Source organism: Mesoplodon densirostris, chromosome 16 (assembly GCF_025265405.1).
Source record: "Mesoplodon densirostris isolate mMesDen1 chromosome 16, mMesDen1 primary haplotype, whole genome shotgun sequence".
Lineage (NCBI taxonomy): Eukaryota > Metazoa > Chordata > Mammalia > Artiodactyla > Ziphiidae > Mesoplodon > Mesoplodon densirostris.
In genome coordinates this window covers 83,956,639-84,097,429 of record NC_082676.1, presented here as the reverse complement: position 1 = coordinate 84,097,429, position 140,791 = coordinate 83,956,639, and the positions used below count along the sequence as shown (strand labels likewise).

General features: G+C 49.4%; 5 protein-coding genes across 8 annotated transcripts; 4 read left to right on the top strand and 1 right to left on the bottom strand.

Annotated features, from left to right (window-relative positions):
- The first annotated feature begins 8,844 nt into the window (after positions 1–8,844).
- On the top strand, positions 8,845–41,229 carry GRID2IP (Grid2 interacting protein). 3 transcript variants are annotated; one of them, XM_060078167.1, is made up of 22 exons: positions 8,845–9,261; positions 15,664–15,818; positions 23,831–24,079; positions 24,309–24,394; positions 26,925–26,994; positions 27,479–27,573; positions 27,905–28,088; positions 30,639–30,793; positions 31,808–31,963; positions 32,218–32,315; positions 32,495–32,612; positions 33,372–33,727; positions 34,142–34,558; positions 36,316–36,403; positions 37,196–37,273; positions 37,805–38,001; positions 38,328–38,483; positions 38,608–38,694; positions 39,546–39,675; positions 39,765–39,883; positions 40,784–40,948; positions 41,158–41,229. In XM_060078167.1, the coding sequence occupies exons 1-22, from the start codon at positions 8,848–8,850 to the stop codon at positions 41,227–41,229; spliced, it is 3,645 nt and encodes a 1,214-aa protein (XP_059934150.1). In that variant the 5' UTR covers positions 8,845–8,847. The 3 variants fall into 3 exon arrangements, with proteins under 3 accessions (XP_059934150.1, XP_059934149.1, XP_059934148.1); XM_060078166.1 differs by lacking the exons at positions 8,845–9,261; positions 15,664–15,818 and adding an exon at positions 16,908–16,921 and having other exon boundaries at positions 31,811–31,963; XM_060078165.1 differs by lacking the exons at positions 8,845–9,261; positions 15,664–15,818 and adding an exon at positions 21,141–21,175.
- Positions 41,230–60,039: 18,810 nt separating this feature from the next.
- On the top strand, positions 60,040–77,428 carry KDELR2 (KDEL endoplasmic reticulum protein retention receptor 2). Its single transcript, XM_060119950.1, has 5 exons — positions 60,040–60,263; positions 69,268–69,368; positions 72,754–72,912; positions 74,000–74,252; positions 75,371–77,428. Exons 1-5 carry the CDS (start codon positions 60,173–60,175, stop codon positions 75,403–75,405), a joined length of 639 nt encoding a protein of 212 aa, XP_059975933.1. The 5' UTR covers positions 60,040–60,172; the 3' UTR covers positions 75,406–77,428.
- Positions 77,429–77,701: 273 nt separating this feature from the next.
- On the top strand, positions 77,702–80,635 carry LOC132477015 (DNA-directed RNA polymerases I and III subunit RPAC2-like). Its single transcript, XM_060079267.1, is given in 3 exon segments — positions 77,702–77,734; positions 80,229–80,522; positions 80,524–80,635. Coding segments are annotated over 3 exon segments (414 nt in total). The 3' UTR covers positions 80,611–80,635.
- A 1,717-nt stretch (positions 80,636–82,352) lies between these two features.
- DAGLB (diacylglycerol lipase beta) lies at positions 82,353–114,953 on the top strand. 2 transcript variants are annotated; one of them, XM_060120603.1, is made up of 15 exons: positions 82,353–82,532; positions 84,138–84,289; positions 91,860–92,031; positions 92,978–93,236; positions 94,686–94,808; positions 96,028–96,155; positions 97,137–97,263; positions 98,762–98,845; positions 100,692–100,769; positions 103,847–103,927; positions 104,014–104,141; positions 110,020–110,088; positions 110,173–110,245; positions 111,522–111,763; positions 111,863–114,953. In XM_060120603.1, the coding sequence occupies exons 1-15, from the start codon at positions 82,438–82,440 to the stop codon at positions 112,059–112,061; spliced, it is 2,010 nt and encodes a 669-aa protein (XP_059976586.1). In that variant the 5' UTR covers positions 82,353–82,437; the 3' UTR covers positions 112,062–114,953. The 2 variants fall into 2 exon arrangements, with proteins under 2 accessions (XP_059976586.1, XP_059976588.1); XM_060120605.1 differs by lacking the exons at positions 92,978–93,236; positions 96,028–96,155.
- A 662-nt stretch (positions 114,954–115,615) lies between these two features.
- Positions 115,616–136,886, bottom strand: RAC1 (Rac family small GTPase 1). Its single transcript, XM_060078567.1, has 6 exons — positions 136,639–136,886; positions 126,793–126,864; positions 123,889–124,006; positions 118,337–118,399; positions 117,436–117,595; positions 115,616–117,241 (listed from the first exon to the last, which is right to left on the bottom strand). The coding sequence occupies exons 1-6, from the start codon at positions 136,671–136,673 to the stop codon at positions 117,111–117,113; spliced, it is 579 nt and encodes a 192-aa protein (XP_059934550.1). The 5' UTR covers positions 136,674–136,886; the 3' UTR covers positions 115,616–117,110.
- Positions 136,887–140,791: the final 3,905 nt, after the last annotated feature.

Genomic DNA, 140,791 nt, shown 5'->3' with positions numbered 1-140,791 from the left:
GCACAGGGGATATTTTAGGGCAGTGAAACTCCTATATGCTATAGTAATGGTGGACACATGACATTGATCATGTGTCAAAATCTGTGGAAAGTTATAGCACAAAGAGTGAACCTTAATGTAGGCAAATTTGAAAAATCACTTAGGAAGTTAGGGCATCCCAAGATGAAATACAGAATGCGATCCCCCCCCCCAAATCAAACTGTATTACAAATGTATGAAATAAACTCAATGAAGGGAATGAGGAGAAAAGATGCTGACCTAACTAACGTGGGAACTGAGTGGAGACTATATGATTCAAGGTGCAGAAGCACGGACACCCCAGTAGGGATGAGCACATCCAGTGCCAGAGCTTAGTTTCGAATACCATTCTTCGAGAAAAGAAACCAGAGCTCCTCAGAGAAATGGCTGATTCTAGGGGTGGGATGAGCCTGGCCTGCGTTGTAGTACCAGAAAATAAGACAGTGTAAAACACACATATGATTTGAGCAACAAAATAAATAATGTAGGACTGGATTATGAAACAAAGTATCAAATAAAGTATGCATGAGTCTATACAGATACAAATGATTGAATAAATCAATAGATGAGAAGAGACATGTCTCCTATGCAGAAGAAGCCCAAATAATTTATGTAGAGCATAACTCCCCAACTTTAAGTGACTTCCAAAGAAGGCAGTATGCAGGGGTGGGGGAGGGAGAGCTGTACAGGGGGGAAACCTGACAAACGGGACCTCAGTCAGGTGATCAAGGTTAACAGCATGTAAATCACGTTGATAGCATGTTCCCTTGATACGATGTGATGAGAATCGCATTTTGCTTCTCTGGTCTTCCTCCCCAAAACCCACAACCAGTCTAACTATGAGAAAAATATCAGGCATACCCGAGTGAGGAACATTCTGTGGAACAGCTGACCAATCCTCTTCAAAACTGTCAAGGTAAAAAAAAAAAGTACTAAAGAACATATTTAATGAATCTCTTATGAGCTATTTCCAAAAACAAATAAAAACCTGTCAAGGTAATCAAAACCAAGGAAACTGCCACAGATTGGAGGGGCCCAAAGAGACATGACAACTAAATGCAGCATCTTGGATGGGATCCTGGGACGGATAAAGCACATTAGGTGAAAACTAAGGAAATCTGAATCAGCTGATAATAGTGGATCAATTTTAGTTCATCGGTTTTGACAAATGTAACATGTAACTAATGTAAGATGTCAGCGATAGGGGACATTGAATATGGGGTATACGGGCACTGTACTATTTTTGAAAATTTTCTGTGAATCTAAAACTACTCTAAAATATAAAGTTTCTTTTTTAAGTGGTTTGTGACTTTGGGGAACACAACTGAATTGTCAGAAGAACCTAATAATACTGGATATAATAATAATCACAATACTTACCATGTGCCATACTGGGGCCCATCCTTGAGATTCTCTTAAGATTACTAAGGGCAGGGGCTTCCCTGGTGGCGCAGTGGTTGAGAATCCGCCTGCCAAAGCATGAGACATGGGTTCGATCCCTGGTCCGGGAAGATCCAACAATTCCCCGGAGCAACTAAGCCCGTGTGCCACAGCTACTGAAGCCCGTGTGCCTAGAAGCCATGCTCCACGACAGGAGAAGCCACCTCATAGAGAAGCCCATGCGCTGCAACGAAAAGTAGACCCCGCTCACTGCAACCAGAGAAAGACAACGCGCAGCAATGAAGACCCAACACAGCAAGAAATAAATAAATAAGATAAATTTATTAAAAACAAAAAAAAAGATTACTAACGGCAGCCTTGGGGAGAGAATGCACTTCCTTCTGTTTGAGGCATACAGCGTGGCTTTCTTTCTTTCTTTCTTTCTTTCTTTCTCTCTCTCTTTCTTTCTTTCTGCATTGGGTCTTCATTGCTGCGCACGGGCTTCCTCTAGTTGCCGCAGGCAGGGGCTACTCTTTGTTGTGGTGTGCAGGCTTCTCATTGCGGTGGCTTCTCTTGTTGTGGAGCACAGGCTCTAGGCACGCAGGGTCCAATAGTCGTGGCACGCAGGCTCAGTATTTGTGGCTCGCGGGCTCTAGAGCGCAGGCTCAGTAGTTGTGGCGCACGGGATTAGCTGCTCCGCGGTATGTGGGATCCTCCCAGACCAGGGCTCGAACCCATGTCCCCTGCACTGGCAGGCGGATTCTTACCCACTGTGCCACCAGGGAAGCCCAAGGTTTTATTCATGTATCCATTCATTTTACAAATATTTATTGAGCATCTGCTACGCAGCCGAGCACTGTTTTAGGTACTACAGGTACAGCAATGAACAAAACAGATGGAAATCCCTGCTCTCCTGGGGCTTGCACTTTAATGGGTAGAGACAGACAATAAAAAAGTTAAGTCAGTAGGCCACACGGCAGGTCAATTGGTGAGAGTGCTATGGGGGAGGGAAAACAGAAAGCAGGGGACAGAAGGAGTGCTAGGGGACCACGCACAGAACAGGAGACACCTGAACAGATTCTAAGGGGAAGGGGGAGGGGCACGTGCAGACATATGAAGGAAAACAATCTAGGCAGAGGGAAGAGCTAGTGCAAAGGCCCTGAGGTGGGAACATGCCTGGCCCTTGCACAGAGGGAGAGACCAAAGTGTAGTGTAGCAGGGGGAAAGCCAGGGATGTGCGAGGGGCCTGAATGGGTGGGGTCCTACAGGCCATTGTGAGGAATTAGTGCTGGGCTGGGTTTAGAGCAGAAGAGTGACACGATCTAACTTCAATTCAACAGATCATTCTGGCTGTTACGTTGACAATAGAGCGCTGGGGCAAGGGAAGACCAGTGAGGAGGCTGAGGAACCAGCCCAGGAGAGGGATGATGGCGGCTTGGACCAGGATGGCAGCAGGGGAAGTGGAGAGAAGCAGGTAGGTCCTGGTCACCATTTTAAAGTCCAAGATAGAGTCCGTAGGATTTGATGATGTTTGAATTTGGGATGTAAAATAAAGAGAGGAGTCGAGGGCGCCTGCCCTTTTCAGCAGCACCCGCCAAGGGTCTCCAGAGGTTCCTTCTTCCACACCTACAGACATCCCCCTCCCTGAGTCCCACGAAACCCTGGAAACCTGGGCCTGGCCTCCCCACCCCCACCTGCTGGCATGCCCACAGCTTGGCTGGACCTTCTGAGATTGGGGTAGGAAATGCCCAGGACACATTGTGAGCCTACTGGGACATGCTGGGCAAAAGAAGGTGGAACCCGGAGGAGCACGGAGAAAGTATCTAGGCTTGGGGGGCAGAGATGTGCATTCATCTGCGGTCAGTTCTACAGGACCGTGAGTCTCCCTGAGGGCTCAGGTAGAGGAGGGCAGAGATGGTCAAACACCATGTCAGCCACTCATGAGCTTGTGTGGCCCTGGACAAGTCACTTAACTCTCTGAAGCTCTGTTTTCTCCTCTCTGAACTGGGGCTAACAATTCTGACTTTGTTGGGAGAGTCGTGACCGTCACGTGAGATAACAAATATATGACAATTGCTGGCACATGATGGGGTCTGGCTCAGTGTGCGTTACTTTCCCATCCTACATAAGTTACAGGGTTTAGGAGTGTACCCCTCAAGTAATTCAAGTTTCTAAACATCACCTTTATCGAGGTATAATTTATATACAAGAAATTGCATACATTTAAAGTGTACAGTTCAGTGAGTTTTGACAGGCACATCCCTGCCAAATTACCACCACAATCAAAATACAGAATATTTCCATCTTCTCCAGAAGTTCTCTCACACCCCTCTGCGATTCATCCTTGCCTCTACCTCGGCCCCAGAAATCACTCTTCTGCTTTCCGATGTTATAGGTCAGCTTGTATATTATAGATTTTAATATAAGTGGAATCATAGAGCCTTTCATTACCAGCTTCTTTCACCATGGAGCTTTTGAGGTTCATCCTTGTTGATTGTATCAATAGTTCATTTCTTTTTATTACTGAGTAGCATTCCATTGTAGAGATAGACCACAATCTGTGTCTCTATTTGCCAGTAGATAGGTATAAAGATTGTTTCCAGTTTTTGGCTGTGTGAATAGTGCTGCTATAAGCATTCATGTACAAGTTTTTTTTTTTTTTTGTGCTGTACGCGGGCCTCTCACTGTTGTGGCCTCTCCCGTTGCGAAGCACAGGCTCCGGATGCGCAGGCTCAGCGGCCATGGCTCACGGGCCCAGCCGCTCCGTGGCATGTGGGATCTTCCCAGACCGGGGCACGAACCCGTGTCCCCTGCATCGGCAGGCGGACTCTCAACCACTGCGCCACCAGGGAAGCCCTACAAGTCTTTTTTAAAAAATTTATTTTATTGAAGTAGAGTTGATTTACAATGTTGTGTTAATTTCTGCTGTACAGCAAAGTGATTCAGTTTGCTGTATAGCAGAATATATATATATACATACATACATACACACTCTTTTTTGTATTCTTTTCCATTATGGTTTATCACAGGATATTGAATACAGTTCCCTGTGCTATACAGCAGGACCTTGTTGTTTATTCATTCTATATATAATAGTTTGCATCTGCTCATCCCAAACTCCCACTCCATTCCCCCACCCCCCTCCCCCTTGACAACTACCAATTTGCTCTCTATGTCTGTCTGTTTCTGTCTCTTAGACAAGTTCATTTGTGTCATATTTTAGATTCATATTTTGATATACTTAGATCACATATAAGTGATGTCATATGGTATTTGTCTTTCTCTGTCTGACTTACTTCACTTAGTATGATCATCTCTAGGTCCATCCATGTTGCTGCAAATGGCATTATCTCATTCTTTTTTATGGCAGAGTAGTATTCCATCGCATATATGTACCACATCTTCCTTATCCATTCATCTGTCGATGGATTCATGTCCAAGTCTTTGTGTGGGCATATGCTTTCATTCCTCTTGGGTAAATCCATACCTAGGAGTGGGATGGGTGGGTCATTTGAAAAGTGTTTAGTATGTTTAGCTCTTTAAGAAACTGCCAAACAGTATTCCACAATGGCTGTACCATTTTACATTCCCATCAGTGGTGTCAGGTAACTTAATTTTGTACCATATAGACTTTGTTAGTCAAGAGGACAAAAGAGCAGCCCAACTAAATCAGCCATGTGACTGCCCTGGTTTATGTCCAATTACCATGCAGCACAACAGTTATGCAGCCTAACAGGCATTCAGAGTTGTGCTTGAAGATGTACTCAATTACAACATCAGTCACTCTTCCACCAGGCTCTGGGGACACTCTTGTTCACTCACAGTTATTTTTTTTTCCAATGAGGATATACTGTAAGCTTCCTAGCAGAGTTTATAATGTACATGAGACTAGAGCACACATATATACACTTCTCTCTCTCTCACACACACACACACACACACACACACACAGAGTAACTTGGAGCACCTTCAGGTAAAGCAAACTCTGGAAAACATCCAGTTCAATCATGGTGACCTATTAAGAGTATCTTCTAATCTGTCTGATCCCCATTCCCCACATCCTGAGAAAAGGATTTAAAAATAAACGTTTAATTTTAGAACAGCTTTAGGTTTGCAGAAAGTTGGGAAGACAGTGCAGAGTTCCCTCTTACCCTGCACCCAATGTCCCCTATTGCTGTCATCTTACATTACTATGGTCGATTTGTCACCCCTAATGAACTGATACTGACCCATTATTATTAGCTAATTCAGATTTCCTTAACTTTTCACCTAACGTGCTTTCTCCGTCCCAGGATCCCATGTTGCATCAGGCCTCCTTAGCCTCCTCCAGTCTGTGACATTTTCTCATACTTTTCTTGTTTTTGATGACCTTAACCATTTTGAAGAGCTACGTATTTTCACAATGTCTCCCAATTTGGGTTTGCCTGAAGTTTTTCTCGTAGTCAGACTGATTACGGGTTTTGCAGAGGAAGTCCACAGAGGCAAAGTGCCATTCCCATCACATCAAATAAAGGGTCCGGGCTATCAACCTGATTTTCCCCTGCCGGTGGTGACCTTGATCACCTGACTGAGGTCATGTTCGTCGGGTTTCTCCACTGCAAAACACTGTCTCCCCATCCTCACATCTGTCCTCTTTGGAAAGAAGTCACGACGCTAAGCCCACACTTAAGGGTGGGGAGTTCCGTTCCACCTCCATAAGGAGATATAGCCGTCTAAATTATCTGGAATTTTTCTGCACAGGAGATATGTCTCTTTTCCTCATTTATTTAATCAATTGTTTATATCAGTGTAAACTTGGAGTTATTTATTTTATACTTTGGGTTGTAACCCAACACTGTTATTTACTTTTTTGCTCAAATTGTTCCAGTTTTGGCCACAGGGAACACTTTCCTTCAGTTCCTGTGTCCCTTTGACAAACCCCATTGTGTGTGTGTGTGTGTGTGTAGCACTTCCTTACTCTCCAGCACTAGAAGATGCTCCAGGCTCACCTTGTATATTTCCTGCCCCAGCCCTCGAATCAGTCATTTCTCCAGGGAGCCCGGGCTCCTTTTACTGGGCAATGATATTAGAAATCAAGATCTGGCACTGGATGTGCTCACTGCTGCTGGGATGTCCTTGCTTCTAAGCCTTCTCAGCTGACAGCAAGCAAACTGATGTGCAGGTACTAACCTATGCAAATGCGCATATCTGTAAATATTTCTGTGTATATCTATCTGCTGCAAGAGTAGGCTAAGCATGAGTTCATACTGCTGTTCCTGACTGATCCAGAGCCTCGTGGGTCATTCTAGCTTTTCCCCGTTGCTCATCTGTAATCTCCCACTCCAACAGGGAGAAACCTGGCTCCCACGATCCACTGACTTAACTGTTCAGTGCCAGTGTGCACGTACAGTGTGATTTCAGAATTGTCAACCTGCACCCCCGTAGGGAACAACTTTACCAACTAGAGCACAGTGTTATGCACAGTTCCTTTTGCCTTTCGTTTTACAGACCCTGCTCGTTTCCAAAATTACTTAGGTCAGCATCTTTTCTCCCATCCAAACGTCTTTTTCTGGGCTGGGTCTCCCCTTCTCCCGCCAATAAACCTGGCCTGTGGGGCTGGATCTCCATGCCCCAGTGAGTCTCATCAGTCCCCTGTGCCATCACCCCCACGCCCAAACAGCCCAGTTGAATCCTCTTGACCCACCTTCCAAGCTCTGTGACCTCAGGGGTGGACCTGGCCCCAGGCCCAGCTCCAGTCAGTCTTCACTCCTGCCTGAGGACCACTGCGCATCCCCCAGGACCCTACAGCAGGGGCCGGCCACTCTGGGCCCTGGCCAAGCTGTCCAACCATCCTGCTGGTCCACCTGGTAACCGGGGCCTTCTCGGGTTACTCAGAGGATCACTTTGCCTTAGAAACTCCAGCTGTCACCTCGGACGCATCAGTAACCGATGCCAAGGCCCTGAGCAGCAGAGGGCCGGCAACAAGCAAGTGTCCCCAGGTGTCCCGCGAGCACTGTGCTTTGTCACTGCAGCCATTGCCGTCACCAGGGAGGAAGGTGAGCAAACCTGGAGGGAGGTGGGGGACCCAATATTCTGGGATGGGCAGCCCTGGGATGCCTCCCTCTCGTAAGCCCTGTTGGGAGCCTGGAGTCCTGTTTCCAGGGGAAGATGGGGGAGGAGAGTGACCCAGACGGGGAGCTCTGCATGGGTGAGAGAGGGCTTTGGTCAACCTGCAGGGCTGCGGAAGCACTGGAGGGCCGGACACAGCTCAAAAGCCCAGCAGGGTTTGCTTGCTGGCAGCCTCTTTGGTTCTGTAGGCTCCCCAGGTTGGGTGTAGATGTGTTAGGAGTTGCCTGCTCTGGCCTCTGATAGGCAGCCCTGCCAGAGGTCGCTGGTCAGAATAGGTGTGCACAGTTTCCAGCCAGCCCCTCTTTGATCGTGGAGGAGCTGACTGCTTCTCTCGTGGTACAAGAACTGATCTCAGGCCCCTCCAAGACACGGGGATGCCCCCACCCCGCCTGGGCCCAGTGGACCCAGGAGTCCGGTGATACCACCATGTGACAGAGTAAGTGTCCCTGAGGCTCCATGGTGGCACCACTGCCTGGCGGAAGAGGACCAGGGCCCCTGGGGTGGGCTCGGGAGTGAGCCTGCCAGCCTCGGGGTATGGCAGCTTCCACCCCACCAAGTGTGAGGAGTTCTCACACCGTGCACTCCGGTGGCAGGTGACACAGGTTCTCACTGAATGTCACTCAGGGACATTTCCTCCCAGAGTCCATGATGCTCTTGGAAGCTTGGACCTCCTCCCTGCCCCCCAACGGTTCTAAGAAGTGTTCCCCAGGTGTCCTGGGAGAGGCCAGCTCCTGGGAGAGGGAGCCAGTGGGAGGATGACACCCATAGTGTGGGTGGAGGGCTCTCCAAACATCTCCGGAGGCCTGAGGGGTACCGAGACCAGGGCCTTCAAAATCCAGCCCTCAGAGGTTCTTCTAAGCCAGCATCAAGAAGTTCTCAGAACTATGGACTCTTACCCAGAAAACTAAGCCTCACCTGTGACGTGTCACCCTCGCCTCCCCACGATGTGCTTGTGTCTCCAGCCCCCACAATCATCTGCTTTTGGAGGACAGAGTCACCTCCCCTACCCCGAGCCTGTCCTAAGGCCAGGAGCCCAGAGCCCCCAAATCAGCCATATCATGCTTCCGCAAGGAGGGCAATTCAAAGGGCAAATAACCCCCAAAGTCAGTAGGAATTTGTGAGCTCATACCACTGGGAAGTCCTTTTGTCCCATGGAAGTTGGTGAATCGGGCACAACTGGATCCAAGAGTTCAGACAATATCCTAAGAACTCATCCTCCACATGGAGGCAGAGAGGAAGAAGTAGAGACTCAGACTAGCACAGGCCTTGAGTCTTTGAGCGGCACGCAGCCCAGCGTGCAGTCAGTCCCTCTTCCTCTCCAGCTGCTCGGACACCACTGCCATGCCAGCCACCAACCAGGGCTGGCCTGAGGACTTCGGCTTCCGGCTGGGCGGCTCGGGTCCCTGCTTCGTCCTGGAGGTGGCCGAAGGGAGCAGCGCGCACACCGGGGGTCTGCGGCCCGGGGACCAGATCCTGGAGGTGGAGGGGCTGGCCGTGGGCGGCCTGAGTCGCGAGCGCCTCGTGCGCCTGGCCCGGCGCTGCCCGCGCGTGCCGCCCAGCCTGGGCGTGCTCCCCGGCCCCGACGGCGGCCCCAGCGCGGGATCTGGCTGTGCACCCCTGACCACAGCCTCGCGGCCCCCTCGCTCCGGCCGCGGCCTCTCTCTGGGCCGCGAGCTGCTACGCCTGGCCGGCCGCAAACGCCCCGACGCCGTGCACCGAGAGCGCAGGCGCAAAGCCCAGGAGTTCAGCCGCAAGGTAGGGCGCCCAGGGCAGGACGGGGCGGGGCCCTAGGAGGCGGGGCGGTCTGGGGGTGGGGCTCTAGGGGCTATTGTTCTGGGGGGCGGGCACTGTGGGCGGGGCACGTCAGGGGCTTGCTTTGTGGGAGTTGCTTTTCTTTATTTATTGAGGTAATACGGATGCACAGCTCAGTAAATCTTACCTAGGCATACACCCTTGTAACTACCACCCTGATCAACCTGTAGATTAATAGCATAAAGACAGTAATAGAATGCAGAACATAGAATGATTCCTTTACCCTCTCCTTCATGAGAAGGTTCTCATGTGACCCTTTCCCTGTCTATCTGCCCCAACCAGAGGTAGCTACTATTCTGACTTCCATCGTTATAGATGACTTTTGCCTGTTCGTGAACGTCATATAAATGGAATTATATAACATATATTCTTTGGTGCTGGGCTTCTTATGGTCATGTTATATCTGTGACTTTCATCCCTGTTGTGTGTGGTAGTGGATCATTCTTTCTATTGCCCGTATTAGTAACATAGTGTCTTAGTCTACTGCGGCTGCTGTAATGAACTGTCAGAGTGTGAGTGGCTTATAAACAACAGGAATTTATTTCTCACAGTTCTGGAGGCTGGGAAGTGCAAGATCACAGTGCCAGCAGATCAGTGTCTGGTGAGGACCCACCTCCTGGGTCACAGACAGTGGCCTTCTTGCTGCGTCCTCACAGAGTGGAAGGGGCTAGGGATCTCTGTTGGGTCTCTTTCATAAGAACATTAATCCCTTAATGAGGGCTCTACCCTCATTACCTAAGCATCTCCCAAAGGCCCCATCTTTGGGGGTTAAAATTTCAATATATAAATTGGGGAGGGGGACACAAACACTCAGACCATAGTACATAGTGTTATTTTTTAAAGGGCCACACCTGCGCTTCCCTGGTGGCACAGTGGTTAAGAATCCGCCTGCCAATGCAGGAGACACGGGTTCCAACCCTGGTCCGGGAAGATCCCACATGCTGCGGAGCAACTAAGCCCGTGCGCCACAACTACTGAGCCTGCGCTCTAGAGCCCACGAGCCACAACTGCTGAGCCCATGTGCCTAGAGCCCGTGCTCTGCAACGAGAAGCCACTGCAACGAGAAGCCCACGCACCACAATGAAGAGTAGCCCCCGCTCACCGCAACTAGAGAAAAGCCCGTGCGCAGCAACGAAGACCCAACACAGCCCAAAATAAATAAATAAATAAAAGAACCACACCTATTTCAAGCCCCCACAAAACCGGGATCTGGCCCTGACTTGCACAGCAGTCTGGATGGCAGGTTGGCCACAGGAGGCCCAGGTTTGGGTCCCCCAAACCTCCAAAGGCATCTCCTGTCAGACTTTGGCACAAACAGGCTCTGAGTGTTCTCAGGTGGAAAGTTAGGACTTCCCTGAGCACTGAGAGTTAGGAGCCTGAAATAGCCAAGGCCTCCAGCCAAAAGAGGAGCCCAAGGCCTGAGTCACCTTCAGGAAGTAAGGGGTAGCCACCAGGAGAGGTGGAGACCCGGGGCTGGGAAGGAAAGACTGAGGATGGTGTTGGCCTCAGGCCAGAATCCCAAGAAATCCCTGATTTGCGGAAACCTATCCCTTTACTGGACCAATCCAGGCAAACCCAAGAAACCTGGGATGTGACACATATATGAGGAAGAGGCTGCCCAGTACGATCATATCTACCGGGAAGGTCTCAGTGCAGCACCTACCTCAGGACATCCACCCTCATATACCTATGCTCCAGGGCCTTCAGATGTGGTCCAAAGGCGCTCATTTGACTGAAACTCCAACTGAACAACAAGTGAGCCAGGAAATAGTCTGGAGCCTAGACACTCCCCTCTCCCTGCCGAGGGAGCTCTCTGGGGCTCTTTTATAAGGGCACTAATTCCATTCATGAGACCACCACCCTCATGACCTAATCACATCCCAAAGGCCCCACCTCCTAATACCATCGCCTGGGGCATTAAGTTTTCAACGTACAAATTTGGAGGGGGACACAAACATTCAGACCATAGAAACTAGTAAAGTCTGCTGTAATGCCAGATGACCTGTTGTAGAACCAAAGGTCTGTCCCAGACTCCATGCAATCCCTGGAAAGTCGGAAGGGGGCCCATCAGAGCCCCCAGAAGGGCAGGGTGGACATGCAGACTTGGCCAGGAAGCAGGGCCAGGGGTCATGACCGAGGGAGGAATCTGACCAGCTGCCCAGGTCAGCTGTGGTTCATTTTCTGGCAAGAGGGAGTGGAGAGTGGTAGATTCTGGTTAGAGCTCCCCAAGCAGCTCCACAAATCCCAAAAAAAGACTGCCTCAGGAAGATCAACAGTGTCTGTGGAGCGCCCCCCGACCCCGCCATCCACCATTGGTTTTGAACAATCAGCTCCCGGATTCTCGCCAGCGCTCTTCCTGCCCCAGATTGTCCTCCTTGAAGAGTCTGATATTTAATAGAAAATCCATTAGTGTCCCATGATGGCGCATCATGCTTAGATGTAGGTTGAGAGCATCTCGGTAATAGCTGACACCAAAACCGCGCTGTGGCAGGGGCCCCAGGAGGGAGGAACTATTTTTTCCTCTTTCTTACATAAAACATCTTTCCCCCTAGCCATGTTCTCCTTTGAATCGAGGCTGCAGCTGACTTTGATTTCAAAGCCACTAACCTTCCTCGGTCTGGCGGGTTCTCGAGGAGGGGTGCCTGGTACTGCAGCCTGCCCCACGCACCAAGAGGGAAAGGAAGGTCGGCGGGGAAGCTGCGGGAAATGCACCTCGAGAACGGCTGGCCACTTGCCAGCTCTCTAAATGCTCACTGAATGCACCAAGCCCTGTGCTCGGGCCTGGATAGGAGTAAGATGTCAGGTCTATGTCTCGGGCCATCACACCTGGTGAGGGAGACCTGGTGTGCAGGTGCCAGGACTCAGGCATGCACAGAATGTGGCCTCTGGCTGGATGCCCTGGAAGCCACCTGCTAACACCTGCTCATCCTCTATGGTGTCACCACCTCTGGAAAGCCTTCCTTAATCCCCTTGTGCTACCACGTAGAAAGCAGCTGGATGTACAGTTCTGAAGTTCAGGAGCAGGCTCTGGGCTGAAGCTCTAGACCTAGGCGTCACCATCTGGGGTCCTTGTCCAGAGCGGTGTCAGGGAGCACTTGTGGCAAGTCAAGGGGTGGACTGTGGCGGGTAAGGACAGTCATATGGAAAAAGCAAGTGTAGACAGTTCTGAGCAGGCAAAAGAAGAGGATGGTGGGGTTGTGGGATCAGGGAGGACTTTATTTACTGGGAGAGGTGTGAACATTTGTATGAGGTGAAGGGAAGGAGGCTGTGGAGACACTGAAATCCATGCATTTTGCCGCTGTTGATTACAGCCCTCTGATGAGCAAGGGCTGGGGAAAGAGCAGTGAACAGGACTGGAGGGGAGCCTGCTCTCATAGCTGCTGACATGCCTGCGGGGAAAGAAACGATGAGCAAGTGGACAAATCAAGAAACAGTTATTTCAGATGATGATCAATTAAGGGAGGAAATAAACAGGGAGATGAGAGAGTGATGGGGGCCCCTTGAATGGAGTGGTCAGGAAAGGCTCCCTGAGGAGGGGACTTTCAGGCTGACAGCTGAGTGACAAGTAGGTGGCAGGAAGAGAGGGTGGGGACTCTGGGGTGTGTGTGTGTGTGTGTGTGTGTGTGCAGTGGAATGTCTGTGGCCTTGTGGGTTGGCCTTGCCCAGGAGAGTGGAGGGTGGAGGGGAGGGATGCTGGGTCTGTTGAGAAGTTTGGAGGTGGATGGAAGGGGGTACTGAACAGCCCCAGTTCTGGCTGAAATTGCACCTGCACAGTCCTGAGAGAGATGCATGGCAAACTCCCAGGCTCACCAAGTGGCCCAGCCTCCCACCCCTGCTTCAGGGTTAGGTCAGGATGTCAGTACCCAGAGGCACCCCCAGACCCTCGATTAACAAGGCAGGGATCTCCTGGAGTATGGACAGACAATGGTTAACTGCTGCATTTTTTAAAGTGTTAGTGGGCATTCCCTGACAGTCCAGTGGTTAGGACACTGTGCTTCCACTGCAGGGGGCGCAGGTTCGATCCCTGGTCGGGGAACTAAGATCCCACATGCGGTGAGACCAAAAAAAAAGTATTGGTGCCAGGCACAAAAGCCCACATAGTATATGATTCCAGTCATAAGACATATTCAGTATGAGCATCCATAGAACAGAAAAATAGATTAGTGGCTGCCCGGGGCTGGGGAAATAGGGAACGGGGAGTGACCACTTAATGGGTACAGGGTTTCCATTTGAGGTGATGAGAATGTCCTGGAACTAGAAGGTGGTGATGGTTACACCACATTGTGAATGTACTTAATGCCACTGAATTGTACATATGAAAATGGTTACAGTGGTAAATTTTATGTTATGTGCATTTTTACCACAGTAAAAAATAAAGGGAAAAAAAGAAGCAATGACAACATGTATGCCTTTTCCTGACTGTATAAGTCATATAAGCTCACTGTTTAAAAAATGGAAACCATTGACATAAAAATAATCAAAATCACTATAAACCTTAGTGCATATTCCCTGTGCAGACATATGTGTAATTATCTATGATAAAAATGTAACACCGTGTGTTCCATTTGATAACCTGTTTTTTTCACTTACCTGTTTACCACAAACATTTTCTATGTATTTTATAACAGCTTTATTGAGATGTATTCATATACCATACAATTTATTCATTTAAAGTGTACACTTCAGTGGTTTTTAGTATATTCACAGAGCTGTGCAACCATCACCACAATTTTAGAACTTTTTAATCACCCCAGAAAGAAGCCCTGCACCCATTAGCCATCACTCCCCATTTCATGGTTTTTAAATAAAGACCTACAGCATCATTCTCTCTGGCCAAATGGTACCACATTGCATCAAACCTTAAACGCTGTCAATTGCAAGATGCACTTGTTTTATCTACCACCAAGAAAGAAAAATCCCTGCCAACTGACCCATGACACATGCTTCCTTATCTTCTTGTCACTTAATTTGTAGTTAGTGGAAGAGGGCTTTTAGACTCATTTGGACATATTTAGTACTCGCAATGTATATAACTCAATGGAAGTAACAATATGAAACCTATGACCAAATTCATACATGCACAGGAATGACAACTAGCCATAGGACACAACCTGATTTCAGAGATGTTAAATTTTTTTTAAAAAAAGTGCTCACCCTAGAATCAACGATATCCAATACTGCAGAGTATGGAGTGAACTTGGCTGTGAAACAACAGAAGTTGACTCCGCTAACTGAGGCAGAAAAGGAATTTGTGGGAGGAAGAGTTCATAGAATCAGTGCTGGAGACCTAGGCTTAGGACCAAGAAGGGATGGGCCACCTGGAGCACAGCTGTCCTAGACACCCTTCAGGATGAGTCTGCTCAGGGTGCGCTACAGGGCTCTGCCACTGCCCTGAACAAGCTCTGTGTCCCCACACCTCTGCATCATTCCTTCAAGAGCCAAATCCCTGGGCAAGAGCCTCTGATGGCCTGGGGCTGCAACATAAGGCCCAGGATCTTGTCTCTCACCTGGTTGGGAATTTCCTCCCATCTTGGCTGCATAGCCAAGGAAATATCCCCCAAATGGATGTGCTACAATTATTCAGCCTGTAATGTCAGATATTTATACTGCTTCCAATGTCTCAGTATCATAAACAATGCAGAGGTGAACCTCTTCACTCATATATCGTTGTGCACTTGTCAGGACATGTCAAGGATACATTCGTAGATGCAAGATCACTGGGTAAAATGACAGGTGCATTTTTAGGCTTTGGACACTCTTACTGCCCATGTCCAGTAGGCTCCTCTGAGTAGATGTGCTTTGTCTGGCATCAGCTGGTTTGCACACTAAGGTGAAGAAAACAAAAGTCCAGAGGGAGCACTGAGGAAACCAGAATTTCGGGTGACGCGTGCACTCCAGGGCTTTTTTGTGGAGCCAGAATGTTCTCTGTGGGATCTCTCAGCGGAAGAGTATGGTGGAAGGGAACATAGTGTTATAATAATAGTAACTAGCAATTACAGAGTGCTTGGCACGTGTTTTAAGCCCTTATATGGATTCCTTTCATTCTTACAGTATTCAGTAGAAGGGCTGTCTCTAGGTTTGAATCCTGACTCCATGGCCTTGAGCCAGTCACCCCACCCCTAGCAGCCTCAGTTTCCTTAGATATAAAACAAAGATACTGGCCCCGCCCACCTCGTTGGGCTACTGTGAGCTCTGAAGTGGCATGGTCTGGGTAAGGAGCTCTCACGGGGGCCCAGAAGGGGCTGCCATGTCAGCTGTCCTGCGGGAGAAAGGGAGGGAGGTGACTGATTCCCTGGTGTTCTGCCCTGGGACCCTTGTGGCCACTCATCAGACCCTTCCCCGCAGGTGGATGAAATGTTGGGGGACCAGCCGTTGACCAAGGAGCAGGTGTTCGCTGCTCTAAAGCAGTTTGCGGCTGAGCAGCGGGTGGATGAGCTGGTGTGGGCGCTCACCCTGGTGCTGCCCCTCGAGGCCCGTCGGCCCCTCCTGGAGAATCTCAGGTACCTCAATTGGGGGCAGGATGGGCAAGCAGGGGTGTCCACTCTCCCACCACCACCCCAGGCTCTGCTGCTGCTGTTGCTGCGTGGCCCGCTCCTGAGCTGGACCCCAACACCCCGTCAGCCCCAGGATATGGGTGGGCCAGTGGCCCCGAAGGCTGCTGGGAAGGGCAGCTGTTGGCTTTGCTGGCGGCCAGGGCGTCACTTTGAGTGAGAAGGAAAGGGCTGCTAACTGCTGGGCTGGGCTGGGCTGCAGAGAAGACCCACCTCCCGAGCCGAAGTCACAGTCTGCCCTGCTCTGTCCCAAAACCCAGATCACAGAAATCTCCAGTGTGACACCAAGACACTCCTAGTTCTTCATTGAGAGGGAGTAATGGCGCAGTGTCAAGGCAAGGAAGCCTGGAGCTGTGCTGTGTCCATCCCGGGCACCACCGCCCCATCCTATAAACAGTGTGTTCTCTCTACCCTTTGATGATGCCAGCTGCATGCCAAGAACATCGCCAGGTCCCTAGAGGAACACTCTGTCACTGAATCCCACCAGCACTGTTACTGTCCCCATTCCACAGAGGTAGACTGAGGCTCAGAGAGGTTAAGAGACTGGCCCAAAGTCACACAGCAAATGAGTAGCAGTCACAAGAACATGAACCAATTAGCTGTGCACTTTCTGCTCAGCTTTGGACCTTCTAAATTCCTCCTTCAGGAAAAAAAAAAAAAAATCTCCTGGTAGGTCCACACCTGGAGTGGCCTGGGAATCTCCGGAAACCGGCCCCCCACCTCCACCCCCATCCTGCCCTGCACCGCACAGCTTTGATCAGACCCCCCTGGGCCTGAATGATGTGTTCCCTGCACGGATCCTGTGGGGCTGGATCCCCACCCCCTGCCTCCAGGGCCTGTGACGCTCCCCCACCCCCGCCCCTCCCCCTTCCTGGGCTCAGCCCGCCCCCTCCCCTGGCTGCCATTCACCCCGCAGCCTGCCCCTCCCTCTGGGCCTGGCCAATGTCAGGGACCGGGCTGGCCACCCCCACTCCCCAAGCCCGGGCGCAGCGTCTCCGCTCTGCAGCAGAGCACAGAAGGCCACCAAAAGAGGCCACCATGAGCTGCCTGGGGTGAGTTAGGGGCCTGCCCCTTGCTGGGAAAATCCGGAGAGAAAAAAAGTTATTTCTAGAGCCAAATTTGCAGAGCAGATGATGCGCTGGCGCTGAGGGCTCCCTGGGGAGGTGATGGATGGGCAGCCCCCCACCCCGCCCCTCCGCACCAGTGCTGGGGCAGGGGCCGGGCGGCCAGGCTGTCCCTGGGAAGTTGGCTTGCGTGTCTTAAGGCAGTTAGCAGCCAGACTCAGCTGGAGGCCCCCTCGGTCCCTCATCTCCCTCCGGCGCTGCCCAGGCTTCCGTCCCTGCCGCCTCTGCCGGGCCAGCCGGTCTGCCTCCCGGGACAGCCCCTACGCCCGCCTTTCCTGTCCGCGGCTCGTCCCCGAGCGGCCGGCAGCGGGTCAGGAAGAGCTGGGGTGGAGGAGGCACCCCCTTGGGCATGCTCGATTTAGAGCCTGGGAAGCGGGAACCCTGGACACCTGGGGATGCCCAGTCCCCGCAGCGTCCCCGTCCCCGGGGCGCTGCTGGGGAGGATGAAACAGCAGCCTCTGTTGTCCGCGCGTCAAGGGCAACAGGAAAATTGGGGAGGCTGCTGGAGGAGGGGGCTGTGCCCAGCTGGGCTATGCAGGGAGAGGGGTGCCCTGGCAGCGTGGCTTCAGCCACCCATCCCCCCACCTCCCCACCCCCCTCCACCACCCCTCTGGTGCACTGGTGTACTCTGGTGCCCGTGTACTGGGTTCCAGGGATGAAGTGATGTTCCCCACGCAGCACCTTCCCGAGAGAGCTCAGAGAAGGCATGGAGGAATCACAGACAGTTTTCTGTGATTCTGAGAGCTGAGCACCAGCCGAGGGGCAGCTGAGAATGAACTCAGCACAGGGCAGTCAGGGCAGGCTGCTTGGAGCAGGCAGAAAGTTCCAGTGCTGGAGCTCAGACACTGACCGTTGGGGTGTGGCATGTGCCCTGTGGAGGTGGGAAGATAGTTCATCAGGGCCAGGCATCTAGCCACAGAGGTGGAGCCTGGAGAGCCAAGGCGAGGTGGTGCCACACACAACCCAACCCTGGGTACCCAACTGTGCCTAGCTGTGACCCACCCTGCCTTGGTAGAGGGCCATGAAGGGCTCTGGCCTTGGGACCCCCCAACTGAGGAGAGACAAGGTTTGAATGAGAGGTGCAGCAGCAAAGGGTAGGTAAAGATACACGTGTGCGCGTGTGTTGTGCTCATGTGTGTGCACACTCGACAGAGGCTGGAACCCACCCAAATCACCGTGTGGCCTCTGAGGGGTGGTCCCAGTGGCCAAACTGGAAGACTTGGGGAGAAAGGAGAAGGAGCAGTGAGACCATGAAGTTGGGCCATCCAGTGCAGTAGCCACTAGCCACATGTCACTCTTTAACATTGAATTTAATGAATATCAAATACGATTTAATATTCAGCGTGGCCTCATCATCTTAGCACGGCCGTGAGGGTGAGATTTGGGTCAGTGGCGATGTTGTAAGTAAAGGGTCTTATCTTTCTTTACGACGGCAGTTACTCCTGTGGCTCAGAGCCTAATTTGGGTCTATCCCCAAAGGGATCCCAGTTTGATGAAGTGATAAAACGACTTTCTAATTAGGACAGGCCAGGTAGTTTGGAAATCGTGACGTGGATAGGAGGGAGCAGGAGAGCAAAGTCAGCTTTGTGCTCTGCTAGTGTGTCAGGAAAAAATGCAAAGAAGAGAAGGGTCAGGGGTGGGGGTCGGGAGAGGAAACAGCTGAGGTGGTGGAGGAAGCTGTGTTTTGAATCCCAGCAGACCTAGCTTGAACCCCCAGTCCACTCACTGGCTGTGTGACCTTGAGCAGTTTCACTAACCTCTACACTTTATCCATAAAAATGGGGTTGGTCATTTCTACGTGTTCCCGGTGGGGTTCTTGGTAGGAAAGCATATAAACGGACTCTGCCAACTGCAAGCAGAAAAGAGATTAGTTGAGAGTCTGGGGGACAGGGTGTGAGCACCTCCTTCACCCTCTTCTGCTTTAATGACAAGTGTCAGGGACACCATCATACAAAGCTCCTTGGAAAATTCTATGACACTGTGTAGGGGGAAGTGCCAGGCATCTAGTGTGTGCTCCGTTAAATTGGCTTCCCCTAGGGAAGGTCTCTTTCTCCCTAGACAGGTCCCTTGACCATGGCGTGATCGATACTTGGGGCCCCATGTTTCTCTGTTGCTGGGGGCTGTCCTGCATGTTGTAAGATGCTTAGCGCATCCCTGGCCTCTGCTCACTAGATGCCAGTAGCACACCCTCCGCCCACTTGTCATTTTGTGACCACCAGAACTGTCTCCAGACAACGCCCAATGTCCTCTGTGGGGCAAAATCACCCCCAGTTGAGAAACACTGCCCTAGTGTGATCTGCCTTTGGTAGTACCCTCTTGCTGGGGCAGACGTTTCAGCAAGACCAACCTGGCCCACCCTATGCTGCCATGGGTCATCTGGCCAGATGCACCAGCTGCTGGCCCCTTTGGTGCCTTCACTGTGCTGGGGTAGCAGAGGGGGATCCTGGCCCCAAGGCAGCGAGTGCACTGCTGGCTGTGTCTGGATTCAAGCAGGAGCATCTGCTCCGTGGTCACGTCTCCGGTGCCCATGGCGGTGCCCACGTGGACAGTCTTCACAGCCTCAGGCGGGCCTGGTTCTGGATGCTGGGCCATCACAGCTGGTACCAAGCAACTAGAAATGGCTCTATCATGATGGGACGGCTGTGGCCCTGTGGATGGCAGGGAGCTGTGCTCACTGTGAGGGTTTTCAGACACTTCTCCCCCTGGCAGGGCTGAGGTCAGGCACGGGGAGAACACCGGCTGAGCACTGGCTCCGGCTTCCTGCTGCCGCAGGGGAGACATAAAGCCGTGAGAGGTCACCCCAGAGTGGTGGCCTCCCTGGGGCCAGGCAGCATGGCCTGGATAGAGGACAGAGGCTGACCGTCAGCTCTGCTGACGTCTCCCTGTGACGGGCTGCAGGAACCCACAGGCAGGATCATGGAGGATGTTCCCCGCAGAGACTGAGGCGGAGGCAATGTCCCCAGGGTTTCCTGCCTCCGCCGTTCCAGCCTGTCTGGGGGGTGGCCGCCTCCTCGTGCTGACCCCCCCACACCCCCTGCCCCCAGCGCCCTGCCCCTTTGAGGCTGTCCCTGAGAAACCCCTCCCAGGATGCCCTGGGCTGGCTCCCCGGCATCTATCCTTTGGTCCTCAGAACTCAGATTCTCCCCCTTTCCAGCCTGAAGCTAGGACTCGGATCAGCAAGAAATGACAATGCAGTGGGGGCCCTGGGGCCTGCTCCTGCTTTGTCTTCCAAGGCCTGGCAGGCCCAGAGCCGGAGGAGGAGTCCAGACCCCCTTTCCCGTTATCTCCGTCTCTTGCCCTTAGCTGGTCCTCCCCTCGCCTCTCGCAGTAGGACACGCCCACTCCAGGGAGGCCCTCTATTCCCCCCACTGCCCTCACCTGGGACTTGCCCCAACCTGGCTGCCCCCTCCTCACTTCCACTCACTCACCAGGTCTCATTAACTTGACTTCCTGTGTTTTAGAATCTGGCCACTTGTCCCATCCCAACATCCTTTGCTGTGCCCCTCCCAGCATCACCCCTCCCCTGGCGTACCAAAACCTTCGGGGTCCCTCCACCTCCCCGTAAATCCTTATACCTCCCCTGGTTCAGAGTGCAGCTTGAGCGGCCGACAACGGCATTCAAGGCCTCCTTCTCTAGCCCCTTCTCCTCTGGAGCTTCCCCCTGGGTGGGAAGGGAGGGTCTCTCTGGCCGACACCTGCTGAGTCCTCGAGTCCCAGCGCAAAGCCCACCTCCTCCAGAAAGCCTTCCCAGGCTCTGCACAAGGCAGTCGGAGCTTCCTCTGAACGGTCGGGTTCGGCCTCGCTGCAGCCGGGTGTTGGGGACTCTCGGGAGCGCCGCGGCCCGAGGGGTCGAAGGCGAGGCGCCTGGGGAGGTGCTCGTGGAGGGGGCCAGAGGAGGTGGCGTGACGGCCTCGACCAGCCCCAGCTCGCGGGGAGCTGACCGAAGGGTCCCCCGGAGGGGCGGGGCCGGGCGGGGCGGGGCCACCCGAGAGGGGGCGGGCGCGGGGCCTCGGGCCCAGCCGGCTCGGGAGGGGCGGAGCGCGCTCGCCCAGCAGAGGCGCGTGGAGTCTCGGCGCCCTCGCTCTTTTCGCGGGCTCCGCCACCCCCTGCCCACCGGCACCTGCCGCGCCGCCGTCGCCGGCTTCAGATGGGGAAGGACCAGGGCTTCTCTCGGCACTTTCGGTAGTTTCCCCACTGCGCCCCGAGTCCCCGGGAACCGCGCACCCTGGTGCGACGGACCCGCCTCCGGCTGACCTGAAAAGGGGTGGGGCTGGGGCACTGAGGGGCTTCGCTGTCCTGGGTGGGCACCCACCGAGCCTGGCTGGGGGCGGGGGCTTGGGAGGGCAGGCATAAACTGGAAGGTTATTAAAGGGGCGAGTTCCCCGCGCTAGGCACCCGGAACCCGTCCGAGGCCCTAGGGGTCGGGATCCGGGTCGGGGGATCAAGGGCTGGGATTGAAAAGCCCTTTTTCCTTCGTACGACTGGACTGATTGAGGGAACTGGGTAGAGAACAAGGCGGGGAATGTGGTGGAGAGAGAGGACCCTATGGGAGCCCCGGGTAGGAATCTGGAGTTGGATTTAGACCTGATCCCCCAGAGAGAACGGAACTGACTCTGAGTGCAAGGTCATTGTGTGGCACCCACAAGGGCCCTGTGGCCACAGAGAAGCTTCTTGGCATAGCAGGGACCTGGGAGTCCTGAGGCAGTCATAGCCAGGCTGTCAGGTCAAAGGGGCATCAAATCCATCAGCCACAGTGGTCCATGAGACCCCACTGCATCTGGATCCGCTGGGCCAGTCAATTCAGAGCAGGCCCAGGGCTGGGGTGCCTGGGCCAGACTGAGCCGCATGGAGGGCCCACACCAGCCAGAAAGGGCGTCTGGCACACCAAGCAGCCTTGGCTTCCTTCTCAGCCCCAAGAACACCAAGGAGGGAACGGGCCACCCAACTCTCTCCTACGTATGCAGTTGGTGACTCACGTGGTTTCCACTGCAGGGGCAGGGTGGCGGCGTTTCTTATTGCTGCTAGAGGGTGACAGGTTGGACCTAGGGGCTGGGGGTGTTGGGCTGATACCTTCTGGAGCCTGGGGCCGGAGCCAAAGTGTAAGGTAGACAGTTTCCGGCTTGTCATCTCTGCTTTGCCTGAGCATGAGGCATGTGGGGAATGTGCAGGCCAGGTGGAAGGAGAAGTCAGGCTCTGGAGACCTTGACTGACCATCTGGGGAATGTGACTGAGGCTCTAGATTTTTGGGAACCACTGGGGGTGGGCAAGGCTGAGTGTATCAGGCGATGACTCTCCTAGCAGAGTTGAGCAGGCCATCATTCTAACCTCCTGGTTGCCTGGAACATCCAGATCTGAAGCGGAGCTCACCGGGGGGTGGGGGGCGGGCCCTGATGCACCCTCCTCCCCGAGGATCCACATCCCTTCCCTCCCACCAGGCAGCTTAGTCTGCCCACTGACCTTATTAAACTACCCACAGAGATCGGGGGAACTTAGTGGGGGCCACCGTGCGACATTAGAGGCGTTGTATTTCAGCTGTGGCTGCAAGGCCGCTGCTCCCTCCCCTCCTCCCGTGCCCTTGGCACTGGCACCCGGTCAAAAGAACAGAAAAGGGAGCCTTGGGATGCAGCCAGGGAGGCCTTGATAGCAACCAGACCTTCAGGGGCCCTCGACAGAGCCCTGCCACAGTGCAGAGGTCCAGAGGCTGGGCTTCCATCTCCGCTGTGCCGAGGGCAGCCGAGTAACCCTGGAAAGTTAGGGATCCTCTGCCATGGGCCAGGGAGTCCACCAGGATGTTAACTGCTGCCATTACTCAGAAGTATGGGTGGGCCACTGGTAGACCCCCGTTCACTGAGTCTCTGAGTCCCAACCATGTGCCGAGTCCTGGCTGGTCACTGTGGGTCACACCCAGGCTTCAGACCCAGCCCTCTGAGAGCTTCCAGCCTTGTCGAGGAGACCTACGGGCACCAAGGAAACATTCCAGGGTGTGGACCCCAACAAGGGACTGTGTGAGCCTCCCCATTGCCTCTCATCACTTCCAGGGTGACTCCTTTTAGAGCAGGGTCCACAGTGCCTTCAGCTTTGAAGCGGAGCGCCTGGCTGGCACAGATAGCAGAGACTTCCTAGAACATGTTGGACAAAACTGGAGGAAGGCCGGTGTTGGGTATTGAAGGGCGAGCCCGGTTTAGCTAGAAGAGCAGAGAGAGTGTGCTAGGTGGGGGCCACAGCCTGGGCAAAAGTACGAGACAGGACTGGGTGTGGTGGTCCTGGCACTTTCTGAGGCGGCAGCTGTAGAGAGGGCTGCTGGGAGAAGCGAGCTGAGAGCTGGGGAGTCTGACGAGGGTCTGGGCAAAGTGTGACCCCGGAGCGGATTGTGGCTTCAGTTTTCTCCAGCAGAGTTGCCTGGAATCAGGCAGGGAGATGATGGGTGGTGCGGACCCCTATCTGCTGTTTGGCCTGGCTGGTGCGAGGGCATGAGATGAGGGAGTCTGGGAGAGGCCAGAGTTGGGAAGACAGAGGCAAGAGGAGGAATGGGTCCACGGACGGGCTTTGAGGGCACTGAAGGCCCCGAGGCCAGAGTAATGGGGACAGTGGGAACAAGACTTTCCCCGAAGTGCAGCAAGCAGGGCGCCGTGGCCTTCGTGTGGCCCGGGCCCGTTGGGGCGCAAGTCCGGGCACCGAGGGGGACACTTGGGGTGTAGGCTGCAGATTTCCCCGCCACCCCTGGGTGGAGGGGAGAGACGAGGGCAGCACCCACGAAGAGAAGTCTTTGGGCCGAGGTTTGCCGAGTTCAGGGCGCGATCAGGGGGCGCGCCCCGACTCTGCTGTCCTCGCCCGCAGGATCTTCATCCCCAAGAAGCACCGGGCGCGCTTCGATGAGGTGGTGTCTCAGGGTCTGCTGGGCAAGCTATGCCGCGCCCGGCGGGCGCATGGCGCGCAGCGGCTGCGCCGGAGCCGCAGCGAGGAGCGGCCGGAGCGCCTCCTGGTGTCCACGCGCGCCAGCGCCGCCCCGCGCCGTCCCGACGAGCCTCCCCAGCGCAAGGCCGCCTCCCTGCTCGGCGGCCGCGCCGGCCCCGGGGGCGCGCGCAGGTACCCGAGACGTGTGGGCGCGGGCTGCGGACGCCTCTCGGTCGGTGGGCTCGGCATGGAGACCCGGGCAGAGGGCGCGGGGGCGAAGCGAGGACACCTGGGGGTTGGGGTCCAGGAGAGGTGAAGGGGGGCGGGACACTGGACACCGCCATCTCCTGCACCCCCCAGGCTCCTCTCCCCAGGGAAAGGCACGCTGCCCGCCCCCCACCTGCCCCTTCTTTCTCCCCAGGACGGTCCGAGTCTACAAGGGCAACAAGAGCTTCGGCTTCACGCTTCGCGGCCACGGACCTGTCTGGATCGAGTCTGTCCTGCCTGGTGAGGTGTGGGTGGGTTTTTCAGGATTGGGTGAGGGAGTCTGTTAGGCCGATGCTCAGCAGCCCCTCCCCCTTTCAGGTACCAACCTCAAGTAGCCTGTGTCCTCTGAGTGTCCCAGAGCAGCAGATCCAAATCATCCACCTTCCCCAGTCAGGGCAAACCCCCTCGAAGTTCAGGGTCACCCCTGCGCCAAGTGAGCCAAGTTCTCCATCCAGATCTTTCCTGTGTCCACAGGGAGGGCAAGGGGCACTGCCTGAGACACTGGGGCAGCCGGGACAGAGCTGCTGTCTGCCCAGGCTGAGCCCCAAACAACATTCCCGTTCCCTGGGAACTGGGCACTTGCTGGGCAGGCAGCAGGGCTCCAGGGCCTCTTCCCACTATCCAGCCTCCAGCCCCCCAAATCTGGACTCCCCTCCTCCTCCCACCTGGCCAGCCCCTTCTTGCTCCTGGAATGGTGCATCTTGAAAAAGGCAGTCTTCTCAGTGAAGGAATTCCTTCTTCCCACCCTTCCAGTGGGGCGTTGAGGGGAGGGAGGGAAGAAACCCATTCATTGTGGAGGCAGCGCATTCCCTTGTGGAAGGTCTCCGTGGACAGACATGTCTCCTGGTACCGAATTGATGTCTCCCTCCCTGTAACCAGCCCACAGGGCTGGGTCACCTGCTCTGTCCTGTCCCATCCCCTCCCAGCACCTGAACATGATGCGCCCAGTGCACCAGCCCCGTTTGGTGCCCCTGCTGATGCTGAGTTCTTTCTGCCCTTCTGCATCTCACATCTCCAGTGCATGGATTTGTGAGAAGGGCTCTTCTGATCGCTGGGAAAGTGCCTCAGTGCCTTTGCATCACTGTTCCGGCCTTCGGATCATTCTGAGACCCAGTCCATCTTGGATTTGTACATCACTAAGTCATTGACACACTGTTGTAGAGAAAAGGCCCAAGGCTGCTCTCTGGGGAGCTTCCTCTAGACATGATTAATCTCTCCTCTTTGGATATGTCTCTTCCCACTTTGCCATCACCCCCACCCCCACCTCCCTGCCTCTCCCACATGTGTAGCCAGAGATACTTGGCCTGGGGCCCTGTTAAAATCCAGGGGTGCTGTTCTCCCCAACCCAACCTCCAGGCTGGTAACCCCATGCCTTCCTCGTCATAGGAAGCCAAAGGGGTGCTTCGATGGGAGCTTTTACAGATGGCGAAACAGGCTTGAGAGACTCTGGCAAGTCAAGGACTAGAACCTGGGGTCTCCTGACTCCTGCTCCAGTGATCTTCCATCCCTTGTTACTACCTCTCTGGCCTTTCCACCCCAGCCTGGCCCAAGCTTCCAGGCAGGCCATGTTGGATTTGTCACCATCGCCCTCTCCCCCTTTTCAGTCCCAGGAAAAATAACTCCCCCAGGCCCCCTCTCTCAGGAAGTCTTCCCTGATCATTCCCCTTCCTCTCCTGACGATCCCCACCTCAAGAGAGAACCAGTTGCTCACAGTCTGAGAGTATATTTAGGCATCTATCAATTCCCCCCACTTGCTTCCAAATCAAATTTCGAGTGATGAATAATGAAAGAGCCAGAAAGAAAACAAAAAACCTGTATCCACAGGAGCGAACTTAGCAGCTCCCCCTTCTCCAGGTATCAGGTACTGGGTTAGGGCTGACCTGCAGGGCCGTTAAGGCAAAGAGTGAGAATTAGCTGCTCCCATGTGCTGAAAATGTAGGTTTTATTATTCAGACATGGTGAGGCCAACAGGTCAGGAGATGACTGCCGTTAAAAAGATAGTGTGTTACCCACAGCTCCCAAGAGGAAGGGGCACGGCACACCATGCCCCAAAGGGCCACACGGGGAAGCACCAGGATTGGTCAGGAGGCAGAGGGAGCAAGAGAAAACATGGGCAAGGGCCCCTTTTTTTTGGCGGGGGGAAGAAATGGGCGAGGCAGGGTAAGCCAGCTAAGCAGGTTTACCCGGACTATGCGAGTCCCATAGAGGAAGGGTGGGGGGATGGGCTTAGGACTGGTTGGTTTGCACGGGAAAGATTCACTTGCAGTCCAGTCATGTACCATCTCTAGGGATTGGCTAGACCTAGAGGGACAGTCGCTCCAGTGTCAGCAAGGTCCCAAGATGTCGAAACATGATTAATCCTTCATGTTTCCCAGCCCGAGGGAGGAGCCTCCCTCTAGACACATTTTCTCCTAGTGACAAAGGCACAGAGGAGTTTATGATGTGCACCTTTGTACGAGGGGTCGAGAATAGAGTATAGAGTAGGGTCCTCGGCGGGTGTACACACCTTCCTTTTCCGCTCTCCTCCCCCAGCTCAGGGCTGGCCAGTGGTCCACGCCGGGTCCCGAGCACTCCCACCCTCGCCAGGCGATCAGTCCCTGCTTCGAGCAGCTGGGGCAGAGGGCTGCTGGCTCTACTGTGGGACTGCTGGCCTGCATTTGGCTCTCCTCTGCCACCCATCCCACTTCTCGCCTGTAAAACGGGAGGACGACACAGGGATCCCCGAGGGGGTCACTGTTCAGCTCACCACACCCTCTCTCCTTGCTTCCAGGGAGCCCGGCTGACAATGCTTCCCTCAAATCGGGCGACCGGATCCTCTTCCTCAACGGACTAGACATGAGGTCAGGGGCTATTGGGGTCACCGGAGCTTGGTGGCAAACAGTCCCCAGGACTCCTGACTCTTCGGATACCCTGACCGTGGGCCTCTGACCAGTTGGGCCCCAGTTTGTCCCTCTTCTCACAGGAAGTCTTGAATCTACCCTCCCACCCTCTCCAGGATGTCAAATCGTCCTTCTAACCAGGAAACACTCCAGCTCCGTTCAGGGGGCACAGAGTTGAATGGATTATGTGTGTCTTACCCTTAAGAGGGGACCCTGCCCAGGGGTGGTGTGGTCATGACCCCTTCTGTACCCAGAAGTGTCCAGCTGGCCCTGGGCCTGGAGCTTCTCCTGCAGAGATTAACAAGCAGGAGAGGCAGGGCTTCTGGTCCTGGCCCAGCCGTGGGCTTGCTGTGTGGCCTCCACTGGCAGGATAGGGAGGTCTGGCGGGTGGCTTCGGGCAGGGCTCATCCTGGGCAGGCCCTCCTGGGCCATCTCTGCTTGGCAGGAACTGCTCCCACGACAAGGTGGTGTCCATGCTGCAGGGCAGTGGTGCAATGCCCACACTGGTGGTGGAGGAGGGGCTCGTCCCGTTCGCCAGCGGTGAGACCCCCACTGGCCCTTGGCCGCCTTGGCCCACATACCCTGCTGGGGTCGCCATGGGTGGGATTTATGATTCTACAGAGGTCTCTGCTTGTCCCCCATCTCTGCAGCTTCCCTCTCCAGGTGGTGCTGTAAAACCCCGTGGGGTGGCCTCGGGGACGCTGCCTGGGGCTCTCCCTCCTCCCCCAATGGGGCACGTCCCCAGGTGTGCCTCCCAATGCATGGCGCTCACCCCAGTTCGGGAGGTTCCCTGGCCCCAGCTGCCAGAAAAACTGCGCCTGGCCTGGGGACACTGGGTCACCCTGGCCTCTCCTTCCCGTGGCCCCTGCAGACTCCGACTCGATGGATTCTCCCAACCCGTCGTCGGCGCTCACCTCCCTGCAGTGGGTGGCAGAGATCCTGCCGTCCAGCATCCGGGTGCAGGGGAGGACCTTCAGCCAGCAGCTGGAGCACCTGCTCACGCCCCCCGAGCGCTATGGGGTCTGCCGGGCCCTCGAGAGCTTCTTCCAGCACAGGTGGCTGGGCCAGGGTGGTGGTGGGGACCTGCCCAGGGTAGACCCCGATTCCTGCCCAGACTCACCATCGGGGTCTCCCTGCCTGAGCTTCCTAAGCCCCCTTCTCCTGAGGGAGGCTCAAAGGACCCGAGTGGGGGTGGGGACCATCGGGGCTGCCCTAGAACAAACCTGACTCTGAAACCTCCTAGCCATGTGCCCTGGGCAAGTCACAGCCTTCTCTGTAAAGTGAGGCAGGCAGCGACCCCCTGCAGGGTTGTTGGCGGGACCCTCACAACACCCCGCTGTGGGCACTTGCCACCAGCCCCGCCCTGTTAGGCTTGGTTTAGCATCTTTCTTTTTGCACCTCAGCAGCAGCAGGAGTGTTTATCACACGCCGCAGCCCAGAGGGTCATTTCATGGCCTCTGCAAAGCCAGTCACTTGTTCATTCCCTTTTTTTGTTTAAACAAAAATGTATATTTGTTGAAATATAATCCACATATCATACAAGTCACCCATTTGAATGTACAATGCACTGGTTCTTAGTGTATTCACAAATATGTGTAACCATCATCATACTCAATTTTAGAACACTTTCATCTAAAAGAAAGCCCCAGGCTTCCCTGGTGGCGCAGTGGTTGAGAGTCCGCCTGCCGATGCAGGGGACACAGGTTCGTGCTCCGGTCCGGGAAGATCCCACATGCTGCGGAGCGGCTGGGTCCGTGAGCCATGGCCGCTGAGCCTGCGTGTCTGGAGCCTGTGCTCCGCAACGGGAGAGGCCACAACAGTGAGAGGCCCGCGTGCCACAAAAAAAAAAAAAAAAAAAAAAGAAAGCCCCAATCCTTTCACTATTGCTCTCACTCCCTGCCACTCCTCCTTCACCTTAAATAACCACTAATCTACTTTCTGTCTCTGTAGATTTCCCTGTTCTGGACATTTCATATGATGGAATCATACAATATGTGGACTTTCATGTCTGGCTTCTTTCATTTAGCATGTTTTCAACATTCATCCAAGTTATAACACCCACAGTCGGTCCTTATATCCATGGGTTCTGCATCCATAGATTCAACCAACCACTGAACAAATATATTTGGAAAAAATTGCAGAAAGTTCCAAATGGCAAAACTTAAATTTGTCAGAGTTCCCTGTTTGTTTTATTTTTTATTTATTTTTTTATAAATTTATTTATTTTACTTATTTATCTTTGGCTGCATTGGGTCTTCGTTGCTGCACGTGGGCTTTCTCTAGTTGTGGCAAGCGGGGGCTACTCTTCATTGCGGTGCGCAGGCTTCTCATGGCAGTGGCTTCTCTTGTTGCGGAGCATGGGCTCTAGGCATGTGGGCTTCCGTAGTTATGGCTCACAGGCTCTAGAGCGCAGGCTCAGTAGTTGTGGTGCACGGGCTTAATTGCTCCGCGGCATGTGGGATCTTCCTGGACCAGGGCTCGAACCCGTGTCCCTTGCATTGGCAGGCGGATTCTTAACCACTGAGCCACCAGGGAAGTTCCTCTCTGTGAGTCTTAGATACCAATTCCTTGTTGATTTTAGACATTGTAAATATCTTCTCCCATTTGTTACTCTATTGTTACTTCCATTATATCTAATATTAACAGCTCCAAGTTGTGCTGCTTTGAACAAGTATTCTTGATTTTGTATCATCACATTCAGTACATTTGGGGCCTATGGCTTTGGCTTTTGAATTTTTGTTTAAGAAGTGCTTCCCTGCCCCTTGGTCAAAAGATATCTCCTGCATTATCTTCTATTAATTTTATAATTATACCTTCCACACTTTGGTCTTTTATCCACCTGGAGTTCACCTTTATGTGTGGTGTTACACAAAGATCAGTTTTATTTTTTCCATACAATGCAGCGATCAGCAAACTATTTCTAGAAAGGTCCAGATAGCAAATATTTTAGGCTTTGCAGGCCATATAGTCTCCATTGAAACCATTCATCTCTTCTGTTGTAACTTGAGAACAGCCATAGACAAAATATAAACCATAGGCTTATATAGACCATGTTCCAATAAAACTTGCTTTACAAAAACAGGTGGCAGGCCAAATTTTGGGCCTTGGGCCATCATTTGCCAGTCCCTGATATAGTGAGTCAGCTTTCCTAATACGTTCTATACGTTTTTATCTTCACAACAGCTCTGTGCAGTAGATGCTTTCTTTTTTTTTTTTTTTGGCCATGCAACACAACTTGTGGGATCTCCATTCCCCGACCAGGGATGAACTCAGGCCACAGCAGTGAGTCCAGAATCCTAACCACTAGGCCACCAGGGAACTCCCCAGTAGATGCTATTTTTACCTCCCATTTTACAGAGGAGGAAACTGAGACAGAGAAATTAGTAGCGAGAAAGGTCACTTGGCTGATAAGTGGCAGAGCTGGGATTTGAATCTGGGCAGCCTGTCCGCAGAGCCTACCTTCCTGCCCACTTCTCTGTCTTGGGGAGGAAGGGAAGGGCATTAGGCTGAATTCTGTGGCCTGGAAGTGCCCCCTTGTCCACCACCCTGCCCCCTCTGTTGAGCCCCTGAGTCATGAACCCCTTGCTCCTGCACCCCACCCCCAGGAACATCGACACCCTGATCGTCGATGTCTACCCGGTGCTGGACACACCCGCCAAGCAGGTCCTCTGGCAGTTCATCTACCAGCTGCTGACTTATGAGGAACAGGAACTCTGCCAGGAGAAAATCGCATGCTTCCTGGGCTACACGGCCATGACAGGTAAGCAGCCCCTCCCCCTGCCCAGCCCGCCAGGTGAAGGCCAGACACCTGCTGTCCTCACCTGTGAGGTATTACAGCCAGCCCGGGCTCCTCCCACACACAGATACACCCACTTGTCCCAGAGATGCACACCCAGCACACTGGGGCTGGTCCCACGCTTTGCCCCACGGATGTGTTTTCCCGACTTGACCCTTAAAGCAGCATAACCTTAGACTTTAGACACCCCACCTAACGCCCAGGGTCTCAGGTTTCTCACCCACAAAATGAGGGTGACCACAGTGGCGGTGCTTTGCACCCTGGGAAGTGTGGCACAGATCAAGAAGTTCACGCCGACACTGTTTACAGACCTGGATCGTGAGCACACGGCCAGGTCACACCTGCCTAGTGGGCTCTGGAGCCCACAGACTCACACAAGGGCCTGCGGGGCCCCGTGCAGCCTCAGCTCCCCGCTGCTGCCCCGTCACTGGGTGCCCCCGTGCCCACACCACGCATGCACTTCATCACTCGGCTGCGGGCATCGAAAGTGGGCTAAACCCTGGGCACCTGCTGTTCGCCTGCACGTCTGCTATGTGCTGGCCCTTGTGCGCCCACCAACCCTAGTCCCGGGGACCCAGAGTTTGTTGGGGGGTTGAGGGTTTGAGCTCAGGTGCAGGCTGGGCAGCAGATGTCCCACACATCTGCCCTGACCTGGAACCGTCCATTTCACTCTGCAAGCCCCTAGGGACAGCAGCGCCTGCGTGTTGAGACTTGGGAATCAGGGGGTCCTAGGCTCTCGGCATGAGAAGGGGCCCTGAGGGTGGGCTGTGGCCACCTCCGCCCAGCCTCTGTCCTCAGGCTGGCACCACCCCCATGTACCTCCTGTGCCCAGCGCCCCGCCTCTCACCCTACGGTTCCCAGCTGTCCTAGAGCCGAGCAGACCCGGGCTCACAGGTGGGTGCCCTCACCCTCCCTGTGTTTGGAGGCTCCTTGTCAGGCTGAGAGGACAAGGGGCCTGTCTCCCCTTTGGTCCCACAGCAGAGCCAGAGCCCACACTGGACCTGGAACCCGAGCCAGAGCCGGAGCTGGAGCCGGAGCCAGCGCCCGAGCCCCAGCCGCGGAGCTCCCTGAGGGCATCCTCCATGTGCCGCCGTAGCCTTCGGTCCCAGGGCCTGGAGGCCAGCCTCAGCTGTGGTGAGGCCCCAACCAAAAGGCTGGAGTGTGTGAGAGGGCGCGACAGGGCTCGGTTTTCCCACCTGCAAAATGGGCTTGGCGAGATGAGACATCCCTGGGAATGGGCTGAGCAGTGGCCCCTCTGGGCCCACAGGGCTTGGCGGTTCTTTCTCCAGAGGCCCTCGCTGGGTCTGGGCTGGGGCCTGAGTCTTAGAGCTCAGAGGTGGTCACTAGACCCCCGTGTTGTGGACTTGGCCCTCCCGATTCCCCGGCAGGGCCCAGCGACTGCCCGGAGATGCCTCTTCCTCTGATCCCAGGCGAGCGCCAGGCGGGTGATGGCACATCCCTCCCCGAGACCCCCAACCCCAAGATGGTGAGACCTTCTCTCTGCCCTGCTTTTGGTGTCAGTGGGGAGCTGGGAATGGGTGGCCCACGGAGCTGGGGCAGACCCTGGCCTCCCAGACCACCCAGGCCTGGCCTCTGAGGCCATGTTAGGGCCACGTGGGGGAGGTAAGGGCAGGCTGGACCCATCCCCACCTCCTCTCCCCAAAGATGTCGGCTGTCTACGCAGAGCTTGAGTCCCGGCTGAGCAGCAGCTTCAAAGGGAAGATGGGGACCACCTCCAGATCCCGTGCCTCCCCACCAGTGCCCAGCACGGCAGGCACAGCAGGTAGGGGCTCGCCAGCCCCGGCTCCCGAGGGCAGCTCTGGCCTCCGGCCTCCTGGCTGGCTGGCTGGGTGTTACCCCCACCTCCAGGCATATCCCTGGACCTCCCTCTTCGCTCCATGGCTATGGGACTGAATGCTGGGGAACCCTGGCAACCTCCATAGCTAGGGGCCATCAAGGTCCGGGTTGTCCCGGCCCCTCCCATGTCCCCTCTGATCCTCACCTCCGCTATGGATCTAGAAAAGCAGAGGGCTGCCCCCATAGGAGTCCCCAGGTTCGCATGTGACTGTCGGATAGACCATGAAGTGCGTGAGTGGCACAGCTGGGAAGATGGTTGTTCACAGACACACACGATGGTTTCTCGGCAATTCAGAAGGCAGGACCCCTGGGTGGTGTTTCTGTGAGCTGAGGGCTTGCTGGGTTTGGGAGGTGCCCCTTGACCTTTGGTCTGGAGACCCCCTCACCCTTGACTTGTGTTCAGTGGGTTCCAGGTGGGACTGTGGGATCCTGTGCAAGATGAGCTGGGGTCTGCCTGTCCTGGGGCCAAGCAGTGCTCCCCCTGCCCACTCCGGCCTTTGATCACCCGAAGGGAAGCCTGGGGACGCAGCATCATCCAGGGTCTTCCTGCACTGTGTCCAGAGGGGGAAAGGAAGGTGTCCAGGGACACAGAGCCAACCCGCCCTGGGGCCCCTCCCCTCCAGCCCGCACCTGGAACCCAGGTACTGACCCAAGAGGGGTCCTCACGTTCCATCCCCCACCCTAGGGCCCAGGACCCTGTCCAGCGTCTCGTGGCCCAGCGAGCGGCTCCTGCCCTCCCCCTGCTACTACCCGCTGTGCTCAGAGGGCCTGGCGTCCCCCAGCAGCTGCGAGTCCCACCCCTACGCCAGCTTGGACAGTAGCAGGGCGCCCTCCCCACAGCTGGGCCCCGGGCCCCTCCGCTCCAGCAGCACCCCCAGCCCGGACCCAGGCCGCCCGCCCAGCCGCAGGAAGCTCTTCACCTTCGCCCACCCTGTGCCAAGCCGGGATACTGACCGCTTCCTGGATGCGCTGAGTGAGCAGCTGGGACCCCGGGTCACCATCGTGGATGATTTCCTGAGCCCTGAGAATGACTATGAAGAGGTGAGCACGCGGGCAGCCGTGCAGGATACGGGGGCCTATATGGGGACAGTGTCCACAGGCTCCTGCGAGAGGCCTGCTGCCCTGGGGGTGCGCCCCAGGCTCCCCCTCTCCCTGCCCCAGTCCATCCTAGAATCTGTCCCAGGACACCCCGCTCCCTGGCTGGAGCTGTCCCACCCTGGGCTCAAGCTAGGACCCTCTTTGTCCAAGGCCGCCCCATATGCCCTGTCTCAGGTTCCCTACACTCCGTCGGGCTGTCCCACCGCAGCCTCAGGCTAACCCCCCAGCCTGTCCTGTCCCATCCCCAGGCCATGCCACCCCCTGCCCCAGACTACTCCACTCTCCCTCACCTTGGCCCAGGCTCTGGTCTCCCTGGGCCCAGCCTGACCCTCCCCTTGCCTTGCTCCATCCCCCCAGATGAGCTTCCACGACGACCAGGGCAGCTTCGTCACCAACGAGAGGAGCAGTGCCAGCGAGTGCATCAGCAGCAGCGAGGAGGGCAGCTCCCTGACCTACTCCTCCATCTCCGACCACATCCCCCCGCCCCCACTCAGCCCCCCGCCCCCGCCCCCCCTGCCCTTCCATGACCCCAAGCCCAGCTCCCACACCCCTGATGGCCCCTGGGGCCCCGCTCCGACGCTGGCCAAGCCCCTCACCCAACTCAGCCACCCAGTCCCTCCACCACCCCCGCCACCCCTGCCCCCACCTGTTCCCTGCGCGCCCCCCATGCTGTCCCGGGGCCTGGGCCACCGCCGCAGTGAGACCAGCCACATGAGCGTCAAGCGCCTGCGGTGGGAGCAGGTGGAGAACTCGGAAGGCACCATCTGGGGACAGGTCGGTGACCCGGGGACCAGGAGTGATCTGCACCAGGGGAGGGGGTCTGGGCAGCAGCAGTGGAGGCAGGACCCATCTCCAGGCCTCTCCCAGCGTCAGCTGAGCATCCTCTGGCCGACCCGTGCTGAGCAGAGGATGGATGAAGGCCCAGCCCATGAACACACCCACCCGTGGTGCTTGACACAGGCACCGAAGCTCAATCTGCGTCCCTAAGCCAATGACACACTGGAGACGTCCAGAAACAGCACCACACTCACCCTTGAAACCTATCACTTGAGATTCGAATAGTTCCCTTAGGCTCTTAGAGCCAAGAGGAGGACATCTGGTTAGAGAGTCACAGACCTTCGAACTGTCTGCCAGTCTACGATCAGTAGTTTATTCACAGGAGCCAAGACTGAAGGATTCTTAAAAGGGCAGCGGTTCCAAACCCCTGCACACCAGCCTCCACCCTTTCACTCTGATGCTTGAATTTCCTCCCAAACGACACTGCCAGTATATACTTGAACACCTTTAGTGATGGGGAACTCACTACCTGTCAAGGCATCCCTTTCCTCACTGGACAGTTTTCACCATCCATCCTTGTATTGCTCTGAAATTTTGTCTCACCAAGATTCCCATGTCCTGCTTTCTGTCCTGCCCTTTGAAATCAGGCAGAGCAAGTATATTTCCTTATCCACAGACCAACCAGCCTGTCCCATGAGCAAGGTTCACCCCATCCCTGTTCTTTAGGTCATTCCCCTAGAATGTGGTTTCTAGCCCCACAGTCTGTCAAAGGGCAGGTCCCAAATGGAACTCCTAATGGGGCTTCACCAGTTCAGAGGAGAAAACTGCTCTCATCTCCTTTGACCAGGACATCATACTCCTTTTAACATGGCCTGGGAACCCTCCAGCTTCTGGGGCTCCCCCATCGCAGGGCTCATTCCCACCGTCATCCTCAACCCTAGTCCCTTCCTCTTCTTGGGACCAACAGCATGTCCTTACATGCAGCTACACTCCACTGGGGCATGCTTGTCATTTTTTCCCATTGCCACTTCCTGGGTCCCAGTTCTGTCTCCTGCCTTCCCAGCCAAATTGGCATCAGCCCACACCTCCAGGGAAGCTTTCCATGTTGCTGATAAGGATGCTCGTCAGGACAAAGGCACAAACTGGGACCTACTGGGTCCCCTGGAGACCTCACTCCTACCAGCCTCAGATGGTCCTTGAAGCCTTGCTCTGAAGAGTGGTCTTTCCACTGGATTCTGAAGGTGGACACAGGGACAGAGGTCATGCACATGGCCAAGTCCAAATCCACGCCAGGTGTCCCTGGCCTGCAGTCATGGTCCTTCTAGACTGTCACCTCTCACCCAGGTCATTTGTTACAACCACCTGTCCAGTTCCTAGCTCCTGGCATTTCCCTGCTTCAGTTTCCCCAGAATCGGGAACCCAGAGCAGCTCTGGTGAACTCACTCAGAACAGACCCAGACCCCTTAAGCCTCCTTGGTCGGCTCCAGCCCCTTTAGAGCCCCTCTACCCCCTGCTCCAGCACAACTTGCTGGCTTCTGCGTGGAGAATGCTGCAGGTGTGTGTTGTTGACCCCAAGAGGAGCCGGCTCACCGCCTGAGCGGTGATTTAGCTTCTGCAGTCTCCTCCCGCCGCCGGGTTTATCCCAGGGCTTGATGGAGGCTCTCCTTCCAGGAGCTCACAAGGCAGCCCTTAGAGGGTGGGGGCGGTGGAGGGCGGCAGTTCTTCCTCGCTCTGAACCTTCCCCTCCCTCACAGCTTGGGGAGGACTCTGACTACGATAAGCTGAGCGACATGGTGAAGTACCTCGACCTGGAGCTCCACTTTGGCACCCAGAAACCTGCTAGTGAGTGGCCTGAGGGCCCTAGGGGAACCCAGATGCCAGGTCCTCTGTGGCAGCCCACCCACTACCTTTGTGGCGTCCCAGGGCTTAGAGTCCCCAAGGTCTGCACGGACCGCCATTTATTTACTGTGTCCCTGAGTTACTGAACTTCACAGAGCCTCAGGTTTCCTACCTCAAAATGGAGATAATAAGAGCTGACATGTATTGCATGCTCACCAAGTGTCAGACACCCTTGTTTCTAAATTAATCCTGTGACAATTCTGTAAGGGAGGGACTGTGATCGCCCCAACCTCCTGACGAGGAAGCACAAAGAGGCTGGGTAATTTGCTCAAGGTCACACAGCCACAGTAAGGTAGACAGATACCCCTTCCGAGTCTCTCTCTTCCCTCACCCCTCTCAGGGTATCTCCCTGTAGTTGTTGGGTGGGGCTCCAGGCAGCCAGGGATACTGTGTGTGGAAAGTGGTCCCGGGATTGAAGAGAAAGGCTGTGGTCCGTCCAGGAAGCATCTGCAAGGTCGAGAGGTGATTGGTTCTCCTTATGGGGCCAGCTCAGTCCCAAGGGCCCAGGGGAGAGAGGATGGGGGGCGGGGGGCGGACACACGCCACATCATGCACACTGTGTTAGACTGGACCCCAGAGTCCATGAGTGAGGGGAGTGTGGCCACCTAGAGCTGATTCAGTCAAGTCCATGGTCGGGGGCATCTGGGCTGTGGGGTGTGGCCACACCCCTCCTGGGCCCTTGCACAGCAGCCTCAGCCTAGCGTCCCCTCATTAAACCATCAGTTTCCCTTCCAGAGCCGGTGCCCGGGCCTGAGCCCTTCAGGAAGAAGGAGGTGGTGGAGATCCTGTCCCACAAGAAGGCCTACAACACCTGTGAGGGGCTGGGGGTGCCGAGTGGTTGTGGGGGGGCAGGACGCGACCCCCCACCGGGCCACAGAGCCTTGGATCCACCCCGGTGGATGATCGAGATTAGGCCGTGGGGGCCCCAGCACCTGCCTCCCGCGTAGTGAAGACCCTCCTCTCCCAGGTCCCACTGCCAGCCCGATCCCACCGGGCGCAGGTGCCGGCCTTGGCTCCACCCCCACCGGCCCCGCCCTCATCCTGTAATCGGCTCCCCAGCTCCGGCCCCGCCTCTAGCCGCATACGCTACTCTCCCCGTCTCAGGACTCTCCCTGGTTCCCTGGCCCCAACTCCGCAGGCCCCGCTCAATTCCAGGTCTATCTCTTTGAGAACCCCGCCCTCGCCCCTCAATAGGTCGCGGGAAGGACCCTCCCCTCCTCTGGGCAGGCTCCTGCTCCGCCCCGGTTCCTGGCCCCCAGTCCCCCGACACACCCGGGAGCCAGGGTGGATCTTGAGGCCCCGCCCACTCCCCGCCCCGGCTCACCCTCGCGGCCCCGCCCGCAGCCATCCTGCTGGCGCACTTGAAGCTGAGCCCGGCCGAGCTGCGGCAGGTGCTAATGAGCATGGAGCCCCGGCGCCTGGAGCCCGCGCACCTGGCGCAACTGCTGCTCTTCGCGCCAGACGCCGACGAGGAGCAGCGCTACCAGGCCTTCCGCGAGGCGCCCGGCCGCCTCAGCGAGCCCGACCAGTTCGTCCTGCAGGTGCTGCGGCCGTGACCCCCGCCCGGGGTCAGGGGCGGCTGCCCAGCGGCCTCGGCCTCCTCTGTCGCGGCTTTCGCTTTGTGCCTTTGTGCGTGGGTCTCGCTTCCCTCCCGCCACCGCGTTCACGCCTCTGAGTCCCGGTTTTACACCTGTAACGGCCAGTTCTCACTCAGGGTCCAAGGTAGATGGGATGAGGGTGCCCCCTCGAGGTTGTGCTTGTTTTCCTAAGGGAATACCGGGCAGCCCGCTGACCCCCACCCCAGGCTGCCCCGGGGCAGCGGGTCTCCCGGCGGGATGGATGAATCCTGGCCCTGCCTTCCTGTCAGATGCTGTCGGTTCCCGAGTACAAGACCCGCCTGCGCAGCCTCCACTTCCAGGCCACCCTACAGGAGAAGACAGAAGAGATCCGGGGCAGCCTGGAGTGCTTGCGCCAGGCCTCCCTCGAGCTCAAGAACAGCCGGAAGCTCGCCAAGATCCTGGAGGTCAGAACGGCCCCTTCTCAGATCACTCTACCTGCCCCTCTGTCCCCTGGGGCTTCCAGCCTGGAGGTTCATCCTGAGAGGGGCCAGGGCCTGGGGTAGGACCTGCCCACCTTTCTCTCCACAGTTTGTGTTGGCTATGGGCAACTATCTCAACGATGGACAGCCCCAAACCAACAAGACCACGGGCTTCAAGATCAATTTCCTGACGGAGGTGAGGGGGCCTGTCAGACAGTCACTGATTTGTTTGCTCTACCATTGAGGCCCTTCCCCACCCCCATCCCCCCCGGAGGAAGAACTGGCTGCCCGCAGGCCAGGATGTAACAGAAGCAAAGTTTGGGGGTTGAGGGGATGGGGGGACAAGGTGGTGTCTCTAAGCCAAGCCTCAAGATCTGGAAAAATGGAGTGGTGGGAGAAAAGGGCAGGGAGGGAAGGCTCCAGGAGGAAGGGGGGGGTCCCACCTGGTGGATTCTGTGCCTCAACACCACCACCATCAGGCCAGTCCTACCCCAGAAAGATCTAGGATCAGAGAAAGGACAGCTCAAATATCCAGCCTTTCCCCTGTGTTTCTGGGACTTTTCCCCATGACGCCTTTGGTTGTTTTCAAAAAGAGAAAGAAAAACTCCCTTTATAGATATGAATGGTTTAGGGTGTCTTGAGGCTCACATGGGCCACAGATGGTTCCAGAAAACCACAAAAGGGAAGAACTGTGAGTGATGCTCCCCGCTTTCCCTGGGGTTAGAGAATCTTGGGCTCTATCTTTTGACAAGGCCAAACTCACAAGGACAGGAAAACCTAGGGTCCTCCCCTAGCTGGGGGCTGGGGGCCTGGTTCCTGGGGGTCTCAAAGATCTGGGCCAGGAAACAGGCCTGTGGCATCCCAGCAGATGAGAGCTTCAGAGTAAGGATTACTAGCCATCAGCTTATGAGCTTTGGAGTTGGAGAGTGTCGTGGGCCAGGAACTGACGCCACAGCCCAGGGGAAGCAGGGAGAAGAGCACGTGGGCCCGTGTGATCAGGAATCTGATGGGGTCCTTGAGGAAGATATACGTTGGGGTCACTTGCAGCTGAACTCCACCAAGACGGTGGATGGGAAGTCCACCTTCCTGCATATCCTTGCCAAATCGCTGAGCCAGCACTTCCCCGAACTCCTGGGCTTTGCTCAGGACCTGCCCACCGTGCCCCTGGCTGCCAAAGGTAGGCGGGGTGGGTGGGTGGGGAGGCAGAGGCACCGCTGTCCTGGGCTGGGAGGGCAGCCCCACGAGGCTCTGTTGCCTTCCCTACAGTGAACCAACGGGCCCTGACCAGTGACCTGGCTGACCTCCACGGCACCATCAGTGAGATACAGGCCGCCTGCCAGAGCATGTCCCCCGCCAGCGAGGACAAGTTTGCCGTGGTCATGGCGGTATCCTGTCCCAGTGCCACAGTGGACCTGGGCGGGGGGGTCAGGTAGAGCTGGCTGTACCTCCAGTGGCCAGCAGAGATTCTGGGCAGAGGCTGCTCTGGGTCCAGGGGTTCTGGAAGGGGGTCCGCCTTAGGTCATTTAGAATCTAAGTGCTTAGGTCAAGTCTGTGTGTAACTGAGAAGGAACTCTTTTTTTTTTTTTTTTTTTTTTTGCGGTACGCGGGCCTCTCACTGTTGTGGCCTCTCCCATTGCGGAGCACAGGCTCCGGACGCGCAGGCTCAGCGGCCATGGCTCACGGGCCCAGCCGCTCCGCAGCATGTGGGATCCTCCCGGACTGGGGCACGAACCCGTGTCCCCTGCATCGGCAGGCAGACTGTCAACCGCTGCGCCACCAGGGAAGCCCAAGGAGCTCTTCTGATTGGCTACATTGCCCCCTCTGTCCTCGGGGGTGGCAGAGTCTAGGCTTAAGTCACAAGATACAGGGAGAGGCTTGTCAGACTTGTCAGGCCTGGCCAGCCAAAGGCAGTCAGGAGAGGGGAATATTCCGACTGAGCACAGACAGTGACAAATGCTATAGAAAAAGGGAGAGACAGAGAAAGGGGGCCACTCTAAGTGGATGGGCGGGGAAGAGAGGGTGGTAGCATCTGAACAGAGCCAGGAGGGAAGAGAGAGCTGCTCCACAGAGAGAGGAGCGAGTGAAAGGCCTGAGGCTGGACTGGATGTGGCAGGTGTCAGGACGAGCTTGGAGGGCAGTGGGCAAAGGGACTGGAGCCTCTGACCAGGGCATGGTGCCCAGGTGAGCAAAGGGCCTGGGGTAGACTGGAGTGGTCGCTGTTTGGGTCACTGCCCGGGGACCTGCCCCAGGGACCTGGGGCCGTTTCCTTAACAGAGGCCCATCAGTCCTTCCTGGAGACAGCCCAGCCGGTGCTGCGGGCGCTGGACGGGCTGCAGCGGGAGGCCATGGAGGAGCTGGGCAAGGCGCTGGCTTTCTTCGGTGAAGATTCCAAAGCCACAACTTCCGAGGCCTTTTTCGGCATTTTTGCGGAGTTCATGAGCAAGTTCGAGGTGAGCCACGGTGGGAGGCCCTGAGGAGAGGGCAGGGCCATGCCCGGGGTGGGAAAGGGCCCCTAGTGAGTGACACGCTGCCCCAGTGGGGCGGAGCCAGTAGGTCTCTGCCCCGGCGAGGGAGGGGGTGGGCGGAGACGACGCAGGGAAGGGGGTGTGTCCCGGGACCACTGACCAACCCCCGTCCCCACGTACTCCTCCCTCCCCAGCGAGCGCTCGGCGACCTGCAGGCCGGGGAGGGCACGCGCGGCTCTGGGATGGTTTCGCCCCTCTCCTGGTGACGGCGGCGGCCTCGCGTCCTCGGCGGCCCGAGGGCGGAGCGGACGCCGCCGGCGTGGCTCGGAGCAGCCCGGGTTCGGGAGTGGGGCCCAGCCACGCGCGCATCTCCAGCTAGCTCAGCCGTCGAGCTCCGGCCGCCCTCGAAGGTGCGGGGACCCCTTCTAGGGCCAAGCCTGGAGCTCCGAGGGTTGGGAGCGCGGGGCCGGAGCCGGCACGCCGACTCCCCGACTCCCCGGGACGCGTGAACCACCCGCCGCCAGGTCCCGCCGGCTTCCCGCGCCTTGTCCACCCCGCCTTCTCCGCCCCAACCCCGCCCCCTCCCCGCTCCCGGGCCTTCCAGCAAGGGCTGGCTGTGCACGCCCTCAGGACCTCGGGGTCCCGGGGAGGGGCCGCTGCCACCAGCCGGTGGATTCCGAGATGGCTGCGGCACTACGGCGGCGTCTTGGCCAGAGGGTGCCCGGCCCCAAGGAAGGCCGTCCGAACCTTTCCTGAGCCTGCTCCAAGTGGGCCCAGGGGGCGCCCTGGCGGAGCACGGACCCCGCAGACCTTAGACTGTGGAGAAGGAGGCAGACGCCCTTGAACATGCCACACCAGTGAGCACGATAAGGCCTGGAGGTCTCTCACCCAGCCCAGGGCCTCCTGGGCTGCTTGGCCGAAGGCAGGCAGGCTGGAAAGAGAGCCCCAAGTACAGGGACCTGGGGGAGGGCGGTGGGTGCGCACCTAGCCTGGGTCTTGGAAGCCAGAAGAAACCTCAGCTGGCTGCACAGGAGGCAGGCAGGAGAGAAGCTGGGCAGAGATACGGGAAAGCATTAGGAAGACCATGTCAGACTGCAGACTTGAAGTTTTCACCCAGCAGGCAAACTTAAATCCAGTTTAGAAGTGGTCACTTGGAAGTGGGGAGTCTGGGGGTGGGAGGGGGATGTCGCGGTGGGACAGAGAGACCAGAGAGATGCTCAGGTGACCAGCAGGACCTGGTGGCTGGCTGCCAGGTTTCTCACCTGGGTGGGTGGCGATGATGATGTCCCCTGGAACAGGCCATGTGAGCAGAGCAGGCTTAGAGGCAGTAACACCACCTGGGACGTACTTGGGATCTCAGAGTCTGTTTTACATGTGTGTCTGGAGCCCCCGGTGAGGACTGGGCATAGAGGAGGGAGCTCCCTGGATGCTGGGAGCAGAGGGACTCTGGGGGCATCCTTTCCATTCTCCAATCGACACATCCTGGATCAGGCAGCTTCCCGTTACCTCTTCCCTTAACTTCCTCCAGAGAAGTCTGAAATGGACTTTAGAAACCATCTTTTGGATTTTTTTTCCCTCCACTATGACTGAATAGCTGGTGTTGCTCCTGGACAGTATTCGGGGCCCATCCAGTTCTACCCAGTCTCCCACAGGCCCCTCGTTGAGGCCATGTATGTTCTTCCTTTGTTCCCCACTCACAGCCACCATCTAAAAATATCTAAACCAAATTGTGTAATTCAGGTGGGGGAAATGAACCCAGATTTGGCTAGTGGAGGGCATTTCTCCCCCGCAGCTCAAGCCGGATAATTTCCATAACTTCCCAAAGCCTTCATCTCTGACAAACATGTCAGAAGGTCCATTAAAATCCTGGTATGAGATCCATAGAGACTGTAGACTCCACCAGACTATGAATAGGCATGACCCTCCAGGCCCAGGTGTCCTGTATGGCATTTTCCTGCAAATTAGAAACACACACCCTCTCCAGGTAGATCCAGCCCCACGCCAGGGGACTCAGGTTGGCAAGCCAATTGCTAGCTGGCTTTTCTCCCTATAATGCCTTGTAACTGTTACGTATTTCCCACACAATGCCATGTAACAAACTGTCCCAAAACTCAGTGACTTAAAACGGCAGCCACTACTGCTCTTGAGTCCATGGGTCCTGCTGGGCAGTTCTGATCCGAGCTGGGCTCAGTGGACTCACCTGTGTGTCTATAGTCTTCTGTGGGTCAGCTGGGCAGCTTTGCTAGTCATGCAGGGCTCTTTCCATGTCTGGGACCTTGGTTGGGACGATTGAGATGGCTTCATGTGGTCTCTCATCCTCCAGCCAAATAGCCAGGACAGTTCACATGGTAAGGTCAGGGGCCTAAGAGAACAAGCAGAGACACAGAAGACCCCTGGAAGCCTAACCTCAGAACAGTCACACCATCCCTTCCACCACAGTATATTGTCAAAGCAAGTGACAAGTCCATCCCAGATTCTAGGAGAGGGGAAATAGGCTCCCTTCTTGATGAGAGATGCTGCAAAACTACATGGCAGAGGGTGTGGATTCAGGGTCAGGTGGAGAGTCAGGGCCATTGTTGCCATCAGTGTACCACGTACCTCCATGGCCAGGCACCCTGGTGCACATCCCAGCCTCCTTAAAATCCTCAGTGGCCCCGGTCCTCCCTGGACCCAGCACAGCTCTGATTACTCATCTTCATGTGTCCTGCAGGTGCCATGCTTTTCATTCTCTCTTACCTAGTCACCCATGAGTTACCTGACTTCTCTCCAGATACACTAAGTCCAGGGGCAGCAGTGGTCTGGGCCTGTGCCTGCGCCTGCCTAGCAACCAGTCTCCCTTCTGCTGGGGAAAGCTCCCTGGTTTTCCTTTGGGAAATTATCCGTCCTCTGCTCCCAGGCCTTGGCGTGTTGCTGATTGGATTAAGGATGATCTTGTGACTCCGGTTGGGTGGCTCAGAGTCAATTCAAGACTCAAGTTTGAAGTGTTTGGAAAAGGAGGCTCCTTACTTCTGGATGAATTAATTGTTGGGTGTAAAGAGGGTGGAATCCTGGAAGGAGCTGCCAGGACTACCGCGTGGAGGGCACCTGCCTGGGTGTAAAACCAATACAGAAGAAAAGGAGAGAAGACCACTCCATCCATCTCTTTGTCCCTGGATCCAACTGTGCCTGAAGCAGACATCCCAACTTTTCAGTTTCCAAGCCAACAAATTCTGCCACCACTTGTGAATTTTTTTAATTTAATTTTTTGGCTTAGGCTGGTTTGAATGGGTTTCTGTCACTTGCAACATTAAGAGGGTTGACTAACACACTCATCAACAGATCGTTATAGATGTTCAGTCTTTTAACATTCTCAGTGCATTTCTTCATTCATAAATGCAATCGCCAATACTATTTGACTGCCTACCATGTGCCAGGCACAATGCTGGGTGCAGATAATCTTATGGGTCAGCCTCTCTGAGTTTCGTTTCCCAGGGTTCTATTTCATGGTGATTCTACACCCAAGTCAGTACGAAACCCTATATGTGAGCCAATATGTGCGCCATACCCTCTGCCCCCATTCCTCACCAAATGACAGGGTGTGACAAGCAGGAATGTATTTCTCTATCAATGATACTAATAAAATAGCATAGCCCAATTACACACCGCCTTTCCTAACAATCAGTTAATGTTTACTAGGTAGTGTGCTCCATGTTTTTACATATTTCATTTTACTTTCACAGTAACCCTCTGAGGTGGGTATTGTTATCTCCTTTTTACAAATAAAAAGTCTAAAACTCAGGAAGGTTATGTGACTTGCTTGATGGAAAGTCAAGTCTGTCTAAATCCAAAGCCCATCCTCTTAGTGGAAATACCTTCTTTGTTTTGCTTAACGTGGTTTTTAAAAACATCTATCAGCATTCCAGGGGCCACAGATTCTGGTGACTTCGACATAAAGAAAGCCTTTATCTCTTTTCTCACCCCCTTCTGTTCCTCCCTGTGTTAATCTGCTTAGGCTACCATAACAAAATACCATAGACTAAGTGGCTTCAACAACAGGAATTTATTCCCTCATAGCCCTGGAGGCTGGAAGTCCAAGATCAATGTGTCAGCAGGTTGGGTTCCTCCTGAGGCTGCTCTCCTTGGCTTGCAAATGGCCACTTCTCACTGTGTCCTCACGTGGCCTTTTCTCTGCATCACTGGCGTCTCTTCTTGTAATGACACCAGTCCTATTGGATTAGAGCCCTATCCTTATGACATCATTTAACCTTAAATACCTCCTCAAAGACCCCATCTCCAAATGCAGTCACCTTCTGAGGTACTGGGGGCTAGGACTTCTGCATATGAATTTGGGGAGGGGGACACAATTCAGCTCATACCACCTTCTTACCAGGTGCCAAGGATATAATAGTGCTAGTTTCAAGGAGGCCTCAGAGATCTCTGGATTCAGCTGATGTTCCAAAGGGAAAGGCTTCAATTGAGCAGGATTTATTCACCTTCTCCCCCCTATCTGCAAACTTCTATGTACCTGCCCTCATGTTCATCCCATGATGTTCAGGCATTGCTCTCAACTGCAATTCGGACCTAATTCTTTGTCCCATATCCCCGCCTTCCCAAGCTCCCAGGGGTCCCAACGCACCTGTGACCACAAGTCATTTTCCACTGGCTCTTTCCCCTTCACCAATAAACATCCCTCTTCCTGCAGCCCTCAAAGAACAGACTAGACCCCAGTGGCTCGTGCCCTCTCACTCCCTCCTTTAGACCAGATTTTTCAGAGCTGTTGTCTACACTTGCCGCCTCTGCATCCTCACCATCCACTCACCTCTCAGCACACAGCAGCCTGGCTTTGTCTCTGTCACTCCCCTGAACCTGCTATCACCCCGACAGGAAACCACAGGAAGCTCTAGTTGGCCTTATCTTCACTGACCTTTACTTAAGCAGCGCTGGGCACTGTTTGCCCTCCCTCTGCAAATTCTCACACACCCAGGCGTCAGCTAGTAGATGTCTACTCACTGATAACTGATTCATCAGCCTGATTTCCCACTGGCCCATCTGCTCCTAGCCTTTGCATACAGCAAGGTTCAGTAATTGCCTATTAAATCAAACAATAACATAAAGGTGAGGGCGACCAAGTTGCTCAAGAAAATGAATGGCTCCTTTCTATGAAACAGTTTGGCCACAGGTATCCAAAGCCCTAAGGCAAGGGTTGCAGACGGAATGCCCACAGAGGCTGGACAAGGAATGCAGACTTACGAAGCGGGTGGTGTAAGAAAACAACTACACAGGACCAAGGATGACAGGTAACTGACAAGGAGGGACAGGGAGAGACAATAGGGAGGGCTGGAGAGCGGATGCCCTGTCTGCGGGGGCCCCGCTGCACCCTCTAGTCAGTGGACCTCCATGTGAGAAGGCACACCTTGGGATGCCTGGTCTTCAGGCTTTCGCAAAGGAAGCTAGAAATCCAGATTTCTATTTCAAATGTCCTAATGAAATGTTGGCAACCAATTCAAAACTTTAAGGAAGATGATCAATTATGAGCCAAAGAAAACATTTCTGTGAGCCAGATGGAGCCCAGCTGTGAGTTTGCAGCCCCTGAAATGAAACATTTCTGCCAGTTGACTCATTCAAACTACCCTGGGGTATAGTGGTGTACCCCCTAAAAAGGGATTTGATTCACTTTTAGATGTTAGCAAGGGAGCTGTGTTTGAAGCTAGTTGGCCGTTCTGGTTTCTGGATGGAAAGATGCTGATTACCTTATTTGGAAGATGCTCTTTGTTTTAGGAAATTCACCCAGATGATGGGCCATTTAGTCACAGGCAGGCAGGACCCACGCAGTGTTCTGCGGGGGAAACTGTGACGTCACCAGGAAACCAAGTGCTCTGGCATAGACCATTGGCTTAAGGGTCTGTTGGTTGTGCAAATTAGCAAAATCTTTATCTTGATAGTGCCCTAAAAGGGAGGGAAAATATTTTCTCTTAAGAGATGTTAACTGGATTCCTGATGTCCCCAGCACTGAATAAAAGCACTGATTGTGTGTTCTTGGACCATGTGGGGTTAGTGGGGGGTTTCCGCAGAAGGAAATGGATGACCCCAATGTCCAACATCTAGGAGCTGGAAGGACTGGAGGAGAGTCCTCGAGGGAGGAGCTGGGAACTCCCCCACTAGCGGGAGGTAAGCTGGGCCCCGATGTGGGATTAGAGCATCAACCTGGAAGCACTGCCCTCCCCCTCTGAGCTTTAGGCAGACACCATCGTGTGACCTTATTTGTGTTGGCAGGACTTGTATGTGTTAGGAGGGAATTGATTCAGGAAACACAGATAGCTTGGGCAGAAGTAGTGGCTCTGAGTGTAAAAGCTGGACCGAGGTGTCAGGCCGCTACCAGAACAGATTTCCAGCACATGGCCACATCCTTCAGGGATTCCCCCAGAAGCTCCTTGAGGAGGGGAACCCCAGGAGAAAGACCAGACTTCCTGCTGGTTTGAGCCATTTCATCTGTTTTGCCATTTCTAAGGGTCTGTTATCAGCCATTGAATCTACTTCATGAGGAAGTTATCCTCAGGTCGTCAGGGTCTTTAAGCAATCATTAATCCTGACTGGTGAAGGCATTTGCAAAAAGTTTTTCTCTTCAAATAATTTCATATTATCCATAAGTGTATATGTGCATGTGTGTATATATACACACATAGTCCTTCTGAGAAATCATAGACTCAGACACATAATGCGCAGAAATAAATCTCAGATCTAACCTCATACCCATTCAGAGATTTACATTTTCACAACAAACTTACATGCAAAAAGAAACAAGAAGAGAAAAAGGAATACGATTTCATGTCATTATATTACACAGCAAACTGAAATGTGTACAGAAGGTTTGGATGATGCTTACTTAGAACTGAAACTCTATCTCATAAGCTCAAGAAAAGAATGAAAAGAAATTACAAATCTCTTAGGTATGACTATGTCATTATGAGCCAACAAGCCATGATTTTTTAGCAAAAAAAAGTAGCTCACAAAGCCTAGTCTCTGTGTACCAATAAAGATACACACATACTATATCCAAAATGGAGGGAGAGATGAAAAGAAGACAGCTTTTTCAAAGTATTTGGGTACTTCCAGTGTTTAACTTTCTACTGCTCTGATAAAAGATCGTTTTATGCATTTGTTTCTAAGAATGAAAAGTGGTCGTGTGCTCTGAATCTTTTTCACTTAGGAAAGAAAAAAAAGGAAGTGACAGGACCCCAGTCATTGCTAAAATACACAGGTATATGCTGTATGTAAATATTTACACAATTTGGCAACATCTCACTATACAAATCAATTTGTTTTGTGACAGTTGCCAATAAGTGGTCCCAAATATTGAGTAGTCTGATATTTTTACACTCATCAGTAGGTAGAAGTATTTGAAATACAAAATACTTGCAGTTTTCATAAGTTACATATTAGTTACCCCAAACCATCTAAGAATCCCAAAAATAAACTAGAAGATTTACACCTGTATCAAGAATATAGAGCCATTTCTCATTTGCTCAAGAAATTCATCTCAAAATCTTGATTAGCCTTTCCTTACACTAAGCACCAAGTGATATGTTTGAAAAATGCTGTGTAAATGGATACTAATAATGCTGGTTCAGGAGCTGAATTACTGAGTGGAAGGGATCGCCGGTATAGGAGACATTTTTTTGTCAGTTTCTTTTCATGCTTCGTGGAAAACTCCATCCTGGGAAACAATCAGGCCCATTGTCCCCTAGCTGTAGAGCTTCTGCCTACTGAAAGGCTGGCAGCTGAGTTCTTGTGTTTCCCTGGGGCTCCCAAAGTTTCCACCCCTGCAGAATTCTTATCTTCACATCCTGAATTGTGATTCTGTCTTGCTTCTTGCGCCTTCCTTCTGGGATCATTTTCATTCTTCCTCAAGTACATTTTTTACTTTAGAATTTTTTCTGTAGTGAGGATCTGTTGGTAGTAAATTCTTTCAGTTTTTGCATCTGAAAATATCTTTGTAACTACCCACGTTCTTGAAAGACCGTTTTAGTGAATATACAGTTCTGGGTTGACAGTTATATTTTCTCATCAATTTGAAGATGTTATTCCACTGGTTTCTGACTTCCATTTTTTATATTGAGAAGTCAGCAGTAAGTCTAATAAGCATTCTGTTGTAAAAGGTAGGTGTATTCATTTACTAGGACTGCTGTAACAAACTACCGCAAACTGGGTGCCTTAAAATAACAGAAGTGTACTCTCTCACAGTTTGGAAGACCAGAGGTCCAAACTCACATCAGCAGCATTGCCTCCCTTCTAGCCTCTGGTCATCATTAGGTTACCAGCAATCCTTGACATTCCCTGGCTTATAGATGCCCCACTCTATCCTCCACCATCATGTAGTGTTTTCCCTGCCTGTCAGTGTCTTCACATGACAGGGTGTGTGTGTGTGTGTGTGTGTGTCTGCATCTCTGTGTTCTCTTATAAGAACACCAGTCATTGCATTAGGACCCACCCTAATCCAATATGACCTCACCTTAACTAATTACATCTGCAAAGATCTTATTTCCAAATAATGTCACACTCTGTGGTTCCAGGTGGACACGAATTTGCAGTAGGGGAGGGAGCATTATTTGACCCAGTACAGTAGGTTATGTCTCCACCATAAATATATCAGATACACAGAAAAAATCTCTGTGCTTGATTTCAAAGCTTTCTCATTGCTCTTGACATTCTTCTGTGTCTAGAAAGATATTTCATTCTCTTTTATTTATTTGTTTTTAATTTAAAAATTTTTATACAGTGTTTAAAGTTTACTTTCCATATACAGTTATTACAAAATATTGACTATATTCCCCATGTTGTTCAATAGATCCCTGAGCCTATCTTACACCCAATAGTTTGGACCTCCCACTCCCCTACCTCTATATTGTCCCTCACCTCCTCTCCCCACTGGTAACCAGTAGTTTGTTTTCTATATCTGTGAGTCTGCTTCTTTTTATGTTATATTCACTAGTTTGTTGGGGTTTTTAGATTCCATATATAAGTGATATCATACAGTATTTGTCTTTATCTGTCTGGCTTTTATTTTTTTTCCATGCCACACAGTTTGTGGGATCTTAGTTCCTCGACCAGGGATTGAACCTGGACGCTGGCAGTGAAAGTGCTGAGTCCTAACCACTGGACCACTAGGGAATTCCCCCTCTGACTTATTTCACTTAGCATAATGTCCTCCAAGTCCATCCATGTTGCTGCAAATGGCAAAATTTCATTCTTTTTTATGGCTGAGTAGTATTCCATTGTGTATATATGACACATTTTCTTTGTTCATTCATCTGTTGATGGACACTTAGGTTGCTTCCGTATCTTGGCAATTGTAAATAATGCTTCTGTAAACACCGAGGTGCATGTATCTTTTTGAATTAGTGGGGGGTTTTTTGTTTTGTTTTGTTTTGTTTTTCTGATATATGCCCAGGAGTGGAATTACTGGGTCATATGGTAGTTTTATTTTTAGTTTTTTGAGAAACCTCCATACTGTTTTCCACAGTGGCTGCACCAATTTACATACTCACAGTGTTAGAGGGTTCCTGTTTCTCCCCTTCCTCTCCAACATTTGTTATTTGTGTTTTGTTTGATGATAGCCATTCTGATATGTGTGAGGTGATATCTGTCGTTTTAATTTGTATTTCCCTGATGATTAACAATGTTGAACATCTTTTCATGTGACTGTTGGCCATCTGCATTTCCTCTTTGGGAAAATGTCTGTTCAGTTCTTCTGCCCATTTTTAAATCGGGTTGCTTGTTTTGTTTGTATGTTTGTTTTTTAAGATTTTTTTGATGTGGACCATTTTTAAAGTCTTTATTGAATTTGTTACAGTATTGCTTCTATTTCACATTTTTTGGGTTTTCTGGCCATGAGACATGTGGGATCTTAGCTCCCTGACCAGGAATCAAACCCACACTCCCTGCATTAGAAGGCAACGTCTTAACCACTGGACCACCAGGGAAGTTCCTGGTTGCTTGTTTTTTTGATGTTGAGTTGTATGAGCTGTTTATGTATGTTGGATATTAATCCTTTATCAGTCATATCATTTGCAAATATTTTCTCCCATTCAGTAGGTTTTTTTGTTTTGTTTTGTCAATGGTTTCCTTTGCTGTGGAAAAGATTTTAAGTTTAATTAGGTCCCACTTGCTTATTTTTTATTTTATTTCCTTTACTTTTGGAGATGGATCTGGAAAAATATTGCTGTGATTTATGTCGAAGAATGTTCTGCCTACGTTTTCCTCTAGGAGTTTTATAGTATCCAGTCTTACATTTAGGTCTTTAATACAGTTTGAGTTTAGTTTTGTATATGGTGTTAGAGAATGTTCTAATTTAATTCTTTCACATGTAGCTGTCCAATTTTCCCAGAACTACTTACTGAAGAGATGGTCTTTTCTCCATTGTATATTCTTGCCTCCTTTGTTGTAGATTAATTGGCCATAAGTGGTGGATTTATTTCTGGGCTCTCTATCCTGTTCCATTTATCTATTTTTCTATTTTTGTGCTACTACCATACTGTTTTGATTACTGTAACTTTGTAGTATAGTGTGAAGCCAGCACAACATCACTCTGCTTCATTCTATGGGTTAAGGTGAGTCACAGGCCCAGCCCAGACTCTGGGCGGGAGAGACTACACATGCACATGCATACCAGGTGGCATGGCTCATGGGGGTTACCACACATGGACATCATCCTTGGCAGGCTATTGTGAAGGAAAGAGGTGGAGAGCTTCTTTCTCTAACACTTCCCCAGATTTTGCTCCTTCAATGCAACCTCAGAGCAAAATGTCTAGAACCCCAATTACAGACTCCAGTGGTCCAGCTGTTCCAGGCCCTCAACCTAGACCTTCCAACATGATGACAAGGCTGTTCCAGTACCAGCCAAATCCCACTCACTCTTCACACACAGGGAGTCCCCTCATGGGCTCACAGGATTGTCTGGAGCTGGGCTTCCATTGCTTCCCCTCCAGACTTCCCAGACAAGTCTATATTTGCTGACACCGCGATTCAGACATTGTTCAAATCCTCCCCCATCTTGCCCCATAATCAGCAAGACTCTGCAACTCCAAATCTCCCCTGGGAACTGGGGAATCATTGTGGGGAGGCCCCCCTACTCAATACCACATGTGCTCTGAGCTTCAGCTCTAGAGTTTGGACTTATAGGTGACTTCCCCCCCTTATTTTTACCTTTTTATATTTTCAAATTTCCTATAATGAGCATGGACTCCTTTTTACTACAAAAAGGATACTAAAAAACATTTAAGAAGGGAATTCCCTGGGGGTCCACTGGTTGGGACTGCCGGGGGCACGGGTTTGGTCCCTGGTCAGGGAACTAGGATCCCACAAGCCTTGTGACACGGACAAAAAAAAGGAAAAGAAAACAAGTTTAAGAAGTACCATGGAAAGATGATGTTCAGAAAGAGTTAATGATGTGGAAGAATGGTTCTAATTTTTAATTATTCAAAAACAAGGTGCAATTTTACATTTTACTATATATACATATATATATAGTACATTTAAAAAAATACATTTATTTATTTTATTTATTTATTTTTGGCTGTGTTGGGTCTTTGTTGCTGCACGCGGGCTTTCTCTAGTTGCGACAAGTGGGGGCTGCTCTTCGTTGCGGTGGGCTTCTCATTGTGCTGGCTTCTCTTGTTGTGGAGCACGGGCTCTAGGCCCATGGGCTTCAGTAGTTGCGGCACGCAGGCTCAGTAGTTGTGGCACGCGGGCTCAGTAGTTGTGGCGCACATGCCCAGTTGCTCCACGGCATGTGGGATCTTCCCGGACCAGAGCTCAAACCTGTGTCCCCTGCATTGGCAGGCAGATTCTTAGCCACTGCACCACCAGGGAAGCCCCTAGTACATATTTTTTAAATGACAGGACAAAATACACGTTGGCAGGCTACTTTCCATGAAGTGAATGAAGCTTAAGCTCCAGGGCCCCTCACTTGCACAGGCTACTTTGAAGACCCTGGGAGGGGCTCTAACTATGCATTCCCAGGGTCATGCGTTTTTGCAAATTTTGCGAAAGTGAGATATTTGAACCACAATTGGTTAAGATCACTGACTCCACTCTACCCGCCCCCGCACATTCTAAGTGTTCATGGGGAGACCCCAGGCATTTTTGTGGTCTGGCTAAGGGGAAGTTGCACTGGGGACATATTCGGTTTAGGTTTAGTGGGACACATTTAGAGAACCCACAATCCTGTACACATCCAGTTATGTGGCTGCTAGCTGTCCCGGTGTCTGAATGGCTTCCAGGAATACCTGTACTCATTCACCTGGGGCAGGTGTAAGGCCAGAGGTCAGATCATCATACAGACACGTCCCATAGCACGTGTCAAAGGTTGGGCTCTTTGGAGGCAGATATTGAGATAGAGCCTGTGGTGCAAGAAGCTTACTGAGGATGGAAGCCTGGGAGGGGAAGGAGTGAGAACATGAACCTCAACACAGGCCTGACACAGCCTTAGCCGGCCAGGTGGAAGCTCTGGAGCAAGGTTTGTCCACGGGGGTGTCCTCTGTGAGCTGAGGGGTAGGGCCTTTATGCTCAGTGGCTGGGTATGGCTGCCCTGGGAAGGGCATGACCTTGGATGAAGCAGCTCCCAGTGGATGGACAGACTGAAGTTACAGATGCTGTACCCTGACCTCACTCTGCTCGGCTGACCAAGCTCTCCACAGCTACATGGGAAGTTCCTCCTCCAAGGGGATCCTGGTGGTGCATCGCTGGGTTTCATAGCCCATGCTGTTCGTACTCACACACCTCTCTCCCTCTCTCTCATATTTTGGGGGTTCTGATCCTCCAGGATTTCAGTCAGCCTTTCTTCTTGCTTTCCTTAGTAGGATGAACTGTAGCCATTGTCACTGTAGGCAGCCTCAAAGCTGCAAGGGATACGCATCCTCTCCCTCCTCCATTCTAGACTCCCCTCACCTTTCGTTACTACCTCTGCTGGATTTGATGGCTTACCTGGGGGCATGGCCCAGACCTTCATCTCCCAGGGACATGCCCTTCTCAGGCTGGGGTTGCTGTACCCATCCATTTATGGTCATAATTGTGCAAGGGACTACCAGGAGGCTCTGAGTAGATCACCCGAATTTTATGGAATAGCAGCAGCCTTACCTCCTCTTGGTATTAGGGTCAATTTCCCTGTCAAAATGGGGGCTCTTCTTGCCAGTTGGTCTCTGCACATAAGAAGCCCAAAGTACGCAGGCAGCATCTGTGGCTTACCATCCCATCGGACTCTTTTGTGTCCTTTGGTGGAAGTGTCCCCCTTTGGCGACCAAGACTCTAGCCCTGCAGAGCCCAGAGTTGCGGCAGCAGAAGTGAGGGGATATCCCTTCCAAGATCAGGTTATAAAAAGACTGTGGCTTCTGCCTTGAGCATCTTCTCTTACTTTCTTGCCCACTTGCTCTAAGGGAAGCCAGCTTCCATGGTATAGCTGCAGTAGGGTGAGGCCCACATGACAAAGGACAGATGTCTCCTGCCAACAGCCAGAGAGGGCCCAAGGACTACCAACAACCATATCAGTGAGCCTGAAAGCTGATCGTCCCGTCATCTTCCACTCAAGCCTTGAGATGACCACAGCCCTGGTCAATGCCTTGATTGCAGAGCTCCTGAACCAGAGGCCCCCAGCCAAGCTGCAACCAGATTCCTGACCCACGGAAACAGTGAGGTAATGAATGTGCATTGTTTTCAGCTGCTAAGTTTGGGGGTGATGTGTTACCCAGCAACAGATATGATACATGGGACCACTCCTGCTTCCACCCCTTGGTGTCCAGGTCCATGCATTCTTCCTTGTGAGGACACAGTGCCAGGCAGAGGTTTAGGGCACACACCATCCTGGGGGATGGCACCCCATCTTGCTGAGCACTGCCTTTGAGCTGGCATTTCAGCTGCACCGTCCACAGGCTGTGCCATCACGTCACCCCTAGATGGCAGCTTCTGGGTGGTGTGGCGTGTGATATCACCAGGGGTTCAAGGGGTCATGGGCCCACTTCCTACTTCCTTTACTGAGAAGTGGATCCTCTGGTGGGTTGTAGTATTTCATGGGATCCCATGCTGGTAGATCAAGCACTCAGTCAGCTCTCAGCATGTGGTGTCAACAAAGCTCTGCATGCAGGAAAGGCAGGTGTAAGCTGATTGGCATCCTTGTTAGAGGCCCATCCCTTTGGCCCCTTGGAACACCACATTTGTTTTGTTTTTTGTTTTTTTTTGGGGGGGGTTGTTGTTGTTGTTGTTTTTGGCCATGCCGTGCTGCGCAGCTTGTGGGATCTTAGTTTTCCAACCAGGATCTAATCACCTTCTTTCTTGGACCCCCACCTCCAACCGTCATGGGATGGGTTCTCCAGAAGCAGATGCCACCAAGACGGTTTGGGGTATGAGGTATGTATTAGGAACCTGAACCTGTGGAGGGCAGAAGAGGAAGCAGGATTGGGAAGATGGAGAAGCCAGTGGTTACACAGGCCCAAGAAAGTCACGGCCACATGATGGGGAGTTTGAGACTAGTGTGGTCCACTGGCATGTCCCTCTTCAAGGTGAAATGGCCAGGCCTTGACACCCCATCTCACTCTCCGGCAGCAGGTATGGGCTTGGGTGAGGAGGCTCTCTGTAGCTGCCAGCTGGATCCTGACCACACTTCTGCAGCTGGGGATGCATCTCTGTGTCTAGTGGGGCACAGACAGTGTATGCAGTATAGAGGGCCAGAAGCTAGTGTGCAAAAAGTTCTTCCAACCAGTAAGAGTGTAAAATGGTAAGTGGACGATTGGGTTCTCAGTGATGCTCCATAAAAATGGAAAATCTCTCCTGTGTCAATAGATTCAATAACCCAGTGTATACAGTTATGGACACATGATTCATTTTTGTGTTCATGGAAATCCAGTGAAATAGAATGATCACAGTGCCTCTGTACCTCTGTGAGAAGAACAAACCCTAGTGGAACTCAAACATCGCGTGGTCTTTGGATGAAGTTGCCTTATGTATCACTCCAGCACTGGTTTTCTGTGACTGCCTAACAAATTACCCCAAAACTTAGCATCTTAAAACAGCAAATGTTCATTGTGGAATGAATATGTGTTTTGGAAGGCCAGGAATTTGGCAGTGGCTTAGCTGGGTGCCTCAGGCTCAGGAAATATCATGAGATTAAGTAAATAAAAATCTAAAAAGTTTACAATTTTCCTGGTGCCAAAAGGGAAAAACACCCTCTCCCCAACACACCTTTTCTTTCAGCATTTCCTTTAGAAAACTTGTCATCTTAACTCCTTTCTCTGTCTCTTTCAGGCACATAAATCGTTTTAAAAGCGAAATAAGCCTCTTGCCAATTTTGCATCCTAGGACTGTCCTTCTTGGGGGGTATTGGAGCTGTCTCTTTGAAATGCAAACACCAAGGCTTCCTGTCTGTGTGGGAGTTTAGCCGCTGTGCCCGGCTCACAGTTATAACTTCTTGCTTGTTGAAAAGATAAGTTTTCTCTTTTCTTTTGGACAAAGACAATTCATATATATGTAAGGAGTTGTGTCTGCCTGGCTATATATTAATAAAAGCGTAAGATTTCTTTCTGTCCGAAATCTCTTTAGTGGATTGTCTGTGATGCACATCACAGTTTGGTTTGATCCTTATTCAACGGCAAAACTATTGTATTCTTTGCTATATTTTGAGCAGAGGTTTTACTGGGTTGGCAGGAGATTTTATTTTTAATTACGTTTCCCCAATAGTTACATTTAAGACATCAGTCGAGGTTGCATTCATCCGAAGGCTTGACTGGGGCTGGGATACTGCTTCCCGGGTGGTTCACTCATACGGCTGTTGGCAACGGGACCCAGTTCCTTGCTGGCTGTTTACAAGAAGACTCAGTTTCTTACCATGTGATCCTCTCTGCACGGTTGCTTGTGTGTCCTCCTGGCCTATAGCTGGCTTCTCTCAGAGTGACTGATGAGAGAGAAAGGAGGAAGCAAGAAGAACTTTTATGACCTAGTTTCGGAAGTGATATGACATCATCTCTGTCATATTCTATTTGTTAGAAGTGAGTCTAAATCCAGCTCACATTCAAGGTTGGGGGAGGAGATTAAGCTTCCCTCTTAAGGGAAGTGTCAATGAATTTCTGTATGAAAACCATGAAATACAACAAGAAGTGCCCACAAGCTAGTTAATTAGTGTCATCAATCCAAAAAGTATTACATTAGTCCTTGCACAAGAAAACTAGAAAACGCCCTGTAAGCTTGGAGCTTTTTTTTTTAAATACATTTATTTATTTATTTTTGGCTGCATTGGGTCTTCCTTGCTGCGCGTGGGGTTTCTGTAGTTGTGGCAAGCAGGGGCTACTCTTCGTTGTGGTGCGCGGGCTTCTCATTGCGGTGGCTTCTCTTGTTGCGGAGCACAGGCTCTTGGCTTGTGGGCTTCAGTAGTTGTGGCTCACGGGCCCTAGAGCTCAGGCTCAGTAGTTGGGGTGCGTGAGCTTAGTTGCTCCTGTGCATGTGGGATCTTCTGGGACCAGGGCTCGAACCTGTGTTCCCTGCATTGGCAGGTGGATTCTTAACCACTGAGCCACCAGGGAAGTCCCAAACTTGCAGCTTTTATATGAAATAACTTGATTGAGGTTTTCTGAATGTGACAACTGTCCTACTAATGTCCATGATATTACCAATAACAAGTTGAGAAGATGAAAGAAATGTTTCCAAACTATCAAAAGCATTTTTCAATTAACCATGATGGAGAAAACATAATTTTTCTATTCTCTCTATAGAAAATACTTCAAAATCATTGTTGGGGTGAGACTAGGCAAAATGGATAGAGGTGGCCAAAAGGTCAAATTTCCAGTTATAAAATAAGTCCTGAAGATGTAATGTACAGCATGGTGACTATCGTTTATAATAATAGAGTCTTGTATATTTGAAAGTTGCTGAGAGAGTCGATCTTAAAAGTTCTCATCACAAGAAAAAAAAATGTGTAACTATGCATGGTGATGGGTGTTAACTAGATTTATTGTGGTGATCGATCACAATATATACAAATATTGAATCATTACATCGTACGCCTGAAACTAATGTTATATGTCAATTATATTTCAATAAAAAATAGAAAAAATGGCAATGTTCTGCATTATTAAGGTTGTTAATCCCAACACACAGACACACAAAAAAATCGTCGTCCTATGAAGAGGTGGCTGAAGAGTGTACAATGAAAAAAATGTAGGAAAAATGAGCATTACAGAAGTGCGCCAGTGAGTTAATTAATAAAAACATGTTTCATTTTCAGGATTTAGTGTTGTTTGTGGTATCTGTTGGCAGGGCTGACTTCATGCATTTTCACTGGGACAGAAGGTCCCATAATCAAGGCATAATGCTCTACCATCATCTTCTTCAAACTCTTAATAACTTTACCTTTGGATTTATGTTTTGCACGTGAGGTCCCATGAGACAATGGCGCATGCAACGGAGACTTGGAGTCTTGACTCCTGCTCGTTGGTGCCTCAGGGTCCCTGCTCCCCTGTGCCCTGGGAGCCTGGCCTCCTCCTCTCTCTCCTGCCCAGTGACTGCTGCATCTTCTGCTTACATGGGGGCCAGGGTGCAGGTGCAATGTGGGTCAGAGTGGGTGGGGTTGAGCTCGTGTGCCCTGCGGCTTCTCTGAGCAGGACATGGTGATGGCTGTCCCACCTTTTAGCGGCCAACCTGGCAGGGGCAAGCCTCGTGCCCACCCCTGATCCAGGTACCTCATGTGTCCTGGCACCGAGGTTGCAATACGCTTGATGTTGCCCTCTGCCATGGGTTGAGGTGGTAGAGGATGGTAAGGGGAGGTGCCTGGTTTCACTTTGCTGCCCCAGCAAGCTCAGCTGGAGGGAGAGGGAACCAGCAGCCATCAGGCCCATGCTGGTCCTCCAGCCAAGTCCAGGGCAGACCCTGGTTCACTGGAGTAGTGGCACTGGCCCATCCATTATCCCACGCCCAAAGATGTGCTCCTTTGGCCTCCACTGTGCCTGGGGACCCCTTTTTCCTCCTTCCAACCTTCCTGGGTCTGGCCTGTGTTCATCTCTTCTGGCCAACTCCAGGCACCCTCCATGCACAAGCCATAAAATACAAATTACACTTTCAGCGATTCCGCACCCGTGTTAAATGCTCTCATATTTGCATTCAAAACTGACATGGCTCTACATAAAGACAAACGGTAAAATTCATGATCATAGTTTAACATTTTCTTTTTTCTTTATTTAGAATGACATGAAACAGAACAGGAAGCAAGTCGAGAGAGACTGTAAAATAAAGGGGAGGGCTTCCCTGGTGGCGCAGTGGTTGAGAGTCCGCCCGCCGATGCAGAGGACACGGGTTCGTGCCCCTGTCCGCGAAGATCCCACATGCCGCGGAGCGGCTGGGCCCGTGAGCCGTGGCCGCTGAGCCTGTGCGTCCGGAGCCTGTGCTCCGCAACAGGAGAGGCCACAACAGTGAGAGGCCCGCGTACCGCAAAAATAAATAAATAAAATAAAGGGGAAAGGTTTATATTTTAGAAACTTTAGCAGCAGGTTTTTTTTTTCCTGCTTTTGAACAATCAGTGAACCCACGTTTTTATTTTGCACTGAGCCCCGCAAATTATGCAGCGTATCCTGTTTGTCAGCTTCGTTCCGTTAGTAATTTCTTGTGATTTATTTTCACATCCTACAGAAATGTTCGTTTTCTACCTAATTTGCACACTCTTTGTCAAAGAGAGTCCCCAGAATGGTAAAATCTTCAGATCCCCGCATAAGCCGCACCCTCCCCGACACCCCAATATCCACCTTATCTTGAGTGATGCAATCACATTAATTTTTCCCCCCTCATACTTTTTCATACAGTAAGCCTATAGAGCTCTTAAGATCAGTGGGAGGAGAAAAAAAATCCCCCACAAGAAAGTGTCATTTCAAAAATTAAAGGAAATCGCTGGCACCCGAGGGGAACCCGGAAACCCGGCAGGGGGAAGTTCGCAAGCAGTCGGGGTCCTGGGTAGGGGGGCCCCCGGAGCCTGCTCTCCCTCCCGGCCTGCTCTCGGAGCGTCCCCTTTAAGGGGCGGGGCAGGGCGAGGCGTGGCGGCCGCCCGCTCTCCCAAACTGCCCCGCGCGCGCGCCGGCAGTTCGGCCACGTCCCTGGCCACGTCGCGCTCGCTCTCGCCATCTTCGCAGCTTCCTGTCTGTGGCCGCCGCCGCCGCCGCTGCCTGAGCTGCGGAGCCTGGGCCCGCCGCGCAGACCGCCGCCGCCATGAACATTTTCCGGCTGACCGGGGACCTGTCCCACCTGGCGGCCATCGTCATCCTGCTGCTGAAGATCTGGAAGACGCGCTCCTGCGCCGGTAAGCGGCGGGCGAGGCCCGGGAGAGGCTCGGGCGTGGGGCCGGGTCTCTGGGAGGACCAGGCGACCTCGGCTGCCCCACGGCCCGCGGGCCTGCGCCGGCCCGACACACCCCCTCGGCCGGCCTGGCGGGCGGCGGGGCCCGGGGGGAGCCTGCGGCCCCTCGGGGTGGAAGCTCAGGCCCGGGCGAGGTGTCGCGGCGCTGGGCCCAGCTCTGCACTTGGTCGGCTTGCGAACTTGAGCCGTCGGAGCGGGGGAGGCGCCAACTGGACAGCGCGGGGCCTTGTTCTCTCTGAAAAGTTTGGATGGGGGGGCGGGGGTCCGGCAGGCGCGGCCTCCGTCCGCGGCTTTAGTGGGCGCTTCTCCGAGCGCCTGTGCTGGGGGTCCCGAGGTGCGGGGAGCCCGCGAATCAATGGGACGCGCGGGAGGAGGATGGGCAGGACGGCGGCGGCTCGGCCTGACGTGGCAGACTACCCAGCCCGGTAGGTGGGGCTAGTGTGGGGAGAGGTCACCCTGCTCCCCACCCTGCCCCTTCGAGGACTGGCCTTTACGTTAGGGTGTCCGGGTAGGCCTGTCCCTAGAGTCCTGTGGGTTACACCCCAGCTCTCGGGTCCAGGATCACGTGAGCCTGCCACGGGAGGGGGTATGGGGAGGTCTCTAAGCGAATTTCTTGGGGCAGTTAATGCTGCTTTGAGGGACGATCTAGTTTGTCAGACAAACTCCGAGTGCCTTCATCTAATAACGGGTTCTCTTCAACCTGCGGCGGGCGCCGGCAACCGCCGAGGTCTCATGTGGTCTCCTGTAATTCCTCACTCCACGTCACCAGTGAGTTGGCGGCTCGCTCCTCTGGAGTACACATTTCATGCTCACACTGCTGGGAGGCAGTGAGACAAATCTTTCCCGGCTAGTAGTTGCGGGGTTTTGCATTTCATTAACCCTAAAAGTTTAAGAATGGCGAATTTTAAATGATTTCTTAAAATTACAGCGTCTTCCTTAAACATATTTTTGATGCCATGGCCTCAGTATAATAACGTTTGATGAATTAAAGAACTTAATTTTTGCAGAGACAGTGAAAGATGGGGTCCCAAAGGACCTGGGTGGCAGAGATTCCATTTACCTGACTGATTTCTAAATATTTTCACCTGTCGAGGAACACCACATCTTTTGCTGCTGTCTTCAGGCCTCACCTGTCTCCCTGGAGCATAGCTGAAATCCAGGAAGTAAGCAAAACCAAAAAAGACCTTTGAACAATCAAAATGGATGTGACAAAGTCCATGTACTGAAGCTGGTGTGTTTGGCTTGGAGGTGATCTCTCAATTTATGTATATTTCTGAGAGGTTCAGTTGTATGATTTCCAATGACAGCGAAGTAATTTCAGCGATTGTGATAGCTGACATTTAAGCGCTTGCTATGTATTAGGTAGTGAGCTAAGTACCTTACATGGCTTATCCCATGTAGTCCTTGAAATAACCTTATGAGGCGAGTGCCGTTGCCCCCATTCCGTGGACCAGGGAACTGAGGCTCAGGGAGGTGAGAAAATTAGTGCCAGGGTTGGAACACAGGTGATCAGTAACTCACAATTAAGGATTTGAATAAGTATCTATTTGGCCTGAATAATTTTGTTCATTCAAAATTATTCAGGTGAGTAGTTTAGGTCATTTTCTGTTGCACTCAGGAAATGTTATTTTTTATGCCTGCTTTATTGAGCTGTAATTGACATATAACATTATATTAGTTTTAGGTGTACAAGGTAAAAATTTGATATGTGTAGTGTGAAATGATTACCACAGTAAGTTTAGTTAACACCCATCACCACACATAGCTACATTTTTTTCTTGCGATGAGAACTTTGAAGATCTACTCTCTTAGCAACTTTCAAACATACGATACAGTGTTGCTAACTACAGTTAACCACTGTATGTTACATCCCCAGGATTTACCTTTTGACTACCTTCACCCATTTTGCCCATCCCCCACCAGAAAATGTTCCTGGTAATCTTTATTTTTGCTCCAAAATCTTTGTGTGAATCTTTTTATCCTGCATATGTTCCTCAGAATCCCCTCCTCTGTCAAGTCATTAAATGTTGAAGCACGCGATCTCCTAAATGTGTATCTAAACTAAGATGTTGCGGAGAAGTTAGTGCAATGCTGAATATAGAATTCTTAAGGGAACCTTGAGTAATAGGAGAAAGTAAGGAGGTTTGCTATTTTGTTTGTTTTTAAATATTCATTTAGAACATTTTTAAATGTTCTTATTTGGGAGATTTAGGAGCATTTAGGAAAATATAAAATACTTCAGCCAGAATAATAAGGACGGTAAATAGGTGAGTTAAGTTTGTGTGCGTTTGCCCAGTATTCCAATAGTTATTAAACTATCCTCTTTATCAGACTTAGGATCATTTTAGTTCTTATATGTGAGATTTCCTGGCCTTGTAAAAATCAAAATCACCAAGATCATTTATTCAGAATTAAATTCTGAATTTGACTAGCTGCCTTGTTTTTCCATCCTAATTTAAAGTTGTTTAGAGACTTTTGAAAGAGTAAGAGTTTGATAAGAGGTTCTCAACTAAAATAGGAGACGTGTACATTCAGGTTGTGTTTCTCACTTTGAAAATACTGGTATTGGGGTTCATTTTAGGATTTTGGCATTTGTTTTGAACACAGCTGCAGCTGCTACTTCCCTGGTGGTGCAGTGGTTAAGAATCCGCCTGCCAATGCAGGGGACACGGGTTCGAGCCCTGGTCTGGGAAGATCCCACATGCCGTGGAGCAACTAAGCCCCTGCGCCACAACTACTGAGCCTGTGCTCTAGAGACTGTGTGCCACAACTACTGAGCCCGCTTGCCATAACTACTGAAGCCCATGCACCTAGAGCCTGTGCTCTGCAACAAGAGAAGCCACTGCAGTGAGAAGCCTGCACACCGCAACGAGGAGTAGCCCCCGCTTGCCGTGACTAGAGAAAGCCTGTGTGCAGCAACGAAGACCCAACACAGCCATAAATAAACAAACAAACAAATAAATAAAAACAAGCATAGGTGCAGCTATAGAACCACAGGGCTTTTTCTCCTTAGGGTAAGGGATGAATGAGACAGGTGAGTGAGGAAGATTCTGTTTTCTTGAACAACTGCCTTGAAGGACCTATTTTATTTTATTTTATTTTATTTATTTATTTTTTTGAAGGACCTATTCTAAAGTGAGGGCAGGGGAGTTGATCTTGGTTTAGTTTGAACTGGCATCCTCCGGTGTCTGCCGTTGTCATGACAGGGACACCCAAATGAAGTGTGAGTTCCTCATCTTCCTGGACTATGACTGCAGCTGGATCCACAGTATGCTCAAGTTGTCACTTTATTGTCTTCAACACTGGCCTGGGTAGTGTTGGGAGAACAAGCCTTGGCTTGTAGGTGAAGGATTTCCTATCTACATTTTCCTGTAGGCTGATAGTTATTATTGGTACTGTATCTATTGTGCTTAAAGTACTAGTGGAGTTCTTCTGAGCTCCAAGGCTCCCAGCCATCCTCCCCATGTCCTCCCCTTCCCTCCTCCACCTACTGCTTAGATTGTCCTCCACCTACTGCTTAGATTGTTGTTAGCTGTTGTCATGTAAGTTGCAGACTTTTCATTCTCCTGAAGATGACAGTAATGTACAGTGTCCCTGCATTGCTTGTAATTGGACAGTTTATATATATGTGTGTGTGTGTGTATATATATGTATATATATTTACCTTTATATTTTGAATTTATTAGGAGATAGTTTTTTTTGCAGTGAATGTATCTAATTTACAAAAAGCAGCCATTTTCTTGGCTCTTAAATGTGTTGAAGTTTTAGGTTTTAACATATTTCGTCTTAAATTGTCTTAAGTAGTACGCAGTGTCTGGTATTTTGATTGATTGATTGATTTTTGTAGTTGCTTTTCCAGGTGTGGGGCGTTTTTTCCCTCTTTTTTTGTTTTTTGTTTTGTTTATTGAAGTGTGGTTAGTTTACGGTGTTTTAGTTTCAGGTGTACAGCAAAGTGATTCATATATATATATGTGTGTGTGTGTGTGTGTGTATGTGTATACATATATATTCTTTTCAAGGATCTTTTCCCTTATAGATTATTATAAGATATTGAGTATAGTTCCCTGTGCTATACAGTATGTCCTTGTTGTGACAGTTTATATTTTTGAAGTACATGGAAAAGACCTCCTCTTTTATTGTCACTGAGTACTTCAGGAAGCTTTTGCCTCACGTTCCCAGCTCCCTCTTGGTAGCAGCTGTCACCTTTGTTCTTTTGAGTGCCAGTCTCGTGAGTAATCATTCTCACTTACTGACCACCCACCATGTGCAAGCCACTGGGGACACAGTCCAGAGCAGCAGCTTGTTGCTGTCAAAGTTTCTGCTCTCAAGAAAGCTGCAATTTAGTTGAAATAATAAGACATATATAAAAAGATAAAAACACAGGGTATCAAACCATATAGGCAGTAAATTCTATGGATGTGAAGTGGCAAGAAAGACCCTAGGGAAGGCTCCCTTAATTTCCCAACAAGGAGGGTATAAGACCTCTATGAGGAAAAGTATGAAACTTTGCTAATGGACATAGAAGGTGACCTTGAATGTATGTTCATACCAATGTCCTGGATAGGACCAGGCAGGCTGGTGAGGAAGCAAGATGATTTGTCTCCCCAAATTAACTTACTAATTCAGAATATCATCAAAGTTAAAAGATAATAAACTGAGAGAAATAATCTGCAATATATCTAAGTGACAGAAGGTTAATATCCATAATAAAATACTCCTACAAATTAAAAAAACCAACCTGATAGATAAATGGGCAATGTTGGCCGTTCACAGAAGAACAACAGAAGGCCAGTTAAGCATGAAAGAATGCCTTGCCTCACTAGTAGTTAGGAACTTGGATATTAAAATAGCAGTGCATGCCATCATTTGCTGCTGGGTGGGAAAAAGTCAGAGGTTTACAAGATCTAATGTAGGCAAGGGTGTGAAGTAAGGCGTATTCTCATCTGGTGTTAAGGAATATGTAAATTGGCACAGCCTATGTAGAGGAAATTTGACAGTATTTCAAAACAAAGTGTTTATTTTATCCCAGCATTTCTAGGGAATTTGAACTACAGAAATTGTCATATGTGAGAACAAACTATATATAGGTATAAAGATGTTTGTTGTACATAAATAAATACAAAACACTGTTTATAGATACAAAGATGTTCATGCAGTATTTATAAGAACAAAAATCGTACACAACTCAAATGTCCGTTAGTGGAAGGGTCACACAAATGTCGGTACCTGCACACTATGGAGCACTATGCAGCCATTAAAAAGAATGAGCTAGAAGTATTAACAGGAGAAGGTATATCTGAAACACTGAGTTAACAGGGCAAATTGTAAAGCAAGAGATTGTACGGCCCCATTTTAAGGGGCAAACGTTTGGGTACACATATAAATACACATATAAAAAGCGGCTTTAACAAAAAGCCTGGAACATTACACTTAAAATGGAGGTGGGAGGGGTGTTAAAAAGGTCCTTTTGATTTTTATTCCATGTATGTTAGTCCAGTTGGTATTTTTAATAAAATAGCATAGATTTCTCTGAAAACAAGATGGCAAAGCGATACATAGTAATAGCTGTCATTTATTGAGCATTTGCAGCATGGCAGGTATAATCAAAAACAGTTTTTCCAGTAGTCCCACAATTTGGCATAATTTGTCCCCATTTGACAGATGCAGAAAGTGAGGTTTAGGGGGGCCAAGAATGTAATGGGCCCTGACTTACCTGGTGCATTCAAGTGCTGAGCTTGAACCCAAACCTTCTGGCTCCAAAGCCTCTCTTTCCCCAAGTCCCAAGAGCTGTGTTATGAGTCAGGTGCTGACTGTTGGGCTGCTGGTTCCAGGGTAAGTTAATGGCCGTTAGGAGAGCATCTGGGTCCTTTGAGACAATGGATCAGAGCATGGTGCCTGGGACCCTTGTTGAATGCTGCCATGCAGATTATCCTGGTAGTCTGACCTACAATGCTTGGTTGCATCCCAGCTGTTGCCAGGACAAAAATAATTCATTGAACGCTTTTCTGTTTGGTCGAGGGCTTTGTTCTGTAAACAATGGGAATATGAGAAGTGCAGCTTTTAACCAGCTTAATTTAAAGTAACATACAGTGGAGTATTTAGTTGTAGGCTTTTATTAAACTTAACTTGGCCCAGTGGGAAAAGACAGGAGTGGTGTTAAGTTTAATGACTGGTTTCCATTTTACAAGCTATACTCCTCACTCTGGATATTTGGTGCATTTGGTATTGGGATGGCTGTTACAGAAACATTCAGAGTGAGTGTTCTTGAGAGCTTGTTACCGATAGCCTTCGCGTGCTTTGGTCTCAACACAGACACTGACCGTGGGAGCCCCTCTGGCTTATAGCAAGTGTTCCCCCTGCAAGGAGATTCCTGCCCCTGCCTGATCTCTCTTAGCTGGGATCCCTGCCTTCCTGGGAAGACAGAACAGTTTTTCTGTTTTAAAGGGAAAAGCTGCTACCTGCTAATCAGGATCCCAGGCCAGGAAGAATGGGGTAAAACTGTGTAAGCACACTCAGGTTTCCAGCATGGCGGTTCCTGCATGGATCCTGCACCATGGGACGAGCTGCAGGCCACTCGCTGCCCGTCCCCTGCGCCTCTGCCCCACCCTCTGGCTGGCAGTAAATGAGGGCAGAGCCCAGAGCATGTCGCCTATTTACAGTCATAGAGACACAGTATGACTTAGAAACTCTTTGGAAGTGTTACCCCCAAATACCATAAAATGAGAGTTTACCCCCATGACATGAAAATAAAATGAATTACATTTTCTTTTTTCCATTTGCTCATTCATTCAGCAAGTATTTTCTGGGCCCTGCTGTGTGTCAGGCCCGGTGCTCAGCACAGAGGACACGAAGTGGAATAAGGCATGACCCCGGCCTTCGGAGATCTCTGTGTCTGGTGGGGGTTTGGGGGAGAGGGAGACGGGCAACCAGGTAATCACAGTGTATTTTATAAGCACTGTAACAAGAGCTAGGGCAGCAGCTGGCATGAAGTAGTTCCCAGTATACACTTGCTGAGCGAATAAACAGCAGTGAGGGAGGGTGCCTTCAAAGATGGCTTCCCAGAGGAAGTGACGTGACTTGGGTCGCAAAGGGGAGTGGTAAAAGCAATGTGATAGTCCCTCATGTTTAGTATAGTAATGCTGAAAATGAGGACAAATTTCAAATTTGCCTGGCTTCCAAAGTTCCATTAGAATAAACCCTTTACAACAAAATTTGCCCATGTGTATTCCATAATTTTTTATTTAAAATATTGGAAAGGACCATATAGAAAATGAACTGGGGCTTCCCTGGTGGTGCAGTGGTTGAGAGTCTACCTGCCGATGCAGGGGACACGGATTCGTGCCCCAGTCCGGGAGGATCCCACATGCCGCGGAGCGGCTGGGCCCGTGAGCCATGGCCGCTGAGCCTGCGCGTCCGGAGCCTGTGCTCCGCAACGGGAGAGGCCACAGCAGTGAGAGGCCCGCGTACCGCAAAAAAAAAAAAAAAAGAAAATGAACTGGAAATTCCTCACTCAAGGCTTCAACAATCACCAGACGTGAACTGCACGCTCCCTGTCCTTTTCCCCCCATCTTGTCTTCTCTCTCCCATCTTCTCTATGTCAATGGCAGCCTCATTGTTTCTCCTTTGGAACACTGATCTTTGATAAGAAAAAAAAGTTCTCTATTACTGGAGAAAAGGCTAGAAGGGGCAGGCTGACTATCTGTATCTCCACCATTGGCGCTTGAAATTGGTTACTACTGATGGATCCAGGAGGTTAGAGTCAACTTTTTCTTCGGTTTCTATTTAGGTATTTTTGTGAATAGGTTGGAACTGCAGTTATGCATACGTAGAAAGTAACATTTTTAGATCCAGGCTTTTCGCTTCAACAGGCTATAAAATTGTTTTGTAAAGTAGTGTTGTTTGTAAAATATCATTTAAAACGATGTGATTTTCACATTCTGGAAGAATATTGCTAATGATTTGGCTGCAGTGACATTTCTGCCAAATACAAATTTGCTTAAATGTCTGATGGTGTGAAGTTTGCAATGTAAGTGAGGTTGGGCCGGCTCTGACACCTAATAAGACTCAGTTTCCTTAATGAATTCGCTCCTTCTCCAACCTCTGAAACGCACAGTTCACAGTCTGTTGTCACACAAATATTTGGCCAAATCCAGATGTCAGGTACACTCCACCTGACCTACTAGATGTCCCCGGCTGTGTCTCCATGTGCCACAACAGTGCTCTGGAGGGAGAAACAGTTTCAAAATGTGAAAACAGTAGAAGACTGCTCTTTGGGAGACTAGCAGGTTCCCACCCTCTTGTTGCCATAGCATCCAGGAGTATTTTTATGTGAGTCTGAGATTGGTTGTGTGATTCATCTAAGAGAACTTTTTTTTTAAGTTTTTAACCTGTCGAAGTAAATGCTGCCCTCACAAAAGAAGTCACCTTGGGAGGCCAATCCAGGGGGATTACTGCTCAGACTCTGCCCTGAAGCACTGTCCCCCACAGGGTTCCTTAATCCAGGTAGATCCAGCCCCATCCTCGAAAGATTTGTCACCACGAGATACTGTTTTAAAATGGAAAGATACTAAAGGTAACAGACAAGTTACAACACTGAGTAACAGCAGGGTTTTTGAAATAAATTTCTTCCTGCTTAGAGATATTTGAGAAGTTTAATGTTCATTTGAACAATGCACATCCTGGTATATTGGAGCTGGCATAATTAAGTCACTTTCCTATGGTCACCCATCATTAGTAAGACAGAAAAGTTGTTAGAACCTTCCCAAACGGTTCTGTTCAAGAATGTTAAGGGAAAGAAAAACTGGAACTGCTGTCATTTATTTAGAGTCATCCCGACCATCAGCCTTGACCCCTGGTGTCCCGCTTTCCTGCGTTTCCTGCACGGTGTTGTCTACAAGAATCATAACGCTCTTGGAGGCATTTCTAATGCTTTCCTTTTGTTTCTTTAGGTATTTCTGGGAAAAGCCAGCTTCTCTTTGCACTGGTCTTCACAACTCGTTACCTGGATCTTTTTACTTCATTTATTTCATTATATAATACGTCTATGAAGGTATGGTGTGGCATCCAATGGAATGTATTTTATCCATAATTCACAGACCTATGGAAACTGTTAAATTTATGTCACCTGTGCACTTAATTAAACATCTTCAAGAATAATGTCTAAATATGCTGTTCTTGATGTAAGCACTTTTAGACCACCTAGTACATATAACTAGGAATAGTTACCATTAAGCATAATTTTTTTCTATATCAAAGCAGTATCTATTTAATGAAAGTGCTTCACACTTAGAGATTTCCTAGTCTTAAGTTCCTCAACTATGATAAAGTTCTAAAGCTCTTGAAAACCTTATAAGAAAGAGCGGTGACTATTATGTTTTCAAGCAGTGGGAAATTATAGACTCCCTGGGAAACCCAGCAAGTTGGTTCAGAACGAGAAGCGAAAGCCGGGGCTTCTCGCCACACAGCCTTGTCCTGCTGCTCTGTGAGGGCCTGGGTGTGCCATCTGGGTGTTACTTTTGCTGTGCTTAAGCAACATCTGCACCATAATTTGCTTAATATGGACTTTAAACCTTTTAACTTGTCCTAAGTATTTATCCATGACACTTTGGTGTCATATATCCCCGCATGGAAACAAATGTCTAACTCTCAAAATACAAAATGTCTGTATACCACCTAGCCTCTTGCGTGCCACTGGTGGTACGCGCTCCACACTTCGGGCAGCCTCAGTTCTTTCCCACGGGCACTGACCTCACACTTGGTGAGCACCGCCAGGGTGCAGTGAGGGCGGGGCAGACAGCAGCAAGGAGCGCTCAGTCTGGCAGCGGAGAGCAGACTATCACAGCAGTCCTAAACGGATGACTGCGGTTTGTGATTGGTGCCATGAAGGAGAGTATGGGGCTCTCAGCATGTGTAAAGGATGTCTGATTTCATTCACTCATTCTTCAAATGCTTAACCACACCTGTGTGCTGGGCACTGTGGTAGGCACTTGGTTATTGGTACCCAGGGAAGCAACGTTCAAAGCCATGGGTGTGGTATTTAAAGCAACTCCCCCCGACACTTTGTGTTCAAAAGCATTTTTATAAGCACAGGTCAAAGTAGACAAAGCAAAATTTGAGCCTGTAGTCATTCCATTCTTTATTACTAAGTGATGGGAGCCTCATGATCAGGAAATAACTAGCTTCCTTACAAATGGCTGGATCCGGGAATTCCCGGCAGTCCAGTGGCTAGGACCCTGCGCTTTCACCACCAAACTGCTAGGGGCCCGGGTTCGATCCCTGCTGGGGGACTAAGGTCCCACCAGCTGCATGGCGCTGCCCAAAACAGAAAGCCTAGGTCTTTGCTTGCTGTGCAGGCAAGTTAAAACTGTAGATACTGGAGGTGTATGAGTGAGAGTCCCCTTCCCCCCAGGACGCCTAGCTTTCAGAGGAATCCTTACTTGCTTAATTGTTGCTTCCAAACATAACGTCCTGAAAATCAGGGCAGTGAGAGCCAAGTTTTATGTGCTCATAGCTTTTTACTTTAAATGCCGAGCACTGGTGAGAGGAGAAAAGCAGCTGCTTTTCCCAGTGGCTGCTAAGCCTTTATGGGCTCAGTCTGGGCTGGCTGCAGGAGTGGGGCTGGGGAGGGACCCCCGGCCACCGTGTGCCTTCACAGGATATTCTGTGGGGGGGGGGGGCTCTGTACATAGATGTGTGTGTATTTTGTTTATACATGTGGATTATGTGTTATTTTATTCATATACATATATGCATATATTTTCATGTGGAGAGAACTCCTCTAATGGTATGAGATATTGATCTTCCTTGATTTTGCATTGGGGAGGGGAGTGTGTGTATTACTTCTTGGTGTATGGGTGTGATCAACAATTTTAATATTGATACCGTGTTGACTATTTATTTGCAAATATAACTTCATGATAAGATGCCAGGGACAGTTTAGGTCTTTGTTTTGTTTTGTGTTTAAGCGTATGTGGACTGGATGGTTGCTCTCATTTTCCTCTGAAGTTGTTTTGCCCAAATGTTTTCCTAATCAGGTTTCACAAGTTGCCTTTCCTAGAGAGAAGTAGCACCAGGCCACGCGGCTGACATCCTGGTTGTGTATGTTTATAGGCTGGAATTGCCGTTTGCTTCTTGAGCCTAAAATTCTGCAGTCTGAAAATTGGTGTAATTTCAGAATATCAGACTTTTCCTTGGGTTCAGATGAATATATAGTGTTTTACCTTTTTTTTTTTTTGCGGTACGTGGGCCTCTCACTGTTGCGGCCTCTCCCGTTGCGGAGCACAGGCTCCGGACGCGCAGGCTCAGCGGCCATGGCTCACGGGCCCAGCTGCTCCGCGACACGTGGGATCTTCCCGGAGCGGGGCACGAACCCGTGTCCCCTGCATTGGCAGGCAGACTCTCAACCACCACGCCACCAGGGAAGCCCGTGTTTTACCTTTTGAATGTGAAAGACGAACATGTAGGCAGCAGTGTTTACAAATTACCACTTAGTTTGGTTTTGCTTTTGTTATGTTACCAGGCAAAATTTCATAGCAACAATATATAAGTTAAAACCATCATTGCAAGGTTTAACATGAGTTACATTGTTTATCTTATCTTTAGATAAAGCATTAGCTCAGAAATATCTTCATGCCGTAAGGAAGTGCCTTGGTTTTGAACTGCATTGAACTTCCCCTTCACTTTTTTTCTAAAGCTACTATCTAATAGTTTAAAATGAGATTAAAAATACATTCTTTGCAGTCTCTTATGTAAAGTTAAACTTAACACTTAACATATGATCCAGCAATCCTACTTGTAGGTATTTACCCAAGAGAAATGAAAACTTACGTTCACACAAAAGCCTGTACACAAATGTTCACAGCAGCTCTACCCACCATCCCCCAAGCTGGGAACAACCCACCTGTCCTTTAACTGCTGGGTGGATGAACAGCTGTGGCACCCAGACATGGGCTGTTGCTTAGAAATATGGGGGACCAGTTCTTAATACACAGGACAACACAGTTGGATCTCAAATCGTGCTAACTGAAAGAAGCTGATCTTAAAGTTGACATATGGTTATGATTCTATTTATGGAATGGAAGTCTAGAAAAGGCAAAAACTGCAGGGACCAAGAACACATCAGTGATTGCCAGAGGTTAGGCTGGGGGAAAGGCTTGACTCTGCAGGGGCAGCATGAGGGAATTCGGGGTGGCGGAGGTGTTAGGACTGGTCTGTGTCTTGATTGTGGTGGTGGTTATATGACTTATAGAACGGTATATCCCAAAAAAGTATATATTTTAAATTAAAAAAATATATATATATACGTGTGTGTGTGTGTGTGTGTGTGTGTGTGTGTGTGTGTGTGCGCGCGCGCGCGCATATGGATGATGTAGACAGCCAAGAGAGTTTGAGCAATTTTAAGATACTGATGACCCAGTATTTTTTTTTCTTTGTAGCTTATCTACATCGCCTGCTCCTATGCCACGGTGTACCTGATCTACATGAAATTTAAGGCAACCTACGACGGAAATCATGACACTTTCCGAGTGGAGTTTCTGGTGGTCCCTGTGGGAGGCCTCTCCTTTCTAGTCAATCATGACTTCTCTCCTCTTGAGGTTAGTTAAGAGGCTAGTTAGTAGTCCTGTCTGGTTCCCTAGGGAAATAGACGCATTTGCAGGTAATGGGGCTCTGTTTCGGTTTGGTTTTTGGGGGGGGGGCAGGGCGGTGGGTTGGCAGGCATACATGGTTTGGTGTAAATAAATCGTGGGCAGGAATTAAGCACCCAGGGTAGACACCCCTTTGGGTGTCTCTGACTCTCCTTTAGAATATAAACTTGGCTTCTGTGATTCCAAGCACAGTGTGCTGCCTGTCCGAGTGTGTGGAGCACACTGTCTTCTCCCCATTCCCACTCTTCGTGTGCGGGCTTCGCTCATTGATGCCGTCTGCGAATCGCCTAAGCAGCGTTGCTTCAGTCCTCGTCTTTAGGAAGCGCAGTTTGCATGGTGCCCCAGTGCTCCTAAGCGCTCCGTCCACCCCTGAGCGTCCTGGGCTTGATTCAGTTATCGCACTGATGGTGGTCTTCTGATGGTGCAGGGAGCGCCTGGGTTTTGAAACACTCCAGGGACTACTCACAAGTCCTCCTTTCGTCAGCGTCAATAAAGTGCTGTGTTGGGCAGAGAGTTTGCACGATTACAACTCTGACTTCTTACCCCTTTGATTTAACCATGCTAACAAAGCCTGAAGGATAAGAAAAATAGTGAGACGATTTAAATAGCCTGGAAAGGAGACCCAGTTGGTGAGGAAAACCAGCAGTGAGGGAGTGGAAGGGCCCAGTCATCAGTCTTGTCAACCCTGGCAGAAAGCAGAAATTAGGGACCCTAGATTCGGAGTGGGATAAGCTGACGCAGGAGAAACAGCATATACATAGAGTCCCAGAAAATTGAAGAACGCAACGCTGGAGAGACAGGGTGATGGAAGTCCAAGAGGTAGAGGTGTCCAGGTTATCCAGCTTGTCACTGGGAGTGTCTGTGCCTTTTATCTGTGGCTGAAGTTTCTGTGATTTATTAAATTGCAGAGCTACTCTGTCCTGGGCTCTGATGCCAGATTCCCCTCTCTGTGCTACTTCACGGTAAAGCAAGAGTGTTTCCTGTGAACTCATGGCGGGCACTGGATGCTGACCAAAGCGTGCTGTTTCTCTTACAGATTTTGTGGACCTTCTCCATTTACCTCGAGTCAGTGGCTATCCTACCACAGCTCTTCATGATCAGCAAGACCGGGGAGGCTGAGACCATCACCACCCACTACCTGTTCTTCCTGGGCCTCTACCGTGCTTTGTATCTTGTCAACTGGATCTGGCGCTTCTACTTTGAGGGCTTCTTTGACCTCATCGCTGTGGTGGCCGGCGTTGTCCAGACCATCCTATACTGCGACTTCTTCTACTTGTACATTACAAAAGGTACATTGGGCTGTGTCCTGCCAGCTTTGTTCTACGGCCGTGTGTTCTTCTAGGGGCTCCCTTGCCTAGCATGCTCCTAATCTGACACTTGCTCAGAAAGCAGAACTGGCTTCAGAGAAACATTTTAATGACTGTCAAGTTAAATTCTGGGTCAGGGTTTTCAGTCTTTTTTTTTTTTTTCTTTTTCTGTAACATTATTGTTTTCTACAATGACACGTTTTCATTGTAAAATCAGTCAGAACTAATAATTCTGAAAACAATCACCCAGAATCCTGCCACTCAGAGATAATCGTTGTTAATGCTTCAGTAAATGTAATGATTTAATGATACATGATTTCAGCTGAACATGTTACTCTCTAATCTGCTCTTTTTCCCAGACACCTACATGATTTTTAATAGCAATAGAGTATTGTATGGATTCCCATCATTTACTTACGCAGCCCCCTGTTCATGGGCGTTCGGGCTTAAAAATCCAGTGCTTAAATCAGCCTCCTTGTATGTGTATATTTTTGCATTTGTATGAATAGAGGACGTGTGAACGTCACAGAAATCTGATGAAAACCATGGTCCTTGCTGAGAAAAAAATGCACAGTTAAACATATTCACACAAATATATGCGTAGAGTTTTAGGGAATTGAGGAGCTTCTGAAACCCAACCACAGATACCAGGCTAAGAATCCTGGCTATGCAATAAAATTCCTAATGGTGGAATTGCTAGGTATAAGGGCATATGTATCTTATCTCCTTTTTTAACATCCAACATATCATAACAGTTATATTTCAGTACATGTTAATTAGGAAAGAAAGTCATGATTTAAAAAAAGCTGCTATGAATTTAGTGACAATTTCAATTGAATTACTATTTTTAAATTCAATTGCTGTGGCATCCAGATACATGAAGAAAATTCCAGTCTGTGTGTGCATGACATTTTCATAGTTCAGAGGGCTTTCTTTATTGACACCAAAATCAGATGCCTGTTGGTTGCCAGAGGCTTATTTCCTTGTACCTTACTATGTAGTATCTTGTATGACAGACTTCTGGGAATGGGAAGGAAGAAACTGTGAGCTTGTCAGGATCAGTAACCTTTTGTTTTTTCTCCCTCTCTTGAAAATTCTAGTACTCAAGGGAAAGAAGCTCAGTCTGCCAGCGTAAGTGCCAAAGACCATGACCAGCATCTGTCCTTCAGGGTGCTTGGACAGAATTCTTACCACAGCAAAGGCACAAGATGCTTCATATGGAAAATCAGAAACTTAACTCTTTTGTTGCAGATAGTCATCTATGGCTCTGTAAGAACCCAGAGGGAAAGAACCAGAAGGTTTCTGTTTAGTGCATCTTGCCTTATCTTTTTTTATTACTATGTACAAAGATTTTTTTACACAAAGAAACTTAATGCTGTATTAATAAAGTCAGTGTGTAGCTTCAATTGGGGTAGTTGCAAAAGTGAAGATTTTGTGAGGAATAAGTGCAAACTTTTTAAAAAATTCTTTGAAATTGTTGATTCTTTGTGTCTGCAATGAAATCATACTCCTTGACAGTTGGTAGACTATATATTCCTCCATCTATCAAACTTGCATTCCACTATATTTATTTTTTGCCAAAAGATGAGTTATCTTTGTTTGAAATCTGAGACACTGTGTCCAGTTTGGTACATCTGTTCAAATCACTTCCCACCTGATGTGGAAATCCTTCCTTGGACGTCACAACACTACATTTAAGGCTGGTAAGGGTGACTTGCAAGTCTTAAGGTTTTCATTACCAAAATTTTAAGATTCTGAATGTCAATGGAGTCTCATTTAAGAGTCACCAAAGGTGCCTGCCCTCCTCCCCTGCTAAGAAGTGTCAGTTTGAGACTGTCCCAAGGCTGTTAAGGAACTCGGTGGGCAGGGGCTGTGGGCTGCCTGCTGTCCGAGCATGAGGTGCAAGAAGCATTTGTGATTATTTTGGATCTAGGACTCCTCTGAGAAATGGAACACAAGTAGTTACCTATCACTTTAATTTATAGTTACAAAAGATGACTACAGCCGTGTCTATGCTCAGATTCAATCGATTTTTCCTATCACTTTTGCATAGCAAAATGATTTACTTTTTTTTTTAACTGGCAGCACCAATTGCCATTCCTTTTACTCTTTTTTTGTTTTTTGTTTTGTTTTCACTGAGCTCTTGGCATGATTTATCTTGTGTTACCATCCTAAATAAACATTTTACTAAACATAGAATAAACTGTCCTTTTTCTGAATTAGGCTTTTGGAACATCCTGTGTCAGGATGGGTTTTTATGTTTTTCGATTGGCAACAAAAGCTCTACATAGGGCTGCAAACATTTGTTCTCCACTTAATCTAAAACCCTCCGTATTTTTTAGAAAATTTGGAATTTTCCTCCTGATTTTGCCATTGTATTGGTTTGCTGTGTTTTTTTGATTTATGCAAAAGCATTTGACTTTGTTTTTATGTGATGCACCATAAATGTTAAAGTGTTGAATACTAACAGTGCTTACTACAAGAAGGATGTAGTCTTCTTGCTTGCTGCATTAAAATATCTTGTGGAGGAAGGGAGCTGGATGGGTTTTACTTTTATCTAGTGTGTCTCGTAACATGTTTCCAAATAAGCAGTGTAACTGCATAGTTTAACCTCCTGTCTTTCTCTCATTCCCACCCCCCGACCCGCCGCATGTCTTTGCTTTTGTGTATCAGAGTACCTTTCTTTCTGGCATCCTAGTTTTGTTTCTGCTTTCATCCTCCTTGGAAGATTCTGATAGTGTGGAGGAAGGGTAGGAAATCGTGTCCTCAGTGGAGCAGACTCCTTGCTGCCCAAGCTGGGGATGGGTGGGGGTCTCACACTTGTTTCTGGGCATGTAAATCAAACACAGGCTGGGATCATTCGTTGGGGAGCACAGTGCATAGAGCGAGGATCTGGGACTTCAGCGCCACCTGATTCATGAAGTGTCCGTGCCTCCTGCAGTCATTCTGCCCAAGTAACTGTAAAGCTGGCTAAGATGCTGCCACCATCTTGTGGCCCACCAGGATGACATCTTAACAGGTGCCTTAGGGGAGCACAGGACGGGGCAGCATCCTTGCACACGCTGGAAACAAAGGCATTGTCTGATGCATCTCACGAAGCACTGCTTCAGAATTACTCTCACTTCCTGAATAAAGGTTATCAGGTAATTCATACTTTTTATCAAGGTGTTTTATTTGTGTGAATTTTTTTTTAATGTAAACATACAGAGAAATAAAGTTAACCAATTTGCCCACTAAGTAACTCTGAAAAGCCGCTGGCTGTTGGCTGCTTACAGACACCAATCCATTCCCTGTCCAGTTCAATCACAGGGTTTGAAGAACGTTTCCCAGGGAGTTCCCTGGTGGTCCACTGGTGAGGACTCGGTGCTTCACTTGTGGTGGCCTGGGTTCAATCCCTGGTTGGGGAACCAAGATCCTGAAAGCTGCCCAGCATGGCCAAAGACAAGAAGAAGAAGAAGAGGAAGGTTTCCTGCTTCTTTATAGTCCGGTCAAAGAGAGAAATGGCTGGAGAAAACAAAAGTGGCAGGTGGACGGCCTTGCCAGGGAAGATCCAGCCCAGCCTTTCCAAAGATACCAGTTGGTTGGACAGTTTCCTGGAAAGATCAAGCAAAGATTCCATTTCAGTAGAAATCGTGAGTGATCTGTGGGAACGCTAGGAAAAGCACAAGCTTTGGGGTCAGACTTGTGTTGAGTCGTGGCTCCCCCACACTCTAGCTCTGACCTTGGATTTAACGTGAGCCTTGGACCCGCTCAGTTACCAGCAGAGACTCCTGCCACAGGACTTCTGTGAGGTGTAGATGAGCCCATGTCCTGAAGCTCAAAACACAGCGCTTGGGGTACATCAAGGGCTCAGGACCTCAGGGGCCGTCTTGCCCCTCCCGTTCTTTGTGCTTAACTTGGGACAGCTGCCTTGAAAGCTGGCTGGAACCAGTTCAGCCAGAGTTCCTTTGACCCATTTGATGACTTTAGTAGTTTTGCCCTTGTTAGAGAGCTTGCATCTTCAGAAAATGACTCCCAGGTACCTTGTAAAACCTGCTGTCAGGTCTGATGCGGGCTGATTGGATTGGGGCTCCATGTGGGTTTTTCTCCTGCGTGCTTCACCATGTGGTGGCTGAATGTAGAAACTCCAAGGAACCTGCACTCTGCCCAGCAACCACCGCTCCCTCCCCTGCCAGCTGATCTGGGTTAGCCTTTGCAGTGTGGAGTCTTGTGCAGGTGCTGGGCAGGGCATTCTCTTCCAGTTCTGAAACAATTCCCACTTTTGTCCCTGCAATTTAAAAGCAAGTTGCAGCATAATATAGCATAGCACTAGTCCTTTTAAACAATGACAAGGATACTTTTTTATACTACCAGAACATAATATTCCAGATTTCTGACCTAGTGTGACCTTGGGTACTTAAAAAGTGAGTCTTCAGGCAAACACTATATACTGACTCCATTACCAAAACGGAATGGAAATACAGAACCTATTTACTCATAAGTTTTCTAAGACAATAAATAGTTCTGTAATAGGAAAACTGGTGTGCCCTAAAACTAAGTGATGTGTTTACTTCAAGTTCTGAGAACTGAAGATCTCAGGACTTTAAAGATGCTCAGAGAAACAACTATCCAACTGATGGAAAGCTCACCTGGCTAAACCCCCCATCCCAACCCCTATCTGACACAGACAACAGAGCAAACATTAAATCCAAGGATATTAATCTTATCCAGAACACAGGGGTTTACTCAAAGAAAAGCCAGTCCTAAAGGGAGAAATAGAGGAAGATGTGAATCAGTTTGAAACACAGAGTAAAGATCAGTTTCTTCGAGTTAATATGAAGAGAAAATGAAATGCCAAGAAATCGCTGAAGAATACCTGCTGTTATTTGCAAATACATAGTGAAATTAACCTGAAAGAACAAGCAGGGAAGGATATCAAAGATCTCCCCCGCCACCACCAAATTCAAGATGAAGCAAATATGGCAGGATGTTATCCCTTGTTAAATCGGATGGTGGGGTCCTTAGGTATCAGACATCTCTGTATTTGAAAATTTTCATCATTTAGAAGTCATGATGGGTCATTCACCTTTTCAAGAGCTATGCTTTGACTTGGATATCTCATTTTGGAAGTAACAAAAAACAGTTATTTTTTAACGTTGATTTTTAAAAACTTTTAAAATAGCTATTTTTAATAGAAAACTTAAAAAAACTAAAATAAGGGGCTGTCTATGCTTTGTACGACATACCCACATGATGGCACAATATATTGTTTTAAAATAGCTCCAATTCAGGACTTCCCTGCTGGCACAGTGGATAAGACTCTGCGCTCCTGATGCAGGGGGCCTGGGTTCGATCCCTGGTCAGGGAACTAGATCCCATGTGCATGCCGCAACTAAGAGTTTACATGCCACAACTAAGGAGCCCACGTGCCGCAACTAAGGAGCCTGCCTTCCGCAACTAAGACCTGGTGCAACCAAATAAAACAAATATTAAGTAAATAAATACAATAGCTCTAATCCAATCAATGGAATACTGTTAACGTGGAAATGGCAGAATATACCTGCAGTGATTAGAACTACACAAAATACAGGGAATTCCCTGGCGGCGCAGTGGTTAAGAATCCTCCTGCCAATGCAGGGGACACGGGTTTGAGCCTTGGTCCAGGAAGATCCCACGTGCCGTGGAGCAACTAAGCCCCAGTGCCACAACTACTGAGCCCGTGTTCTAGAGCCCACGAGCCACAACTAATGAGCCTGCCTGCCACAACTACTGAAGGCGGTGCACGTAGAGCCTGTGCTCTGCCACAAGAGAAGCCACTATGAGAAGCCCACGCACCACAACGAAGAGTAGCCCCTGCTCGCCGCAACTAGAGAAAGCCCGCACACAGCAACGAAGACCCAACACAGCCAGAAATAAACTAATTTTAAAAAATACATTTACCTTAAAAAATTTGTTTACTCTTTTTAAAAATTAATTCAGTTATTTTTGGCTGGATTGGAGACCCCAATGGCTGAAGACGAGAGGAAGACAGCCCTGGAAATGGTCCAGGCAGCTGGGACAGATGGACACTGTGTGACATTTGTATTGCACGAGGAGGACCATACCCTGGGAAATTCTCTTCGTTACATGATCATGAAGAACCTGGAAGTGGAATTTTGTGGTTACACTACAACCCATCCTTCAGGGAGCAAAATTAATTTGCACATACAGACTCGAGGTGCCCTTCCAGCTGTCGAGCCCTTTCAGAGAGGCCTGACTGAGCTCATGAACAGACGTCTGCCAACATGTGCTTGACACGTCTGAAGCCAGCATAAAGGAATATAAGGATCAAAAAGCCAGCAGAAATGAAGCCACATTCTAGTCCCTTATGCACTATACAGGGAGGACTGACCCCTAAGATATTCTATTCATGTTCTTGCAAAACCCAGAAGTAAACGTTTGTGGTTACAACATTACCTGTCCTCCAGAAAGACTTCCTTCTAGCTCTTATTAACCCACTTCTGCTGTTGGAGTCCCCGTAAGAAACTGTATTCTTCTAATAAATTCCCTCTTTTATTTAAACTGGAAAAAAAAAGAATCTATGTGATCACAGGCACAACATTCTAACTTCTGAATCACGCTTTTTCACCTTAATTGCTACTCTTCCTCCAGATCTCATTTTAATATCTTCTTCAGGGAAGTCTTCCCTGACCTCTCTAATTAAGTCACTTCTGGCCATACCAAGTGCCCAATAAATATTTATTTTATGAATGATTGAATGATTCTCTTTTTCTATAAAAATCTCATAACTTCCTTGTTTACAATTCCCTGTACCATTTTCACAACCGTCAATACAGTTTCATCATTTTTAACTCTGAAATTCTGCCCTTTAGAAGACCACTGAAGGTTCTTCAGACTTGGAAAAATTTGACATTTAATGTTTGTCTGTTCATTAATCAAGTATTTAGTAAGTGCATTTAATGTGCTCTATTATGTGCATTGCAGTGAACAAGATGGACAAGGTTTCCAAGCTCAGGCAACTTAACACACTTAAGGTGGGAGGAGAGCGGTAACACACGTGATACAATGTCAGGGAGTGATTAAGAGCTGTGAAGGAAACTGAAGCTGGGCAAAGGAACGGGAACCGATGGGTGGGCTGTTTTAGATAAAGTGGCCAGGGAAGGCTCTTGAAGCAGTGACACTTGAGCTGAGGGCTGAATGAAGTGAGAGAGTGACAGGGGAATAACCTGCAGGAGGAGCGTCCCTGGCAGAGGACACGGAGACTTTGAAAACCTCGGGGCGAGAATAAGCTTGATGTACTTCAGGGGAAAAAAGGTGGCAGGCAGTGGAGTGAAGGAGGGAGAAAGTAGTAACCCTAACCCGGGTAGGCAGATAATCACGCATTTACAGACTTACGCTGTATGACTACCAAGGAAAAGCTTCTCTAAGGGTTTCGAGTGCAGCCTTGCAAGATACTAAGCTGATGGGCCTGGTTTGACGGTTCAACAAGGTCACCCCAGCTGCTGTAGGGAGAACGCATCGTAGGTGGGGTGGCAGAGGTGGGGAGAGCAGGTGGGGAGACCGGGTTAGGTACACGATGAAGGGCTCGGGCCAGGGTGGAGGGGAGTGGAGGGGCTGAGAAGTGGTCAGAACCTATGACCTGCTCGGGAGGAAGGAGGGCAGATCAGGCTATTCCCCACTCCCCAGCACAGAGCTGCCCTGTGGCTTCAGGCCCTGAACCAGGGAATGGTCCTAAAGAGGCACTCCTGACCCCAGGATCGGTCGGGGCTGGGAGCAACTTCGTCATAGGCTTGCAGCCCCACAGACCTGGGTATGAACTCCAGATCCGCCACTGACTGCTGGGGGTCTCTGGGCTAGCTAACCCTTCGGGTCAGGAAGACTCCTTATCTACAAAAAGAAAATAGAACAGACTTAACACCTGCGAAGACCCTACGAGGCCCACCTGCGTCTTCCGGGTCAGCTCATCTGCGCAGGCGCAGAAGCCCAGCGGCTGCTGCGTGGGGCTCAGTGCGCGTGCGCCGGTCTCGGTCTCTCACTCTCTCCCCCCGCCCCCACACGTACAGACAACCGCCCCCGCGTGCGCCTGCGCGGAGTCGCGGTTCAGCTGTGGAGACCGGAGGGCGCGGGGCTCTGAGTGGCAGCGCGCTCGCGGCGAGCCGGCCCGAGCCCGGGCGGCGGGTTCTTCGCCATGCCGGGGATGGTGCTGTTCGGCCGGCGCTGGGCCATCGCCAGCGACGACTTGGTGTTCCCGGGGGTCTTCGAGCTGTTCGTGCGAGTGCTGTGGTGAGGGCGGGCTCTGCGGGCAGCGGGCGGCCGGGGCGGAGGCGGGAGCGGGGCCGAGGCGGTCGAGGGCAGGGACGGTGTCGCCTGCCCTGCGTTCTTGTACCTGGTCCTCTCCACCGCCCGAGGAGGTGGGTGCCGCTGCTGTCCCCATTTACTGACGGCACACGGCGGTCCAGAGCGGGAGCGCCATGCCCGGCGTCATGGGGTGGGCCCGCCGGCGGGACGTCGGCGCTGCAGGGCACGGGCACCCCTCCGGGGCGTCGGGACCCGGGCCTGGGAGCCGCCGGGACTGTGCTGCCGCCCAAAGCCATGGCCTCGGGACCTCCTGCCTCGAGCCGGGAACAGTCCAGCGTTCTGCATGGAAACGCACTGCATCTTGTCTGCCAAACGCAGGAATGGCAACAGTACCGTTCGTGCCGTTCCTGAGCCGGTTGTGGCTGAATCCCTCGACGAGCACACAGGACTGGCATTTTCTCTCTAGTCTTTCAAAATGTGGAATCCGTGGGAAGTGGAATTGGGTGCCTGAAAGTCAGTCCCAGAGGGTCTGAGCGAAGAGTACTATCATCGTCATTAAAAAGTAGATTCTTAAGGGGAGAGGAATTTAAAAACATGAAATTATGAGCTGCTTCTTAGTTGTTTCATAGTTTTTAGAGCCAGTCTTTCTGAGATCATTTCCCGTTATTATTTCTAGACAAGGATGTAATATCACAAAACTGACAAAAGCATAAAAAGTTATCTAGTCCAGTTCCTCTTCTGGCCTTGAATCTCTAATACCGCGTTCTTGTGAAATGGTTCCCTGCCGGATTCTGAAATAACTCTAGTGAAGAATCACTATCACGTTGCATTGTTTGGTGCTGCCTTTCATTGCTCTGTCCTGAATTACAAAATATACTAATGAGTCTGCAGTCCTTGTCCTTTCAAGTTGATCAGTGTTCAGCACAGAGCATCTTTCCATAACTTGCTTCCTATCCCCTTGTTTTTGTACTACACCCAGCCGGTTACGATGTGCGTTTGTCAGTTTCTTGTTAATCCACAGAAGTAAAAATTCTCTTGCTGATGACTGAACAAGCATATACTTTGTTTACCGGGTGCATATCTTGGAGTCATGATGGGGCTGCTTTCCAGCAGTTCACATTATATTTGCTTGCTTATGGCTTTAAATGTATTACAACAGGCACAGAATAAAAACAATGATGTAGGGCTTCCCTGGTGGCGCAGTGGTTGAGAGTCCGCCTGCCGATACAGGAGACACAGGTCCATGCCCCGGTCTGGGAAGATCCCACATGCCACGGAGTGAGCCATGGCCACTGAGCCTGCGCGTCCGGAGCCTGTGCTCCGCAACGGGAGAGGCCACAACAGTGAGAGGCCCGCGTACCGAAAAAAAAAAAAAAAATGATGTAAGCTTAGAAAGTATAAAACTCATTAAAAATTTTTTAAAAAGCCATACTCTGTAGTTGACTTAGTAAATACTTTATTGAGGAAGATTCACTTCCAAAGTGAACCTCGCCCTGTTTTGGAAAGTATTAACTCCGTTTACTTCCTTCCATCGTGTTTTTCAAAGCGGCTCCTTGGATTCCATTTCTGACGCTACCTGTGTCTCGGCAGGTGGATCGGCATCCTGACGCTGTATCTCGTGCACAGAGGGAAGCTGGACTGTCCTGGTGGCGTCCTGCTCAGCAGTTACCTGATCGTGCTCATGGTTTTGCTGGCAGTTGTCATATGCACCGCGTCAGCCATCGTGTGGGTCAGCATGAAAGGTAAACACTGCTCTCCTCTGTGTGACACCTCTTCTTCCTCTTCTTCTTTTTTTGGCTGCGCAGCCTGCGGGATCTTAGTTCCCAGACCAGGGATGGAACCCGGGCCCCCTGCAGTAGGGGAGTCCTAACCACTGGACCACCAGGGAATTCCCAACACCTCTTCTTTTTTCATCGCTTTTTTGAGATATAATTCACATACCATACAATTCATCCATTGAAGTGTACAATTCAGCGATTTTTCGTCTATTCAGAGAGTTGTGCAACCCTCCCTGCAATCAATTTCAGAACATTTCATCACCCCAAAAAGGATTTCCTTTACCCACTAGCAATTACTCCTCATTTCTCTCCAACTCCCTCAGCCCTAGGCGTCCACTACTCTACTTCCTGTCTGTAGATTTGCCTGTTCTGGACATCATATAGGTGGACTCATCCACGATGTGGCCTTTCGGTCTGGCTTCTTAAACTTGGGATGACGTTTTCAGGGTTCATCCGTGTTAGAGCATATGTATCAGCACTTCTTTCCTTTTTATAATTGGATAGTATTGCACTGAACGTATAAACCACAGTTTACTTATCCATTTGTCAGTTGGTGGACATTTGGGTTGTTTCCACTTTTTTTTTTTTTTTTTTTTTTTTTGCGGTACACGGGCCTCTCACTGCTGTGGCCTCTCCCGTTGCGGAGCACAGGCTCCGGACGCGCAGGCTCAGCGGCCATGGCTCACGGGCCCAGCCGCTCCGTGGCATGTGGGATCCTCCCGGACCGGGGCACGAACCCGTATCCCCTGCATTGGCAGGCAGACTCTCAACCACTGACCACCAGGGAAGCCCGGGTTGTTTCCACCTTTTGGTTGTTACAGATAGTGCTGCTGTCAACATTCGCATACATGTCTTATATACGCTTATGTTTTTATTTCTCTGGGATATGTACCTAGGGGTGGTAGTGCTAGATTACATGGTAAACCTGTTTAACTTCCTGAGGAACTGCCAGACTGTTTTCCAAGCAGTTGCACCATTTTTCTTTCCCACCAGCACTTTATAAAGGTTCCAGTTTTTTCACATCCTCACCAACACTTATTGTCTGACTTTTTGATCGTAGCCATCCTGGTAGGTATGAAATGCTGCCCCATTGTGGTTTTGATATGCATTTTCTGGATGACTAATGATATTGAGCATCTTTTCATATGCTCAGTGGCCATTTTTATATTATTTTTAAAGAAATGTCTATTCAGATTCTTTGCCCAATTTTAAATTGGGTTCTTTGTCCTTTATTAATGAGTTGTAAGAGTTATATCTCTTCTTGATAGTTTTTTTCTATATGTTACCATTTTCTGCCGACAGTCGTTTAGCTGAGAATGTCTGAAAACGTTGGAAACCTTCCCTGTCGATGACTGTGGTTTGTAGGATGAGCTGAGCATTCTTGAGGCTGATAAAGAAAGGCATCAGTAAATGAAAACTCATCCGTCAAAGGCAGGGCTGCATGGCATGCTACCATCCAACGTGTTTTATCACTGCTTGAATCGGGATGTAGGAGGGAGGCTTACAGATTGTAGATGATGATGATAAAAGTGGGAGGGAGTGAGTAGCTGATACCCTGGGTGACGGAATCAGGATCCTGACAGGGTGGAACGTTAGACTGAAACTTAATAGATGGTAGTTCGTGGGGAGAAATACAGAGAGAAATGTTAGTGGCAAAGTGTTTCATGAGAAAAAGGCTTTAGGGTTTGGATGACCAAGAAGCCTGGCGCATGCCCACGTACTGCAGTAATGTGGAAAATAGAGCTCTGGATATTTTAGTTTACCTCTGAAAACATGAATGCATGGGGTCTGGATCAAAGACGGTCCCAGTTCTTTGGTCTTTGTCGGACCCCATTGGATTGTCTGGATTGTCATTGGTCCTGATGCTGAAGGAAAGGAAGGAGCTGAAATGTGTGCGATGAGGACTTAGCACTGTGAGGTCCTTACTGAGCTCAGATTTTCCGAAAGATGGTGTCATTTCAGGTACAGGGTGTCTAATTTAGTTTCCCTGTCTGTTCACATCCCATTCTGTTTAGCACACTGGGTTTACAACTGTAATAGTGGGTTAAGTATAAGCCTTTTTTTCCTTAAATGTTTTTCTTCCAATATTTTTGGCGGTGTCAGGGCACAGTCACACCCCTGCGGTGGATGGATGGCCGCACGCCTCAGGCTTCTCCTCGCAGGCACCGTCACACGTCAGAGTTCGGCAAACATCTGTCAGTTGTGTGGGGTGTTCTGGGTGGGTTGCTTATGCAGCAGCCTTCTCCAGGCAGGACTTCCCCCACCCCTCACAGAAACCGGCCCTCTGCCCGGTGCCGGACGGGTGGTTGGTTCAGGACTGGACATGTGCCCTGATTTGGGCCAGTGAAATCAGGGAGTTTCCTGGGAAGTTCCAGGGAAGTCCTTCCCTGCTCCTCTGGGAAAGATCCAGAAGCAGCATATGGTTTTCCTCCTGGATGGCCCTGTGCATGAGTGAGCTGCTGAATTCCTGCTCAGTCTCCTCCACTCACAGCCGAGGAGGAGCTGAATACAGAGGAGGGCAGGGCTGAGAAGCAGAGGACACCCTGGTGCCAGTCCTGGCCCTGCATTTCCAGTCCCTTGAGTCAAGACAGGTCCTGCTTGTTTTTATTTTTTTTTAATTTATTTATTTTATTTACTTATTTTTGGCTGCGTTGGGTCTTCATTGCTGCATGCAGGCTTTCTCTAGTTGTGGCGAGCGGGAGCTACTCTTAGCTTCTCATTGCAGTGGCTTCTCTTGTTGCGGAGCACAGGCTCTAGACACATGGGCTTCAGTAGTTGTGGCACATGGGCTCAGTAGTTGTGGCTTGCGGGCTCTGGAGCACAGGATCAGTAGTTGTGGTGCACGGGCTTAGTTGCTCTGCAGCATGTGGGATCTTCCTGGACCAGAGCTCGAACCCGTGTCCCTTGCATTGGCAGGTGGATTCTTAACCACTGCACCACCAGGGAAGCACCCTGTTTGTTTTTAAACCAGTTGGAGTTTGATTTTCTGATACTTGTAGCTGAAGATACCACAACTGAACTGAAGACAGTATTTTATAAAAACATGTTAGTTTAATTGCCAATTTGTTACAAATCAATAACATCATATGCTTTATTTTAAAGATTATGTAAATTTCAGTGAAGAATACCATAAAGTGAAAAAAAAAGACAGATGATGGTTAGGGTCAAATAAGAAGAGGAATAACCATCAAGCCAACAGTAGATGATGACTGAAGATTATCAGTTAAGTAATACATTTGGATGAAGTCAGAATTTCTCTTAACAACCTAGGGGTATAATTTCAGAGCAGTAGTGGGGATACAGCTCATTATCTTAGTAGAAGCCATAAGGTTGTTTTCATTTTCTTCTGATGAAAATTAACCTCTACTACTAAAATAAATAATAGAATCTATAATAAATGTCAGAATTGGCTTATTGGTGGATTTAATCCACATTTTAGCAGTAATTGATCATTGCTTAACAGTGTCACATTTGTGCATCAGTTCAGGTTTGAAATGAAACTGCTGTTACAACCAGCCTGTGCTGTAGCATGCATACCACTGAACCTGTTTGAAATAAAGTTTCTCTCTTATTTTTTCAAAGAAAAAAAAAGACAAATGGGAAAAAATATTGTAATAGATGAGACTTAGAGCCAATCTCCTTAATATAGAAGGGCTCTACGATAAGTAAGGAAAAGACCAATAGTCAGCGCAAAAATGGGCAAATATGGTGAACAATAAAATAAGTAAAAGAGATTTTTACATATATAAAAAAACATTCAGCCTCAATCACAGTAAGGAAAATTCATCAAGATGATACATTGGGTTGGTGAACCTGTGCAGTTGTGAGACTGTTGCTTCTGGGTCTTTCCTGGAGCAGGGAACGCCTTCCCCAGAACCTCCCTTCTGCTCAGGCAGCTTATTTTGTTGGTGGGCATGTAGATTTGTTGAATCTCTTGGAAGCCTAATTTGGCTGTGTGTGTCGTGTACATGTGGGTATCGGTCGGTTTCTTCCCTATATATTTGCATGTGTGCAAAATACTTGGAGTTTGCCACAGTGTTGCTTGTAGGCATGAAAGATTGGAAGAAACTCGGTGCCTGTCAGTAGGCCGCCGGCTTAAGTGTTGCTCGTTCATATGATGGGCTCCTGTGCACCTGTTAAAAAGAATGTGAAATGCTTTGTGAATGGACAAGGAGTGATTTCCAATATGCTAAGATACAGGACACTGTATGTAGTTGGTTACTTTTTTGTAAAGGGATAAACTTACCTGTTTGGTTTATGTGTGGACTCTCTGGGGGGGTACATGAGTGACTAGTTTACTTTGAGGGAAGGTGACCGAGGGCTGGGATTCAGTGGTGGGAGGGAGGCTTAACATTTACTTTATACCCACTTGAGCGCTTTGAACTTTTCACCCTTTACCTGTATTGCCTACACAGAATCAGAGTTTTTTACAAGTTATAAACTTTACGTACATCTTTTAATAACCGTGAACCCCTTGGTAAACTTTATTACTGATACGTGGATAACTCCCATCACCCCTTCTGTTTCATAAGTCATCTCAATAATTAATCTGTCATTTGAACGGAAAGGCCCTGTTTCTGGAGCTTTTGGCTGATACACCTCTAAACGAAACGGCACACATTGTAAGGGTGCATTTGGAACAAAGAGAATTCAGTCATCTTTATCCAGAAAACTGACGCTTGTGCATTTACCTCTTTCTTGGTCTTCACTGTAGAATCCTGATATCGTGGTAGTTTCTAGTTTTGATTTGAGAACCTCCCTGATGAAATCCTACTGTTTTGACCACATGGGAGGTTTATTTAGGGAAGATCCACCCTCGTGACTATCGTGTTTCAAGAGAACGCCCTCAGCTTCCAAGGTCAGCCCTTCTCTGTGTTTGGTTTGGATTCCGGGACATCTTGCATCGCCGCGGCGTTTGTGTCTCAAGAGCTCCTCTCGTGCCGGAGAAAATCACCGCAGTGGCTAGAGGTGTCAACTCCCAAGATTCTGTGACACAGGCCTTCCTTGTGTGGCTCTCATGTCATTGGCTCAGTCATGTGAAGGGCAACAGGGTTACTTCCTGAGACAGCGTCAGGGGTATTACGATCGGGGACGTAGCCACGCTCATGCATTCCGGGGCGTCAGCTTTGTGACGCTAGCTGCAGCACCAGATCCACACCGGCAGCTCTTTACCTCGAGGAGAAAATAAAGGTCTGAGTAAAATAAAAACGCTTTTCTAGGCAAGCATAAACATAAAAAGGAGACTTTTTCAGTATCTCATGTCTTTTCTGGACCCTTCACCAGAACTCCGTCTAATGCTTCCTTACCTCTGAATTTGCTTCATCCGGGCAGTGTCCCGGGCTGCAGCCTCCCTGCTCCAGCAGCCTCTTTGGAATCCTAGTCCTCCAGGAGGTAGGGTGTGAGCAGGTGCTGTTTCCTGTTTCTCTCTGCTGGTTGACTATTGTTATATAATAATACACTCCCGGGCTTCCCTGGTGGCACACTGGTTGAGAGTCCGCCTGCCGATGCAGGGGACATGGGTTCGTGCCCCGGTCCAGGAAGATCCCACGTGCTGCAGAGCGGCTGGGCCCATGAGCCATGCCTGCTGAGCCTGCGCGTCCGGAGCCTGTGCTCCGCAACGGGAGAGGCCACAAAAAGTGAGAGGCCCGTGTACCACAAAAAAAAAAACAAAAAAAACCCACTCCAGATACAGGACTGATTTTTACATACCTGCACTCATTGTCCCTCAGGGAGAGAGAGAGGGTGCTGTTTCAGTTATCTTAGAACATTTTGTCTTTGTGCCAAAAATAAGGCTGGATAGTGTCTAATATTTTAAAATATGACTCTAAGTAATTCATTCTAATGGAAGGTAGCTTTTGGAATTTAAAAGCTATTTCCTTATCAAATTATTATATATATATTTTTTGCGGTACATGGGCCTCTCACTGTTGTGACCTCTCCCATTGTGGAGCACAGGCTCCGGACACGCAGGCTCAGCGACCATGGCTCACGGGCCCAGCCGCTCCGCGGCATGTGGGATCTTCCCAGACCGGGACACGAACCTGTGTCCCCTCCATTGGCAGGCGGACGCTCAACCACTGCGCCACCAGGGAAGCCCATCAAATTATTTTTTAGATCTTAGATACTTTTTCAGTCACTGTTTTTGTTTTAATCATGTGACATTTTTATGTTGCTTAAATTGGTGTTTATCACAACTTTTTCCCAAAGGGAGAGAGTTGATTTACACCAAGAATTAAAGTACACAGGCCTCTAATGATACTTGGATTTGTTTTACAAAGTTTTATTTATTTATTTATTTTTACAAATTTATTTGTTTTTATTTTTGACTGCGTTGTGTCTTCATTGCTACGCGCGGACTTTCTCTAGTTGCGGCAAGTGGGGGTTACTCTTCGTTGCAGTGCTCAGGCTTCTCATTGTCGTGGCTTCTCTTCTTGCAGAGCACGGGCTCTAGGTGCTCGGGCTTCAGTAGTTGTGGCACGTGGGCTCAGTAGTTGTGGCACGTGGGCTCAGTAGTTGTGGCACACGGGCTTAGTTGCTCCGCGGCATGTGGGATCTTCCCGGGCCAGGGCTCAAACCCGTGTCCCCTGTATTGGCAGGTGGATTCTTAACCACTGTGCCACTAGGGAAGCCCCAAACTCAGTTTTAAATGTTGTGTCTAAATGGTGGGCTTCTGCAAGTGGTCTCACACATCAGAATTGTTCGCTTCCCAAAAGTGTGGACCACGGCGCATTGGTGAGGCAGAGAGCCCTCAGCATGTGAATCTGGATTATGTTTTAGAAAGTGGTTACTAAGCTCTCTGAGCCTCAGCTTCCTCATTTGTAAAATGTGATGGTGACTATGTCACAGTAATTGGGAGGATTAAAGAATAATGGGCCCGTGCTGTTTCAGGTGGTGCCTGGATTTTCCTGGCTGTGAGAACCTGGGTGACTGTATATCTCTGTTTGCTTGTGACAGTTCTGTTTTTTGTTTGTTTGTGTGTTTTGTTTTGTGGTATGCGGGCCTCTCACTGTTGTGGCCTCTCCCGTTGCGGAGCACAGGCTCCGGACGCGCAGGCTCAGCGGCCATGGCTCACGGGCCCAGCCGCTCCGTGGCATGTGGGATCTTCCCGGACCAGGACACGAACCCAGGTCCCCTGCATCGGCAGGCAGACTCTCAACCACTGCGCCACCAGGGAAGCCCAACAGTTTTGTTTTATGTTGGTTGTCCCAGCATTATTAATAGAGCCTCCTTTTGCTCTCAGAAGTAGCCCAATTTGGACAATGATTTTATTGTCACTCTAGTTAGAGCCCAGAAGTGTTTTTAAATGCTGGCAAGTCTAAGAAATGAATCTGAGGCTTTTTGTCATGTTTCCCATCCCTCGCTTTGTCTCTTGCTCTCAAACTTAGGCATTGATGCCCAAGTACAGGCAGAAAAGTCAGATGGCGGGTGTGCCTATGGGACACATATGTGTGCTGTGACAGCTGTTTTTTGTGGAAGGGCAACTACTCATCTCTGAAGGGGCAAGTGACCAGTTTGAACATTTTCTGTGTTTCAGGGACCATTTGTAATCCTGGACCACGGAAATCCATGTCTAAGCTGCTCTACCTGCGCCTGGCACTTTTTCTGCCAGAGATGGTCTGGGCATCCCTGGGGGCCGCCTGGATAGAGGACGGTGTTCAGTGTGACAGGATGGTGGGGAATGGCATCATTGTGACTGTCGCGATCAGGTGAGGTCTCCAGTCTTCTGCAGTTTCTTGTCCAAAATGCACTCGAGATGGAGGTAAACAAATACCTTCTGAATAACTGAGGTGGCCCAGTGTCATGCAGGCTTCCTAATATAGTTAGAAAGGGATCTTTTTGAGTAAATCATAAAAATGCAGAGGCACTTGTTCATACATGAGGAATAGTTCATCTCCCACTATGCATTTATTGATGTAGTTTCCTTTCTTACCGGTTCTCATTTTTCTGCATTCCCTCCCTTCCCTTACAAGAAGGAAGAGACCTGAAGACCAAAATAGGGCAAAAACTAAAAGTAGGATGTGAAGAAATATAGTCTCTGGAATTGCTGCAGGAAATAATCTGCTGGAATAAGGTTTATGCCCTTTCCAGACGAAAAATCTTACAGATGATCTAGTCACATCCCCTCATGCTGTAAATAAGGGGATGGAGACTCCCGCTGCCCTGCTGAGCCTCTCGGTAGAGGCCGTGGCAGCCCTTCCTGGGCCACCTTCCAGGAGCACACGTGCTCATGGACCCAGGGCGCCTTGCGCATGGTGGACAACCTAGAAATGTTGAAACGTATGAATGAAAGACCTGTGAGGGTATCCCGTGGCACAGGAAGCCTCCTTTGGTTTTACTGAGGGGAACCCTGAGACCCTGGGGAGTAGGCGTGGGTCAAGGTCAGGGACTTCCATGCCCAGGCCAGGCTCTGCCCACCAGACACTTCCCTTTTCCTTTTGTGGCTTTTGGGGCTCTGATCTTTGTCGGGCCTGGGTTGGCCATGGGCTCATAAGGAACTTTCTAGAAGAAACAAGTTGCCCGCCTCCACCAGGTTCTGGGAGATCCCCATCTTCCTTAGTAACAAGAGCCACAAGTTGTACAGATGCAGAGAGTGACCCCATGGGTCACTTCAGGACTGCAGCCCCCAAGCCTTTTCCTCTCTCTGTGTCGCAGCTGGATCATCATCGCCTCCACCGTGGTCACCATTGTCATCGCCTTTGACCCGCTGGGGGGGAAGATGGCTCCGTATCCCCCTGCGGGCCCCCATCACCTGGATAGTCATGAGTCCAACCAGTTACTTAATGGCCTCAAGACGGCAGCTACAAGCGTGTGGGAAACGAGAATCAAGTTCCTGTGCTGCTGCGTCGGCAAAGACGACCGTACTCGAGTTGCTTTTTCGAGTACGGCAGAGCTTTTCTCAACCTACTTTTCAGTAAGCCGACGGGGTGTGCTCTGCTCTCTTTCTTCTGTTTAAGTAAACACTTCTTTTGAGAAGATGAGTTCTCTGCATTTTGAACCCTTCTCCGTGTTGACATAAAACACTTCCTGAGAGTGAGTCCCCTGTGGGGGCGGCGGGTGGAGGTGTGCCCTGGGGTGAGCGCCCAAGCGCTCCAGGGAGCAGGGACCCAGGGCCCTGCGCTCACAGACCCCATGCCCTGGTCGGCGCACCCTTGTGTTGACGCCCGTCTGTTACACAGTTAAGATTTTGAATTAGTTCTTAAGGAACTAAGTAGTGGAACCTGCACATTTTGAGACTCATTTGCCCGTCTTTTCCTACATTCTTTGTCCAGCTGGTTCTCAGCAGATGCCAGGTCCCGGCAGTGTCACGCCTCCGGGGTAGTATCAGACCCTGGTTTCTTACAACTTTATGGCATGATGGAAATGAGAGATGATTCTCTTTTTAAAGACAGTTGCAATGCAAAAGGGTGTCGTGGTTCTAGAGCAGTTTCTTCTAGAGCAGATTTGGAAACATTTGTTTTTCTTTCACATCCAATTTCTCTTATAATGATCTCTGATAAACTCCTATTATGTTCAGTACTGCAACCAAGTGAGAGAGAGGAGTTCTCTTGAGGTCGTGCCCACCTGCCAGTCTTTTTCTCACCTCTCTGTGGTGTCCAGGCCTCCCCTGTTCAAGGCTGGCTCCGTAACCAGCAGCCTCCACATAGGGATGAGAGAAGTGTGTCCCCTAAATAATTTCAGAGAAGCACTTCACCCTGGTCTTAAGATTGTTGAATAAAGGAGGAAGAGAATCTGGCTATTCTTAGAGGACATCTTAACCTGCATCCTGGGCAGAACCGATGGCTCAAGTGGCCGAGTGGCCAGTACCTGGTTTCCTGTGGAGTCCCATCTGCTTCGTGTCCCTCGTGAAGGAGAGGGTCAGGTCAGGCTCTGGACACTCACTCTGTTGCTTTCCTAGTTTGAGGGTCTTTTTGAGGCTCGTTCTGCCCAGTGAGTATAAGTCCAGCCTCATACATCTCTGCCGTGGGCTCTTTCAACAAAACCTTCTCAGCATCTTGAGCAGGAAGAGTGTAAACCTGGGCCAAAATCAGACGTTACTCCAAAGAGGGCGAACTTACCCATTTACTCACCCACTTTATAGGCGATGTGAAGTAGATTACAAATAGCTGACTCACTTGACGTGAAATCTGAGAACAGAGATCAGTAAAATATTTACGTTCTCGAGCAGGTTTGTGTGAGGGCAGGATAGTGAGAGACACGAAGCTCACATGCAGGAGTCCTGAAAGGGAAATATTTTTAAAAACACCTTTTCACATGTAACTGTATGTGTGTGTGCGTGTGAACTGCGTAAAACTGGACCCTCGGGAGCTCGTGGGCTCGTTCCCGCTGGGTTTATGATAAGCCGCTGTGGTTTCCCACCCAGGACACGGACCTGGTGCCCAGCGACATTGCAGCAGGGCTCGTTCTTCTCCATCAGCAGCAGGACAACATCAGGAGCAGCCAGGAGCCTGACCAGGTGGTCAGCCATTCCCCGGGGCCCTCCCAGGTAAGCCCGTGTCTCTGTTGAGTTGTACAGTTTTGACATTTACACCTACTGGTAAATTAAAAAAAAAAAAAAGCAACAGTTTCAGGAGCAGTTGATTGGAATCTGATTTGTGGCTTTTGCCAGTTGTGGTTTGTCACCTGTCCGGTGAGGCATGTCCTCATCACCTGGAGTTCAGGTAGAGGGAGCCCATTCCTGGCCCCTTCACCACCCATTGTGGTTTTTTTTTTTTTTTTTTTTTTCTGAGATTCTCTTTTAGGAAATTGGCTGTTGTCTGCATATCGAAAATTCCCCCTGGGGCGGGACCTGGTTCTCCCAGAGTGTGTCTGCTCTCTTCTCTGGGTCTGGGGAGCCGATACAGTTCAACTTTGCTTGATGATTGCTTTCCCGCCACAGACTTCTGTGCTTTTTTTTTTTTTTTTTTTTTTTTTTTTTGCGATACACGGGCCTCTCACTGTTATGGCCTCTCCCGTTACGGAGCACAGGCTCCAGACGCGCAGGCTCAGCGGCCATGGCTCACGGGCCCAGCCGCTCCGTGGCATGTGGGATCTTCCCAGCCCGGGGCACTAGCCCGTGTCCCTTGCATCGGCAGGCGGACTCTCAACCACTGCGCCACCAGGGAAGCCCGACTTCTGTGCTTTTGAAAGAGAAAATTGCATATAGATTGTGTGTCTATCTCTGCATCTAGTTCCCAGCAGCCCATTTGTTGCAGTGGCGTCTGCACCTGCATCCAGTAGGAAGTCACAGGCTTATTTCACCAGGAGTCAGAAAAGTCATTAGGGATTTTTGCTGCTAACTTCTGCATTCTCCTAAAATGAGGGGTTCATCTGTCTGTATTTAAGGACCAGTTTTCCCAGTGGAAGTCCTCCGAGAGGTCTATTCCCTGAAGAAAGAAAGGGAAGAATCAGGAATTTGAGTTCAGGTTTAAGATCATAGTGTGTTCTACTATTTATCAAATAGATAATCCACAAGGACCTACTTTGTAGCACAGGGAACTCAATGTCTTGTAATAACCTATATGGGAAGAGAATCTGAAAAGAAATAGTATAGGTATATGTACAACTGAATCACTTTGCTGTACACCTGAAAGTAACACAACATTGTAAACCAACTATACTCCAATATAAAATGAAAATCAAATTAAAAAAAAAAAGATCATAGTGTGTTGATCCTCTCCTTACTGGGTTCCCCTAAACAAAAAGCTTTTTTTCTTCTCTTACAGGAAGCTGATTTGGATGCAGAATTAGAAAACTGCCATCACTATATGCAGTTTGCAGCAGCTGCCTATGGGTGGCCTCTCTATGTTTACAGAAACCCTTTTACAGGGCTGTGCAGGATTGGTGGTGACTGGTAGGTCGGCACGGTCTGAGGCCTCCATCCTCATTCCACTCCGGATGTTGCTTGCTATGGTGTCCGTACTTTATTTTCTAAAAATAATCACATTTCCCTGTTTAAAAAAACTTCCTATTTTGAAATATTTCAAAAACCGCAGGAGCAGTGCTAAGAACGCCCATGTCCTTTATCTAGAATGACCAGTTGTGACTCAGTTTTGTCCCATGTGCTGTATCACTCTCCATAAATACGTGTTTTTTCCCCCAGAACCATTGGAGATTCAGTTGCAGGCATCATGCCCCTTTACCTCTAATTACTTCAGCTTGTATTTCTTAAGAACAAGGTCTTTCTTTGCCATAAATTACAGTACAGTTATAAAATTCAGGAAGTTTATCATTAACCATTAGCTATTCCAGTTTTTCCAGTTGTTCCAGTAACACCCCTTGTGGCACATTTTCTTCCAGTCCAGGAGCGTGGATTGCATTTAACTGTCATGTCCCCTTAGTCTCCTCCAGTTTGAAACAGTTCCTCAGTCTTTTTTTTTTTTTTTTTAATCTTTCACAATATTGACATTTTGAAAAGGACAGTCTGGGTATTTTGTAGGCTGGCCCTCACTTTGCATTTGTCTGGTGACTTCTTCACGATTAGGTTCAAGTTACACATCTTTGGCAGGAATGCTCCGTGCGGAGCGTGCATCCTTCTTAGTACATCGTACCAGGAGACACCTGATGCCGGCTTGTCCCATTCCTGGTGATTTTAGGGTCTCTCCTATCCTTGTTGGTTTATTTTTTGAATATGTAAAGCATTGATAAAGAAGTCAGGCTGTAGTAAGACGTGTACACAGAAGTGTCATTTAAAGGCCACTATACGTTCGCCAGACTGAGCTGTGCAGACTTTCAGCGGGCGCCCTCAGGTTTGTTAGGAAACGGGACGGCAGGGTGGGGTCTTCCTCGGTATGTGGCTCTGGTTGGCGCGGTAACGCCTCTGCCCCCGTTTTAGTTGCAGAAGCCGGACAACCGATTATGACTTGGTTGGAGGTGATCAGCTCAGCTGTCACTTTGGCTCCATCCTGCAGACGACGGGACTGCAGTACCGGGATTTCATTCACGTCAGCTTTCACGACAAGGTAGAGTGAGCAGTGCTTCCTGACTTCCTCTGGGTCTTGGAGTCCTTCGAGATTCTGGTGGAAGTTATAAACTGTTCCCCCGGAAAAATGTGTGGAGACACATACACAGACACATACTCACCTCAAGGTGAGTGCACTGTCTTCGAGGTTCACAAACGCTCTTGAAGCTCCTCCAGGTTTAACATAAGATGGGGCAGAAAGTCTTCATCAGGGGGACTATGCTGTGGAGAGACTATGCTGGGTTTCACCTGAGCCCATTTTTAGTGAAGAACAATGAGTTTCACTTGGCATTAATCCCACACAGGTGTCCGGGGTTGATCAACCCTCGTCTCTGGGTCTGAGCTCCGTCCTATTAGTGCAGTGCAGTGGGTCTCACCCTTGGGAGGGTCCCAGAATCGCAGGGCTGGTTAGTGAACCTGCGGAAGCCAGTCTGTCTGGCGTCAGGGACCCGTCCGTCCTGCATTGCTTCGTGGCTCCCCACATGGTCCTCACAGGCACCGGGAGCCCAGAACCTGCAGCCAAGCCCAGCAGCTCTCACATCTGCTGTCTACTGGGATCTCCTGGGGAGCTTTTATACCTCAGAAGCCCAGGCCAGACCCCAGATGAATGAAGTCAGAATCTGTGGCGATGGGACCCCTGCTCAGGAGCCCCCCATGGCTCCAGCGCACAGACAATTCAGGGAACCCCTGATGTCCTGTTCTTGACCCCCCTGGCTCCCAAACTGCTGCATTTTAGACTCACCTGGGAGGTGTAAAAGTCACACCCCATCCCACCGAGATCAGAACGTCCAGGATCTTGTTTTCACGTCCGCAGTGAATCTGGTGCCCAGCAGAGCGCAGCAGCCCGTGAGCCCTGTGCTGTCCTGTCACTGAGTGGTGACGAGAGAAAGAGTGGGTGGGGTTTAAAGGTGGTGCTTTTCCACGGAAGGCTCGTGGCTGCTCTGGGGGCTCTTTCAAGGAGCCCCCCACAAGGGCATCAGTAGACGCCCCGCTCCTGCAGAAACCAGGGCGGTGAAGTCAGCAGCCTGTCCTCTCCTGCTGGCTCCAAACGCACGACCGTTCACCACGCACAGGTGGCCGTCCCCGTGGTGTCACACCAGCCGGAGGACAGCACACCATGCTGTCCTCCTTAAAGATGAGGAAATGGGGTCGAAGAGAACTTGAGACATTTGCTTGGGGTCCCACGGCAGGTTCTGATGCAAGTGGGTGCTTACAGGGCCCAGAGCCTGTCACCCGCGGCTCGCACTGACCCAGAGTGGAGGCTCTGGGCTTGCCCACTGAGATAGCTCCATCCCCTGCCCCTGAGGGTAAAAGGGTCTTGGGTTTAGAGAGCCTTTCATCACTGAGAATCAGAAGTCACACTGTCTACTGAGAATGAGCAGAGATGGGGATCAGTGCACCCCTCCGTGCTGTGCTCAGAAGCGCTGTTTGTTAGACGCTCTGGGCTGGCCCAGCTGTGTCCGCAGACACCTGTGCTTATGCTCATTCCTCTCTCCCAGGTGTACGAGCTCCCCTTCTTAGTGGCCCTGGACCACAAGAAGGAGTCGGTGGTGGTGGCTGTGAGGGGAACCATGTCTCTCCAGGTACGGAGCCTGGCGCGCTGGCCCAGGGACCTGGGGGCGGGCAGTCAGCAGCTCAGACGCCAGGAGACCCAGCTTTCCTGGAACTGAGGGGAAACCTTCGTAAGTGACAGCCTTAGACACGGGGAAACACCAGGCGTGGAAAACAGGGAGGCGGGTCCAGGGCTGTCAAATACTCCCTTTGAAAAAGCAGATAAAGCCATTTCCTTTTAACCGAGAAATATTGGAAACTTAGACGCTGGCAGGGCTGGCCTCCCCTACTCCCGGGCGGGTGCCCGCTGGATTCCCTGGGCCCCCAACCCGGGTGACCGTCCCCTTGAATTTTCTGCACCCAAAGCCAGAAAGAACAGTAGGTTAAGTCACGCAGTCCAAAGTCAGCCCACTCTTAGGTACCCCCCACCCCACTTCCCCAGTTCCCGTTGGGGGTCTCAGCCGGCCCGACGCGCCTGCCTCCGGCTCCCCTGGCCGCTGCTCCCCCGGTGCCGTGGGAGCCGGCACTGTCCAGCCCCACCCAGCGGTCCCCTCCCATCCTGCTCGGTCTCTGCCCCACGAAGACACCTGGCGACTTTCTTCTATCCTGTGTTGTGCTTTTTGGTCTCTTCTTGGCTGTTCCTCAGTCTCATTTCCTAGTTCTCTCTTTTCTCCTGACCCAGGAAATGAGACTCCACCCTCTTCTGCTTCCCGCGCCCCACCCCCCACCTTGCGCGGGCCGCCTTGCCCCTGCCTCGCCAGGAGCCATCTGGGCCTGCCCGGGCCCCCGCTCCTGGGTCTGCTCTCCCGTCAGGGCACCGCCCGCCCCAGTAACCATGTGGCGCCCCCTTGCCCACCAAGAAGCTACAGAGCTGAAGTCGTCTCTGGCTCTCTCCTCACTTCCTGCCCAGTCTGTCGCGTGTGGTCCTGCCCGGCCCCTCTCTGGCCCGTCTCCTCCAGTCCCAGCACTGCAGCCCTGGTTCTGGTCCCAGGCCTCTCTTTCCTGGGCCAGCGACAGGTCCTCTACCTCGGTCCCTGCCTTTCGTCTCGCGTCCTCCCAGTCTGTCCTTTGTACTGTCCAGAGGACTCTTTCTAGAACATGGTCAGACCTGCCACTGCTCGCAAACCTCCAACAGTTCCCGCTGTGTTTTACACACGGTTCCTGGTTCTTGTTGAGGCTCTGTCGGCACTGTGGGGCACAGGTCCCAGCCCTGGCAGCGCCAGAGCCACCTTTGGGGCCCCTCCCCCCGCAGGTGGGCCTCCCCGGGTCCCGGGGACACACCAGCCTCCCAGGCTCTGCCCGCGGCCCCTCGATGCCTCTAGAGTCGAGTGCCCGTGAGCCCAGCCCACCGCCCGCTTCCCGTGCTCAGATGCCTCTGCCCTGGGTCCTGCTGCTCCCCTGGGTGAGGATGCCAGCCTCTGTTCTCTGCTTCCTGAAAACCAGCTTTTCCATCAGGCTCTGGCTCAGGCCACCTCCTCCAGGAAGCCTCCCGTGCCCTGCAGCGCTCACCCCTCCTCTGCTTTGTGTGACGTGTCTCTTACCCTCCCTTAGGTTTCAACCATCCGTTGACTGGGCCCCTGGAGGACGGGAACCATGCTTTGCTCAACACTCTGGCCCAGGGCTCTGTGCTTCGTAGGTGCTTAGATGCTGTGTGCAGGGAGTGGGGGCAGAGGGTGCGTCTTAGACGTGTCCCCTCCCCAGTCTTCATGTCTGATTGCGCCGTGGGTCCCTCAGGAGCTTCCTGGCCACCTGGCATCTCTCCCGAGTTCAGGCACCTGGGGTCCAATTCTCAACAGCCTGACCTGGGGGACTGTCCCACGCAGCCACCCTCAGCTAGCCCAGCCCAGCTGATGGCCTCTTCCCACGCACTGTTTCCAGGACATCCTGACGGACCTGTCAGCAGAGAGCGAGCAGCTCGACCTCGAGTGTGAGGTGCAGGACTGCTGGGCACACAAGGTAGGAGCCGAGGCCGTGTGGTCTGGAATGTTCTGTCAAGGGGAACCTCGAAGGCGCTGGAGTATTTTCAGCTCGGGGTCTCCCGCGTTAACGCTGCTGTGCGCCAGGTGCTGTCCAGCAGGACTTCTCACCACAGCCCTGAGGTTACTTTTGGGTTTTTTTGTTTGTTTGTTTTTGTTTTTTTGCGGTACGCGGGCCTCTCACTGCTGTGGCCTCTCCTGTTGCGGAGCACAGGCTCCGGACGCACAGGCTCAGCGGCCATGGCTCACGGACCCAGCCACTCCGCGGCATGTGGGATCTTCCCGGACTGGGGCACGAACCCGCGTCCCCTGCATCGGCAGGCGGACTCTCAACCACTGCGCCACCAGGGAAGCCCTACTTTTGTTTTTAAGAGAAAGAAGCAGGTTCATAGAGATTGCATCACTTGCCAGTAGCTACACAGTTACCGGAACAAGTGTCAGAGTCGGCATTTGAATGCTTTTCTTCCTGTGCAATTAAAGTAGTACTTTCTCATGGTGAAAAAAAGCTTTAGTGCAACACAGTGCGGGCAGACCCTCCCTGAGACGCAGACGCTCAGCACTTTCCTGCATGTCACTGCATTCTCTGCATATGTCACAACACCGAGTTCCTGTTTCACTGTTACTGTGCTGGGAGGGGGCACGGGCTGCATAAGCTCTTCCCAAAGGGATGATGGGAGGAGCACGGCCTGCTCAGAGCAGAGTTATTTCCCTCCACCAGCCTCTGGGAACCACCATTTTACTGTCTGTGAATTTGCTTATTTTACGTTCCTCATATAAGTGGAGTTATACAGTATTTGTCCTTTCATTACTGGCTTATTACACTGAGCACATGTCCTCAAGCATCATCCATGTTGTAGCATGTGTCAGAATTTCCTTTGACTTTTGTAAAATTGCCATGAGCATGGGTGTGCAGATAACTGTTGGAGTCCCTGCTTTCAGTTCTGGGGGGAACATACCCAGACATGGGATTTCTGGGTCTTCTGTTATTTCTCTGTTTAACTTTTTGAGGGACCAGCAAACTGTTTTCCAACACAGCTGCACCATTTTACATTCCCACCAGCAAAGAACGCGGGTTTCCATTTCTCCGCATCCTCATCACTTTTCTTTCTTTTTTTTTTTTTTGAACATAGCCATTCTAGTGGCTGTGAAGTGCGTATCTCACTGTGGTTTTGATTTGCGTTATCCTGATGCCTAACGAGGTCGTAGAGCTGAGCGTTTTAACATTTGAGGGAAAGTCTGGGATGATTCCTTCCCTAAAGGTTACAGCGGCTGCCTCTGGGGAGAAGGATGTTGGGGGTGCAGGGCAGTGGCCTTCCACTATTTTTATACACTTCGTGTGGTTTTTAACCAAAACATGTATTACTTCTGTAGTAATAGTTCTTTAAATAGAATGCTTAATTTTTATAAAAGCACGTGTTATTGCCAGAGTGCGGTGCTGGTAATTGAACCCCAGTGTCTTGTCTGGACAACTTTTTTTCCTTCCAGGTTTTTTTGTTATTGTTGATTCTTGGGTTTTTGGTTTTTTTCTGTGCCTGGACACTTCAGGGAAGAGCCAGAGTGGAGGCTTTTGGCTTTTGTTCTGCCGCCAGTTAGGAGCTTGACAGTCCTGGGAATGTGAACTTTTTTCCTTTATCTCTTAGCTGTCTTTTCATACCTCAATTCACTGACAAGTCCAGTTTAACTGGGTGTGCATTAAGAAAAACAAATAAGAAATTTAAAACTTATTATAGAGACGCATCAACTAGCCAAGCACAGAATACCCTCAGAGCCCTGTGGGCTCGGCTGTGGGTCTGGTCTTAGAAGAATTTGGGCCGCAGTCCAAGGCTTTGTGCCTCCACAAGCTGCGACCCTGCAGGCCTGGACGGCTCTCAGCGGAGGCCTCCTCCAGCACCGTTTCGTTCAGTGACAGCTCTTGCCCTCCTGCTCAGGGCCTAAGGGCATGGACTGTTCTCTGCTCTTGGCCTCGGTACCGAGTTTTGGCTCTGATGCTGTCCACGGTGGTTGGAGTTCAAAGCTGTGCAGCTGAAAACGGTCTTGGCGTTTCACCTGTAACACTTGTGCCAGGGAGACTCACAACCGGCCGAGTTGTGGTCCAAATGCCGAGTGGCTCTGGCTGCCCAGAACCAGACACGCGGTAGGTGCCTAATAAATGTTGGCGGAAGTCGGCAGCATCGTGTGGTAGGAGGGGGAGGAAAGGGAGATCTGGCGGTTTGTCCAGAAGTGCCGTCAGACTGTGCACAGCATGTTAACCCTTCAGACCTCCTGGTTTCTCACATACGAGGCCAGGTTCTGCATTCTGCTCACAGGGCTATAGAGCTATTGAATCAGGAACTTGCAGCAGCTTTAAAGAGGAGCAAAACAGTCTCCCGTCTTATGTGGGATTTCTCCCACTTCATCCTGTTGGAGGTTGGGCTGCAGGGGCCGGTGGCCAGGCCCGTCCTGTGTTGTCATGCAGGAAGCACTCCGAAAATGTTTTTGGTTGACAGGGTTGTCTCTCCTCCATGGGAACTACTCAATTTTCAAGAAGTCTGTTTCGTGAGATAGCTGTATTTGTTAGGAAGTTTTACATTCTATTTTTTGAAATTAAACCAAAGCCTGACCTCTCTAGAACTCACTTCCGATGGTTTTAGTTCTGCTTTTGCAGGAACAGTGGCTACTTAGTCACTGTCACTGATTCAGAAGTTTACATTTTAACATATTTGTAAAAGATCAGCCATTTATAATCTAAATGTGATGGACCATGGGGACTTGGCTAAAGTAAATTGTGGGACGTCCATGCAGCAAAATACCCTGTAGCTACAGAAGAAGCCTTAGAAATATCCACTGACGTGGAAAGATGTTCCTGACGTCGCCTATTCGCTCATGGAAATATTTTTTGAGCCCCTGCCTCATGCCAAGCTCTGTGCCAGGTGCCGGGAATACAGCAGTGAGCGGTAGATGTGCCCACTGATCCCAGGTTGCCTTTCCTGTCTGGGGGGACAGAGTCACCGATAGGAGACACCGTGTAGGCCTGCCCTGTCTGACAGTCACCAGCCACCTCTGTGTCTGCACTTTCAGGGGATTTCTCAAGCTGCCAGATACGTTTACCAACGACTCATCAACGACGGGATTTTGAGCCAGGCGTTCAGCATTGCACCTGTGAGATTTTAATTCTTCTCTTTCGTTTTCTCTGCCATTAGCTATTTGTTTTCTTAACCTTTACTCATTCCGCATTTGCCCCCTAGGAATACCGGCTGGTCATCGTGGGGCACAGCCTGGGGGCAGGCGCCGCGGCCCTGTTGACCATCATGCTCAGAAACCCATACCCACGAGTCAGGTGTTACGCCTTTTCCCCGCCCAGGGGGCTGCTGAGGTACTTGTTTGTTTTCTTTCCTGTAAGGCGCTACTCACAAGTCATTTGGTCAAAACTGGTCTCTTATCTGCAGGTTAGTTAACAATTTCTCATCCTCAAGAGAAGTTTGTTTCAAAGCCCTGTTTGGTTGAAAAAAGACTGGATAGCTTTTCACAGGTCTCTCTAACCATAGCTTTGATTTGCTTTGATTTTTTTAAACTGAGGTATAATTATATTAGTTTCAGATGTACAACATAACGATTCGATACTTGTATATGCTGTGAAATGATCATAATAAGTCTAGTTAACAGATAGTTACAGAACCATTTTTCCTTGTGAGGAGAACTTTTAAGATTTACTTTCTTAGCAGCTTTCACGTACGCAGCACAGCATTATTAACTGCAGTCGCCATGCTGTACGTTACATCCCAGTAACTTATTTATTTTATAACTGGAAGCTTGTACCTTTGGACTCCTTTCACCCATTTCTCTGCCTCCCCTCCCACCCCAGCCTCTGGCAGCCCCCAGTCTGTTCTCTGTATTTGTGAGCTTGGTTTGTTTTTTCAGTTTTCACATATAAGTGAGATTCTATGGTATTTGCCATTCTCTCTCTCATTTCACTTAGCATAATGCTCGTAAGGTCCATCCAGGTTGTTGTCCACCCACAAATGGCAAGATTTCGTTACCTTTTATGGCTGAATAATATTCCATCACACACACACACACACACACACACACACACACACGTCTTTGTCCATTCATCCGTTAGTGGACACTTAGGTTGTTTCCATGTCCTGGCTATTGTAAATAATGCTGCAGTGAACGTGGGGGTGCAGGTATCTTTCAAGTCAGTGTCTTCATTTTCTTTGGATAAATACCTAGAAGTGGGATTGCTGGATCATCATATGGTAGCTCTATTTTTAGTTTTTTGAGGAACCTCCATACTGTTGTTTTGTAGTGGCTGCACCAACTTACATCCCCACCAACAGGCACAAGCATTCCCTTTCCTCCACATCTGGCCAGCGCTGGTTATTTCATGTTTATCTTTTTTGGATATAATAGCCATTCTGACAGGTGCGAGGTGCCATCTCGAGCTTTGCATTTTCATTTGATTTGCATTTCCCTGATGATTAGTGATGTTGAGCATCTTTTCACGTACCTGTTGGCCATCTGTATGTCTTCTTTGGAAAAATGTCTATTTAGATCGTCTGCCCTTTTCTTTTGGACACGCGGCATGTGGGGTCCTAGTTCCTGGACCAGGGGTTGAACCCTGCAGGGGTCACGCCCCCTGCGGTGGAAGCTCGGCGTTTCAACCACTGGACTGCCAGGGAAGTCCCCGTCAGATTGTCTTATTGCTATCGAGTTGTATGAATTCTTTATGTATTTTGGTTTTAACCTCTTATCAGGTATATGATTTGCAAATACTTTCTTCCATTCAGTAAGTCGCCTTTTCATTTTGTCAGTGGTTTCCTTTGCTATGCAAAAGCTTTTTAGTTGGATGTAGTCCCATTTGATTAGGCTTTTGTTGCCTTTGTTTTTGGTGTCAAATCCAAAAAATCATCACCAAGACCAATGTCAAGGAGCTTACTGCCTATGTCTTCTTCTAGGGGTATTCTGATTTCAGGTCTTATATTCAAGTCTTTAACCCATTTTGAATTAACTTTTGTGTATGGTGAAATAGTGGTCCATTTTTCCCAACATCATTTATCGAAGAGACTGTCTTCTCCCCACTGTGTATTCTCAGCTCCCTTCTTAATTAATTCACCGTAAGTGCATGGGCTTATTTCTGGGCTCCCTGTTCTGTTCCATTGATCTATGTGTCTGTATTTATACTAATCATCATACTGTTCTGATTACTCTAGCTTTGTATTATATGACGAAATCAAGGATCACTATATCTCCAGCTTTGTTTTTCTTTCTCAAGATTGCTTAGGGCTATTTGGGGTCTCTTGTGCTTCCATATGAATTTTAGTATTGTTTGTTCTATTTCTGTGAAAAATGCCATTGGAATTTTGATTAGGATTACATTGAATCTGTAGATTTCTTTGGGTAATATGGACATTTTAGTAATAATTCTTTTAATTCATAAGCACAGAATACCTTTCCATTTATTTGTGTCTTCTTCAGTTTCTTTCATCAGTGGCTTCTAGTTTTCACTGTGCAGGTCTTTCACCTCCTTGGTTAAATTTATTCCTAGGTACTTTATTTTTTTTTTCTTCAATATTTATTTGTTTGCATTGGGTCTGAGTTGTGGCACACTGCATCTTCGTTGTGCTGCATGGGCTTCTCTCTAGTTGTGGTGCATGGGCTCTAGAGCGCACGGGCTCAGTAGTTGCGGCGCGGGCTTAGTTGCCGCGTGGCATGTGGGATCTTAGTTCCCTGACCAGGGATCAACTTGTGTCCCCTGCATTGGAAAGCGGATTCTTAACCACTGGACCACCAGGGAAGTCCTATTCTTTTTGATGTAATTATAAATGGGATTGTTTTCTTAATTTCTCTTTCTGATAGTTTATTATTAGTATATAGAAACACAAGTTTCTGTATATTAATTTTGTATCCTGCAACTTTACTGCATTTGGTTACTAATTCATTTTTTGAGTTTGAAAATTATTTTTCTTTTCTGATTCAACATACTTAATCCTGTATAATCTTTGGCCTGATGATAGAAGAAATCTGTACGACCATTAAAAAAAAAGAAATAAAAAATGAAAGGGGTAAAAATTAAATTTGTATCCATCGTAGAATTTTTGAAAAATATAAATAAGTGGAGAGGTCAGGATCTACCCAGAAATCATCATTGTAACTATTTAGGTTTGCTTTCTTCCAGCTCTTTGTGTGTGGATATGTGTTTTTCTAATACTCTATATACATTATATCCTTAACTATTTTTTGAGAACATGTTTTTAAGTTAACTTAGTTTTCTGTCATCTGGTTATACCACTTTTATTTATTCCCATACTGATATTTACATTCTTTTCATTTTTTCATTATTATAAATCTATCAATATCTTTATACATAAATATTTGTGTACCTTTAAAAATTTTAAAAGCTCTTTTAATATTAAAACATATTTATATATATAAGACACGAAAGTGACTTTTAAAAATAACTGATTGTTTTTATTCAGTGAAACAAAGATAAAACATGTTTTTGAGGGTAATAAGCAAACATCCATACAACTTGGATGCATTTTGCTGTGTGAAAGAAACCTGACACAAGAGACCTTACTGTGTGATTTCACTTATATGACATTAAAAAAAAATTTTTTTTTAATAAATTTATTTTATTTATTTATTTTTGGCTGTGTTGGGTCTTCGTTGCGGTTTGCGGGCTTTCTCTAGTTGTGGTGTGCGGGCTTCTCATTGTGGTGGCTTCTCTTGTTGTGGAGCATGGCCTCTAGGTGCACGGGCTTCAGTTGTTGTGGCACGCGGGTTCAGTAGTTGTGGCTCATGGGCTTAGTTGCTCTGTGGCATGTGGGATCTTCCCGGACCAGGGCTCGAACCCATGTCTCTGCACTGGCAGGCGGATTCTTAACCACTGCACCACCAGGAAAGTCCCTATGTGACATTTTAGAAAAGACAAAACTATAACAACAGAAAGCAGATCAGTGGTTGCCTGGGGTTGGGGATGGGATATTGCAGAAGGACACAGGGAGCCCTGGGGGGTGATGGAAATGCTCTACGTCTTGATTGAGGTGGTTGCTAAACAATTATATACATTTGTCAAGAGTCATCAAATTGTACACTTACAATGGGTGTGATTTTACTGTTGTGAATTACACCTCAATAAAGCTGATTTTAAAATAGCCACATACCTCTGCACCCACCCAAGTGGAGAAATGAACGTTGCCGGTGCCTTAGAGAGTCCCTGTGTGTCCTCTCCTTTCCTGTTCACAGGGAATCACTGTCCTGATCTTTGTGAAAATTCTTCCCTTGCGTTTTTTTTTAAATTAAAAAAAACCCTGTTTTTAAATTTTTGGCCGCACTATGCGGCCTTGCAGGATCTTAGTTCCCCAACCAGGGATCAAGCCCATGCCCCCTGCAGTAGAAGCACAGAGTCCTAACCACTGGACCGCCAGGGAAGTCCCTTCCCTTGCTTTAAAAACTAGTTTTACCACCTGTATACATGTCTCTACATAGTTTGGATTTGCATGATTTTGAAATTTAGAGAAAGGGAATTATACTTTTTTTGTTATTTTTTTCCCACATTGTTTGATGTCTGAAATGTTATTGTGTAAATTCTCATTATGTTTCATCATGTATCACAAATTATCTGTTCTGCTGGTGACAGACATCGGGCTGTCACAGACGTGCTGGGTCATGGAGTGTGCACATGCTTGCGCTTCGCGTGTTGTGGCTGCACCCATTCACACCTTACCGGCAGCGTGCACACCTCTCCACATTCTAACACTTAATAGTGTCCAATTTGAACATTTTTGCCAATCTGATGGGCGTGCAGTGATGTTTCATTGTTTAATTTGCATTTCCATGATGAAGTTGAGTCTCTTCATATTTTTATTGAATTTCCACTCTCACGAAGTTCCTTTTGCCCATTTTTCTATTGTATTGTCTTTTTTTCTCACTGGTTTGTATATATATTCAGTACATCAGTTCTTTGTTGGTTCTAAGTATGTGTTGTAAATATACTCACTCCTTGATGTGTCTTTTTACTTTCTTTGAGTCGTCTTTATCAGTTCTTAATTTTAACATTGACTAATTTGTCATTATTTTTGGCTGTGTTGGGTCTTCCTTGCCGCGTGCAGGCTATCTCTAGTTGCAGCGAGCGGGGGCTACTCTTCATTGAGGTGCGTGGGCTTCTCACTGCAGTGGCTTCTCTTGTTGTTGTGGAGCACGGGCTTCAGTAGTTGTGGCATGTGGGCTCGCGAGCCCTAGAGCACAGGCTCAGTAGTTGTGGCACATAGGCTCAGTAGTTGTAGCTCACAGGCTCTAGAGCGCAGGCTCAGTAGTTGTGGCACACAGGCTTAGTTGTTCTGCGGCACGTGGGATCTTCCCAGACCAGGATCGAACCCGTGTCCCCTGCATCGGCAGGTGGATTCTTTTTTTTTTTTTTTTTTTTTTTTTTTTTGCGGTACGCGGGCCTCTCACTGTTGTGGCCTCTCCCTCTCCGGTTGCGGAGCACAGGCTCTGGACGCGCAGGCTCAGCGGCCATGGCTCACGGGCCCAGCCGCTCCGCAGCATGTGGGATCTTCCTAGACTGGGGCACGAACCCGTGTCCCCTGCATCGGCAGGCGGACTCCCAACCACTGCGCCACCAGGGAAGCCCGGCAGGTGGATTCTTAACCACTCCACTACCAGGGAAGTCCCAGGTCTTCGTTTTAAGAAATCTTTCTCTGTCCCAAGGACATGGAGCTAGTCTTCTATCGTATCTTTTAAAAGCCTTTTAGTCTGACCTTTCACCTTTACCTAGGTCTTTCATCTATGTTTAATTCGGTGTTTTTTTGTGTACAGCATGAGGTAGAGATTCAGTTTCATCTTCCCGCTCACACCTTGAGTGCTTTATATCTCAGCACTGTTTATTAAGAGCCCATCCTTCCCCTACTGTTGACCTGCAGTACCACTCCTGCCCTGTCGGAGGCGTCCATGCTCACTCTTCCCCTGGCTTCGTCTGACTCTGCTGATGCCACACTGGGTTAAGTACCTTAGTTGCCTACCCAGTGCTGACACCTAGTAACGCAAGTCCCCATGCCTTTTACTTTTTCAAGAGAATCTGGCCAGTGAGTTGCTCTACCTGGAATCTCTTACTTCTCTTCCCCTTTAGAGGGTGGAGAATAGAGTGGAGTTCTGTGAACACTGACCTCTTCCTAACTTGGTACAGTTACTTGCTTTCTCTTGGAAGTCTTCTGTGGGCAATATAATCACCTTTTTTTTTTAAATTTCAGCAAATCTCTTTATGAATACTCTAAGACCTTCATCGTGTCACTTGTTCTGGGCAAGGATGTGATTCCCAGGTGAGTCTGCTGGATGCCCTGCCTGGGCTTGGGCTGGCGGGAAAGGCAGAGTTCTGAGCCTCAGTCTGGTCTTCTGCTCAACAGGTTAAGTGTGACCAACTTGGAAGATCTGAAGAGGAGAATCTTGCGAGTGATTGCTCACTGCAACAAGCCCAAGGTAACTCGGTGGGGGGGTGGGCCCGGAAGAGGACCTGCAGGGGTTCGGGCCTCCCCACCGGGCTGTGTGTGGCCTCAAGAGGACGTTGCTACATTCAGAGCCTCACAGCGCAGGGCACTGATGCTGCCGGCAGCTCTCCTGCCCCCGGCACAGACTGTTGGCTGCTGCTCTGCAGAGGACGCCGGAGAAGCAAGTGGCTAAACCATGCGCAGGGAAGCTGCAACGAGAACACACTATACTAGAACCATCCCTGTTTGCTTAAGTGATTTGTGTTTTGTCATACCTAGTCCTGTCGTGACGAACAGCGTGCTGATGGTTTTGGTCCCAAAGCTTAGAAAACAAGGCCGCCAGATACAGAGTTTAGGAGGCGCTGGTATTGCTGGGCTGTGGAATATTACAGTCGTTACAAATATAAATGCATTTACCAGTAGAGAAAAATACCCATGATGTTTTGAAGAGTTTTTTTTTAAAAAACGGCAGGATTAAAAATGCTTCTTAGAGGGCTTCCCTGGTGGTGCAGTGGTTGAGAGTCCGCCTGCCGATGCAGGGGATGTGGGTTCGTGCCCCGGTCTGGGAAGATCCCACATGCCGCGGAGCGGCTGGGCCCGTGAGCCATGGCCGCTGAGCCTGCGCGTCCGGAGCCTGTGCTCCGCAACGGGAGAGGCCACAACAGTGAGAGGCCCACGTACCGCAAAAAAAAAAAAAAAAAAAAAAATGCTTCTTAGAATATAATCCAAGGCAGGGGTAGGTGACGAGGTATATATATAGCTTTCACCAAAAAAATACACCAAAATGTGCTTTTATTTAGATAACGGGACTAGAGATGATTTTTCACTTAACGTCTTTGTTTTGTGACATTTTTTTGTGTTTTTGTTGCTAATTAGAAAAAAATTTTTAATTTAAAAATAAACTTCCTCCTTATCAGCTACACTCCCCCCAGATTAAAAAAAAAAAAATCGTATCTAATGTCTTTAAGGGTAAAGGGTAAAACTGGTTTACAGAATTGCCTAAAAAGAATTAAGGGTAATTTTTCCTCAAAATCTGCCTGAATTTGGTTTTTAAATATTGCTTCAAGTGTGATGGCGTCACTGCCCCAGAGAAACCTGAGTTTGGGCTCCTGACCTCCACACTCCTAAGGTCCATGTTGAAAAACAAAGCAGCCAGGCTTCTGTGCTGTGGGGTTGCCGCCACCAGCTCACGGGTCGCAGGAGGTCTCTGGGGACTGTGAAAGCCTCACGGAGTCACACGCATGCCGTCTTCTCGGTCTCGCCCTCAGTACAAGATTCTGCTGCATGGGTGCTGGTACGAGCTGTTTGGAGGGCACCCCGAGGACCTGCCGACGGAGCTGGATGGGGGCGACCTGACGCAACCTCTCCTTGGGGAGCGGAGCCTGCTGGCGCACGGGTCCCCGGACTACAGCTTCTCCAGCGACTCCCCGCTTGAGTCCCCCACCAAGTACCCCCCTCTCTACCCTCCCGGCAGGATCATCCACCTGGAGGAAGCGGGCACTTCGGGGAGGTGAGTGCGGCGGGCCTGAGGTGGTCAGTCACCCGCCAGTGGTGAAGGGAGGCTCACGGGGGTGAGACCTGAGGAGATGCTCGGCTTTTCCTCTTTCAGGTTTTCCTGCTGTCCTGCTGCTCGGTATAGCGTGAAATGGTCACACGAATCAGAATTCAGCAAAATACTCATCGGCCCAAAGATGCTAACAGACCACATGCCCGACATCCTGATGAGAGCCCTGGACAGCGTGGTGTCCGACAGGGCCACCTGTGTTTCCTTTCCAACTGAGGGAGGCTCCAGTGTGGACGTGGTGTAACCAGGGCACCTGGGAGCTGCTCGGGCCGTGGACACCGCTCTTGTTCCGACAGTGACTTAACACCTGAGTGATTCCCATGATGCCAATACCTGGATGTCCATCGATCGGATTTCAGTGGTCTCCTAAATGACTGAGTAATTTGAGAAATACTTCTGACCACAATATTCACACAATCAGGAGCCAGGAGGGCACTGAGGTGACGGCCCCCCCCCCCAAGACTGAGCGGGCGTCACGCCCTTTCCCGTAGGCCTGCTGATTCCCGGGAGTCCCACAGCCAGGTTTAAGGCCCTAATGGATCTGTAGGCGCCCCCCCTTCAGGCCACCTTTTCAGTGACAGGGTTCTGCCTTAAGAGTTGGCACACAGGTGTGCAGTGTATTCTGCAAACTGGACTTTCCTGCCTGCACAAACTCAGTATCAGTTGCGAGGGTGCAGACTGGGGTCTGTCATGGGTGACATTAAGGGAGGGTCAGCCCTGAGTTCTGACTGGGAATCAGACGAAAGCAGGTCGGGGAAGCGAGCAGAGACTGCTGCTCCTGCCCTCCGGGTGCCCCGTGCCCTGTTCACGCTGCTTGCTTCCCCAGCCTCAGGGTGCTGGCCCAGTTCTCGTGGGATACTCGCGGAGGTCGGCCAGTGGATTCAGAGTGAGTGAAAAAAAAAAAAAAAAGCACTTACATATCATGAGTGCCTGCACAGCCATGAACTCTTCCAGTGGGTGTTTCTGGGAAGGTCTGTTTTACTGGGTAGTTTTACAACAGTCCTGTTTTAAACATCTTTTTTCTGTCCACTATAAACAACAAAACGGAGTCTTAAGTTTTCCTGGAGCTCTGGCTAAAGACTGAAGATTGCCCAGGCGTCTGACTGCACTCCACCCCCGATCCAAACCCTGTAAAATGACGGTAATGGGATTCCTTTAGAAAGCATAAACCCACAAGGACGGGGGGAAGAAGAGACAGGACAAATGAGATGGCCAGAGGTAAGGGGACTCCTGGGTGAAGTGGGGAAGGAAAGACAAGGATAAATCCGGTCTACAAGCCAGATGCCCCAGGCACCTCGGACCCGGGCGTGAAGCAGACAGCGGAGGACCGGCCAGAGTGACAGCTGGAAGAAATGTGTCTCCTCGCTTGCTTCAGGGTAGAGGCCGGGGCGCTGGACACCAGCGCAGTAGAACACTTGGCTCCCAGAACCTTCAAGAAGATGCTCCAAGGAAATCAGACCTCTAGGGGTACCTGCCCCCTCAAGGCCTAGTAGCTGTCACAGCCATACCACCTTAGCTTTTGAAAACCTGTAAAGGTCTCTGACTGAAATGCCGTGGTTAACATCCAACTGCTACAAGTTTCGTTTCTAAACATAATTCCTGTACGTTCCTAGTGGCAGAAAGGAAAGTGATCCCAGCACCTTGAACCACACTGCCCTGGCGTGACCCACCTATGTGCTCAGTGTCCGGTCTGCTTTTTAGTTTTCAGTGTTCAAGCACGAGCCAGGGATTGCCAGACACTTGAGGAACAAAGAACCAAAAGAAACAGACACGGGAGAAGCTACATACAGCTTGGGAACAGACTGCTGCAACCACAAAACTGATCCACAAGGCTGAACAATAGTATTTAGAGGAAAAAGAACTCCTGGACATGAAAAGTATAAAAAATGAAATCAAAAGCAGCTGGGAAAGGGATACCTGAATAATGGGAGACAAGCTTCCAGACAGAACAAGCCCACCAAGCACAGGGTACGGGAGACAGAGATCCACCCAGGACATGAAGACGCAGGGCAGACCCCATAAGACGTGGAGATAAACGTACCGCCCCCCTGCAGTGCAAACGGCCAAGACGACGGGGAGATCTGCCTTCAAGAAGCCGAAGAGAAGTTACTTCCAGCCTGGAATTTCAGACCCAGCCAAAAAGTATCAGGTTAGAATGAAGTTATTTTCAAAGATACAAGTGCTCAAAAACATAGATGACCCACATACTTCTCAGGAAGCTCTTGGAGAATGTGTCCATCAAGGTGAGAAAGTAAATTAGAAAACAAGGAGTTAAGACGTAGAAAATAAAAGATCAACACGTAAGAGAAGTGGTGGTCAGAGGGCTCTGTGCCTTTAGGGAAATGAAAACTGATGAAACACATGATACATCCGAATGTCCTGAGAAATTTAGACAACAGGTGGAAAAGTCACAGTTAAGTTAATCAAGTACCCAGAAAACAAACTAGTACTCCACAAGAAACCAAAGTTGTGCAGGAAAGGCAGATTCTGTTACTGCATGGCTCAGCCCTGAGCATTTACGTGGCAGTGGTAATGCAGACAGTGTCAGCGCCAACCCAGGCGACTGTACTGAAGGGGCGGGAAAGGTGTGTTGAGGCTGGGGTTACAGCTGGTTAAGAGCTACTGCATCCCCACCGGGGAGGGGACGTCATCGGTGGTGGCTGGAACTGAAAACCCAGCGGAGCACACAGCTCAGCCTGAGCCCCGGGGAGGGGAGGGGCTGACAGCTCAGTCAGTCACCAATGGCCAGTGACTGAATTCAAGCCTCCAGAAAATTCGAAGGGACCTGGTTTGGAGAGCTTCCGAGTTGGGGAACACATGGAGATGTGGGGAGAGCCGTGCACCCAGGGAAGTGCCCAGCCCTTCCTCCATACCTTGCCCTCTACATCTCTTCCGTCTGGCTGTTCCTGAGTTACATCCTTTTATGATAAACCAGTGATCTGCTAAGTAAAAGAGAAAAAAGCAAGCATATGCTTTAGACATGTGAAGACAAGTATGAAGAATTACCCAAGAGAACTCAAAATGGGTGCCTCTGGGGAGGGTGCGAAGGGGGAAGACTGTTTTTGTAGCAAACCTTTAGATTTGGTCTTTAACTGCATCATTTATCTTTGGTTTAAAAAAAAAAAAAAAAAATCTTCCAAGCAATAAAAAAGAAAATTTTAAAAACTGCTTCTAACATGGAACTGTTGATAGTGTAAGTTTAGGCTCCAGAAAGGATCTTTTTTTTTTTTTTTTTTTTTTTTTTTTGCGGTATGCGGGCCTCTCACTGTTGTGGCCTCCCCCGTTGCGGAGCACAGGCTCCGGACGTGCAGGCCCAGCGGCCATGGCTCACGGGCCCAGCCGCTCCGCGGCATATGGGATCCTCCCAGACCGGGGCACGAACCCGTATCCCCTGCATCGGCAGGCGGACTCTCAACCACTGCGCCACCAGGGAGGCCCCAGAAAGGATCTTAAAGTCATATCGTCAGTCTCCACCTTACCAGGCTGCCAGCTCGGGTTCCAACATCTGCATCTTCAGCCCAGAGCTCTGGCCCGAGATGCTGACACACGTCCCCGCGTGGACATCACATGAGTCTCGCCAACATTCGCCAGGTCTCAAACCGAACGTCACTCAACGCCCCCTCTTTGTTTGCTGGTTCCTCCATCTTCTCCCCGTAGAGGGGCCGCTCCCTGTCCCCACCACCATGAAAACATGCGTTGGAAATGAACATCCAACGACCCAGGGTTTTACAGGGAGGCAAACAAACACATACCCCAGCAGGTGGTTCCCCAAGCTCTCAAGAACTCCAGTATTACCAATCATGATTCAAGGATTTATTAAGTCATACATGCAAAACACTGCTAATCGCATTAGCAAAAGATCAATGTAAAAACACTCCACAATTCTGCAACTGTCAATTTAAAAAATTTTGTTCTAGTGGTTGAAAGGTCCAAGCTCGTATTCTTGCCAGTGGGTAAGTTGTACAGAACTTCGTTAGCACGAGCACGGGGTTGACAGAACCTCACAGACCCCAAGGGACATCGTTAGGGCAAGGACAGGAAGTGTGTGCACGCTGCGAGGCAAGAGGCGGTCAGTGTGATTAGTCCAGGTGCAGTGTCGGTGATCTGGCAGGGTTTACAGTTTAATAAGTATTTTAAAAACTGTAAAGCTGCAACATAGGATTTTTACACCTAGTTACTAGAAAACCAAGGAAAGCGCTTACTAGCTTTGGATAAGGTAACATGAAAACAGGAATGCACTTTTACTAATCTACAAAAAAAAATTTTCTAATGCATATTCAGAACGATTTTATAATACAAGGAGGCATATTGCTCATTAAGAAGGGGTTCTATAAGAAAAGCACTTACTAATAAGTTAGCAACTATGAGAATGATGAGGTCAAAGATGGATTAAATGCCCAATTTCAGGAGGGATGGGCACGTTTAAGGAAAAGGAAAAGCTTAAGAAAACACTTACTGATAATACCGGCCTTTCTTCATCATCTACTGCATTTGACAGAAATTAACCTTTTAAAACGTTTACCCGTGACACTTTTAATAGTTTAATTATTACGTATACAATGTAAATTAATCTCCATATTTTGTTAAAATACTGTCTTCACCCTCTGATCACAAGTGTTCCACACACTCCACCCAGCGCACCCACAGCCAGAGCAGAATGCTTCATCGGAGGGAACACGGGAGTAAAAGCTCTGTTCAAAATCTCACAAAAGCTAATACACTAATTTGTTTTAAAAATCTCACTACGAAATCAAAAAGATTGATCCAAAGAGCTGAGCTGTTACACTCGTTCATTATGACGTACAGTACAGTGTTAGGTAGTGAACGTGGGCTGGTAAGTCAGGATGCATTAAATGGCAACGTTTCAGGAAGGAGGCTGTACTGCTCTTCGCGTCTGAAACTCGTTAGCGAGCGTCTGCATCTCCTGCCTCAGAAGCTAGTCTCTTCCAGACAAAGGTCTTTGAACAGTTTAGTGCTTAGTGTTCTTAGCCCAACAATGCAACTTAGTTCACAAGGTATTTTGGCAACTCTTAATCTGAGCAAGAATAGGGGCTTTGAAAAATAAGGCTTTAAGGAAGCTTGTCATTTTAGGGCTAAACTTTAATAGAATGTGAAAGTTTGAACTCTTACACTTTAAACAAACAAAACCTAGAAATTACTGATTGGTTCAAAACGGTTTTATGGAAAAACTAATCTGTAACAAAAACTTGGCATTGAGTGCGAAGGCTCCACCGTTTGAGCAAAGCGTACAAAGGGTCCTGGGGAACGGGACAGGCGGGAGGGGCCCGGACGTTCACAACAGCAGGCATTTTCTCTTCCTCTTCTTGACGGGGGGCGGGCAGAGAACCGCCCGGATAGCTTCATCAAACACCGTCTTGAGACCTCGCTGCGTGAGCGCCGAGCACTCCAGGTATTTGACGGCACCTGTGGGAAACACAGCCTCACCCTCAGATCAGAACGGGGGCGCCCCCCACCCTGACAGGGCACCGAGGGCCCTGCTCTGCGGGGTCCCGAAAGGCAAGCCAGACCCCGAGTCCACTTCCCCAGGCGGGATTGCAGCCTCCACCACGAAAATAAAAAGGTGGGCAAAGCAGACATGACAATGGGGGGTTCCATACCTATCTCCTTGGCCATGGCCAAGCCCTGCGGGTAGGTGATGGGTGTCAGCTTCTTCTCCTTCAGTTTCTCAATCGTGTCTTTATCATCCCTCAGATCAAGTTTCGTCCCCACCAGGATGATAGGAGTGTTGGGACAGTGGTGTCGCACTTCAGGGTACCACTAGGCACCAGCAGAGGAGGCAGTCAGCCTCTCCTTGGGAACCGCCCTCGCCTGAACTGTATCCACACAGGTGCCCAACTGCATCAACCACCCCCTTGGTCACCACGTCCCCCTGCCTAGCTCACACCCTCCAGAACCACCGACTGGCTGCGGTGTGTGCCTAGCCAGCCTGGAGCCCAGGACTCACGCCCCTACTGACAGGTCTACTTGTCCGTGAGAGAGGAGAGAGGAGGGACGACCCCCCCCCCCCGCCCCCCCCCCCAGCTACTTTGTTTTTGGTAAAACAGGCCAGGTTCTTAGGTCATCTCAAAATCCCTTACATATTCAAGGATGAGACTAAAACTATCTGGACCCAGGTCTCAGCTCTGCTGCCATTACCCCCACCAGACACGTCCCCGATCCCAACTGAAGGGCCTCTCGCCTGTCATTTTCACTACGTTCATGAAAGATGCCGGAGTAGAATGTATGGTCATTATTTTTATTAGACCGACTCCGAAGTGCTGCATTATTTTAACCAGGAACACGGCACTTCTGTATCAGACCTTGAGACTTCAGAACTCTGCATACTCAAGTCATGTACCCAAAAAACTGATTACTTATGTAAAAAATTACCTAAGTAGTAGAATTACTAAAATCAACTTAACTGAAAGTTTCTATCAGTAAATGGTATTTTATTTTTTAATGTTTCTTCCTGAGAGTGACATTATGTAACAAAATATTTTCCTAAAATATCCCACTTACCTTTGCACGAACATTTTCAAATGACGCAGGACTCACAAGAGAAAAGCAAATCAAGAATACATCCTATAAAAAGAAAACAGGGAGGTGTTCAGAAAACAGTCTTACAGTGAGGAATGCACTTTGCTTCCTGAGTGCTGCTGGGAGGGAAGCATGGGACCAGGGCATACGCCTTCTCCCCGACACCCCTGCAGTGTAGTCAGACACTCCCAGACCAGAACCAGCATGTGAAGCACCAGTTACCAGTGAGAAGGGGAGTGGAGGACGAGATACGCTCTAAGTTACTCGAGGCTACAGAGAGGCATCAGATCTAGACCCCTGGGAGGCCTCTTTTCCATCCTTCCCAACTCCCACTGGGAACTAACTTAATGCTCTGTTACTACACGGGGACAGGAACGAGTGTCAGGTACTATGGCGATATTTCTATAAAACTTGGTTTCAGTCCGTCAGAAGCAGATTCAAATTAAAAACTGTTATCCTCAAATGGTATGCTTTTCATTACGCTACCATCCGAATCTTAAGTACAAACATTTTTAGATGGTCACTGGGTTCCAATTCAACTGCTTCTTAAAGAACTGCCGTCAGACTCCCAGGCACAAAGCCGGGTCTCAAGAATTCGCTAAACAGGCACGTCCCTCTGGGAGGGAGGACCATCTGGTATGTAAGTGGCGTCTTGCCAGCTGTCAGCTTCTCAGACCCAAGGAGGGCCTCCGGAAAACTCGTGCCGTATTGTGTAAAAAGTGAAATTTGGGACTTCCCTGGCAGTCCAGTGGTTAGGACTCCACGCTTCCACCGCAGCGGGGGCAAGGTCTGATCCCTGGTCCAGGGAACGAAGATTCCGCATGCCACGAGGCATGGCCAAAAAAGAAAAAGTGAAATTTAAATATTTACCCATGTTAAAAAATGCCTAGGAGTTTCTAAAATGCTAGATTTATGAAACACTTTCCTGGAAAAAGGCAATTAGGCTACTCTGTGAAATGCACACAATTCCCAAGTTAACACTTGTGATCATCCAGCTGATGATATCTTGCACCTGAAAGGGAAGAAACATCCCACACAATAGTTTTTCGTAAATGACACTGGAAATGCTAGCACATGCACAAGCTTGTCCAAGAATCACCACAGCATCTCGGCACCTGGGCTGATCACAACATCTCAAAGCAGGGGTGGGTCAGCTCACCAGCGCCGCACAGCCTCGCCCGCCAGGCCCTGCACACCGGACACCAAAGCGGGAGGAAGGAGGGCCCGCAGCGTAGTTAGTCCCGCTCCCGCCAAGCACTCGGGCCACGTGAGCTGCAAGGTAGAGCCTCCGCACTCCTTCCCCAACCAGCCTGGACAGGGGCCCTTTCACGACAGCCCCTCCTGTCCCCTGGGAGGGGGAGGAAAGCAGTTCACACACTGCTCTGATTCAAGCCAGTAGGTAAACTGTCAGGCAAAACCCCAACCTCGAGTGCGTTAAATATAAAACACTCAAGGAACGTGAGGCTCAATAAGAAATCCTAGGAAAACTAAGTGAAACGAGAGAACAGATAAAGCTTGAAACTGAAGTCGATTGAAAGTTTTACATACGGCAATCGGCTTGTCTTTGCCCCTGGAGGGTATATCCTTACCATACGTTTCTCCAACCTAGTAATGCATGAGAACTTTGTTTGAGTTTAGTAAAAAGCGAGAAGAAAAATCAATATAACCAGTTACGTATTCTTCATCTGAATTTTGTCTCAACCCTCCCAAGGGATCTAAAAGCAGATGATGATCCAGTGGGTCTATAACGCCAGGTGCTGCTGAATCGCTCTGTCACCCTGTGAAGGTCACAGATGGTGGAGACCGAGGCACGCCTTCAACCCATGGCGGCACAGGTTCCTTCCCCAGCATGAAGCCCACGGCTTCCGCTCAGCAAGGACGTGTCAGAGCGGTGTCCCACCCTCAGCGAGGGCGTCCATCAGCAACGACACACCTCTCAAAGCTCTCCGGCCAAGTTCTCAGACAGGAGCCCAGCCGGAGCCAACAGGAGATGCGGCTGTCTGCATGGCAGGCCTCTCGGCCGAGACGCCGTCCAAGAAGGCGGCCGGGTGTGAGGGCTGTGACCTCACAGGAGTGCGGCTCAAATTCAGGGACCCGCTCTACTGAGAGGACGGCGCTGCTCCCGCCCCCCGTGTGCGTGGAGGGGCCGCCCGGAAGTGCCCGCACGTCCAGCGTGGATCGCTGTGCTTTCAGTTCACTCCGCTGCTCCAGTAAGAACTGAAGACTTGCTCTTCAGCCACAGAGAACCTGGAATTCTAGAATCAGGAGAACGACAGGCGAAACGACTATTTTAATTTCTTCTCACTCAAGCTTCTCCGACTTACAGCTTAAAGCGAAATGTTGAAGTCTCTCGAACTATCCTGATTTAATCTATGGGCTATTTTTGAAGCCTGGTCCTCCCGAGACCTTGAAGCGATGCCAAAGCTTCACTGTGATACAGGGACTCGTGGGGATCGGCCACAAAGACTCAGCTTCAACATATCCTTTAACCACACCTGTTCTACCCTTTGCATCTTTCAGAACGTCTTTCTGACGGAGAAGAAACAGGCTTCCCGTCCCATGTTAACGTGACACCGTCTGCCTGTTCCTTCCTCTTCCTTCTGCCCCTGGCCCAAACACGGCTCGAAGCAAACACCTCTCGCGCCTCTGACGACCAACCGCCAAGCGTCCGGCCCCTCCCGCCTCTGCTCTCCGACCTGACGCCCCAACACGGCGTGCGCGCTGTGCTCCTGTCCTCAGCCCTCCTCACAGGGTCACTCCCGTGTCCTGGGGCGGCGTCATTCCTCCTGAGCTGCTGTCTTGGGTCTCAGGCCCATCTCCCCCTAGGTCTGAAGGCTACTCTCCCTCCGTGGCGGCCTGTCCTCCCCACACCAGACGCCCCTGGGCCTCCACCGACCTCGACTCCTGTGCCGCAGCCCGATCTCCCTCACAGGCCCCAAACTGACAGCAGCCCTTGGCGCTCCTGCCTGCCCGCCTGCCGGCGGAGCCGTCCGCAGACGGCCCAGCCTCTCCCAGGAGAACGAGGGGGCTGGACCTCACCGCTCCGAAGGATGACCCCGTGCCCACCACCTTTTGGAGAACCAAGTGGAAGCTAATGGTTTAAACAGTTTTAACTCAGCTACACAGAGGATGCCAGGATTAAATGACCACAGGAAACACACGTCTCTTTGTAGGTCACGAAGACCTAGAGAGTGGGGAGATCTTGGTATGAAATCATCCAGCTGGCCCTTCAGGAGCGGTCAGGGCAGCGTCATGGATGAGCCACAGAAACAGGCCTGCAAACCAGACACCGGGTTTCATTTAATACAAAGTTCAGAGGTTTCTCTTTGCCAAGAAGAAATCCAGGTGCCAGCCTGTCCCTTCCAGGGTCTGCTCCTCCTGGCAGCACAGCATGGCCCGAGGAAGGAGACCCTCCAGGCCCCGCATCTCAGCGCTCGGGGCGGCCCTCGGTAGCCAAGATGACCCTCTCGTCTCCAAAGGAGTCCAGGCAGGCACAGCTTTAACTGCTGGCTGGGTGCCCGCCCCTCTTTGCTCCTAAGCTGGCGAGGGGTGGGTTACACACTGCAGTGCAAGTCCACTGCCTTCCCCAGATGGGATGTGGAAAGTTCAAGTCCTGGCCCCGAAAGGACAACACGCACTTGGATTTCAGGCCTCACACACTACAGCCTGATTCAATGTGTCACTTATCTAGGTGTTCTTCAGCATGCAAAGTGGGGGTCTCGCCAAGTCACCTTGGACTTACTGCGAGCGACCGCCTCAGAGGAAGAAGCCGCACCCTGCCCTGGACCCCACCCTCCCGGACCCCCCACGGCACAGCAGACGGCTCTCACTTCTCAGGAGTGACACGCCACCCTCCAGATGTATCCAGTTGGCTGGGGACTCCTACTCTACCACTCAATGCAGATGCCTTTGAAACCTGGACTCAGCAAGCACCCACGGGGGATGGAACGGTTTCCTAAACTATTCTACTGAAAAATACTGAAGAATTCAAACCATTTGGTGACTATGGGCTGATTTTTAATACGTAATCACAGTTAACTTTTACCTGGAGATTAACTGAGAAGCCAGCCAATTCAAGTCTCCCATTTTATGGTTTTGGTCTTTGTTTAGCACTCTTCCCAGAATTTGGCTAAAGGACAATCAACAAAAATCTACAGCTCAAAGAAACTGTGCCTGGACTTCCCTGGCAGTCCAGCGGTTAAGACTCCACACTTGAAATGCAGCGGGTGCAAGTTCAACCCCTGGTCGGGAACTAAGATCCCACATGCCGTGGACCAAAAAAAGAAAGAAACTTGGCAATTCCTCTAGCAGAAAGCAAATGGAAAAGACAATAAGTTTTGCTTGGAAAAAGCCGTATTTCAAAAGCAAAAAAACAAGATTTGGGTAGACTAGAACTAATTACTTCTTTTCACTCACATTCCCGCCCAAAACAAAGTGATAATTAAATCAGTGCAAGGGCGGAGGCCTGTCTTCTCCGGCACGTTTCCCTGACCCCAACCCCTCCGGCTGCCCGGCCCGCGGAGAGCCAGTCCTGCATCTTCCTCTCCTCTGGATGCAGCTCGGAACCGAGGGCTTCCCCACAGCTACCCAAACGCGAGGAGGAGTCCCAACAGCAGCGACATGCCTGGGGCTGTTCTACGTGCTCTATGCTCTACATCTATACTCATCCAGCCCTGCGAGGAATGGGGCAGGACTAGAGGTGAAGAAACCTGCCCGGTCACAGGGCGAGGAAGGGGAGGCGGAATTTGAACCCGGGGAATTCGCTCAATTGCTTCCGTGCAAACTGCCCTGGCCAGTTAGTCACTAACGCTCCAAAGCTGTTTTAAAAGGCACTTTTAAAACAAAGAACAGACATGTAACAAGAAGCAAATGATACAAGTAAGACAACTGCTTATTGAGAGAAAAGTGGCTTCTGACCATGTGTCCTCCAGCTACGGCTCCATATAATTAGCTCTGGTAAAGAGACGAGCTGCTACTAACTGATAGGCAAGCAAACCCAATCTAACAGTTTTCTGACTGGATGCAGTGGACACATTTTTATAAAGCTAAAACCTCAACCTACATTGAGAAGATTTAGGTACTAAAGCTGCAAAAAACGAACATGTATTTTATAGAAAAACAGTATTAAACCTGTAAGATTAGTTACTAACTTGATCTAAAGAAACCTTAATCTTCACTGCTTAATTTGATTCTGTGGTACAAAACTGTCACAAAGCAATCTAATCTAGAAACTAACTGCTCTTAAAACTATTTAGCCAAAACAAAACAATACCTATTTCAGACGGCTGTCCTAAAACTACACGGAGGAATGTAAAACCCACAGTGCCATAGTTAATAACGGTAATGCTCAAAAAATAAAAACAAGCAAAACCCTGGTTTGCATCTAGGCGGATATTCACTATTGAACTAATTTAATGTTATTTGTTATTACTCGATATACTCAAAAGATGGCAATATAAGCAAATCCAGAGGTGATATGAATTAATTAATCAGGAGCTGTAAAGGACAAGCTGAAAATCAGTCGTGCTCCTCACCGTCTGCGGATAGGACAGGGGACGTAATCGGTCGTAATCTTCTTGTCCAGCTGTATCCCACAAGCCCAGATTCACCGGTTTTCCATCCACCATAACATTGGCAGAATAGTTGTCAAAGCTGCGGAACAGAGTGAAAATGGTTAGTCTCTAGCCGTGGAGCACAAGGCACAGACCTGGGAGCTGAGTGGTGCCCAGGCTGGGGTCGCAGAGGCAGAAAGCTGAGGAGGCCGAGGCAGGCCCAGCGGCGGCCAGGCCAGCAGGTGCCCAGCCCAGCCTGCAGGTGCGAGGCGAGGCTCCCAAGGGCTGAGAAGCAGAGGGAAAACGGGAACTGGAGTGTAAGGGAAACAAAGGCAGCACTTGAGAAAAACACCCGAGAAACAGGAACAAGCTACTAAATTTAACCAAAACAAGTCGCTGTCAGCAATAAAAACCTGCTTGCCTTTAATGAAGAGAACATTAAGGGTCTTCTCCCCAGGAAGAAATAAAGTATAAAATTAATCCCTCTTTCAAACCCCACGTGTTGACTTTTCCATGTACACGTGTGAGTCATTCTCAGTTAGGGGGCACGCCAGGACGGCGGCACCGGCAGTGTTTCCAGAACACACCCCCACAAGCTGAGCCTTGGTCATCCACCTTGCGGCCAAAGTGCAGGGTAACGCAAAGCAAACTGGATCTGAGAAGCTACTGTGTAACGCTTTCAAAGTGAGTTCACACAGGTATTTAAATTAATTTGAGGCTGCTACACACAAACTAGTTTAGCTACAAGAAGAGGAAGCCTAGAAGGCCTACAGGCTGACAGGGGGAAAATAAGGTTGACATTAAAAAATTACGGCGAGTACCATGGAGTAGCTCATTAAAATCTGGCATCACAAGGTAAACCAGGGCAAGTGCCAAGCAGAATACAACACGTCAGCCTTTAAAATAGAATTCCAGAATTAATTTTTGCATACTTAAGACTAAAACTTAGGATCTTACTACACTGTGACAGCAAAGTCATGGTCTGAGTAAGTTCCACTGTGATTTATAAAAGTTAATGAACAAACCAGCTTTCATAAAGAAAAGGTCTCATATGTTGTATTTCTGCTTCAGTGGGAAGATGACAGATTATTCAATAAACGGTACTGGGATTTTTTTTCTTTTCAACCTGTGAAGAAGAATCAGGTTCCTGCCTCATACCATACCAAAAAATAAACTCTAAATGAATGAAAAAGAAAAACTTCGGCTACAAAAATCCTACAGAACATTTTTAATAAGACATTAAACTCAGGGAAAAGGCAGAATGGCATGTTTACATAAAGCAGCAGAGGACGCCATAACAAAGTTCAAAGACAAACGAGAGACAGAGGGGTACATCTTTCTCATACACACAAGTTCCACCAGTAAGAATTTTCAGTGGAAAAACAAGCAAGGGATTTCAAAAGGCAATTCACAGAAGACTAGTATACACGGACAGTAAACATTCAAAAGATTTCAACCTCACCGGTGACCAGAAATGCAAATGAGGAGGTCACTTTTTTCAACTCATGTTAACCACAGTATGTATGAAGGGGGTGTTTCAGTCACAGCTGCTCAAAGTGACAGCTTGTGGGACAGCAACTGTGTAGCATCTATCAAAGTGTGAAGTGTCCGTTCCTTTGCTTTGCCACAATTCCTCTAATTATCTATCACATGTGCACAAAGACACGTGCAATGATGTTTAGCCAGCCCTGTCTGTGCAATGCCAAGTGGCCAGTGGTTAAGTCCACTACAGCACTTCAGTCAGTAACAGCTGTTAATGATTTAGCTCTAGCTACATGTGGAGATTAAGAAAGTCCCCACCATAAATTCAGGACAGTGTGACCCCACTTATATTAAAACACACACAGGACACCGAGATGTGCCTGTTGTGTCTGAGCGGGTGAGCACAGTGGGAAGTGAGGCGTTTCCTCTCCGGCAGCACCGCAGCCATGAGGACGGAGCTCCCGGCAGCAGGGCGGTGCGTTACGAGGCTCCCTGGTCGCCCCATCATCAGAAAAGCACTTTTCCACCCCTGCCCAGTTCTGCTGCCAACAGGGAATAAGCAGCTCAGTAGCTGATTCCGTCCTCCCATCCATCCCCCCACTCTACACCCCACCACGCACACACACCCTGGTTTCAATTCCAAAGCCCAATAACTCAACAGTGACATGTAACCGTTGTGGATTACTCGCCAGAAAAGGCCAGTTAAAACATAATGGAGTATTTTGTTCAAGTTCCTTGACCCTGCACACACACAGCCCAGAAAGCCAAACTTATCTGAAACTCTTATATTATCCAGTCTCTGTACTTCACAGTTGGTTTAACTTTCACTTCCTGAATATCTAAAAAGCAATTAGGAAAGCTGTGTGCTTCATCACTGTGCAGAAACTTTACATTAGATTATTATTATTTTTTTTTTAAAGACACCAATTGTACTTGAACATTTGTTACTTTTTTTTTTTTTTTTTGTGGCTGTGTTGGGTCTTCGTTTCTGTGCGAGGGCTTTCTCTAGTGTGGCAAGCGGGGGCCACTCTTCATCGCGGTGCGCGGGCCTCTCACTATCGCAGCCTCTCTTGCTGCAGAGCACAGGCTCCAGATGCGCAGGCTCAGTAGTTGTGGCTCACGGGCCTAGTTGCTCCACAGCATGTGGGATACTCCCAGACCAGGGCTCGAATCCAGGTTCCCTGCATTAGCAGGCAGATTCTCAACCACTGCGCCACCAGGGAAGCCCCCAGATTAAGTATTTTTTAAAAGTCCAAATACCTTATAATGAGACCTCAGTGATTGAAAGGAAAATTAATCACATCTGTTTGCATAAGGATTAAGAAAGAGCAGAACAAAGGTCAACAGAATCCAAAGCAACACATCACAGACAAGTTAATTTCCAGTTTAACTCAGGATACTTACACAGTGGGGATATACTCTCCAGGAAAGGCATTGGTCGTGTAACTGATCAGGAGGCAAGTTTTACCTACAGCTCTAAGGAGAGAAAAAAATGGTGTAAGTTGCTTAGTCAACATGAATGCAGTCTTAGATTTCATTATTGGGTGAAAATAACTTATAGAAAAATCAAGAAGTATACATCAAGTACTTAGCCCTAAACAGTTTCTATAACCTTTTATTTAACACTACACATAGTTTCATCCTGAAATTTAAAGTAAACAAACTAGAACTACTCAGAAAGGCAGAGTCCAGAGGCTTCACACTCTGTTTTGGCTTTAGGTATTAGCACTAGTAGTCAAGAAATACTTGTTAATAAGCACAAGGTTGAACAGGAACAGTATTTTAAATTAATTGATTGATTGATTGATTGACTGATGGCTGTGTTGGGTCTGTTGCTGCGCACGGGCTTTCTCTAGGTGCGGCGAGCGGGGGCTACCCTTCGTTGCAGTGCACCGGCATTTTGGTGACTTCTCTTGTTGCGGAGCACAGGCTCCAGGCGCGTGGGCTTCAGTAGTTGTGGCACACGGGCTCAGTAGCTGTGGCTCACGGGCTCTAGAGCGCAGGCACAGTAGCTGTGGTGCACGGGCCTAGTTGCTCCGCAGCATGGGGGATCTTCCTGGACCAGAGCTCGAACCCGTGTCCCCTGCATTGGCAGGCGGATTCTTAACCACTGCACCACGAGGGAAGTCCCCGGGAAAAGTATTTTTAAACTGAAAGTCTCTTCTGTGAAGATCTCTAGAAGGCTTTCATCCAAGAATCTGCCAATCTATCCTCAAATTATTTTGATGAATACTAATACACAAACATAGCTTTCCTCTCCAGCTTCCATTTTGTTGCTAAGTAATATATTTTGCTGCCTCCGAGGGGCAGCTCAAAATCCTACCACCTTCCTAAAGCCTCCCCTCTGGCCATCAGTGACAACTGTTCTCTAAAGAGAGTGCTTAGTCACCAACCACCACACACAACTGCTCCCACTTTAATTCATCTGCATTCACGTGCCACTTGCCACATCCTCACATCCACCAATAACTTTAAGAGCAGCTAACACATTACGTTCCAGACATATTAATTAATGGCTCAGGGACGCTGGAGTAAACTTCCCAGACAGCTGCAAAGAGGAGAAGTAACAGAGAAGAATGTAGAAATACTCCCGAGACAGGAGGGCCTCCCGCACAACTGGAAGCAGATACAGTGTGCCAGGGCGGTGATGAAAGTCTCCCAACCACTTGAAAATTTTTTCAGGGGGGTGTCACCTAAAAATTAAGACGATCACTGCACCAGTAGCCAACACACGTTCTCCAAATTTTCCAACATTCACAGGGTGGCTTCAGGGGCTTCTCAAGAGTCCCTGGCCTCCCAAGGGCTCACCAAATAAATGCTCTTTACACGGGTCCATCTCCCTGTTGTCCTCTGTTGGCTCATCAAGGTCACGAGATACACTGGAGTTCTGAGTCGTAAGATTTTGTTGTTCAATCTCAACTACTACTATAAATTAGGACTCACAATAAAGAAGTTAAGTGCTTTTCTATTTTCCTTGCACTCTTAGCAAAAACCTCTCAACAAGAGCAGATTACACGCCCAGGCGGTCTTGCCAATACTTGTTGCACTCATAACAGTATTAAGGCTTAACAAAAGCTGGAACTCCCTCACCCCAAAGGCCTCATAGTCAAACATGACATCATCAGGAGCTAGTGTCCAACTCCTAAAGGCTTTCTAAACAGAAATGACTCATCGGCCATACATTTTGTTAAAAGCTTAGAATGTTAAAGAAAAAAAAAAAAAACCAACCTGAATGAGTAGGAGTCTGAGATATCTGAAGTCACTGTCACCGATGTGCGACCCACAGCCCACTCTACCACTTACTGGCTGGAATTGTTTAAGTTTCAACTTCCTTATGCCTCAGTTTTCTCAATTGTAAGATGGATGCAAAACTACCAACTCCATCGCCAAACTACTGTGAGCATTAATGCGATTTCAATCTATACCAACAAATTGGGTGCTATGCCAGAAGTACACTAGGTGCTAAAGATACTGCAACGAACAAGACCTCATGGAACTTACGCAGTTATTAAACTAAAAAATGAAAAATGCAGTCATTACATAACATTATAGGTGTGGTTAAGTGTTACTAAAGATGCTCTGGAAATGTACAGCAAAGGGATCTAACCTAGTCTTGGAGGCAGCAATGTCACTGAGACTGATGAGGCGTTGGGTACCCAGCAAGGAGGGACATTCTAGGCAAGCACAACAGCACGTGGGGAGACCCAGACTACAAGAAGCCCAGTAAAACCGAAGGATGAAGAAAGAAGGGGTAAGTGGCAAAGGGGACTCCGAAGACGTTGTCCTCTCTTCTCCTTGAGGGCCTGGAACTTGACGCTACTTGGGAAATAACAGAAGATTCTTGTTGCCAAGAAACCATTAGATTTGCATTTTTAGAAGAAGCCTCTGGTGACAGCGTGGAAAGAGGACCAAAGAAGCTGAAACTGGAGGCTGAAAACAAGGAAGCAGCTGCCACTGTGTTCCAGGAACCAGCCCTGGTGGCCTGGACCGTGGAGGGGGTTTCAGGGTGCAGGGAAGTGGGCCACTCCAAGAGCTACCGAGACATGGGGCTGAAGAAGCGTGGCTTGGCCAGGGGCTGGACGTGGTAGCTGAGGAAGAGAGTGGACTCTAAGGCCATGATAAGTGAATCTCTTTCCAAAATTACAAATGTTGCTGTGTAAAAATGTGAATAGTTATTGCCTCTTAATGTCAAAGATGAGAAGCTCTAAAAGTTTTAACTGTTATGTTAAAATATCACAGTTTCACTTCAAGACCCTGTCCTAAGTCTCTCCTATATGTATGAGGAACAAAGCCATCACTATAAATACCACCAACTGTGTTTTTTTTTTTTTTTTTTTTTTTTGCTGTATGCGGGCCTCTCACTGTTGTGGCCTCTCCCGTTGCGGAGCACAGGCTCCGGATGCGCAGGCCCAGCGGCCATGGCTCACGGGCCCAGCCGCTCTGCGGCATATGGGATCCTCCCAGACCGGGGCACGAACCCGTATTCCCTGCATCGGCAGGCGGACTCTTAACCACTGCGCCACCAGGGAGGCCCCAACTGTGTTTTAAATGCTCCAAAATTTATTTTCCTGAAACTCCACCTTCAGCTGAGGCTTCATCTTTTGGAAGGTTTAACTGTAAAGGAGTTCAAGGTACTGGCATCACCTGATACTAAATGAAATTTTATTACCAATCATTTGCTAAAAAGCTGTATTCTATAAGAAAATTAGTAAAGTATAAAATTCTGACTTTTTAAATAAATACATGTCCAACCTTTGATTTAAATGTTTACTTAATTTTAAAAAACAGATAAAAAGAAAAGGTTATTTACCTCCCATTAGTGTATTTATTCACCGCTTTTAAACACACTCCACAAATAAATGCTAGAGGCCAAAGTCAACATCGGCTCTAGACAAAGTCACAGCTTTTCTCCACAGAAAGAATGGAAGCAGTTATTTGGTCAGTCTTGACTGGAAGTTACTATTTGCTTTGGAATTTCCAATTTTATATATTTAACTATTCGGTTCGGTCTCTTTTTAATCTTTGAAAGATGCTGTAACTCTAGAAAGTGAACATGAGTCTACTAGAAGAACATTCACATCAACACATTTTTTTTTAATTTAAGAAGTATCTTATTTGTGATAAATAATCGCAACTGTTACTAGTTCTTTTACGGGTTACAAAGTTGACAATGTACATAGAAAATATTTATTTAAGTTTTAAGTGACAGTGAGTCATCACACAACATTTTAATCTAACGGCAATTGAGCACATTTTTTAAACCTATCTATGCTCCTGCTCTATCTTGTAGAAATAATCAAGACCAAAGCCAGTAAATTATGTTCCTACTATGTCCTTTATTTTTCCATCAGGAGAACCTCAAGGGAAACTTTTCCTTAAAAAATTTTCAGTAAACTTCAGTGTTACTTCCTGAAACCTATAAACCAAAACTTAAAAGCACATAAAAATCGATAAATCTGGAAACACTGGCAATTTCCTCGTTAAAAAAGTAAGGGATGGGGCTTCCCTGGTGGTACAGTGGCTAAGAATGTGCCTGCCAACGCAGGGGACACGGGTTCGAGCCCCGGTGCAGGAAGATCCCACATGCCACAGAGCAATAAAGCCTGTGAGACACAACTACTGAGCCCACGTGCCACAACTACTGAAGCCCATGAGCCCAGAGCCCTTGCTCTGCAACGAGAAGCCACTGCAACGAGAAGTCCTCGCACGGCATCGAAGAGTAGCCCCCGCTTGCCGCAACCAGAGAAAAGACCGCGCCCACAGCAACGAAGACCCAATGCAGCCAAAAATAAAATAGATAAATTTATTTTTTTTAAAAAGTAAGGGATGGGGCTTCCCTGGTGGCGCAGTGGTTGAGTGTCCGCCTGCCGATGCAGGGGACACGGGGTCATGTCCTAGTCCGGGAAGATCCCACATGCCGCGGAGCGGCTGGGCCCGTGAGCCATGGCCGCTGAGCCTGCGCGTCCGGAGCCTGTGCTCCACAAGGGGAGAGGCCACAACAGTGAGAGGCCCGCGTACCGCAAAAAACAAAAAACAAAAAACAAAAAACAAAAAACAAAAAACAAAACAAAACAAAACAAACAAGCAAACAAAAAAAGTAAGGGATGGACTTCCCTGGCAGTCCAGTGGTTAAGATTCTGTGCTTCCACTGCAGGGAGCATGGGTTCGAGCCCTGATGGGGGAACTAATGAGATGCCACACACCACCCAGAGCAGACAAAAAAAAAAAAAAAAGAAAGAAAGAAAAAAGAAAGAAAAAAGTAAGGGATCCAGGAAACTCAAAAAGAAGAAGATTCTGCATTGCCTTAAAAAAAATAAAAAAGATAAACTGATCTTAGTAGGACAGAAAATCCAGATTTCTCCAATGACTATTGTAAACCAAAATAAGGAGCCTGTATTGCTGTCTAAAATTACCTAGATCTCTTTTCCCCAGTTTTACTGCAGTATATTTTACATACAGCACTATATAAGTTTAAGGCGTTTAACGATGATTCAACTTACATACATCATGAAATGATTACCACAATAGGTTTAGTGAACATCTATCATCTCTTAAAGGTACAACATTAAAGAAGTAGAAAAAATTTATTTCCTTGTGATGAGAACTCTTAGGATTTATTCTCTTAACTGCTTTCATCTATAACATACAGCAGTGTTAATTACCTTTATCATGTTGTACATTACATCCCTAGTACTTATTTATAACTGGAATTTTGTTCCTTCTGACTCCCTTCTAATTCCCCCTCCCCTAACCCCTAGAAGTACCTAGGATCTTAAGAACAAATTAATAGAATGTAGTGGAATGTTAATTATAAGTATCAAATATATATTTATACTTATTGCATTAATGGAAGACCCTGAATGAAAGTCCTCAATTTATGCCAAGAAATAGGTTTTGGGGACTTCAGTTATACATTTACTGAAGACACCAGCCCTTCAGTAAATGTATAACTACGCAGAAAGTTCAGAAAATGTATGGATTAATAGAGCAATTTAGTGCTACAAAAACACAAAACCCTAACTGAAATTCTGATGTTCTGCCACCAACAGGGGACATTCCAACCAACTTAGAGAAAGCCAGTCATTATCACCATTGGAGGCTTCAAAAAGTTCAGATTCTCAACACTTAAGTTACTAAAACACTCAAGGCTGAAGATGCCACCTACGATAGAGTTCAAATCTGAAGCAGCCATTACTCCAGACTCGTTCTAGAACCACCAAGCCTAACCCTGGGGTAGCTGATTATATGGGTCAGCTAAAGATGCAGAGTTCAAAGCCAAGAATTTCTATCTAACTGTGTGTCACCCCCATTCTCCTTCCAAAATCAACTTCTGTCTCAAATCCTCTTAAACTACTTCCCCCAAATGGGAACATGTTCCCATGTGATAAAGCAAATAGAGCAAACTCTTGATTACAGAATCTAAGTGGTGGGTATATGAGTGATCACTGCACAATTCTTCCAACTTTCCCATGTTTGACATTTTTCACATTAAGATGCTGGAAGAAAAAATTCCGTCTGGTGACATGTGGTAACTGCCCTGGTAGCAGGATCCCTGGTAAAACATCTCCTTTCTAGGAAGACTACAATTCTAAGTTAGAGCTACCTGATGATGCAGAGGTGAAAAAGTAGGAAGTACAAAGACATTAACTGACTAAAGCAAAAGACAGTTATAAAAGGGTGGCTTTAAGGTTTCTAAAAATGGACTCCTGATACTCCTTCACTGAACCCAACCCCAAACTTTTAGCTGGAATTATCACCTGAAATTAAAACAACAACAAAAAACACATTACACAGAATTTTACCAACCAAGATCAGATTCAAATACTAAACATAAATTTAGAAGGCAATGCAGAAACTTAAACTCATGGATCACGCCATTACTGCTTGTTCCATGGAAGCAGGCAGGAACTGGTGTACATTCCTACCAAGATGACATCATGGAAGGCATTTATCATGCTCAACTAAAAAAATTCCTGGACAGCAATGTCTAAATCAGACACTGGGCCGGAGAGACCACTAACGCCATCTGGAGTGAAAAGGGGGGCGGGGGCTCAAGTCACTCACCCCCAGCCTCCCAGTCAAGCAAAGCCAAAACAACGCACGATTAAAAGTGGCTGTTCAGGACCTCCCTGGAGGTCCAGTGGTTAGGACTCTGCGCTTCCACTGCAGAGGGCATGGGTTCGATCCCTGGTTGGGGAAGTTCCACGTGCCGCACAGTGCAGCCAAAAATTTAAAATGTGGCTGATCATAAATGTGAGATGCTGTCTTATCTAAGTAAAGCTGAGAGAAAATCGTGGGGCAGAGGTTCCCCAAATTAAAGTGACAAACCCCATGTTCAGGAAGGACTAACAGAATCAGGATCAACAGAAGGATTAACACAAAAAGCATCAAAACTTACCTCACATTTTATACTCAATGCCAACTGAATTGGTGTATAGAAAATAATCCATTAGAAGAATAGGCTTGGGGACTTCCCTGGTGGCGCAGTGGTTAAGAATCCGCCTGCCAATGCAGGAGACACGGGTTCCATCCCTGGTCCGGGAAGATCCTGCATACCTCGGAGCAGCTAAGCCCGTGCGCCACAACTACTGAGCCCGCACTCCAGAGCCCATGAGCCACAACTACTGAGCCCACGTGCTGCTACTGAAGTCCGCGCGCCTAGAGCCCGTGCTCTGCAACGAGAAGCCCACGCACTGCAACGAAGAGTAGCCCCCGCGCGCTAAACTAGAGAAAGCCCGCGCATGGCAACGAAGACCCAATGCAGCCAAAAATTAATTAATTAATTAACAAAAAACAATGTCAGAGGCAGAAGCTAAGTTCTAAAAGAAAAAGAAGAATATAGGCTAATTGGTGCTAATTATGATACAGTTACGACAGAGCCTTTAACCAGAATTCCCAAGAATATTTTTAAAATAAGGAAGCCTCCAATTTGTGGAACCTCAACCAGTTTGCCTTCCCTGCTTAAACTGCCCCTAATTGCCTGAAATTCCACAACATTAAGCAACATTCACGCCACAAAATTTAGACCCGCACTTACAGCTGTAACAATTTTTTAATAAAACATTCCCACCAGGAATATAGTTTATTCAGATAAAACCAGGAAAATATTTTTTGATGGAAAAAGTATATATCTAGATTTTTCACTTAAGCCATATCTGCTACATGTTAGCCCTGATTTAAAGTAATACGGATCAATTTTTTTCGTAAAGGTACATTTCACTTCTAATGTCAACATCAATGTCAAATACAGTACTAAAAAACGGACAGAAAACTCTAGGTCACCGTGCTTTATGCCTAACACTCCTTCCACAGAGCCTAGCAGTGCCTCCGAGTGATAGAAACAGCAATAATAATAAAAATACTGGCAGCTGGCACTCACTAAGCACTCAGTAGGGGCCAGGCACCTGTGAGGCACTTAATATCCAGCGTCTTGTTTAATCCTCACAATTTCCCCTTGAGGCAACTCTCTTGGGGGATGAGTGATAGGCTCAGGGTTTCCCCATAAGTGGTGAGGTGGGGATATGAAGGAAGGATCCAGATCCCACAGTAGGCATTCAACAAGTATTTGACTAGATAAACAAGCCAAGGCAAACAGTAGAGGTCCATAGTCTGTAAGTATAATTAAGTAAACTGAATATGTCTTCTGTGTTTATGTTTTTAAATTTTTCAAATAAGAATATTACATTCTAGGATTAGGTAATGGATTATCAGCAATATGACTTAAAAAAAACTAGTATGTATTACTGATTCCGTATTCTTATTTTTTAAAGGAAGTTCAGATAATTTAAAATGTTCCTATGACAGTGACATATGCTCAGTTAATTCAGTAGCAAAAGGATCAAAACTTCATTTAAATGAATTTAGTGATTTCACTGTTAAATCAATTAACTGAACATTTTCCCCCAAATTAAAGCTTTCTTTTAAAGAGTTAAAAAAACACAAAACTACTATACATATTCCTAAATAGAGACTTACAATTTTTAATTATATACAGAACTATGAAGTGTTAATAATGTTTCACATTTATGAGCCTGACAAATCATACAGAGGGCATCTTTTTAAAAAAATCAGTTGTCTGATTGTCCTTCAGGGATCTGAATTAGTTATAGAAACAAGTCAAATGTCTAATTTACAATGATCTAAAGAAACCGAGAACTCATAAACTCACCGAGAGGCATAAAAGCAAACCAGCCCTTATAACAAGTTTAGGGTACAGGGATGCCAGAACTCTTCGTTCGACTTTACAAGACTCCAAATAGGTACCAGTTGCATTCTGACTTTGCTGCAACTGGTAGTAATTCTTGGAGCTTCCTTGTTAACGCTCATGTACTCGAACCATGCTGAGACGCACGATTTTCCTCGGATTACACTGAGATTCTTGTTTCCAGGGGAGGAAAAAACTGCCTAAGACAAGTCTTCCTTTAGGGCCGGGAACCACCACAGACAGTAGTGAAAAGAACTGTTTTGAGTCACAGGGCGGCCCGACTCAGGAAGGCTGTTCTGCTACATCCCAAACCTAACGCATGAGGCGAAGGTCAGCTTTTTCTTCTTCTTTTCTTTTCTTTCTTTCCTTTTTTTTTTTTTTTAATGTATGACCACACCACGTTCCGAGAAAGGAACCGTCTTAATTAAGCACACCCAGCTCCTCGCAGCTAGAAATCCTAAAAGTTTCCCCACCTTAATAGCAAACAGAGAGTCCCTTAAAAAATCAGAAAAGTGGCTTAAGTACAAGCGGAAGGCACCCCCTGGCGAATCAGTTTAGGATCCACCCCCAACAAGCCCGTGCACATATTCCTCCCTTACGACCGAGCTGGGACCGCCGGGACCCACGAAAGGTCTCAATGAAACTCGAGAGGTTAATGGGAAAATCAAGAGGGGATCCTTTTTTAAGAAAGGCAACTCCCTAAACCCACCCAAACTACAGGCAAACGAGGGAGGGTGGCGGCCCGGGGCGAGTCCTGCCGAGCGGTCAGCGGGCCGGGGAGAAAGCGGGAGGGTGGAGTTCACTTTCCCTCCGGCCGCCGATCCTCCCCCCCACCACACACACACCCAAAAAAAAAAAAGCCGGAACCAGGCCCGCGTCGCCCGGTCCCGGGGAGGGTGGCGGCCCACGCCCCCCGCCCCGCGCCCCCCGCCCGGGAGAGGCCCGGCCAGGCCCCACGCCAGCCCGCGGCGCCCGCCCGCCCGCCAGGCCCCTAGCCCTAGCCCCGGCCCCCGACCCCCGACCCCCGCGCCGGCCCGCGCACTCACCCGTCTCCCACCACCACACACTTGATGGCCTGCATCTGGGCCGCTCTCTGGGCCGCGGCGGCGGCGGCCGGGCGCTGAGGCGAGGAGCGGAGAGCTCGGGGCGCGGCGGGCGGGCGGGCGCGCGGCTGCGGGCGGCGGGGCGCGGGGTGCCGGGGCCGCTGTCCACGCCGCCTTGCCCTCCGCCGATGGGAAGCCGGAGCCCAGCAGCAGCCACCACCCAAAGCTGGGGAAAACTGCAGAGAAACAGGAAATGGCCGCTCCACTCACATCCGGCCTCCCCTCCCCCGCCCCGGCGCCTCCGCTCCCAGGCTCCGGGGCGGGGCCGCTCCCGCCCGCGCGGCTCCCGGTGTTTCTCTAGGCTTCGGGGACGCTCGGGAACGCTCGGGAGCGCTCGGCTCCGGACTCCGGGAGCCGGGCGCGGGGCGGGCCGCCAGCCATCTTTGTGCGATTCGGCCGCGGTCCTGGCCCCGCCCCGCCCGCCCAGGTAGGCCCCGAGGGGCGCCCCGGCTTCCAGGAGCCGGCTCCCCGAGCCCGCGACCGACGCCTGTCGGAGGCCGCCCAAGGGGTGGACATCTGTTTTTTGTGATCCCCATAACTTAGGTGATGACAAGGCCCTTCTAGAAAATTCGCAACCTAGAACTATAAAGAAAAGACCATACACGGTACCATTAATCAGGGATAACTAATGTTCATTCAGCCAAAAATAGGTTGAACTTTCCTCCTTTTCATATGAATTTTCTAGTTATTCTTAATTTTTTAAAATTAATTTATTTTTGGCTGCGTTGGGTCTTCGTTGCTGCATGCAGGCTTTCTCTAGTTGGGGCGAGCGGGGGCTACTCTTCGTTGCGGTGCGCTGGCTTCTCATTGCGGTGGCTTCTCTTGTTGTGGAGCACGGGCTCTAAGCACGCGGGCTTCGGTAGTTGTGGCTTGCCAGCTCTAGAGTGCAGGCTCAGTGGTTGTGGCTTGTGGGCTCTAGAGCGCAGGCTCAGTAGTTGTGGCGCACGGGCTTAGTTGCTCTGTGGCATGTGGGATGTTCCCGGACCAGGGCTCAAACCCGTATCCCCTGCATTGGCAGTCAGATTCTCAACCACTGCGCCACCAGGGAAGTCCCCTTAATTGTTTTTAATGCGTTGAGCGTTTACTACGTCCTAGTGATTTGCACCAAGTTCTGGAGATAATGTCCTCTTAGCAGACCATTAATGTGAGAATATTTTGGTATATCTCCTAGTTACATCTGTATATATATAATGAACATGTTTTTAAACAAAATTGGGAAATCATGCTGAACCATTGTTAGAACATTTTTCATGACTGCTTACTTTTCATTCCATTATGTGCATGTGCCTTAATTTAACCAATTTCTCTATTATCAGACAGCCGATATTTCCCTATTTGAGAAAGAATGCTGGGATGAACATGTATGTACCAGAATCTTTGTAGCTTTATTTCTTTAGACTGCATTCCCCCAAAATGGAGTTACTGGGTTAAAAGAGGTGAATGTTAAAAAAAAAAAAAAAAAGGTGAATGTTTTTTAAAGCTTTGATACATGTTGCTGCAATGCCCTTCTGCAAGGTGATAACCAGTTCACACTCCCCTTACCCTGTTTAAGAGCGGATCTTCCGGAGGAGTTATTTCCAATAATATTTTCATCTTGTAGGTCTTCTCTTCCTGTAACTCATTCAGTTATTCAGTATTATAACAATTTTTCTGAAATCAGACCTTTTCTATACAATTTTTAAAGCATTTTTGTCTTGCAATTATTTCAAAATAAACAGTTCCAGAGCAAAGAGCATCTCTTCTTTATTCATTAAGACCCCCTTGAAGGCCTCTCTCACCTTCGGAGATGGCCCACACACTGTGTGTGGAGCGTGTATCTCCCTGAATAAACCTTCCTTCACTTTACTGTGGCTCGCTCTTGAATTCTTTCCTGCACAAAGCCAAGAACCCACCCTTGGCGGCCACCCCAGGGACTCGCCTGAGACCTGGGACGTGACCATCCTCTCGCGCCGCACTCTCTTTCCTGCAGCATCTTTTCTGGTGCCCAGCGTGGGAACTCAAAGGGCAGAATCTCGATCCGCCTATTGGGCTGCGGCTTCCCCTCTGAAGGGTGGCTGGGACTTCTCCTGAGCCGTGTAGATTCAAGGAGGCCCTTAGGTTGTGACTGACACTGCCTGCAAGATCTGGCAGAGACAAGTTCTCTGGCCGTGAAGGAGCCCGCCGAGGCCAAGGCTTTTCTCCTCTCGATCTTTCTCATTATCCTATCGCTCTATCTCTTTGGACTCGAGAAGATTCACCCAGATGAGCACCGGACATCCAAATTAAGACTGCGCATGGCAAGTCATTGACAACTTGGGTGGGAACTAAGGCCCCCAGCCAGGTGGAAGATGGCAACTTCAGGCTGAGCACAAGGTTCCTGGAACAATGCCCTGTTACAGCCAACCAATCAGAGGAAGGCCACGCACCCTGCAGCCCTCACCCCAAATTTTGCCTATAAAAACTTTTCCCCCAAAACCATCAGGGAGTTCGGGGTTTGTGAGCACGAGCCACCCCCTGTTCTCTTTGCTTGACCCTGCAACAAACCTTTCTCTGCTCAAAAAAAAAAAAAAAAATCCCCCTAGAAGGTTTTGGAGGTGTGGAGAGGCTGGTTAGGAGGAGATAATACTAGTCCAAGGAAGAGGGGTGTTACGGACTGAACTGTGTCTGTCCCAAATTCGTATGTTGAATTTCTAACCCTCAATGCCTCAGCATGTGAGTATTTCAAGATAGGATTTTAAAAGATATAAATAAGGTAAAATGAGGTCCTATGGGTGGGCCCTAATCTAACATGACTGGTGTCCTTTTAAGAAGAGGAGATTAGGACACAGACAACACGTAGACTGAGGGGAGACCACGTGAGATCACAGTGAGGTGGTAGCCATCTGCAACCCCAGGAGAGAAGCCTCAGAAGCCAAACTTGTTGACACCTTGATCCTAGACTTCTAGTCATAGTTTCTCTAGACTTTTGAGAAAATAAATTTCTGTTGTTCAAAAAAAACAAAAACAAAAAAGATCCCCATTAAAGAGGAGTTGAGATTTCAAGGACTGTAGAGCAACTGTGGTCCCTTTGCTGATAGAAATGTCCAGCGAATCTATGAAAAACCTCAACTACTAAGTGTAATTACCTTTCTATCTTTAGACCAGGAGCAAGTAAAAGGGTGGGGCCTCAAGTCAACAATTTAACTGAACAAATATATCAGTGCTGTTGTTGCATAATGGACTGATAGGAAATGAACCAGACAAGGACACAGTTGCTAGGATTTCAGGCCTTCTGTGCTCAGTGCTGGAAGTGTTGCCGAAACTCAGCCTAATAGAAACATGGAGACACTGTCTTAGGTGAAGTGGAAAAGAGTAGCTCTTATTGCTCTGCCAGGCACAAGGGCCCACAGCAAGATAATGCCCTCAAGACTGTGTCCTTCCCTGGAGGGAGTTCAAGGAGGAGGGCGTGGTCAGCTCATGGACATTCTTCTGATTGGTTGGTGGTGAGGTAACGGGGACTCAACATCATCAGCCTTCTGGTTCCAGCTGGTCTGGGGTCTACGTGCTTGTGGGCAGCATACAGTTAACTTCTTCCACCTGGTGGGAGTTTCAGTCTGTGCAAAACAGCTCAAAGGACGTGGCTCAGGACAGTATCTACAGCCCTTGAGGAGGAATTAAACGTCCTTGACTTTGTTTAATAGCTAAAGCATTATTATTTTGTATTGTTTGACTGTTTTCCTTTTTTTCTGCATTTTCTCGCTTCTCTAATTAAATTTATTCTTTTTTTTTTTTTTTTTTTTGCTGTACGCGGGCCTCTCACTGCTGTGGCCCCTCCCGTTGCGGAGCACAGGCTCCGGACACACAGGCTCCGCGGCCATGGCTCGCGGGCCCAGCCGCTCCGCGGCATGTGGGATCCTCCGGGATCGGGGCACGAACCCGTGTCCCCTGCATCGGCAGGCGGACTCTCAACCACTGCGCCACCAGGGAGGCCCTAAATTTATTCTTTGACTAAAGTTTCTCTACAGACAAAAGGCGGCAGAGGACATGCGTGGGGGACCTATTCTGGGAAAGCCTCATAGGGTCCTGCTCGGTTACAGAAGTGGGGTGCAATATTGTGCTTATCAGGAGGCAAAAAACT

What these genes read in the sequence shown, in the direction of transcription:
- KDELR2 (XM_060119950.1), top strand. Translation starts at nt 60,173, where the DNA reads ATGAACATTTTCCGGCTGACCGGGGACCTGTCCCACCTGGCGGCCATC. An exon ending in GAAGACGCGCTCCTGCGCCG is followed by an intron (nt 60,264 to 69,267) that starts GTAAGCGGCGGG and finishes TTGTTTCTTTAG; the next exon opens with GTATTTCTGGGAAAAGCCAG. An exon ending in CTACTTGTACATTACAAAAG is followed by an intron (nt 74,253 to 75,370) that starts GTACATTGGGCT and finishes TGAAAATTCTAG; the next exon opens with TACTCAAGGGAAAGAAGCTC.
- GRID2IP (XM_060078167.1), top strand. Translation starts at nt 8,848, where the DNA reads ATGCCAGCCACCAACCAGGGCTGGCCTGAGGACTTCGGCTTCCGGCTG. An exon ending in GGGCTACACGGCCATGACAG is followed by an intron (nt 30,794 to 31,807) that starts GTAAGCAGCCCC and finishes TTGGTCCCACAG; the next exon opens with CAGAGCCAGAGCCCACACTG. An exon ending in AGCTCGCCAAGATCCTGGAG is followed by an intron (nt 38,484 to 38,607) that starts GTCAGAACGGCC and finishes TTCTCTCCACAG; the next exon opens with TTTGTGTTGGCTATGGGCAA.
- DAGLB (XM_060120603.1), top strand. Translation starts at nt 82,438, where the DNA reads ATGCCGGGGATGGTGCTGTTCGGCCGGCGCTGGGCCATCGCCAGCGAC. An exon ending in CTGTTCGTGCGAGTGCTGTG is followed by an intron (nt 82,533 to 84,137) that starts GTGAGGGCGGGC and finishes GTGTCTCGGCAG; the next exon opens with GTGGATCGGCATCCTGACGC. An exon ending in ATTGTGACTGTCGCGATCAG is followed by an intron (nt 92,032 to 92,977) that starts GTGAGGTCTCCA and finishes TCTGTGTCGCAG; the next exon opens with CTGGATCATCATCGCCTCCA.
- RAC1 (XM_060078567.1), bottom strand. Translation starts at nt 136,673, where the DNA reads ATGCAGGCCATCAAGTGTGTGGTGGTGGGAGACGG. An exon ending in TGTGTGGTGGTGGGAGACGG is followed by an intron (nt 126,865 to 136,638) that starts GTGAGTGCGCGG and finishes TTCTCTCCTTAG; the next exon opens with AGCTGTAGGTAAAACTTGCC. An exon ending in CCCTGTCCTATCCGCAGACG is followed by an intron (nt 118,400 to 123,888) that starts GTGAGGAGCACG and finishes TTCTTTTTATAG; the next exon opens with GATGTATTCTTGATTTGCTT.